At 40.0% G+C, this 144,179-nt stretch overlaps 2 protein-coding genes across 2 annotated transcripts; both read right to left on the bottom strand.

Annotated features, from left to right (window-relative positions):
* Positions 1 to 37,484: 37,484 nt before the first annotated feature.
* CMYA5 (cardiomyopathy associated 5) lies at positions 37,485 to 83,307 on the bottom strand. The gene is made up of 13 exons (XM_041470670.1): positions 83,052 to 83,307; positions 65,086 to 75,304; positions 62,307 to 62,402; positions 61,417 to 61,650; positions 59,636 to 59,658; positions 57,588 to 57,709; positions 53,493 to 53,642; positions 52,433 to 52,579; positions 48,916 to 49,060; positions 40,917 to 41,050; positions 40,050 to 40,149; positions 38,921 to 39,097; positions 37,485 to 38,071 (listed from the first exon to the last, which is right to left on the bottom strand). Exons 1-13 carry the CDS (start codon positions 83,207 to 83,209, stop codon positions 37,819 to 37,821), a joined length of 11,958 nt encoding a protein of 3,985 aa, XP_041326604.1. The 5' UTR covers positions 83,210 to 83,307; the 3' UTR covers positions 37,485 to 37,818.
* Positions 83,308 to 83,894: 587 nt separating this feature from the next.
* Positions 83,895 to 130,331, bottom strand: TENT2 (terminal nucleotidyltransferase 2). Its single transcript, XM_041470760.1, has 15 exons — positions 130,137 to 130,331; positions 128,388 to 128,579; positions 127,628 to 127,765; positions 126,135 to 126,390; positions 124,955 to 125,069; positions 124,742 to 124,833; positions 123,894 to 123,960; positions 118,592 to 118,661; positions 114,992 to 115,068; positions 111,604 to 111,732; positions 109,446 to 109,489; positions 103,401 to 103,537; positions 95,457 to 95,548; positions 89,940 to 90,019; positions 83,895 to 88,082 (listed from the first exon to the last, which is right to left on the bottom strand). The coding sequence occupies exons 2-15, from the start codon at positions 128,540 to 128,542 to the stop codon at positions 88,008 to 88,010; spliced, it is 1,527 nt and encodes a 508-aa protein (XP_041326694.1). The 5' UTR covers positions 128,543 to 128,579; positions 130,137 to 130,331; the 3' UTR covers positions 83,895 to 88,007.
* Between the last annotated feature and the right edge of the window lie 13,848 nt (positions 130,332 to 144,179).

The following is a 144,179-nucleotide window of genomic DNA, read 5'->3' as shown; positions in this document are numbered from 1 at the left end:
CAGTCATGACAGCTGGGGCCCAAGGAGGAGGTTGGGTCAGCTGGCTGTGTCAGGCCCATGGCTGGCTGCTGGGATAACCAGATATCCAGCTCAGCGCTTGTTCCCCCGTGCTGCCAGCAGTGTGAGCACATCAGCTGTGTAAGGCAGTCATCTCTGCATCCGTGCCCTGCCTCCCATGGCCTGTGTGGGGGTGAGCACTGCGGCAAGGCTCTCCAGCAGATTCCACATTCCCTGTAAACCAAAGCACCCCTTCTCCGTCTGCGTTACTATGCACTGTCCTCTTTTGTAACAGTGCTTATGCTCAGCCAAAATGGCAGCAGCTACAAGAGAGAGAAAAGGGAAGGAGGATGCTGAAGAGTAGTCACCCTTCCTGCTGTTCCTGGACTGAATAACTAATATTCTTTTTATTTCTATCACACTGCCTGTTAGCAGCACAGATGGTAAAAAATACCCCTGAATGCTAAGGAGTGCAAAATAAAGATATAACCATGTGGAACCTAGACAAGCTGACTGTGTGGGGTAAGCAAACAGAGTACATTTGAATACAGCTAAATGGCAAATCATCCATCGAAGACGACAAAGCATCGTGAATGTTTGCAGAATAAGGAAACTGTCTCAGCAGTTTGAAGGAGGACAAGGGTTCATGGCAGATAGTTAGCAAGCTGTGAGCTCTCCATGGGACATGGGGGCCACAACAGCTAAAGGATGTCTTGAAAATGGACCTGCATCCTGTTGCAAAGGAGTTGCCACGTCTGTCTCTGACATCAGTGCAAATTCCAAGTGCTCAGATGGTTTCTGATGCCTGCAGTTGAAAAAGGGTGCTGGTGAACTAGAGGCAGAGCAGAACTAGGAATGATTAACAGATCAGAAAATGCCTTCTTGTAAAGAACTGCAGGAATTACGCCTCCATGGAAACTTTAAAATGGAGAGGGCTACTTTTCCAACTGGTCTGCTCCAACATAAGCTGAAATGAGTTCAGGATGCATTTCTGGCCTAAGTTTTAGAAAAGCTTAGACTGGATGGTCACAGCATCTTTTCTGAGTTTTGAGCTCTGAGACACTTGCTTCCTCCCTGGCCCATTTCTCATAGAGCTGCACTTCATCTGCATGCACCAGGCCTACATTTCAGCCATATGACTGGGGCTTGGTCCTGGAAGTAGAGAGCTCAAAGTATCTGGACTGCAAATATGGGAAGAATCAGAAGGTTTTAGTGCCAGAAATCAGATATGGCTATTATCTGTAGAAACATGGAACTTGTTTGCTAATAAGCTCATTATTCCACAGCTCTCTGAAGATCTTGCCTTTGAAGTTAGATAAAAGATTTTCTCTGAGGAGCCTTTCTCTTCCCTTACTTGGCTGCTTTTCTTCTCCAGGAGCAAAGAAGCAGGCTTTGCAGGAGTTTGGCATTTCTTGAATAGGGCAGCCAGCATATTCCCTTGACATCCAGGGGTGGTAACAAGTGATAATTTCTGAATTATAGCCTCTGAAACATTTTGCGTAGAGATGTTGGCTGCTGAACCTGTTGTGTGTCTAGAGGGGAGCTTGAATTGCCTCTGTAAGATGGCACTCATGCCTTGATCCTAACCTGGACACTTGGGGGGATCACAGGGTGGTGTCATGGGACCCTGGGAGCAGGTGGCATGAGAATAAAGGCATGTGCATTACGATCACTACCATTCATCTCTTCTGCATCTCACCTTTAAGAGGAATTTGTATGAATGTTTCCACATCTTTCATCAGGATTCATTTTTTCATTATATGTTTTTTGAGGATCTCTGGAGGCCAAAGTAAGGCATATTACCTGGGATTCACTAATGGGAGTGAGACCACAGGCTGTACAGGCCCCGGGATCCCACAGGGACAGGGCAGAGCTGCCAAAGATCTGTATACGGAGATACAAAGCCCTAACCCTAACCTAACTAGGTTCTTGGGCAAACCTGGAATGATAGCTTCACTACTCCCCAATAACAACTGCAGGGGAAGTTTCTGGATCTGGATTTGAGATGTGGAAAGGAAAACATTTGCAATGCTTTGATGGGGAAGATCAGTGAAGATCTGATCTTTACACTGGGCTGCAGGTGGGACTGGGAGGCAGTGAGGAGAGAGAACCTCGATTATTTTTATGCATTAAAGGTGGCAGGCACATATTCTCTGTCACTGTTACACAACCATCTTACATATATCTTTTTTTCCCAGGTCCTTGACATATGGGAAAAACATTATTTCTCCTTTTCTAAAAACAGATGAAGGCTGATGGTCACCACAGCTCAATTGAGAGTCAGTTCACTATTTGGAATATACACAGACTTGGTAAAATATATTCCTCTTATGAACTGGCTAATCTTTTGAAACTTAAGTTTCCTGAGTTTCCTGTATCATCTTCAAAGAAAAGCAATTGATGCTTTCAGCCCCTGTCTTAACAATCATGCTCTGAAGTCAACTAACTCAGAAAACAGGAAATTAAACGAATTACTAAAAAATCCTGCAGATGATTCTAATTTTGCTTTTACAGCTAATAAAGATAATATTTTTTATACAAAACTACAGAATAACTATATTGCTAGAAATTTTTTGCATGCAATTTATTTGTTTGCGCTCTACTCAGTATTAGAGCCATTTTCTGTAACCTTTATTCATAGCAAAAGAAAATGGGTGTCTTTCGTGTAAGGTCTTTGGAATGTATGTCTCACAAGGACTTCACCATGACAATTTTTGGAAGCTCAGCATCTTATCAATGAGATCCTTTGAGCCCTGTATTTAAGAAATATGCTTCTTCAGCAGAAACAGGAGTTTTTAAATAAAGACAGGCCCAGTTATGATTCCCAAAAGATTAAGGCAAGAGACCAAAAGGATGGATTTTCGTAAAGAATGAAGAAAGCTCTGCTAACAGACTGAAAGTATTACCACTCCGTGTTCTGTGCCAACATTTCTGCTTGCTGAAAATGACCGGCATGCCTCTGCTGTGCTGGAGACAGCAGATGGCACAGTGCGCCTTCCCTCAAGGGGCTGCTGGGCCATGTATGCGGAATGTGTTTTGATGCTCTCATCCCAGGCAGGTCTCACTTCAAAGGCAGTCAGAGGTTTCATACTCTAAAGGCTGAAGCTTCAGCAGAGAAGCCAGCTTTGTGTGTACACAGCAAATAAATCAACCTGAAGTGTGGCTTCCTACTAGTACACTTCCAAATTAATTTCAGGTTGATTTTCTTTGAAGAGACCATCCTCTTCCAGGCCTAATACCTCCACAAGTATCAGGAATGTATGGCTTCTTAAAGAATATAAAATGCTACTCAGTATTTTGTAAAAACAAATATCGGTGAGATGCACAGAGTGGGGTTGTATTGGCATTAGTGTGTGACATGGGACTACATTTAGTGAGAAAACCTGCCATATGGTATCCTTTGAAAATCTCCACCCCCAAGCTATCTTAATATCTGCTGGCAGGTGCAGAGATTTGTAACAGAAGTATGACAATTCTAATATAAAGTGGAAATATGCATGTGGAAGCAGGGGAGGAAGGAAAAAAAAGCAAGGTTTGTAAGAATGGCTTGTGCTTATACGACTTGAGTGGAAGCAATGAAAATGATCAACACAGCAGAAGATAATGTTTACAAAAAGGTCAGACAGCCTGTGATGAAGCCACGCTGTGGTGCAAGAAGGGTGGTAACAGAAGTACAGCCTGGTGCATGTGGCTCTGCTTCTTCCAGCTCTCCCAACAGGACAACACACCATAGTGGCACAAATGCCCAAAACTGGGAAAGAAAACAGTTGGGGAAACTTGACTGTATGTCTTCCTGCTTTGGAATATGTGCTTGTGAGAATGTCAGTGGGTAGAAACAACTTACACAGAGATTTTCAAAATAAAATCCCACTCTCCTTTCACACGGTCTTTTGCTTAGTCTTCCTACACTAATTTCCTACACAGACAGTAAATAACACTTTAATTTACAACTGGGAACTTCACCTAAAGGAGCCCACTCCTGAAGCTTTATTGAGAGGTACTTGCCTTTGTCAACATTAGATCTCAAAAAGAAATAACTGACAACCAATAATACCCAGAGGCCATAGGAGCTAGCTTCACCTCAAGACATTTTGATTGTCTGTTTCTAGAGAAGGATGACAGAAGGTGGGTTTAAAAAAAAAAAGCACATTTGCACTTTCAAAATGTTGTTAGTCAAATGGCTGTCTAGACCTGTAACTTCAAACATGTAAACCAATGCCCATTTGGGAGCTCAGAGCACACACTCCTTCTTTTTTCACCTTGTAGGAAATTATCAGAAGCAGTCAGAAGGAAAACTCCCTGCTGTCCCCCACCTGGAAAGAAGGCTGAGGCTGAAATGCTATTGCCAAAGGTTCCAACACAAATAGCCAGGGGGAAAAGTCAACACCCCAGCATGGAGGGGTGGGAGAGAGAACATAGAGAGAATGTGATAGGTTGCTGCAATAGCAAAGAAAAATTCAACACGACAGAGTTCTGTTCCAGTGATTAATGGAAATGGCTTCTGAATGAAGTGAGAATAAATAAAATGCCAGAAATAAAAATTTCTGCTTTATATGCCTTATTCTGAGCTAGAAGGTAAAAAAAAAAAAAAAAAAAAACCAAAAAAAAAACACCAAAAGACAAAAAACCAAAAAAACCACCAAAAAAAAAAAAAACCACAGAGGAAACTTTTATAAAGAAATGGCAACAGTCCCCATGCTTCAGAAAAATAAACAGAAATGTCTTTACTTATATGAGGCAGGTAGTTTGAAGTAAGAAAACAGCAGTAAGGGTGGTAGGGAGCTCCCCCTGGGATCTGACTCTCCCAGCCCTGAAATAAATGGAGAGCAAGTACTCTGAATGTGGGAGCAGAAGAGACACAGCTGTGATAAGAGGCTACAAAAGATGAGGTCTATCAGATAATCAAAAAAAACAGGAGTAACCCCACTGGAAGACAGAATAGATCAAAGCAGAGGAAATAGGTCCCAAGCAAAGCTGATCAGTATGTTATTTCTGAGATCATTACTGAATTGCAGAACTTCTCAGGAGAGGCAGCATCTATAGCCTGGTGTCAGCAATACTTTTTCTTGTAAAAAACAAAGCTTCTGTCCACTGTATTATACCAGAAACTTTCCCAAAGACGAATATCAGCCCATGACTGGAATGGCTCAGTCATTTTCCTCAGTATCTGGAGGGGCACATATTTCACCTAAGATGATTCAAAACTATTGACAAGCTGCAAAGCCAAAGACACATGCTAGGTTTGTATGAAGTCTGTACAAATTTAACAAGGATGAATGAAACAGAACAAAGGTACTGTATCACCCCTTTGGCAGGAATCTTACTTGTGTACAATATCAAAGTGTCACAGGGGCTTCAGAAACTCTACAAAAGAGTGTGATTCTCTAACACCAAGAAGGTACTGGACTGCTGTATATATGATGTTCAGGTAAGGGAAAAAAAATCACACCTATGATAATTCTAGTACAGCTTAACACGCAGCTAATAATTACGTGAAAAAATGCACGTCATCCAGAAAAGTCAGCTACTATTCTTAGCACCTATGACTGATATATGAAGGAAAGGGCATATCCAAAAAGGGTCAAACCAGAAATATCATAGCTAAAAGTGTATAAGGACAGGTGCATTCCCCCATGCAATACAGTTATGGAGGAATATTATGTCTAATTTGATCTCACACAGCTCCTCAAAGGATGACCTAAAAACATGACCATGTATTGCAAGCTGTATTTGATATAATTTCCAAGCCCACTGACACTGCTGCAGACATCAGCAGTTTTGGTGTCGGTGAATGCAATGCAAGTTACGCAGACATGAGTGGGAACCTGCAATGAATTGCTCAACTGGTTATCAGACACCAAAGCTTAGGCAAATAACATTTAACAAACAATCAACATCTTCATTGGCTCAATGTGTCACAAGCACCTTGCAGCCTGAACAGAGAGGAGCTATGCTTCTCTCATAGTGTTTTCCTCTGATCTACAAGCAAATGAGCTGTCAGAGAGAGCAAAGCATGCCGATATTAAAAGAAGAAACCAACAATTCAGAAACCCCATCTTGTTTACCAGAACAATTCCTCCATACCAGACAGCATTACAGGGCCAGGTTAGTACCTACATGTTGAAAGTATCAGGCTGGTGTACTGCACAGTCTTAGGGGTAAGTCTCATCCTGCCATTGGTAGCTCTCTTTAAAACATGTGGGCTGAAAGACACTCATCTAAAAAGATTTAGTCAAGATAACTTTTAACTATCAGATAGCAGAGTATGATCTACCCAGACTTAAACAAATTCTGATGAAAAACTGGATCATCATAAAGTACAGGCAACAGTGACTAAGAGCAGACTCTAAGGAACATGCCAAGGTGACATACTGAGAATGCAATGTGAGAGATGAGGAGGAATTTTCTGAAAAAATACTTTCTCTAAAACCTGCCCCCTTCAATTATCATCTTGAAATTCCTATGTAAAAACCCAGAGTAGCCCTTCTGGTCTGAGCTTTTACATAGGAATTTCAAGATGGTAATTCAGCTGCCTGCTCTTAGCAACAGCAGCATCATTGAGTAGTAAGTACAAACAGGAAAGAATGTCTGGAGCTCATCTGGTCCATCACCTTGCCCTGCTGAGAGCTCTGAGAACACTAACAGTTCTCTTCTCAGAACCTGCTAATTATCTTTTCTTAATGGTGTTCAAACTTCCATCAATAATCAAGTATCAGAGTTCCAGGAACTGGAATTTTAGAGACATGCCTGGACTCAGTCATTTGTGGGTGGATAAGACAATCAAATTTTCGTGCCAGAAGATCTTAGTCTCACCCCTGTTTGGAAGAGCATTGTCACTGAAATATGTAGAAAATTCTGTAGGATTAAAATTTCTGGTGTCTTTCAAGAAGTAAAGGGTCTAATAGGAACAGAGTGAATCTTCACATGGTTCTAAACACAATTGAATATAACTCATTAACAGCATTATGACCTTAGTGCAGGGAAGATTCTGAGAAGGCTTTCAGAAACAATAATGAGACACCTCCAGAATTTCATAGATAAAAGAAAAAAAAAGTGGTGAAAATCCTTCTGTGTGCCACATAATTAAATCTCAGTGACAGGTGAAGTTGGTGACTCGTGGGTGCCATAACAGTATTTTAAACTAGCAGATCCTATTAAGGACTGTACAAGTCTCAGCAAGTGACCAGGTGAAGAAGGCAAGGCAGAGGGCACTGCCCACGGAGCAGGGCTCTGTTTGGGGCAGATGTTTTACAGGTGGACACAGATGCCAGTCTCCAGTCTCTGTACCCTCACCCTGCAGCAGTGTTCTGCAACCCACAGATACCAATGCCTCATCTGACCAAGACCCTTTCTCTGCAGCAGAACCATTAAGGTTTTTTCTCTGTTGTCTACAAGGTCACAGGCTGTGTCCATTTCTACAGCCTCTATCAAGGTTCATGTTCTGTTGAATGGGGTGTCTGTTGAGAGCTGAATGCTGACTCAAGGGAACTTGCAGAATGGTGTTCAGGTAACCTGTCCAGGAACTATGTTGCTTAAGAGATAGGGTACCAATACTACATGTCCAAAATCATCATTATCTTTTTTTGGGTTGTTATGAGTCAGTTCTCATCTTTGTGACGTCGGGTTAAAATTGTTTTAAGATAAAAATATTTATGTGCTATGACAGGAACTGGATTTCTAGTGGTGGTTTTAAAAGGTAACAGATATTCTAACATCCCCAAAGTGAAGACTCATGACAACTGGAAAAAATCAAAGCAGAATTAACTGCACCCACGGATTGCAATAAAATCTCATTGTGGATATCAGACATCTGCAATCATTGTCAAAAAACAGGACATACTATGGCTAAACTCCTCAGGAAATTCCAAAGCACAGTCTTTGTAACCCCTGAGTTGTTCCACTACTTGCCAGTCAAAAAAGCCTAGGGATCTGAGAGGATATCCAGATATGAAATTTTAAATTCTATTGCTTTAAGCCTGAAAGGTGATACATGTTTGTCTAGCATCTTCTAGTATCTGGAATTCTCACTGGTGATCTTTCTTGCAGAGCCTTGTGTGGTATGTGTTTTATTTGCTGCAATATTGCCAAAGTGAACTTTCAGCTATATAAATGTGATGATGGCAGAACCTGATCTCCTGATGAATTTCTGAATCTTTTTTATTATAGAATCTCTGGATTCTAGACCATTGTCTAGTACAAAACCTGTTTATAGAATGCAATAAATACAAAAAAGTTCCTTCTCACTTATTTTTCTGACCATATCACAGAATGGGTAGTGTTGGAAGGGACTAGAGTGGGTCCTGTGGTCCAACTTCCCTGCTCCAGCAGGGTCATCCCAGAGCAATCCTATTTCATAGGATTGTGTCCAGACAGTTCTCCCTCACAGTGCGGGAGACTCCACAACATCTCTGGATCACCAGTTCTGGTGAACAGTCACATACACAGTAAAGAAGTTCTTCACAGGTGGAATTACCTGTGCATCAATATCTTCCCATTGCCTCTTGTCCTGTTGCTCAGAACCACTGAGAAGAGGCTGGATCCATCCTCTTGGTATTTTTCCTTCAAGTACTTGTACACATTGATGAGGTCTCCTCTCAGTTGTCTCTTCTCAAGGTTGAACAGCCCCAGCTCCCCCTGCCTTTCCTCACAAGAGAGATGCTCCAGACCCCTCATTGTCTCTGTAGCCTCCACTGGACCCACCCCAGCAGCTCCATGTCTGTGTTGTCCTGAGGAGCCCAGAACTGCACACAGCACTCCAGGTGAGGCCTCACCAGGGCTGAGTAGAGGGGCAGGATCACCTCCCTCCACCTCCTGGCAGTGCTCTTCCCAATGCCCCCAGGATGCCACTGGCATTCTTGGCCACCAGCACACACTGCTGGCTCATGGACAGCTTGTTGTCCACCAGGACCCCCAGGTCCTTCTCCACAGAGCTGCTCCCCAGCAGGTCAGCCCCAGGCTGTGCTGCTGCCTGGGGTTGCTCCTCCCAGGTGCAGGATCCTTCATTTGCCCTTGCTGAATTTCAGATGGTTCTTCTTTTCCATCTCTGCAATCTGCTGAGGTCCTTCTGAAGGGCTGCACAGCACAACACATGGAGTTTTGGCCATTCCTCCCAGCTTTGTGTTCTCAGTGAATTTGCTGAGCAGGCATCTGCCCCTTCATCCAAGTCATGGATGAAGAAGTTAAACAGTACAGCATTGAACCTTTGGGGATACCACCGCTGACAGGCCTCCAAACAGACACTGTGCCACTATTCATGACCCTCCGGAATCTGCCATTCAACTACTTCTCAACTCACCTCATTTTCTGCTCACTCTGTCCACCCTTCCTGAGTTTGCTTATGAGGATGTTGTGAGACACAGTATCAAAGCCTTGCTGAAGTTGAGGTAAACACTATCCACTGTTCTCCCCTCAACCATGCAGGAAGAACCTCTGGAGGTCTAACAAATATCAATTGCAGAAATGACCTGTTTCTCTGTCCTTACATTTATCCTTAACAATAAGTTCAAATTATCTCAAAGAAAAATTTGCTATTGAAGACAAATTCCATTTATCTTTTAGGCCTAAAGTAAGTCCATCCTACTCTATTTGCCCCAACATATATTTTTTCTAATATTTTCTCACCTTCTCTTTCTGATGGCTAATAAGGGTAATTGATTTCTCCCATGTTTACACCTTCTGTGTGGTATAAAGACATCTAGCACACCACCACATTACATTTTTAAGGTGTATGACCAGGTGGGATCCAATATGGTAAGAAGCGAGGGGCAAAGGCAGGAAATCCAATCAGCAACTGTTTGGTGGTTCAGGAAGGGAATACTCACACAAGGACCAAACTAAGAGATGGTACAGGGCTTGAGTTTGTTGTAGCATTCCTAAAGAGAAAGACTTGGTCAAAATGTTCTCAAAGTGGACTAAAAAAGGCACCAAACATATCTATGTCCATTCTAAATGCAAAAGAAACACAAAATTCTAGAATACTACTACTAGAATATGCTCAACTCTAATAAAAATACTAGATCTGTGTTATTCACAACTAGATAAAGTTAGTCTTGTCTGGTGTCTTTTCTGTGGTACAGAGGTTAGGAGGAACTTCTGGTGTTTAGGCCCAAGTTTTCCCTGACTGTGCTCAGGAAATAGCTTTCCAGAAGACACAGAGATATAAGAGGTGATGAGGTGAGGATGTGGTCGTTATTGTACATATCATATATTGTACATATACTGGTGTCAGTAGCCAAGATAATCCTGGATTGAGGCTTATTTCTGTTTTTGGAAAGGGAACCCAAAATTCTCCTTTCCTATTCACTGAAAATTATGGCCAGAGTATCTTCTTATCATGTATGGTGAAACAGTTTAAAATCACAAAATAAATGGAAAATAGCTAGAAAATTACTTAGCAGAGAAAGTCCACATGATCCCATTTCTCTCTTCCTGCTTTTCCCTGGTTTAGGTGAATGTGACAGAGTAAGGCCATACTGCAGGATCCAAGGTAGAAGGGGGTTTGCAGCAGGAGCTCATCTTTCTTGGCCAAGAAAGAAAGAAAAGATCATGAAGGGGATGGTTTTTTGCGTAAGTAGGAAAAAACACTTGTGGAAGCACCCTCCACTTCCTAAGTGCAAGGAGAGGCTCATAGCCACAGGAGACCTGTGGGTCATGGTTTGTCAGACGACAGGGGCAAGACGATGAGCAGTTACAGGTCTTAGCAGGGATTGTGGGAGGGTCTAATCCAATACAACAGCAATATGAGGAATTAGATAAAGCAGAATACTCACAAGCTGATCAGACTAACCATTTTGGGCTAAGCATGTTTTCTGTGACACTCCTGCTTTCTCACTAATCCTTTATGAGGCAGTTTCTCCTTTGTTCCCTGCAGAGTCTTCTCTGATGACCACACTTAGAGGAACCTTTGTTCCTCCATCCTTGCTCAGCCATTCACTGCTTGGCAGGTGAAACAGAGACATTGACACATGCACATTAGTTTCCAAAAGCAAGAGCTAGCCACACACTGTGCTGCCATGCGCATGCAAACAATTATCCAGTCATGTAGTTTATTTAGATCATTCAGTACAATTTAACCATCTTCTTTAGTCTTTGAAGACTGCTCTGCTGGGAAGGGGATATTCCATGGTCCCTCAAACTAGTTATTCAAACGTTTTCATTTGAATGCTTTTCATAGGAATGCTACAAACCTGGCAACAATAAAGACTCAGACGTTTCAGGCTGATACATCCCCATGCTGCTACAAAGGTTCGACCTTCACTTCCCAGCATGATTTCCTAGCTTACAATGACCTGTACTATGTATTATGAAAGTCATTTAACAATGACGTAGGACAAAAAAACACTTTGTCATTTTCTGCAAGCCTTGGATTATGATCAGACTACGAACATCAGATTTCTCCACTAATATACAGACCTCTAGACGATGGGTCATAGGATCCTCAGCTGTTCCTGTTGAAATTACTGGCTTCCAAGAAAAAAATAAAGAGTTCTTTTCTGCAATGTCTCAGTAATGAAGAGCACAAGAAAATACATGGTAAACACATTATTCATGTGGAGAATCAGCTCTTTTGCAGTTCTGGGAAAAGAAATTCTTCTAATTTTGATGTTGGAGTCTGCAGACAATCACTCCAACATAGTTCCTTTTATTATCGTAATAATATGTTTTTCTTTCCTAGTGCTTATTTTCCTCCCTGGTAGATATGACGCATTATGCTCTTGGGTTTCTTTAAGAGCTCTTTTTTTTTTTCTCTCTCAGTGGTGGTTTCTAAAACCATTTTTATATAGTCCTCACTTCACTGCTTAAGCATTTGTTATGTTCTAGCATTCCAATTATTTTAATTGAAAGCTTAGCCAATTCAATAAAGTCTGTTTGCTCCCTGTTTAAACTGATGATGTGGCAGGATTAGACTCTGATCCAGGCTGCTATGGGGTAGCTGGCTTATCTTGGCAGGAGAGCTGGAACTCAGTGTTAAATCTCTGCAAGAAGAAACTGTTTTAAACCCATGCAGATTCCTCACCGCACTTTCTGCTCCAAACATCCTCCTTCCCACTGGAAAGGAAAACAGCACAGAAAGATGGTGGTGCTCATAACCACTGTAACTGGAGCAGGATCTTCTCAGAGGAGCAGCTTCTGTAACCACTGCCTGGCATAAAAATGAAACTGTGAGTGTGCCCTGGCTGATACAGGATGAGGACTTTCTCCCATAATTATATGTAACAGGTATAAGATATCCAGATTTTAGTAGCTCTGCACTCATAGCCAGTGCTTAATGCACAAGAGAGGAGTTTTTCTGCCTGTCGGGCTAGAGGAAAGCTGGAAAGTTGGCATCTAAGGGATCAGAGCCTCCAGGAACCTGCAGCACCATCAGGAATGCAAGTGTAACCAACGCCATCAGCTGCTGGTGTTCCCATTGAGCACTGCCCCATTAAGCAATATCCTTTTCTAGAAATAGCACCAATTTCAAGCATCTGCCTTTGGGAAGTATTTCAGTTAGAAATTTCAATTTTCCCAATTCAGTGAGGAAAACAGGCTGTTAAAAAGTGCCCAGTCTGTGCAACACTGAAGTAAAAAAGATGTGATGTTGGTGTGACTTATGATGGAGAAAAACAAGTAAAGAAATAGTACACCAGAGAGTTAACTAATTTTTTTCAAGAAACAGCTCCCCCCGAAAAAAACCCAAAAACCAAAACCACCACCAGCAACAAAAAAGCCACCAAAACAAAAAACCAAACAACCCCAAACAAAACCCCAACCAACCAAAAAAAGAAGCCCACAAACTGTTTCTCCCTTACAGGAGTGTTGTGAAAGAGACTTATTAATAAAGGGCCTGCTGTATATTGCACCAGCTCAAAGGGAGGAACAGTTTGCTCCTTCATTGTACTACCATTTCAGTCAGTGTCATGTTGAAATTGTCAGTAATTTATATGAGATGATTCATTAAGTACAACAGTTTGGAGAAAACTCAGCATTTGGAAAAGTAAGGTTATTCAAAAGATAATGCACTCCAGCTCCAGTTGCAATCCCTGTCTGAGGTTTTTGTTAGGAGGCAACCAAGGCAGTGAAACTGTACTGAGCTTTTTCAAATGCCATGGTGCTCAAGCCTGGATCTGATCCCCAGAGCACCCACTCTTATCACTTGAAGGCTTAGCTCAGCTCTGTGTTTTTGTTTATTTGCTCTTCTGAACTGCCTGATATCCTAAGACTTGAGCTGAGTGAATAAATTGAAGGAAAATATTTTTCTTTCAAGTATTCTCATGAAACTCTAGCTGACTTCTAAACTCCAGTGTGGTACTGGATAGCTAAAGTACCTAGTACCCAGCCTAAGCCATCCAGCATACTGATGCACTCTGCAGTAGGAGTATCTGAGTTCGAGAAGCATTTGACAACATTCTCAGGCACAGGGTGTGATTCTTGCAGTGTCCTGCATGGGGACAGGAGTTGGACTTGATGATCCTGTTCGGTCCTTTCCAACTCAGCATATGCTACAATCCTATGATCTTTCTTTTTTCTCCAGCTGAGTTTCCAGATGTTCAAACAACCTGCACATAGTGGATTCAAATTCTTTGAAGCCAACCCTCTGTTTTCCAGAGAATATGAAACATTAACTTAGGTGATCAGACACATTCCCTGCTAAGGTGCTGAACACAGAACACAGTTAAAACATATCCCAAGCCAGATATTTGTGGACAAAAGGTTTGGACTTGGTTTCTTTCAGATGAAGGCTGGTAATAGACAAGATATTATCTCAATACCTTACTTTGTTTACTTGATTGTGCCTTAATTTCCTATGTAATTTAAAGCATTTTTTTCCTTGAATAGTGGGTTTTTTGCCTCAGTCTTTTTGACGTCTCCACTTGCTTTTATCTTGATGTGCTTCTTTCTCTGTTAGCTGTGTTTTCCCAACTCTCCAGTCACCAACATCAAAATGGAGATGTTCCATTTTGAATAAAAAATTAAAGCTTTCAGCAAATAAATATTTTTTTTTCTTTCTGGGCAGAATGTAAAAAAATCTAAATATCATCATTTCAGACTTTTTTTTTTCCCCAAAAGAAAACCCTCATAAGATTCCAGATCCACATCTGTGAAGTATATACACACAGAATCATGCCACTGAACAGTGAGCTGTTGAAAAACTTGCTATCAAAATTTTCTTAGTACATTGAGGTATTAGCTGATATAAAAAGCTTTTCACCTAACCTGGACACACTTGATTACACCATCAGTAAAAACAAATATAATTTTTCCAGTCAAACATAATGAGGTAAGTCAAGTCCATTCATTTCTGCTTAATAAGGACCCGAAATTGTTTTGCAAGTATACTGTTTTTTTCTTAAATCCTATCAGTGCAAATAGGCAGAAAGCAATTAGGAGTTTATTAGTGTGTTAAGGTGTTATTAATTCTTATTATATTCTTATTCTTATATAATGAATCAATGTTTCTGCATTAGCCTTTGGTCACTGATTAAGCAACACACTTATATACAGACTTAACTTTAATTATGGGAACAGTCCTCTGAAGTTAGTCATGTGTTCAAGCGTGTAAATTATAAAATGCATGTTATGTTTACAGTGTAACAGCTATAATACCAAAGACTCTCTGAAGCAAGGAACAATTCAAGCTGACATGTCTCCTACTGTTGGAACTTTTCAGAACATGAAGATACTTCCATTTCCTTTCCTGTCCCCTCAGCTGTGTGGTTAGGTAATAGTAGATCAAGCCAGAACAACCTTGTGGAAAGAGCAGCAAAGAAAACTGTGGCAGACCCTAAAGCAGGGAGTTAGGAAGCAAAGAAAAGTACACCTTGCAGTGGTGGGGGAGGAGAAGTGCCCAGGACTCGCATCTGCTTGGAGCTCCGTGCCCCACTGTGTGGCTCTGAGCCATCCGCGTGTCAGGGTGAGCTGAGCAAGGAATGCCTTAAGCCTGCAGCACAGTAATGCATGAAGACAGCACTTGACAAAGAGCTGTGTCTGAATTGGAGGTAAGCAGATGTTTTTCACTGAGGTCTCCGGCCTCCAGCCCACGAGGAAGACAAGCATGGCTGAGTAGTGCCTGTGGAGATGTCATGACTCAGGTCAATGCCAGGCTGAGCCAGCTGCTCTCCAGCTGGCCCAGTGGAGCCCAGGGTCTGTAGCCTGGTTAGTCCTGACACAGGCAGTATGACTGTTCACAGGTTTTCTGTCTGTCACACTAGCACAGCCTTCTGTAGCCATCACATGGTAATTTTTCCCAGTCAGAAGTCAGAATAGTCAGATAGCAGTCAGACACGGATAGACCTCTCTTTGGAGCCTATCAGTGCCTCAGAGATATATTAACTACCTCCATTTCATGGAGATATGAATTTCTTTGGAGCTGGTCTGAGACTGTGGAAGTTGCTCTTCAGCCATGCCAGGAGCCAGAAAGTATCTCAAAACTCAGTGGTGTTTGCTCGGTGTGAAGAGTGCTTTCTAGAGTTTTCCTTCTCTGTGTGAATACACAACAAACTAAAGCAAAGCAAATGTCTCTCAACAGCTCCAAGAGCTTACCAGATCATAAACCACAATTATACAAGTCTCTGTCTTTGTCAGAAGAGTATGGCTTTATGAACAATATACCAGAACTGTTAATTTTATTTTTCATCTGTTCTGGTAACTTTTTGGGTGTCAGAGCAGTGCACAGCAGGCTTAGATGCAATGCTAAGACTATCTCAGCACCCTAGAGAAATGAGATGGATTAATCGTCATACGAACATTCCCATCACAGTTCATGGGGCTTGTTTCTGCATATAAATAATCAATATGCTCTTGTAGGAAATTGCAGAGCCTCACTTGAACACCTAACTTAGTGTCTGAATTGGGGATGTAGACTTGGTCTTATCCCTTTCTATCTTTAATTAACTGTCTGAACTGATAATGCTGGCCATACAAGTGCTCTTTGAACCTGTAGGGGTCGAGTTGGCTGAATCATCATCTCAGGTGCCATCTCTCTTGACTCACACCACACCTTTTACTGGGCAAACACACTCCTAACTTAGGCATCTCACTCAAGTGTGCCTTGCATCATCCCTATAGCTTTGTACAGAGCAGTGCTGATGCACCCTGGGACATGCCTTAAAGTGTTTGTCCTCAAGCTTTGGGATTAATACCAGTAATTTGTGGCTAAATCTTAACCATTACTGTGCTTTAATTTGGCAGATGCAAGGCAATACTCTGTCTTTCTAACAATTTTCTGTCTTGTTGATAAGCCTTCCCTCTGGCCTCCTTAAACTAGCTCAGGTTAAATATATACACACTATTTTAAAATAAGAAGCTTTAAGAAGAAGGAAATCAGAGCCTGTATTACTGTGGCATAACATATATTCAGCAGTGCCGAATGTAAGCAGGGAGCTTATTGCTGTGGGAGGCACAGCACCATGGCAGCAGCTTGCCTTTCATGTCAGCAAAGTGCAGGGGGAGAAGGCTCCTGCACAAGACACTCTGCAGTGTGCCAAGTCTCTCTCCTGAGACCAAGCAGGCTGCAGTACTGATCTTCAGATTTAAGAGAATTGCAGTATGAGGACTGAGAAGGCTTAGAGAACTTTTTGAAATGTTAGAGCAATCAAAGGCTGTGGAAATGTCTCACAGGTTGACTCAGAGCATCCAGTTCAGCTTCACCCTCTTCACTTAATTGACAGCAGACTCTGAGGGAGAAGCCTGACTTTAATCAGGATCAATGTGCTTCCCAATATGTTTATATATCTCTCAAGTGTCCATTTCTCATATGAATCTTATTAATTTTCCATCTCATGCTCTTTGATCTATAAAGAATAGAAAATCCTTGACTGTAGGGTCAATCTTCTATTTCCTCCCCATGGATGTGTATGGTATGACTTTTATAGATGCAAGCTCTTATGTGCTTACTTACATGGATGGGAAATCAGTGCCTAGGCTGAAACATACCTGCAAGTGTGTTCCTACTTCAAGTCCATTTTCTGCCTACACCCGCCTCACCCATCTTCTTTTTTGGCTCTTTCTGATGATTTCATTCCAATACTATTTTTTGTTTTCAATGTATTTTCACCGCTTCCATCCATTCCTTTCCCTATTTCTTCTCTAAGCTCCCTGATCACCTTCATTTCCCACACAGAGGTGGCAGCATAGGGGTTACTTGTCTTTCTTTTTCCCCTTTTTTTATTTTTTTCCCTGTCTCCACTATGTATTTTTCTTCTTTTAGTTACCCCTTCTGAATCACTTTTCTGTTTTGGACTTTTCAGAACCATTATCCTCTGAATTGTCTTTGCTCTTGACTATTCAACACCCTCTGGGCTGACTCAGCCCAGGCTGTGTGGGAATTGATTGGGAATGAATCAGCAGCTCAGTGCTCAGAAGGGAATTAACAATCTATTTACTCTCAGATGATTCCTGTCTCTCCACCTCCATCTCCAATGACCATTTTCCAAATAAAACTATTTATAATCTTCAGATATATGAACAGGCAGAGCTCTAGAGAGGGGCTGTAAAAGTTACGTTAAGGCAGTAGGTGGCTGAAACCATTAAAAGTTTCAAGTGGCAATAGCTAAAATTAGTCCAAGTGGAGAGAAGATTATTAGCTAGGAGACTTATGGGTCCTACGCAGCAGGTGGTCTGTTTCCAGAAATCAAAATGTTCTAAAACACAGCAAATATCTTTCAGATTCAAGTGTTATTTTTACTCAACTCCAATTACAAAAATGGTCTTTCCTCATGCTGAAGTATCAGAAAGCAGTAAGAGCAACAAGTACATATACAGGGTGGGAACTTTTATAGCTTACAGAAACTTTTTGTGATAGTGCTTCATTTCAAGCACAAAGACCCTTTACAGACACATACTTGGAGCAGCCAAAGGAGGAAAACTGCAGAATATGCAGAAGCTGTTCTTCAGCAAAGTCAGTTTCTTCTGCCTCTGGGAAACACTCTTGTTAGTCGAATGCTTCTTAATTTTTTTCCATTGATTAAGTTTATTGTACAGCCAGTGTTGCTGTTCCCACAACACTGGATGCATGAACATGAGAGAATATACCCTCCACTGTTGACAAGGGGAATGAAGTTAGTGTAGTAAAGTCTTACAATGGCATAAAGGTGATACAAGAACATTGATTCTGCAGAGGAGAAACGAGGAGAAGGTTCTCAATGTTTATCTCTGTAACAGCTGCAGTCTGAATTTGCCTGATGCCCCTCTAGTGAGGTCTTACCCTTTTTTGTGATGTGATTGGAATGAATTTGTTCTGTTTTGTTCCCCTTTAAAATTACTGATTGCAGTAATTTTAAAGGAGAACAGAAGCAATTAGAAAAAGAAGAGCCTTGTCATTTTCCTGAGTATTTAGGCTTAAAGAACAGGATGTTCATCCTTGAAAAATGCTTCTTGAAAATTCAACTAGACTCTTCTGCTTCACTCACTGTTCTTTTCCTCAGATGAACACTTGTCCATATCTGGCCTGTAATTACAGTCCTGCCAAATTAAACAAATTGAAGGAAGAATACAAAATATTATAACAAAGCTGGAACAGAAAGCATTTGATTTGAGGAAGCATCCTTTGATTTGCAAGGTGAAGGCTCCAAATGCTTGTTTACCTCAAAATACTCTCCCTTTGGCACCTGGCAAACAATAAGTTTTTAACTGGTCCAATTTGAAATGGACCTTTTCTGTTAGTTTTCAAAGCAAACTTCTTTTTAAACGTGTCACAGGCCTGCCACAGAAGAATGGTGGGAGACTAAGACAGCATAAATGGCTAACACAATTGTTTTAAATAAAAATGTACCACAGGAGAACCCCTTGCTTGACTTACACTTTCAAAATTATTTCCATGTGAATAGAAAGCAGCTTAAGAGAGCTGTGACTACAGAAGGAAAAGAAGACAAGATGGTCTGGATTTGTGACAGATTTTGTGGTGGCCACCAAGGCAAGTAATGCACTGACTTAAGAAAAGTTTAGCTGGTGCTTCAGCTACCAGTTGTTCATCCTTAGATGTCATTAAAGAGAAATACTAGGATTTTTGAAAAAAAAAAATTTCTTACAGGCAAAACATGTTTCAGTAGGGTTTACATTTTGGGGGCAGTGGTTTCAGTTAATAACAACTGAGCTTTTCAGAGCAATCTCTGGAGAAGAAAAATTCTTAGACACACACTGACCTACTAAGAAAATGTCTTGATGTCTGGAAACAGAGTGTATTTTAGAACGAAGAAAATGAGAGATCTTACTATTTGCTTCTTCATCTTCACAACAACAACAACCCCTTTTCAAACATCATTATAGCAAGATTGTCTAGCTCTTGCACATATAGATTAGTAATGAAATGCATCCTAAGAGGACCAGGTAAGGCTTCCCACTGACAGTATATTTCAGCATCACATAATCTGATTCTGTTGTACACTGGTTACTGAGAAACAAAATTAAAAGAAGCAACTATGAATTAAAAAGCCCCAGAGCTGTTTCTTTCTGCAGACAGGATGGGCATTTCCATTCTACAGAACAATCAATTGCATTAGCCTTTTGGTTGGTCATAGTCCCAGTGCAGTGGGAGACTCATTCTAGGCTCCTTTCTTCTGCCTGAACTGGTTTTGGGTTTTGTTTGTTTGGTTTTTGGGTTTGGGGTTTTATTTTTTGTTTGTTTGGGGTTTTTGAGGGGTTTTTTAAGAGGACCATCTGTTCTTCATATCAAATTCATAAGAGAAAAATGTTTTCAGTCTTAGAATTTTAAATCACTTTATCTCCCTCTTCTGTTTCCTTAGTATTCTTGTTAGTTCTAATTTTAGAGATATATTTGGTATTAAGACAGAGAGTATGTTGAAGTAAAGGAGTTGTGTGGCCAGTTAGGGAGACTGGATACACTTAGAGTTTAAGGATACACCTTTGGACCCGAATCCTTCGGTGGTTGTTTGGCTTTGGTTCTCTGCAGCCACAGCAGGGGCAGTGTGAGGGGAAGCTTTGCAAAATCTCACACAGAGGTTTCCTGAGGCCCACTGTCCCAGACCCTGGTGGGAGGCAGGGACTTGGGTGTAGCCATAGGACAAGCCAAATAAGAAGAAGCAACTACTTTGCATTACACGTTACTGGGGCTAAAGTTCCAGACTAGGCTGCACAAATGTGAATCCACCTTCTCTTAATAAGGGCTCAACTTCTGTCAGCACAGAGCCTGGCCTGGATTTTCTGAAGCGTTTAATGAAAAGTGGCATAAGAGAAGACTCAAATGGAGAAGTAAATCAGAGCTCCACTGGTGGTGATTACCATGCCTGGGAATGGTAGAGGGGCAGAAAACAAAAAAAGTCTTTAGCTGTGCAGAGGGGAAAGGACATTTAGCATCATGGAGTCTAAAATGTCTTTTTCTGTACCTGAAGCTTTGGGGCATCAAAGAGCTGTCTGTCACATGGCCCATCCTGAGCCTTAGGAAGTTGTGCTGTTCTTCACACCAAGTTCTCCAGTTCCGAGGAATGGCAGAGTAATTGGGAGGTCATGCCTCTCTCATGCTATTTTTCAGAAAAGGAGTGAATTTTTTTTCCCCAAATTGATGATCAAGACTGACTCAGACTGTCTGGCATTTCAGTGATATTGGGAAGCTGGCCTCTGTGGAAGCTAACAACTTTACTCATTAGCAGAGTAAAGATATCTTTTGCCACTGTTCCTGGAACACATTCAGAAATATTACCATACACCAAAATACTTAAATAGTGAAATTTACTCAGAATATCTTTCAGATGACAGCAGCTGGAACCAACCAAAACCTATTAGAGACTTGCTTAACAGGTGCAAGTCCTGGCCCTCAGTTCATAACTACTGTCCTCAGCTCAGTGGATCTGGTTACAGATTTACCCCTCACATCTTTCAGTCTATGACTAACAGAAAAGCGGATGAGACTACCAGGGTCTCCTGTGCATATTTTTCCTTCTGGAACTATTCCACACTGTCTCTTCTTACATATCCTATTCTACATGTTTTTCAGGACAGGTAATGACTGCTAGTGCAGGTGCCCATCACTGTGACACACAGAGGACCTCACTACCACTTTTGCTCCACCAAAAATATTCAGCCATTACTAGCACAGGCAGACACCCTGGGTGCCACATACAAAAGAGTGGCCTCATTGGCAGTGCCATCTGTGGCACAGATAAAGGAAATAGGATATGTCTGGAACATCATTTTTTGGCTAATCCCAGCTGTTAGGCATCAGTGGCTTCCGTCCATAAGGCTTTTTTAATTTGATGTGAAGTATCAGGCTGGTTTAGGAATAGCAAAGTCATATATGAGCTGGAAAATTATCTTTCCCTCTTCCCCTTCTATATGCAGCACTGCTATGAAAGCATAAAGGTGGATGAGCTGCCAGTGAACTGACAGAGATTTCCCTTTCAATACCACTGACAGGATATTCCTCTTGTAATCTCATCCACTTCTGGCAAAACTATTTTTCCAAAACTGTATAGCTTCAGCTGAACGATGTATTTGTACTACTATCCTGTTCGTCATACAACATATCAAAAAGAAAAACAAAAGTTGCCATTTTCTCTTACAAATAACTTTTTCTCTCTCTAAAGACAAATGCAGCACAACTGCCCAACTGAAGGCCATAAGTGTGTGAAATAAAATTAGCTTCTCCAGAGCTGTGAGACATCAATAACACCATAGGTTGAGATCCTTCAAATTCCTTCCCTGATGAAGAAAAGCAGAAGAAACTGGGTGGCCAAAATGCACCCAGTCTTGGGTCCTGACAAAAACTCTCTTTGCAGTTCATTTCTTCTTGCCACATATTGCCCAGTTATAGAAAATAGGTGACCAGAAACTAAGTTTATTCTTGAAAAAAAAAATATAATTATAAATGTTTTAATTCAAAAATACACGTTTCTCATCTCCAAAATACCCAGATGAAAGAAGGAATTGTGACTCCACTGCTATTTCAGAATAACTTCAGTGATTTGTATGCTGTTCCAGGAACCTACCGCTGACCCCGGGTGGTGTAAGAGTGCTGGAAGACAGACGCAGAGCGCAGAATAACCCTACCCTGCCTGAAGAAAGAGAGAAAAACCCCTTAGGTAAGAACATATAGCTGCACATGCATAGGATGGGAACAGTAATGGATGGCAGCAGTAGTTCAGGAATGGGTCTGTCGGCTTCACTGTATCATAAGCTGTATTATACAAAAGGGAATTCATTTTATGGGAGTACGTAAACATTAGTAAGAATTCTGGGCAAATACTCTTCTTGACTCAGTACTAGTTGGTCTCTATTTCTTGTATTAGTCAGTAGATGTCAGGAAAAAACCAAACTACAAAGAGTACAGCAGCTGGGGAGCATACAGAAAATGAAAAGTTGCTGTTCAGAGGTGTGGAAAGATAACTTGTGAGAAAATAGATTACAAATCAGATTTATGCAAAGATGATATTGTACAGAGACACAACGATGTAAACAAGTATCTACAAAATGGAAAGAAATAGATCTTTCTGCATGTCACTTGCTTATAGCATAGCAAGGAACATTTACATTTGGCACAAGGAAAAAATCTGGAGCTGCAAGGAACATCAAGTACCAGATTGCTTTTCAGAGAGCTTATAGAATTTAAAATTTTATTGGACAAGAGAACTTCCCTGAGCAAAATGACTGTAAAGTCCACATATCCTCCTTAAAGACTGTGCCTCTAAAAATTGCTCCAAAATATTGCCACAGATCATATAAAATGCTGGCTAGGACAGCCTTAGTATTTATAGAAGAAATTCAAAAGCAACCTCGTAATATTTACAGAAATGACCATAAGAAGATGCAGAGCAATGTAAATCCACATCAGAATGGACTTATTAAAGGACAATGAAAATGACAGAAAAAACAAGAACCATGAGATAAGTTAGCAAAGGTGCTATCAGAGATTAAGAATCAGCTTTTAGCACAGGGAACATCTGAAACACTGCATATTTTTTCCATTTTGTCTCCTCCTTGTATACAGTGTGTTGTTCCCATGGCTGAGAAACCTACAGTAGCAGGGAGAGGCAAAGAGGACATGTTTTCTATCCTCCAGAAGAGGTTCAGGGTACCAACAGGAGTCCAACTTTAGGCAATGTTAATAACCCAGGACAAGCATCCCTTTGGCAGTGGTCTGCAGCTGCAGCATAATCTGAATGGACTGTGTTAGACAGGACTGTGACAGACATCTCTGGATGTGCCCGTCACTCACTAGAAAATAACTGTTACTCCTGGACTAGCTCAGCAATTTCTCCTTTCCTTCATCTGTCCATTTGCAAAGACATTTGTAGACCTCTGAAAAATCAGCAAACACTGCACCCTTTGGAACAGGTCTCCTGTGGTGATTTTGTAGGTGAAGGGACAGATCCTCACGGTGACAAGCACGTACTGAGCCTCAGGTGGCCCCAGCTCCCTGCTAGGTTCATAGCCAGTGTTCCTCAAGGCTAGGCTGATGCTACCTGAGCTGAGGAAATTAATAAATTTTGGACAGACTTTCAGAACAGTCTAGGTTCTGACAGCAGGAGTCTTTGCAGACCTGTAAGCAAAGATTTTTGTAATGAAAGAAGTGATCCTTCCTTATGTCCTCAGAGCACCAGGGAAGTCTGCAAGGCAGTGGCTGGCTCTGAGCTGTGCTTGGTTCACATAGCAACATAGATAATGGGGTGAGGTACAAACCCATTGGTATCTTCTTGGAGATGAATGAGCCATGAGCCACTCACTTTACAGTTTCAGCTCTCCTCCTCCTTCCTGGATGGAAGTCAGAGCAACCAGCTCCCAGGCTGCAAAGGATTTGCTTTCTCCTAAAGAAGCTCTTGGTTGCTAAGCAGTATCTATGTGGGCATCAGACCTCCACAAAATCTTGGGGATCTGCCTCACCAGAATGTCATGGTGAAGCTCAAACATCCCACTGTGATGTGATTACATGCAAAGTTTCCATTATATAGTGCTAATTTTACTGCATCAGCTTAAAATAATTTTTTGAAGGGGTTACAAAGGATACTTTTGTTACAAGCATGGGCAGGTGGATTCAGCATGGTGATCAATGGTATAAGGTCCAGTTGGAAGCCAGTACTTGGTGCACACTTGGTGCACCCTAGGAATTCAATACTGGGCCCAGCATTGTTCAACATTTTTATTAATTTATTAATTAATTTTTTAAAATTTTTATTAACAGGATGATGAGGTACAGTGTACTTTCAGCAAGTTTGCCACTAACACACAGGTGGGGGGAGTGGTTGATATCCTAGAAGTAAAGCTGCTGGCCAGAGGGACCTTGACAATCTGGAGAACTGGGGTGAAAGAAACATCAGCTTCAGTGAGGGGAATTGCAAAGTTCTGCCCTGGGGAAGGAGCAAGCACCAGTGTGTTCAGGGAACTGGCTGACTGGAAAGCAGCTACACAGGAAGGGACCTGTGGGTTCTGGTGGTCTCTCAGGACTGCGGACCTCCACTGGGAACACCACCTCTGTGCCAAGCCACTGGAGTGAGTGCCACCGGGGACTTCCAGCCTTCCTCTGCCTTCCCTGGATGCCTCCTTCAGTACCCTTTGCTTGCTTAAGTTGTGGTGCTTTTGGGGGAGGAACAGAGTGGGTAGGGGTCATGAGCTGTAAAGGAGATGAGAAAGATAGGGAGGGGTGAGGGCAGTCCTTGCGGCTGGCTGTCCCACAGGGCTGCTTCTGCTGCCACTTTTCATCCTTCAAGGAAGCTATTTCTGAAGCTTTTGCCTCTCTTCTCCCACCTTTTTCTGGGTCTTTCTTTGCTTTTCCATTTGTAGTGCCAAGAAATCTCTAAATCCCTCTTGGCAGGACATGGCTTTGTGTGCTGAGAACAACCAGGAGCTGAGCACCTCTGCTGTAGCAGCCACCACCAGGCAGCTGCAGTGGGCAGAGCTCACTGGAGCAGAGCTCCAGCTGCCTGAGTGACATCAGAAGGGCAGCCCTTGTTGATGGATGCTTCTGCACCTTCTGCTTCCACTGCTTCCCGCAGTGATCTGCTGTGACATCTGTGACCGCCCTGCAGGCAGCCTTTCAGCCACATCCTGGACACTGTAAGGGCAGTCAGCAGCTTCACGGAGCCTGTGGTCAACCTGGCCTCCTGCCGGAAAAAGGCTGTGGCCAGGGAGCAGGTGGGCAGCAGAACCCTGTAGCAGCACTACACCCTGTGCCAAAGTCCCTGGCCCTGCAGTGAACCCACCAGTGGGAGAAGGGGCATTCAGGGAGGTGCCAAGCAGCTCCACGGTATCCCAGTGTGTCTGTCCAGCAGACCACAGGGTAGAGTGCAGCCAGCCCAGCAGATGAACCTGACAGCTGCTACGATCTGCAGTGGTGAGAGGAATTTGAATCAAGACGCAGAAGCTTTTGAATAGCATTTGTTTCAAAACCAAAGCACAAGCTACTGCAGGGAATGCTTTCCAGTTCCCTCCCCTCTCTCCCAGCCACCAGGCCAGAGCTGTCTAAGTATCTCAAGCATCTGCTGGGCCACCTGTCCTGAAGACCTGTGAAGCAGGGTCCCCTGAACAGAGTCCATGCTGACAGCCCTGTCCTTACTGGACCCTCTTGCTGTTACCTTTGCAAACAAATAGCTCCTGTCATCCTCCAGTCACAGCCCTCCAAGCCTTTTCCAGACACTTTTCTAGAACAGAACCCTGGCTATTGCAGCTCCAAACATTGCATGAGGGCTCCACAGGGCTAGGAGGCAGTAAACATCAGGAAAATTTTTGTTACTTTGAGGGTGACAGAATAATGGTACATGTTGCTCAGAGAGCTGGTGGGGTCACCATCCTTGGAGATCTTCAACAGCCATCTGGACATCATCCTGGGCAGCCAGTAACAGGGCCCCTGATTGTCAGGCAGGTTGGACAAGAGGCCCTACAAGGGTTCCTTACAACCTCAATAACCATTCTGTGATTCTATGATACAGGTGATGGACCTTTTATATTGGTAGGTCTTTGGGATTCAATAGGATGTGGCCCTCTATTCTAAAGCAGAATATAGAATGAAAGATATCAACCCATCTTTTTTAGGTTACTGAGTAACTCAGAATTATATGGCTTAGTAACATTACCCTGTCTTCTCCTGGTCTCCTTGAAAGTTCCACAAAGCCTTTTTTTTAAAATTAAATGGTCTCCCCTTTCCTCAGCCTCAGTTACAAGAACTAATGAGCTGGCATAAAATTGTCCAAATATTCATCATTTGCACCCGGGTCATTCCAGGAATGCAATCAGAGGAAAAATGTTTTAAGCATTTGTCAGTCCTTGTGAAGCCATACTTGCATGATATACTCCCACACACGCATGCTTTGACTGTAGATTAAAAAAGAAGAAAGTGAGAGTGCTTCTCACATTGCTGCAGTCACTGAGTTAGACACTTGCAGAAACAGAAATCAGTGCTGTCACTACAGCTGAAGGAGAGAAATATGAGAGAAAAATCTAAGACTTGCTATGGTTACTAGTTTCCTTACTTGTAGAAGTATCTACTGGCTGTAGATAGAGTCATAGAATTATTAGAATCATTAAGGTTGAAAAGGATCTCTAAGATCGAGTTCAAACATCAACCCAGAACCATCATCATGTTCACCACTAAACCATTTCCCCATGTGGCACATCCACATATTTTTTAAACATTTCCAGGGATGGCAACTTCTCTATTTTCCTTGGCAGCCTGTTCCAATGTTTTACCATGCTTTCCATTATTTTTTCCCCCTAATACCTTATCTAAACTTCTCCTGCCACAACTTAGGGCCATTTTCTCTTGTCCTACCACTGTTTACTTGGGAGAAGAGACCAACCCCCACCCGTCTATAGCCTCCTTTCACAGTGTCATAGAGAGCAAAGAGTTTCCCCCTGAGCCTCCTTTTCCCCATGCTAAACACCTCCGGCTCCCTCAACTGCTCCTCATCAGACTCACTCCACTGGCCTCAGTCCAGCCTGTCCAGATCCCTCTGCAGAGCCTTCCTGCCCTCCAGCAGATCAGCATTCCCACCCAGCTTGGTGTCACCAGCAGACTGACTGAGGGTGCACTCCATGAGATCACTGGTAAAGATATTAAACAGGACTGGCCCCAGTGCTGAGCCCTGGGGAGCAGCACTTGTGACTGAACACCAGCTGGATGTTACTCTGCTCACCACCACTCTCTGGGCCCAGCCATCCAGGCAGTTCTTCAGTCAGTGAACAATGCACCTGCCCAAGCCATCAGCTGCCAGTTCCTCAAGGATCTTCCTGCCCTCCAGCAGATCAGCATTCCCACCCAGCTTGGTGTCACCAGCAGACTGACTGAGGGTGCACTCCATGAGATCACTGGTAAAGATATTAAACAGGACTGGCCCCAGTGCTGAGCACTGGGGAGCAGCCCTTGTGACTGAACCCCAGCTGGATGTTACTCTGCTCACCACCACTCTCTGGGCCCAGCCATCCAGGCAGTTCTTCAGTCAGTGAACAATGCACCTGCCCAAGCCATCAGCTGCCAGTTCCTCAAGGATAATGCTGTGGGAAATGGTGTCAAAGGCTTTGCTAATGTCCACGCAGACTACATGCACAGGCTCTCCCTGATCTACGAAGCAGGTCACCCTGTCACAGAAGGAGATCAGGTTGGTCAGCCAGGACCAGCCTTTCACAAACCCCTGCTGGCTGGGGCCGAGCCCTGGCTGTTCTGCACACACCTTGTCATGGCACTCAGGATGAGCTGCTCTGTGACTTTCCCCGGTAGTGAGGTTTGGTTCTGGTCTGATGTTCTTCCAAACCTCCTTGGAGATGGGTGTCACATTTGCCAGCTTCTGGTCACCTGAGACGTCCCTGGCTAACTAGAATTCCTGGTAAATGATAGAAACTAGCTTGGTTAAGCTTTCACTAACTTCCTCAGGTGGGTCCCATCTGGCCCCATGGATTTATGCAGCTTTTAGTGGCATAACGGGTCACTGACAGTTCCCTCCTGGATTATGTGGATTTATTCTGCTTCCTGTCTCTGTCTTTCAGATTCAGGGATCTGGGTACCTTAAGGACAACCGGTCTTGTGGTTAAAGACTGAGGCAAAGAAGGCATTAAGTACCTCATCCTTCTCCTTATTCTTTCTCATGTTTCCCCCACAAACAACTAAGGATGGAGATTTTCCTTGGGTTTGCTTTTGTTGCTGATGCATTTCTCAATTGCCCAGAAAACCTGTGGATGCCCCACCTCTGAAAGTGTTCAAGGCCGGGTTTGATGGGGGACTGATCTAATGAATGGCATTCCATTGCAGGGTTGTTGGAAACAGATGACCTTTAAGGTCCCTTTCAAACCTTTCTATGGTTCTATTGTCTGCCAGCTTCTTGTTGTGGCTTTGCAGCTGCCCACCTGGAAAACCAATAGAAGGTAATAATCAGTGGACTGTACCAAACTGGGGAGTTTTTTGGTGATGTGGCCCCAGGGAGGCAGCACACTTCCCTATGGCTTGGGTCCAGTTAGCACTACAGGCCCTCTGTTCCTCTCAAAAGGGAGGCACCAGTGACTACCCTTTTTTTTTTTTTTCCCCTTAATTAGTGTGATCATGATGGAGGGGGTTGGTTGCCCTGCCCTAGGAAACTCCTCCAACCTGGATGGACATTCATATACACATTCTGTTTTCCCTGGTCCTGGCATTCCAGAGTCCCACACCTATTGTATAAGGACACCTGGCGAGGTGAGGAAGGTCAGGAGAGGATTTGCCTGCCATTGCAAGCAGAACCTCATTTCAATTCCCCTTCATCTCTGATGTCCACTCCTTCTGCCTGGTAGTGAGAGGACAGAGGATCCATCGCTTCTTGTGATGTGGATGGCAGATGTGTTTGTCCAAGGCAAACAGACAATCTCCTTCTCAGAGCCCCCAGCCTGAGGGGCAGCCTTTCCTCTTATTTTTCCAGCTCTGCCACCAGGCTGAACAGATTGTCTACATGATCACATCTCACACAACTGTTTTCTCTGCTGCCCGCTAACAGCAGTGTCAGGCTCCGGCACTTCCTGCAGCTTGAGACCTGGACAGCTCCATGTTTCTGTGGGAGCTCCATCTGGACCACCCTGTCCTTTTTGGTGCACGAAGAGGTCTTTTGGCTGAGTGGAAACAAAGCTTCTTCAGTGAGAATGATGACCACCAGCTGAGCTAAGTGTTTGAGCTGGCAGTCCTCAGCACGCACCCTGTGCACCCTTCCTTCCTTGTGAGCTGCCGCACCATGCTCTGATTGCTTGCACTCCCTGGGGGTGGCTTTTGTACGTGTGGGGGCCACTATCACTCTTACTGCCACCCACTCTGAGTCAGAGCTGCCTGTGACTCAGGGCTCCACTGCTTCTTCCATTGCTCAGGGCAGAGGGGGCTGGCATGCCTCTCTCTGCTCTGCTTGGAGCTCTTGCCAGTTTAAGAAAGCTCCTCTTGCTCCTTTGGCCAAATCCTTACCTCCAGAGCAGTTTGCCTTGGAGTCTTCCAAGATATTAATATTGGTGGGAGCAAGGACATTGTAAACAGAGTATAAACATTTAAAAGCAAAAAGCAGGCATGTACAGGTTAATCCTTGAAAGGTAGAAGGGAATGAACAAGTTACTGGTTGATTTACCACACCAGCAAACCAGTCTTTGATAGTCACAAGCAGGCACAATTCAGTGGGGATGATGTACCATATACTCTGGTACCACACCAGAGCTGTCCTGGATTTGTGGTACAAGCACCCTCCCCACCTGGGGGAGAACAGGGAAGCTCATAGAAAGGATTATAGAAGGCTAGTTGCACACTACAAGTCAAGAATGTCCTTAAAAGTCTTTTTTTTTCATTAAAAAAACCTGCTTGTCACAGCTGGACTGTGCAAATTTCAGTAAGACATCAAAAACAATAATTGCACTCTCATACATGTTGCTGTGAAATTGCTGTAAGTCAAGTACACATCACATGTAGTTACCAATTTCAGCTGTGTTTAGGAGCTGTTGCTTGGCGGGGACTAGCTATTCCATGTGCCAGCACATTCTGTAGTCTTTCTGCTACCTGATTTGGAACTTGCCATTCTGCCATTCCCAGTTTTCTTTTACCGTAAGTATAGGATACAAGGGATGAGAAGGGTTATTTAACAGCTTACCCTGCTGCACCTCTGTAGGGTTAAGGAGGTGGAACTGCACTCCAGCATCACTGTCCTTTTCAGTGGTTCCTTTGGTGGCAGTCCCAAGGAAGCTGGCCTTGCTGGCAGCATTTGTCTTTCTTCTTGGTGTTAGCTTCATTTCTGCAGTTTGGCCACAAACCAGACTGGAAATCTCAGCTGAAGCAGGCAGTGAATCAAGAATAGCTGTTCTATAGTTCTCAGCTGGAGTGGGGTATCCAAGGAACAAGACTATGTAAAGCCATAGTGTGGGAACTGTTGCTCTGGATTAACTTCAGTGCCAAAAGTCTGACAAAATGTTTGCTTTTCCAATGCACACATATATGATCCACTGGTTTCCAATTAACAAATATAATTAACTGTACACTGAAAAGAAGAGTTCACAGAATCACAGAATTATTTAGGGTGGAAAAGACCTCTAATATTATCAAGTCCAGTCTTTGATCACCACCTTGTCAACTCGACCATGGCACTGAATGCCACATCCAGTCATTAATGTGCTCTTACATGTCTTACAAGTTGACAAAAATAAGACCTGGTCCAAACATCAAGCACATCTCTCTGTCCTATTCACTCCTTTCTTTGTGCAATAAGAGTCAGCATTCACATCTTCCTTGGGTAACATCTGTAATTCTCAGTAATATCTCCAAGCATTTGCTTCCCTATGGAATATTGAAACATTTACACATATGTGGTGCCAGTCATGGATTTATTTTTCTTCTTTTTTTTTTTATGTTTCTTCTTGATTGTTGCAGCCTTTAACGCATTACTTCATAAACTTTAATGTCCTCCATAACCACTGCACTGCCGATAATAGAGCTGCCTTGCAGCTACTATATGAACAGAGCACATGTATCACCTTAAAACACAGAAACTAAACTGTAAAAGGCAGATAACTATTTTAAGCTTTGAAAGCTAAAGCTAGCATGCTTAATTCAAGATCAAAATTATACTAGTTGAGGGAAGAGTTTCACTAATGTGAAGATCTTAAATTATTTCTAGTCTTGCTTGAACAACAACAGTGTAAAAATTATGCCAAAGACAGAGCTCTGTATAAATTCTTGGGATTTCTTGTAACTCATTTTGCTTTTAGCAGAGATCCTGCTTTTTTAAATATGAGAAATACACTACAAAGTGGTTGGAAAGACAGCATTCAGTAACAGAACACCAAATGGTTCCTTACAGTGGGCCACAACCTTGAAGTACTTGTTAGAGTAGGTGGGGAAGACAACCTTTTTAGTGGTTTAGGGTTTTTGCCTGTTAAATTCAGTGTGACTTACTCACCTTTGTCTTTTTAACTGAACTGTTAACTTTGGGCATGATTTAAAGTGCAAAGTGAGCTTCTCCAGCTTGAATGTCTTCTGAATGCAGCAGGAATATTGCTCCTGCTATGGATGGATACTAATTGCTATGCTCCTTCTGAACAGTCTTCCAGGGTCCAGCAACTGTGGAAGAACAACTGTGGAAGAAGAAAAGCTGGTGGAATTTTTACACCATGCAGGTGTCCTAGAAATCTCACACTTTGAGGAATTGTTTGGTTTATTGCTCTTTACTTGCCCAAATGAGCCACACGTGGTCAGCATGCCCAGTCTACTCAGGTTCTGCTGAAGTTTCTGAATGTGTGCAAAAATAACTGCAGTGCCAGGTATCAAGGCTGAGTCTTCTGCATTGAAATCACAGAACACAGCACCAATTTATGCCAGAGAAGCATATTATAGATGTATATGGCCCTGAGTTAAAAATGTAAATTTTTCACATGGGGTTTAGGGACACTATTTACTTATTTATGTATTTGTTTGTTTGTTTGTGAAATGCCCCAGTTTAATTTCCAAAATCTGCTTTTATAATCTAGAAAGTAATGCTCTTTCTGTACCTGGGCAGGCTGTAAGTATGTGTTTCTGTGTAGCTATGCTGTGGTCAAAGCACAGAAAGCTCTTTACCTATCTCAACACACATTCTTTGGTTTGAAAGGAAGCCCTCACTTGATACAGGAAATAGTGACACAGATTATTTGCTAAGCACTAGCAGTCATTTATTAGTCATTTACACTGCTAGTTGCACATCTTGTTCAAAATAATTTTATTAATACTTGTTTCAGAATAAAACCCTTCACAGGAAATGAGAATGATACTGGTAGCCAGTGTGGGATGAGTGGATGCTGTTGGAATAGATGCAAAGCACCCTTCTCTTATTATAAAGTATTCAGAGATAATTTCTCCAAGCCTTCCTTTTTTTCCCCTTCTTCTCTTTATTTTGGTTTGGTTTGGTTGTTTTTGGTTTTTTTTTTGTTTTTTTTTTTTTTTTTTTTTGGGTTTTTTTTTTTTTTAAATGGGAAGATAATGGGATAAGATGAAGATAGTGGGAACCACATATACATACCTAAAACATAGTACATAACTAGGTAAAATAATCTCTGTTGATTTTACTTCAAAATGTAGTTTTCCTCTCCACAGTGAAAATGAAAATAAGAATTATGGGTCTACATATGCACTGTGCCTTCTGAGCAGGGCTTATGAAAGGACAATCAGGTAGACTTTTGCATCCTCAGAAGGCTGGGCTGTGTGAAGTCATGCTCAAAGGCCTCCTTTTGCCAGTCCCATATTCAAAGCTACTCTGGCTTGTTGCCTGCTCAGCAGAAGCCAGTTCTCTCCTGAGCCTGTTGAGGCCAGGTCCAGCTCTCCATCCCTCACTCCCCAGCGGTGTGGTCACAGCCTGGCAGGAGGAAGTTCAGCTAACCACTGCACTGACAGTGCTCTAAGTGACTCCCCTGCTTGCACCACTGCTTCCTCAGGGTTCAGAAGATTACGTGTTAGAAATAGACTGTGCTTGTAAAACAAGTCCTGAAAAGGACAGTGTTGTTTCTGCAAAGGTGATTCCAGAGGGGATTCCAGAGTGGAAATTCACTTGAAAATTTGCTGCTAACATTAAGCCGCTAACATCAAGCTATAGCTTGATGTTGAGGAGCATCCTCTCTGGGGAGGGAGGGGATGCCATCCAGAGGAATCTGGACAGGCTTGACAGCTGTATGAAACTCATGAAATTCAACAAAGCCAAGTGCAAGGCCCTGCACCTGGGTCAGAGCAATCCCAAATGCAAGTAGAGGCTGGATGGAGGATGGATAGGGAACAGCCCTGACAAGAAGGACTTGAGGACATTTATGGACAAGAAGCTCAGCATGGCCTGACAACATGCACTTGCAGCTGAAAAAACAGCTACATCCTGAGCTGCATCAAAAGCAGCATGGCCAGCAGCACACCTGGGAGGTGATTCTGCTCCACCACTCTCATGAGGCTGTGACCACTGTACTTGGAATGCTGTGATCATCTCTGGGGCCCATTCTAATGAACAGCTGGAGCAAGTTCACAGGAGGGACACAGAGCTGATCAGAGGAATGGAGCACCTCTGCTGTGAGGACAGGATGAGAGAGTTGGGATTGTTTAGCCTCGAGAAGAGAAGGCTCTGGGGAGACCTTATAGCACCTTCCAGTACCTGAAGGGAGCCTACCAGAGAGTTGGCAGAGGGACTTTCAAACACGGCATGCAGTGACAGGACAAGGGGGGGTGGCTTTAAACTGAAGAAAGGCAGGTTTAGATTAGATATTAGGAAGAAATTCTTTATGTGAGGGCAAAGCACTGGAATAGGTTGCCTAGAGAAGTAGTGGATACCGTGTCCCTGCAAGTGCTCCAGACCAGGCTGGTTGGAGCTCTCAGCAACGTGGTCTAGTGAAAGGTGTCCCTGCCCATGGCAGGGCAGTTGGAACTAGACGATCTTCAATGTCCAGGGTAGAAATGTGTTCCATTTCCTTCCAGCCTGTATCCTGCAGGAACTGTTCTGCAGAGTAATCTCTGGTCAACAAATACTACTTTTCATTGTGCCATAAGGACTGAACAAACTCGCCATGAAAAATTACTTTACTATCTCTTCCACAGCACAAGTTGCTCTCTCTTCCTTGGTGGTTCTGTGACTGTCAGAGCATACTGGGATTCTCTATAGCTAGTTAAATCCATATGCAAAATGATAGTAATGCAATTGTGATTACACCACAGAATGTGATTTTTCAAATCAAACTTAAACTTCAACATGCTACATGTTCTACTTGTTAGTCTGAAGTGAGAATGGTTTGAAAAATCCTAATTTCACATTACTCTTAAATCTGTTTTTACATACCTATTAAATGCTAATAGAAATGTCACATGTATATCACAGGATTGTGGATTTAGCAACAACTTATGGAGTATTTGTCATACAACAGATTTAGTGACAATATGCACACAGTTTTCAACAACGACGGTCTGGAGGGGGTTAATGCACCTGTTTGTAAAACAAGGCATTACTTGACCATTTTCAGTACCAGTCATAGTGAAAGAACAGCTAGCTCAAGAGCAGAGGTGTTCTGCAAGCACAGAAACAGCACAAGTGCTGCGATTTGCAGACGCACCGCCAACGTCTGCCTGACGTCGCATGGAAGCATGAAATTCTCTCTGGGGCAGACTGACCTAAGTGAGGTTTGTGGATCAATACCACTGATAGTAGCAGTATTTCTGTTCAGCCTTATTTTGACAGTAGAAATAAATTATTCTGTCTTTACAATCAAGCCTATATTCTCATCTCAGTGCACAGGCATTTACAAGCTTAATATAAAATCTGCTGAAGTGAGAGGAAATTGTTCCTGTTAATGAAATGTGTTTCAGTCAGCCCAATTATTTATTAACAATGCTTACGTTGTTAGGCATCAGCTTTTGTACTTCAGAATGAAAATAAACCCCAAATTACTGGTGAACTATTTTAAAGATGTTTGTGTAACTCTTAAAGTGTTCTAAGCATGGAATGATGACTAGACTGTGTACAGACATGACACAACCCTCTCAATATTTTCATGAAGTCTTAGTGATTATCAGCCAAGTTAAGTGACATTATTTGCTAGGTTTGAGGTATTTCTAAATGCTAAATTCATCAAGCACAACAAAAATATAGTGACTGGAAGTTTTCTGCATTTTTCTTCTAGTATACAAGTTACAATGGTCAGGAAAAAGAGCAACAAATGTCAAAGTCTCACTGCACTGCACATTGAAGTGTTTAAGGACAGTCACCTTCTGGAAAGTAAGTTTCTGAACTTAATGCCCATCAGGAAAGTAAAATATCACAGCAGATGTACCTCTAAGCTTTCCAAGGGCAGCAGTTTGCACCCTATACTGCAAGTCCTAGCAGTTTAGGTGTGGCTTTCAGGGTCTGCTTTCTTCAGTAATATGAGTGTTTTCTTTATACTGCATCTTAACTTGTATATAGTTTCCTGTTTAGTGCATACTTTGTTCCATTTTTCCGAACAGGACTTCTTCATCTGGCATAGCTTAAAGCAGACCAGATTTAGACATTCAAATGAGTACTGTTTAAGCTCTTTGAGTGACACTTTCTTTTTAAAATAACTTACCCAGCTTTCACATAAACAGTAAATACATTTTTTGGACAGTGCTCAATATAAAAGGTGGACCTTATATAAAATTTATTAAGAACACAGGCTATATTTTTAAATTAACCAAATCTTTCTACAAATGAGATGCCTCCAATAAAAACATTTTGCCAAGCTTAGGTGGTGTGGTAGTACCTGAGTAATAATGTCTGGCAATAGACAAAGCTTTAATTTTTCATTTTAAAATCACTAATCACTACTAATACATAGTTGCCTTTGACAAGGCAATTGCTTCTTGTCTTCATTGGAAAAAACCTCCAGATAATTTCCTGTCATTTTGTTCTCCTTTTATCACTGTCTCTCTCCTTGTCAACATGTCATATTGGTGTCCATGAAGCAATCCCACTTTTGGAATGGCAGTGATCAGGATGAGGAGGGCATAGGTAAGATCAGCCCAATACTGGGACATTTCAGGCTTACTTCTAAGAACCAGATTAAGACCCGGAGGTAGTCAAACCTTTGGTGAGCTCACAGGCTGCAGGAGCCTGAGGAACACACCCTGCTGACACTACTGACCTGCGTCTTAGTTTATCACCATCTGCTTTGTGTGAGTTTCCAGCCTACCTTCTGTCGCCTCCTCCGCTCCAGCCTTCAGAGTAATGCTACCCCCAATACCCTCTCTTTCTTTCCCAGTTAATCCTGGACCTTTTCTCACCATCCTCCACACCTCTACAAAACTCTCACTTGAGCCAACATGGCACAATCCCACTATTTTATTCCACTCTCTCCCCGACAGGGACTCAGAACTGCCACCGTTTTATTGAAATGCCAGAAAGAGCTCCAACTTAAGATGAGTGGTCACAGAATCCTCTGTGTGTTGCCTTAACCAAGCTCAGGCTTGATTGTGGCTCTCCTGGGACAACAAGCATATAGCAGGCTGGAGCAGAAAACACATGCCTTGGTGGTGTTAAATCATAAATAAACCAACAGCAGGCACCTTCTCTGAGCATAAGAAGCAGAAGCTTCATGGTAATTCATTTAACTCCTCTTTTCAGCTGCAAACTCTATTACACTCCTAAAACCTATCTAATTCAGAGAGTACTGCTCTTCAGCTGAGCTCAAAAATGAGTCTGGCAACAGAGTCTCCTGAGGCAAAAATCTCCAGAGCAGGAACAGCATGAAAACATTGCCTGCCTGCTTTAAGATTAATTTCCCCCAGCACTCACTGGAGTTCAGCACCACTGGCATTTGTGCCTTCAGCCCGAGACAGGCAGGAAGACAGCCACAGCACCAATGTGTGAAGTGCTTAGGAAATGGTTTGAAAAAGCTGAGGAGAAAAATCAGCATCCTACTCCTGTGCTGACATAAACCAATTTTAGCCTGCCTGTTTTGGTGGCCCTGAAACACTGTACCTCACTGTCACGTTGCTGGTCCTAGTGTGGATAACAGTAAAGAGCAGGGCAGATGCAGGAAAATGTACACAAACCTGAAATTAGGAGCATAAAGTTTCTAAGAGCAAAGGTAGTAAGCAGTGACAGAAAAGTGGTGATCCACAAGGTCCTGCATAGCAATCTTCCTTTCAGTATCAAAACCACTGACCTGACACACTGAGGATGAAAAACACAAGGTGTTGGGAAGGGAGCCACCTGGAGTCCCGCATCTCTCATTCAGGCTCTTACAACAAGGGAAGAATTTTACCACTACTATCAAGTTTCCTTATACCTTTGTTACTGAGTAGCTACTCACAAGCACAGTATTTACTGACACAGTCAGCTACCTGTTAGTCTGCTGTGAGCAGGGTAGGTAGGTGCAGCATACTCAGACTCTATATGGCTGATACACAGAACTAGCTTGGGACTCCCTCATTTTGCAAACGTGAGGATCTCTGCATGATCAACTTTGCTTAATTTGTGCATTAAAGATTTGGCAAACAATGGCAGAGGATATATCAATCTGTAGCATGTTTCAGTTGTTGAAATTTTTGTACATTTTCCACGCACATCATCTTGGATTCAGGTTCTGGCTGTCCTGGCAAATGATAAAACAATGACTTTCATGTATTGCAGTGAGAAATGCATTTATTTCATACACGGGTTCATAATTAACTTTAAAAAGACAGCTAACACTATCATATCTAACAAAACTTCTTTATCCCCTTAGAAGTACTGCTCTGTGTATTACTAGGTGCATGCTCCATCTGAAGGAGTCAATTTTCTTCCAGGCTCAGGGTGATTATCTATCTGAGCAGAAACTACAATTGCTGATGATGTGAAGGAGAGCTGTGCACATTGCATTCATCAGTGAAGACTACCTATCTCTTCCTGGCATACCTCTTCCTCTCTCTATCCCCTGATGCTGTATTTGCCAGTTTTCTGGAAACTGTAAAGCAGGAGATTAGCTCTGCTTCACAAACTCCGGTAGCTCCATTCCCGTGCACAGGGTAAGCACTCCTGCCTTCTCCAGGGCAAAGGCTGGGTGAGCAGCATCAGTGAATTTGTGCCTGATGGCAAACAGCACCAGTCCTCTCTCTGCATTGAAGAACAATAGCCTTCCACTATTATAATCCAACAGGATGCCAATCCTGGCCAGGTGCTCCGTCACATGGACATCACTCATCACACCAGTGTGAAGAAATCTGTAAAGAAAGCTGCAGGAAAATGGAAACGAGAATACAATGAGCCTCCCCATAGCAATTTACCAGAAATAACCTGCAGCTCAATTCCAATCTATTAACAGGTGGCTGCATACAGCAGCCTGTCACGTGGCTGCAGCATTTTGCTCAGTACATAGGCAAAGCAAATGTGGCATCACTTCAAGCCCTGCCTGGCATCCTGACAAACCTTTTCACTTGGCATCTTTGGACTCGTAGACAAAAAAGCCTTTCGGTTATTTCATTTAGCTAGTAATGTTCATACATCGGTATGATTTCACACTGAAAAAAGCACACTTGTTTAGATCAAGAGCAGCTTTACAAAGTAGCAGGGTGGTGCCTTACAAACCGCCAAGCAGCCTGGCACTGGCCTGCTACCACAGATTAACCCAGCACCCTGCAGTCCTGCCACAGTGGCAGGTGGGGTCTATCGCTGTGAAGGACAAGGCAGGAGAAAACATTCCCTATCAAGTCTTGCCATCTCCTACAAATGGAAGTAGGTTCTAAAAAGGCTGCATTTATTGAAATAAATACCCTTGCTGGGGTTTAGTGAGGCAAATCAGGATATGAGCAGTAACAAATTAGTTCTTTAAGTTTTATTCACTGTTTGGATAAAGGATGCTAAAATAATCTATTTTGAGTTTAATTTCATTTTTTAAGGTGCTTTATACTTTTTAAACTAAGAGGAGGTCTAAAGATCTTATGGAGATAGCCTTTTCTTATTATTCAAATTTACTTAAAGGAAGCTGAAGAATCCTTTCCACTTTCATGATTCTTGTGTCTGGCCAGCTTTATTTTCATGAAGGACTAGTAACTTCCCAAACCACCAGACTGAATCCTCTTTACCTGGTTTGTGTAGGACAGCACCTCATGCACCAGGAGGTATCACTCAACCCCAGGACACTGCTCTGTGTTACTGCCTCATAGCAAATCCCAATCCTGTAGCTTCTGCAGGCAGAGACAACAATTTCCCAGTAGTGACACCCTTGAGCAGGCAGCAGTTCACCCAGGACTGAAGGAAACCTGTTTGTGGAAGAGGAAATACAGTAAAGTGTGGTGGTAGACAAACCATACTGTGATATTTCTTTCAGTCAAATCATGAAGCATCACATAAAATTACTAATGAATTGCACTCTGTTGTTCTAACTGCAGGGTTTTATGAAGGATTTAACTGATAATCTTTTAATCTTTGCACTGAGACGGACTTATCTAAAAGACCTCAAATTTAGAAGGCTTGTTCGAACTAGAAAGTCGGGTGGTTTTATACAGACACAGTCACAAACATATTGTGTACATTCAGTGGCAACAGCAACAAAAAGTGCTTAAATCAGTAATTCCTCATCACATTTTAAGAAGCCATATCAGTGTGGCACAAGTTATACAAGGGGACCTGTGCTTGTCCTAGGACTGATATCAGTACGTCCACCCCCCTGCAATGTTCTCAGTGGATAGAGCTAGCCTGGTACAATCTTGTTAACATATCCCAGGAGCAATTCCTAGTTCTCCCAAGCCACAAATACTGTGGAAAACACTATCAATAATACCCTCAGGAGAGAAGCAAACTATGGAAGATGGATTACTTCTATCCACAATATATTAAAAACTAAGCCCACAAAGCTGACCTTCTCAGCGCAGCAAAAAATTGCTTTGAGACTCTGATGGATTAAGTGGTGACCATGGGCTGAAACAAAGTGAGCAGTCCAAGTAGGTACCACTACCTTTGACTTCCTGGCCATTCCTTAGTGTGACACTGAACTCCTCCAAGTACATCAATCCCACCACTGACTTAGTACTGGGATTTTTGTGTTTGAAAGGGGGGTTCAATTGCATGAAGTCCAGAGGCTGCATGACCAAAATGATTAAAAAAGTTCTACAAAATTAGTGTCGTGTGAAAGATGCCTATTGGCAAAAAATTAAAGTGAGGGATCCATCCTGAACCCCACAGGATGGTTTTGCTCATCATACTGTTACTCACCCACTGAGTTTGGTTTTTTCAGGAAGGTGGATCACTGTTGCATTAGAAGAGATTTGCAATGCAGGATGTGCTGTGTCACTCAGCAGACGAAATCGAGTTCCTGGTACAATTCATGACAAAGAAACACCAGATCTGAGAGGCTGGCTACATTAACATGAGACGAATCGTAAAATGTTAAGCAACAATTACGGCCATCTTAGCTGGACAGGGTTGTGTCTGCTGGTGGGTGGGAGTGACAGAAAATTGGATGCAAATGCAAGGAGTCTTCCAAACTGAGACAGCCGTCCAATATTCAGAAATGCAGATAGGTGATAAAGAGGTCTTGTAGAGTATGTAAGAAGTTCGAATAATTTTCAATAAATTACTTTTTTCAAAACAGCAAATTTGAATTTTCAGGCTGATTTGGAAGAACCATACATAACACTATTTATCTGGAAATCTTGGAGTTTTAAAACTGCTTTGCATGCTTCCTTGTCACTCAAACTCCATTAGGTTTTAATTGTGAGAGGTTTTTTTTAGGGTCATGACAACTTTTATCTGATTGTGCTCTGTCAGATTCAAGCAAACTGAGATCCCTGAAGAATACTTAATCACTTCATCTCTTTGACAGAATTCAACATTTTTTGCTTCTGAGGTCACACTGATTTTACACAGGACATAAATATACAAACTTAAAGTGAAATAGTCCTGATTATGCTAATTTTAAGCAGGAAAAAACAGGGATATAAATTTGAGTTAACAAGATAAAAACTTCAATAACTTGGTCAGCAACCATATTGGGAACTTCAGGTATAATTTCCAAAGAAAAATGTTTGGCTACTTTGCCTTTCCACCCCATTGTTTTGACATCAGGAAATCATGATCTACCTTTAGTTGAGATGAGAGCTGCTTCACTTTGTTCACTTGTCCCAAATGGGTTGACAGCCCTCAGGTAGAAGAAATAGTTCACATTGGGCTCCAGGGATACTTTCAATTCAGGTTTCTTTATACCAGCAAAAGATCTGCAAATGTTGAAGATACATTAAGATGTATGCAGGTATCCAAACTAGGGAAGACTGTTTTATGCCAACAGTTAAGTTCCCTAACCATATTGTTTATTACTGAAATAACAAACACTCTACAGAAACTCCAAATGAGAAAGACAAACATTGTTTTCACAAACAACTGGGTTATGTAGGAGCTTCAGCATTTCACTTGAGGGATTGTCTTTGCTTTATCTTATCACCCAGTGCAGTCATTAGGTGCAATGATCACTTTATATTGGTTTTGTGGCATAATTCCTCACATAAAATTTAAGCAGCACAGAGTCAAATCCTCATCTGTCTCCTGTGAAAAGTCTACTTTTTCTTTACAAAATGAGCAAGTTTCTGAAGGAAAAACCCACCTTTTAATTAATTAGTTACATGACACTGAATACACCTGTGCTTTACTGTCTGGGAACATGCCAGTCCAAAAGAATTGATACCACTATCTGAGGCAGCACAGAAATCATGTTCTTCATCATAAAATCATCATGGAGTGGTGATTAACTTCTTATTAGGAACTCCTCACTCACAAACCCTTCAACAGCTAAGCCTGGGCTCTGTCTGTTGTGGTCCCATGCACTCTAACAGGGCAGTTTCGCAGGAGGCAGAGCAGAGGAACTGCCTTCACACAGTCCCCTGCTTCGACTGCAGTCCCCAGTGCATTGCCTCAAAAACTCCAGCCCTCACATCCTCTACCCCTGGTATCTTCACACACGGATAGAAAGCAGAAGTCAGCACCCACTCAATCTGCTTCACAGGTGCTTTTAAGTATCAGTGAAAGCATTTTGGATGGCTAGAAAGATGCCATTTTATTTTCAACACTGACAGCAGATTGGCTTAACAAATTGCACTGGATCTTGATTTTCCTCATTTTTTTGCCTCTTATGATAACAGCAAAGCCAGACAATATACATGTTCTGCATTGTATGCCTGCAGGTAAAGATTGTTTATCTGTATAAAGTAGGCAATTTCCTCCCAGAAATGCTTTAGGAATCTAAAAGGCAAGTATTTAAATTCCAGAATGGGAGAGTGAGCAAGACACTTTCACCTCAGGTTTGAGAGTGGAGCCCACGATGGTCTCTCTCCACAATGGCAAGCAATGCCCCTGTGAGAAGCTAGACTAAATAGACTAAATAAATAAATTACTTTTTCCAGCACAAATTGCTGTGACCCCAGAGGAGGTAAGACAAGCGAGTCAGTGGTCAGATCAGATCGTTCTATTCATTAGGGGTTACTGTTTTTACACACATATCCCACCAGAGAGCAGTACAAACTGACAAATAATCAGTGCTCATCCATCGCGATTTTTAACATGCGTGCTTCTGCTGCATTTATCACATCAAGGTAAAATCTCACAGCCCTTAATACTCCGGATTCCTGCTTACACCACACAGATCTCTTTCTAGGAGGATGGCATCTTCAGAAAAGACTGGTGTGTCATCTTTATTAGTCTGTGACAGGTACTTGCACTGACAGTTGTCATTAAGGGCAATTGAGAGCATCGAGAAAATGCACTGGCTGCTTCTGGGATCTGGTCCTTCAATTTGGAAGAATTTCAGAGAGTCTGGGGCTCTGGCGTGATCAGCACAAGACTATGCTATTTTCAGGGAATGTGTTACATTAATGCTGCAACTGATGTAGTAAAGAGAAATGGCAGAAATTGCATGGTTTGCTTCACCCTCATGACTCACCAAGGCCCTGACCACAAGACCACTTCAGCAAGGCACTGACAACACAGCAGGCTGAAAGGTTTAGAGAAGAGGTGTAACCTGATGAATTGACTGATGAGAACACAAGCTCTTTAGACTTGAGTATAGGAGACAAGATAAAAAAAATGACAGATTGAAGAAAACTACAAGATGGGAACTGAGAAAGGCAAACATGAAAGGGGAGAAAGGACAGAAGCAGAGGCAGGGGAAAAGAGGTAGGCACCTAAGCTTTGAAGAAATTTGCCCATGCTTCCTAGGCAAGACTCACCCAATCTGTTCCTTAAAAGCAGCACACTGACATCTTTGATGTGAATCCGAAGCACAGACCACCAGAAAGGAGTTTAGGAGTTTTGAGCAGAGTTACAAGTGACATGAAAAGAGGATATGCTAAGCTATTCCTTGAAAGCTGTCTGTGGCACTATGTAGATCAGCACGCCTTAAGCATAGGGATGCCCTGTACACGGCTCCTTCTTCTGTCTTCTGGAAAATGTCATGTAAGTCAGTATCCTTCCAAAGAAATTAGGAGATCTTCTTTTTCACTACGTACTATTTATCAGATGATTAAATAATAAAACACAAAATCACTTCTAAATTCAATTAGATATCTACATTGTAGTATAATGAGTAGACTTGGGGTATTCATAATCTGAAGTGTAGATCCCAGAGATGTCTCACAGGTATTTAGAAAACATCTTTGGTCCAGTCATTTTCAGAATAGGGTCAGCGATCGGAGTTCAAACTTCGGTCTCTTACAAATACTAAATTCTCCAAATAAGAATTTGGATGCATGTTTAAATCAGAGGGCAATAGCATGCTGCTTTTCAGTCATAATGGTGAGATACTTGACTTCAAGTAGATCTGAGCAGTAAAATGGTGATCAGAATTTTTGAAAGCGTTATCTGCTTGGTAATCTATTTCAGCCAACTTTAAGCTGCCTAAGAATAAGAGCCCATCAATTTTAGCTATGATTAAGGCTTAAAAACAGTCCTGCTGCTGCCAACTAATGAAACAGAATATGCTGACAAGAAGGAATTTCATTTGCTACATTCTGAGCCAGATCCAAGAGCAAAAGAAGCTGCATGCAAAGAAGAAATAGGTCTTGCTATCTGTTGCCTCTCCTGTCTAGAGGGTAGGGTGAAGGGGGAGAGTGAATACTGAGGGGTCCCCAGCAATCACAGTAGTTTATCATGCTTTAATTGACTCCACAAAAGCAAGGATGAGGAGAAGGTATGATTAGTGCATAGCTTACAGCATACAGGTTATGTGTAGGAGAAGGCGAGGGAAAATGCATCCTGACTGTGTTGGTGGAAGGCTGTTTCATTTCTGATTTCTTGTAACGAGCACTGCAGATGGATCTTCCTCAAGCTCACCTTAAGTAGTGAACTGTAATTTAAAAAGAAAAAAAAATCCACCTACAACACTTCTAATGTCAGATAGTTTCTACTTTATATACACCTGCCCACTTTAGAGATGATTTGAGATGTAATAATGTTGTTATCAAAGCGTGAGGCATCCTGGTCTTTAGATTAAATGTTATCTTACTTGCACTGTCCCCTCAATTTCTTGGTATTGTTGATACAGAAATTAGTGCACAGAAAGTCAAGAAGCATTCGAAGTTAAATATCTTAAGTATCTCCTCTCAATCCCTCTCATTGAAAGATGAATCTGTAAGACTGAAAATCCACTCTTCAAGTATCAGGTACATGCTATTTAAAGCAGAACAAAAAGGACTTGCATATTCCTTCACCTTTAACTTGCCAAGGAATATAATAGTAGCAGTTTTATGCTAAATCTGTGATTTCTCTGGTTTTAGGGATATCTGATGCTGTGTTTTCATGCTCATTTCTCTCATCAGCATCCTTATTTATTTAAAGGAAGCAACATCTAGGGGATATTTTTTAATATTGCCTGAACCCAGCAAACGATATGCCTTGCAGTGATTCACAACACCCTCTGTGCTATAATTGTCATTCCCACCCCCAAGATCCCACTGAAACAGTACCTCCAGAGCTGTGCTGCTATCACTGATATGGAGTTAGGGTTAAAGTATGCAAGCTTCTCAAGATACATGTGGAAGCGTACAGAAAGGGTGCACCATGAGTGGAAAAAGGCTCTTGAAGCTAAAAATAAGCTCTGAGTTTGCTCCCAGCTGTGCCACATGCCTCCTTTCCTCTCCTCTCCTCTGTCCCAGCTCAGGCTGTTTTGGGATTAGGTCACCAAAACACCCCCTGCTTGCTGCTATCTGCAATTGGCAGAGTTAGAGAGAAGGAAGGCTCTGCGTTTCCAACACCCTGTTTCCTGAGCTGCCATGACTACCATGTGGGCAATGAAACAGGAGGGAGACTTGCTCCTTTTGTTCCAGCATTAGACTTGCTTCATAAGAAACCCAAAAATTTCATTCCCTAGAAGTGCCGGTCTTGCACTGTCAGAGAGGATGACATTCAGTAACTTCCACTTTCACAAGCTCACCACATACTGCACTTATTTCTGCCTCCCTGAGTCTTACGGATTTCTCATGGTGACACAGGCTTTCCATCTGAACAGCCTACATACCCAATCCCTGGACTACATTTCTCACAGCTTTCCATCTTCCACCCACAACTCCATTGACTTCTCAACACAAAGAGGCTGAACAGTAAGAAAATAGCAGAGCTCTTGAAACTGAAAGAAACATTTCAAAGTGTCACTCATAAAGATTCTGGAAAAATATTAAACCTGGGAAAGAGCTTTAAAACCACTGCAGCAGGCCAGGGACTCATTTTTGTGGAAGATTTAAGGTGATTTTATATGAAATTATGTCCCTCAGGTGACAAGCTGGCAAGAAGACAGAAAGGAGAAGGGAAAATGTAGATTTGGGTGGAGTTTTTTTGGTTGGTTGGTTTTTTTTTATGTTTTGGTTGGTTGGGTGTTGGATAATACCTTTTTCTTGACTTAGAGATGGGGCAACTGAGAGGCATTTTAAAACTTTTACTCCATTTTCATTTTCATGAGAAGGATGAGACAATACAGATGTGATAACTCACGCCATCACAATCAGAAACCAATTATTTCCTAATTACAACACACTGGAAGTGTTTCTTGGCCTATCAGCTTTTTGCCACACCATGCCTTAAAGCCATTCATCTAAAACTAACCCTTGCGGGTCCTACCACAACACATCTTTCATAGTTCTATTTCTCCAAAGTACCTAGTCTTATTTGCAAGGCCATCTTTTGAAACTTTTTTCTAGTTCCATTTCTCTTCAGCAAAATCTGTCCTATTCCATGGCATTTCTAAGTCAGCATTTCTTATCTCAAAGTTTGCATATGGATGCATACTGTGTGGGCCTTCTACAAATCCATTTCCCACAATTGGGGTTTTGTGGTTTTTGTGTTTGGTTGGTTTGTTTCGTTTTTTGACAGTATTTGAAAAGAAACTTTAGTGAGGTTTCATTTCCAGATATGCTTCATAGTTTCTCCCTGGGGAGCTGGGATTGCTCCAAGGATGTTCAGGGAGTTATTCAAAAGCATCCTGGGCAACTGGCTCTAGGGGGCCCTGCTTGATCAGGGGTTACTCTGGGTGATCTCCAAAGGTCCCTTCCAGCCTCAGCCACACTGTGATTCTGTGGCATGCTGATGTTTACATGCTGCTGACTTAGACGATGTCTCTAGCTGTTCAATGAGGGCCTTTCTCCCTGTTTCTTCCCTTGGCAGTGTCCTTTACCTTGGGCGAGCTTCCAGAATGACGACTGTGAAAGCAGCCTTATGGGGATGGGACCATGCTGCCTTCTCCTCAACTTTTCTTGAATGTTCTTCCCTGACCTCTGCTTTCACACTGTGCCTGCAGCAGCAACTGAATGAACCTTCTAGGGGTGCTGAGAAATGTGTTTGAACTCCCACCCAGGGACTGGGAAATTGCTTAGCTCCAGGGCTGCTGCTAGCACAAAAGGCACAGGCTGTCTATGAGAGGGTGCCACATTTGGCTGATCCCCAAGATGCATGTTGCTCAGGAAACCTGCAAAGGACAAACTCCAAAACAAAAACACAAAAACAAACAAACAAACCAGAAGACTCTACAATCTTTGAGACCAAAATTCTGGGTGTGCTTGGAGTCAGAGTTTTATTCTACCTCATATAGGTACTTGGCTTCTAGTCACCTTGATTGCCTTCTATTCAAATTGATTTCTAATTCTAAATTGCACCTTTGGGGGCCTTGGATACGAGTTCAGGCAGTTCTCCATCTACCAGTAGGCTTTTCCTCCCTCAACTTTATCTAAAATCTTAAACACAAAACTTTAAAATAAATTTCTCCATCACTGTAACAACTTGTAACACTACAGAAGATTTCCCAATTATTCTCAGGGGGTTGATTTTGGGGGAAAAAAAGAGGGAAATTGTTTTCAGGGAAAGTAAGTGGCAAAACATTGTCTTTGACATACAAAAAGAGGTCAAAGCCCTTCTAGAAATAGAGAATTTTAAGCTATAGCAATTCTGAGAAAATTCATTATTTTGTCCTGTGGAAAATTTTCACACTTGTCTCAGTTAAAGGCCAGCTTCTGCTGACAGGGAGGCCAAAAAGTCAAATGTGACTCAGTATAATTATAAACACGTTAGATTTAACACAAGGTCACTTGAGAAAGCAAAGGGGCCTGTTCTGGAAGCTTTTTTGCCACATTTATCACCACACAAGCAAACACTTGGTGTTACCAACACCTTGCTCATGGATTGCAGAAATCAGCATAGTTTCTGGTTTAGTTTTGAGAAAAAAAGTAAATTTCAGATAACAGCACGGAAACTTGAGGGCAAGCAACCAGCATATGTTTCAGCAGCAGCTCCATTATCTTTGACCAACAGTGACTTTGGCAGGTTGACAGGGACCTGACGGCCTCATGAAATAGATACAAAACACAGCAAGCCTCTTCAAGAAGAAGGAGAACTGGGCGAGACCTCTCCTTGATTGCAGTAATGCAGCACACTGGTACTGCATGATAAAAAGTCTCCCACCCACACAGAAATTTTTAATTTCAGTTTTCAGCCTACTTTTGTAAGAGCAAGGCATTCACAGTTTCACAGTTGTACTTCTCTCCTACAAAGCTAAGAATGCTTCAGTCCACTTAACTAATTTTGACTGCAGGGCATGAAGCCCTTCCCTGCTCTTCATTTTGTCCATGTGAACTAGCCCATAGGTGAAAACCCTAATCAGGCTTTTCAGGAAGTGAAAAAGACAATATCAGCTGGGCTGAGGCTCTTCCACAGGGTTCTGTATGGCAAGTCACCCCTCTCCACAAAACTTCTCAGACCTGTGCAGCTGTATTTTGCTAGAATATTGTCACTGTTTTTATAAGGCAAACAAAGACTCCCAAGCCCTAAGGACGTGCAGACCACCATGTAATTCCCTGCCTACAGCTGAGGGGTTGGAACTAGATGATCTTTAAGGTCTCTTCCAGCCAAGGCTATTCTAAGATTCTACGATTCTCCAACAATTTTCTCTGCATTTCAGTACAGTGCACAGCTAGGGGCCAACATCCCTCCTTGTCCTCTCCTCCATGCAGCACAGGCTTAGCATAGGGGAAAACAGAGTGGCATAAACAGCCACCGCCCTGAATTTCAAAGCTACTCTTGGAGCCCTGTGGCATGCCTGCACAGCCAGGCAGCACCGAGCTCAGCTGCGCGTTGTGAGGCCTAGACAACACAGATGGGTCACCAGTATTACTGAGACACCCGTATCACCCTTGCTATGCCCAGAGATGACTTCCGTCTTGTTCTCCACAAAGGGAAGAGCACACTGGCCCATGCTCCTCCATCAGTCGCCTTCCCGTGGAGCTGCCCTGCTCTGCCCTGGCCCGGGGCTACGGCAGCTGCGGGGCCGCGGTGACTGCCCCGCCCGGCACAGCACCGAAGCTTCTGCGGACAGCACATCATCTCCGCCGTTTTGGCCCCAAATGAAAGGGACTGTCCGGTTAAGCAGAATGAAAAGGAAGTATTTTTATGTCTCAGCCTAATCTCACAGATCAGTGCCTACCCCTTAACTTTCTCAGCACACAGAAGCAGATTTCTTCCTTGCGCGGCTGCAGGCAGAATACTCTCTTGCGTAACGAGCCGCGGCCTGCGGCACGCTCATCCGCAGCGGCGCTTTCGTGGGCGCGGCACTGACCTGAGACCTTCTCCTTCCGGCGAGTGCTGCCGGCAGTATTCCAAGATAAAGGACTCGGCGGACACGGATGCGGCGCGCCAGCGGAGAGTGGCTGTGTCCCAGCACACGGTGCAGTCCTCGGCCTTGATGGTGGGCACAGCGGGTGCTGGGGACACAAGGACATGTTAGCTGTACTGCGAGGAGGGTGCCCGAGGGGCATCTTTGGAAGGGAGGGAGCAGTCACCTCCGTGAAAACCCACGCCACAGATTTTTGCCCATCCAGCAGTGATCTTTTGCTTGTTTGTATTTGAATGGCAGAGGGCTACATTACAGGGAAAACAAACAATAAAAACATGCGGGGAAAGTAATTGTGAATAGTTATGCATTTGTCACATCCTTAGAATGGTAATTTTTTATGCTTTTCTTCAAGCAATGTTTCCTCATTTCTGCCAACCTGCAAGGAGCAGAGCACCGAGGCAGCACTGCCTGCAGCTCTCTGCATCACCTCAATCCTGTCCTCAGCAGTCACTGCATGAACTGCATCAGGAACTAATGTACTGCTGCAGAAATGACAGGGGGATGCTGACTTTCTGTTTAATTATGTCTTCGTTATTTCTGCAATGCTAAAATTCTGTCCCGTAATTTCTTCTTTTTAGAGATTCTGTTTAAAAGCCACAGGCCCAACTGCAGTACAGAAAAGGGAATATAAAATAATGCACTATCTGCAAGTAATCAAAAGCTATTGTGTGAAACGGCACATTCAACACTGTAGGCTGAAAATGGATCAGTTGTATTCTCTTGTTTTTTCCCATTATGGGAAATAGCATCAGAAAACACCTTACAGCTTGTTGTGGAACTCACATAAACAGTCCTAATGCCAAGTCTAAAATAAAGGGTACTGTTTAAAAAAAAAAAAAAAAAGTAATAAAAATTATTTTTTCTTTTGGGATTCCAAATAGGAAGCCTAAGACAAAAGTAGGGACTAGATGATTTTATGACAAGATAAGCTAATAAAACTACATTCCAGGAAACATTCGAGGTGCATTCTGGTTTTTAAGAAAAATGGTTTGTTTTTACCAGAAAAAAAAAAAGAAAAACACCCACAAATATTAAACAGTTTCCTGGTTTAGTGAAAATCAGGAGGTTAGCAGTTCAGGTTAAGATTTACTTTATGTTTTACTGCAGAAAGAGCTAATGTACATATTTAGCAGAACAATGCATTTGTGGGATAGACCATCATCTGGTAATACCTCTTTGTAGCTTCCTTAGCGATAGATCTCTTCTGCTGAATTTGATTATTGTCTGTTTCTAAATGCGTCCTTGCTAAAGAATGAAAAATTAATAGCTGAATCCCCTAATACCTGCATTCAGCAGCTTACACACATACCTGCATGTCACAAGACATTAAACTTTTTTTACTGTAATTTGAAAATATCTGTCTAAAGAGTAGCTGAAGAAAAAGCTGTTACTGTGCTTCTGAGATTTTTTTAACAAATTAACTGTAGCTCGAATATATAATCTAATTTTATTGTAATATTCTGGAACTCATGTAAGTGATTGTATAAGAGGCAAAGAGCCAACAGGGTGAAAATCACGCAGGTTTTGAGCAACAGCAGAAGGCGTGTCCACCTCTGTGTCTTTCGGACTGCAAGGAGAGATCACCAGGAGATCAGCTGTGGGGGAAGGGTCAGGGGGATAGAGGGATACTTCTTGCCTTGAGCATCATCCCCTCACAGAAAATACTGTTTGGAAACAGAATGTTCCTCAGCGGAGGGAAGGACAAGCTGAGTCTGAGAGGTGGAGGAGCAAGAGTCAGGGGGTTCTGGGGGGATCCTACAGCAGCATCTACCTGCATTCCCTACAACTCTCCAGGCTACACTGACACTTCCATGGGTGCAGTGCCAACAGAGAGATTTTGTGAGCATTCCCAACAACTGGAAGAGTCTCAGCTTTGTTCAGCTATTAAGGTGTATATTCCTAAAACTGCATATATCAGCAAATTATTTTCTTGAAAAGTATGTGTGAACTTTTAATCTGAATTAGTAAAAATAAACTCTACATTCTTGCTTCTGAATTTATTGGGCTACTTGAAGAATTGAAATTTATCTTTGTATCAAAGCAGCTGGACTCCCACTGAAGGACTAGCCTCCACTACTGGTGCTCACCTTTCTGCCTTCGGCATTGAAAAAATGCAGCAATTTTGCATCAGCCAGTCTTCAGCAGTGTCCCCAAAAGTCCATGTGGGGCTCATGCACTCCAGAGGGAGTTCAACTGAGCTTTGAGGGAAGGTATTTAATAACCCCACATTTTACCCAGTTTATTTGTTTTCTTAAAGAAACAGGCTGAAGGAAGCCATTAAAGACTCATATAAATTAATTTTTCTTAGAAGGATTCAATTTTTAGGAAAAAAGTATGGTAAGCCTGACATCAAAAGACAAAGAGACTTCTTAAAAATAATGGTTTCAGAAGACTGAAACCCCCTTTTAAAATTATGATTTATTAGCTAGCAGTAACTCATAATTATATGTGCATTTGGCAGAAAGTCTGCACTATGTTCACAGTTGCATTGCTGAGGCCAAAATTTTGAATTTCCCCTTTGAGTTCTCTGGAAAATAACCTTTGTTAAAATATAAATCACAAATTAAGTACTGGGGAGAATTATCAACAGATGTGAAGTCAGTAGATTAAGCAAAATGCTTGAAGCTGTGGCTGCTGCCAAGTAATTTCAACAAGAAGCTTAGTGTGGAACAGCATTTTTTGCTATGAAATTGTTAGAAATCCTTGCCTGTATTGGTGACTTCAGGAATGGAGTAATTGTATTTATCCTGCAGCACTAAAAAAATTATATGACAGGAGGGCCTCAAACACAGGGATGCTTCTCCTTGCTTGCAATTCAAGAAGCAATAGTTTTGTCAGTACAAATTATTAAAGAAACTAATGCTTGAAAACTTAATCAGTCAAATGAATCTCATAAGCAATACTCATCTAGTTACTCATCTCAATTTATACTACTTAAACAACAGCAGAGTCTCTCAGGCACACCTGAGATGTGTGTCCCACTGAGCAAGACACAGCATGTAACCTCAGTAAAGCAGTCCTTCCCTTGAAAAATTAATACTTTAAATCAATGCAACATAGATGTATTCAGGTGAATGGGAGAGAGGCAGAAATGCAGCTGCAGCCATCTCCTCCACTGTGGACAGGAGAGGGAGCAGCAGCAGGGAGCAGCCAGGTGGCTTTCCCAGAGCTTCCATGGAGCAGTGCAACACACTCAGAAGATAAACACGTAGTGTGCTGCCCTGATGCCGCAGCCATGTAGCCCAACACTGGAAACATCTTCAAATTTTAATGCCTTCAAGTTTCCTCTCAGGAGCCATTATGCCACTATCTCTTAGCAAACAGAGGAATGACCATGAACTGCCTGCCGTCTGCCAGATGGGCAAAATGAAGCAGTTTCTTTTGTGTCAGTAACACTGTGGACTAAGTTAGTCTAAAGACCTGAAACTTGTAATAATAAAATGACAAAAAATGTACTTACCTGTTTTAAAAATGGCTTTTTCACTGGGTAGACTGCAGCCTGTGCCATTCACAGCCATGACCCACACACTGTAGCAGCGATCTGGCTCCAGGTCCTCCAGAATGCAGTGGCTCTCTTTCACTGTCACTCTGTACTCTTCCACTAAGGCTAGGAGGACACACACGTGCACAGGACCTCACACTTGTTGCACTGGTAGGGCTTACAACTAAGCCTCTCAAATAACATATTAAAAACAGTCAATTGAAAAAGATCCAGAAATTATTACTAGTTAAGGTCTCCATATTTCACTCTGACTGACACACCCTTGAGTTGAGAGTACACAAATGCCATTCATGGCAAGTGGAGATTATTGCCCTCAGTCCTACTGGACTGCAAGTTTGGGACATGCAACCAGCAGTTACCAACCCTGGTATCACCACTCTGTAGAAATAATTCCTCATAATGAACTATATAGCACTTAGGTATAAATTACATATTACAAAAAGCCCTTAACATCCTTTAGCCTGCATGTATATGCATACATGGATTTGTGCAGAGCCTGGTCTGCTTTGAGCTTTTTAATAAATGAGCATTTAAATTCCCTTTATTAAATTTCAATTTTTAATGTTTGAAATATTTTGAAAAAAATCTCTGCCTACATGTGGAAATGCCTCCTAATGCTTTTTCAAGGAAGACATATTTCTAAAGCACATGAAGGGTCCTAAAAACATTATGAAACCTCTCCCCTTGGGAGCTCTGTCTGCAGTCCCCATGAGTAACAATGGGGCAGCATGGACACATCCTCTCTGATAGTCAGGCCTCTTCATGAAAAGGCACTTCAACAGGTAAAAACAACTGGCCTTGACTTTACAGAGCATGATATTATCTTGCATTTGTGGAGACAAAGGGGAGGAGAAGAAACAGCGTCTTCCTCACAGTCTCCCCCACCATTGCCTATCTTTAGTTTTGTACATGATGTCTTCAGAGCCATTGTTCTTCCCATGTCCTGGGCACTCCCCTGCAGCTCATCCTCCCATCTGCTTACCTCAGGCCAGGGCAGAAAGGGCAAGATCTTACGCACCCCCTGCGTTTTTGCTGGCTTGCAGCTCCTCTGTACAGTAGACCTGGAAGCAGTCAATGGTGTCCCCATCATTCACAGCCCAGTAGACAGCAATGGATGTGCTGGTGGCTGAGTTTGGCTCCTGAGGTATGACAGTCGGTGTCTGTGGGACTGAGAGGAAAGTTTCCCATTGTTATACATGCTCCTGTGTTTTCAGCCAAATTACCTACAAGTTCATGAATCAACCCAGTTGCTTATTTTCACTCAGGTTGCATATTTCCAGAGAGCAAGTACAGCAGGAAATACAGAATACTGGTGCAGTCTTAGAGAAACAGATCCTCATAAAGTAGGAACAGAAAAAAGTATCTGCTCAGCATTGGAAGCCCCCCATTTCCCTCACAAGTCTGGACAAAATAACATGCAGTCCTAGTACTGGGATCACCCAAATCCAGCACAAGGTGTGTGCCTATACCCTCCTCCACAATGATATGTGTACTGATCCTGGAAACGTGGGCAGTGGAAAGGACCTGCCACACCAGGAGGGGATTCATGCAGCGTGTCAGTGCTGCTGACAGCAGCAGGGATGTGCTTCAGGCAGAGAAGGCTCTGACTGCACTGGGAAGCAGGAGGCTCCCCACACTCTTGGGTCCACTCCTGCTCTGGGGTGGACTCCTACTGCACATGCACAGCTTGGCACTCCTTCCTGACATGGTCATTTCCCCACAGACAGAGGGGACTGAGAATCCTTGGTTTGCAGGTGAAGCTGAACTCTGCCAAAGCACCGGAACACCATGGGGTTACCAGGATCATTCCTCACAAGTGCTTCAAAGATTTCCAAGACTTCCCAGCTTTCACACAAACTTTTGTCTCCTGATTGACACAGATCCAGCCCCAGATGAGATATTGTTCGCCTCTGTGATTATGTCATGGAAGAGAGGGAGGGCAAAGAAAGAAGCAAAAAGCCCCAGAAGATGATAATTGTTAAAATGATTGCAGGGAACGAAAATACATGGTTATATTTCTTCACCCAGTAAATTTCCATATTTCATGAATTCTCTTAGAATTTCAGCAGAAAGCTTTAGTTTTCTTTTCAGTTATCTCCACAGTAATGATGATAATCCCCTGTGGCATGAACAAGGCAAATGCAGATGCTGGCTGTTTCCTTATGATTTATACAGAGAGCTACCAGTACAGTAGCATTACATCTGCTCCCCATTGAAAAAAAAAATTATCCTTCTTATTGCTAAAAACAATCCTCATTTTGTCTTTTGACTGCATCTAGAGCTGGCAATTAAGAAATTTATCATCTTTAGGAAAATACTTCCTTTCAGTGGACATGGTGGGGAAACCATTTTTTTCCCTATGAAGTTGCCTAGAAACCACTATTTTTGATCACAGAAACCCCAGAGTTGCAAGATCTATTATTATGCCAAATCTGAACAGAAGCTAGTTTACTGAATGAAACTTCTGAAAAAAAAGCATAGATCAAAATTCAGTTCAGCAATACTGAGAAACATTTGATTTCTAATTTCCTTTTGCATAATATGAAACAATTTTTTATAGGAAGCAATTTCAAAACAAGAAGTTGAACTGTTCCCTTCAGAAACAGCATTTATGCATTATCCTCTTTTAAGTGGTCCCTTTTAATTGAATTTTAATCAAAAAAATGATCTATTTGCAATATGAGTTTGGCTACATGATATTTTTCAACAGAAAAGTGGCATATGTTTTCATCAGTTCAGTTTTCATTGAAGTCCTGTGGTGTAAGGAAGTTTTCCCTCATGCTGTGTAATCTCCACAGTAATCCATGTGTTTTCCAGTGTAATGAGAAACAATATTTCCTTGGTATTGTGTACTTGAAGGAGAGCAGATACATTCCTCTGTGACTCTATTTGGAACTTTGTTACAATCAGCAAAGGTCCATGCCTTCCAGTACAAAAGGCCAGGACTTGCAGTGGGCTTTGGAAATAATTATTTTTAATTTTTTTAATTATTCCCACTCTTCTATTCTGAGGCAGAACCTGGGTTCCCTTATGCTCATCAGCATGCTGCAAGGGTTTTTTATGGCAATGCATTTATGAGTGGAAATGGATTACATGAAAGGAGGAATAATTTGAGGGAAAAGCACTTTTCATTAGTAGATATGGAAAATTTGGAAATGGAGGGCATTTTGAAGGAAGATGTTTCTGAAGTGGTGAAAATAATGTCCTATGAAATTGTTCAGTAAAACATGATTCTTTCTGAAGGAAAATACATGGATTGAAGAAACCTGGCACATTCACATGCATTTCATCATATGGCTTCATTCATAAAATTCCAAGTGTCTGAAAATGGTCCCCAGTATGTGAAAAATTCACAGCCATTCTATTCCAAATCGAGTTTCATGTATACATGTAACTATTTTCCTTCAGCAAGGTTGTAACCTTGAAAAAACCAACTATCAAACAAATGAGAAAAAACACACCAAATTTTTTATCTACTGCTTGCCAAAGTAAAAATCATTATAGCAGTCAAAATACTTTGTAGTAAAAGTGAAGACAGAAAATTAGGTATGTTAGATAATAAGTAAGCATAAAGATAAGGAGCTTTGAGGATCTCTTACTAGTGGACAATTATTCATTTGCAATTTGTCAAAGCAAACTGGTCTGTAGCCAGCAAACTCAGTAGCCAATGCAAACTAACCCAGAAAGGAGACTTCAGCAGTTTAGGGAAATAAATGCTGGAGTGGCTTGTGGAAAAAAGAAGCATGTGGCTCTTTCTCCTGTATGACCCTGCCAGTAGGCAGCAGCCTAGGAGAGGTGAATGACTGCACCCATGGGACTGCAAGAGGAGGTTTAGGAACTAAGCCAAGAAACACAGCACATTTACACCAGCAAGTTAACTGGCAGAGTGAGTTACAAAAATGGTCTTTTTATCTGACTTCCTAAAAAAATGACACTGAGATAATGCTGCATACACAAATGCCTGTCCAGCTTCACCGGAGAAACTTCAAATACCATAGGCAAACTCATACACATCTGACAAGGACATTAACATCTCAGATATATTTGAGTTCCTCCAAGTCTAATAAAAGCAGTGGTGTGGAGGAGAGAGACAATCTCCCCATACTGACACTGCTACGAAGTACACTCAGCCCTTATTAGACACCAGAGAGTCAGCACAAGGTGGGCACTTCTCCAATGTCCCATTAGTCTTCCAAATTCAGCCAGTGAACAAAGCAACTTAGGGAATCTAAAGCTCTAGTTTCAGTGCTCAGGGACCAAACACATAAGAAAGGAGCTTCCCTTCAAAACCCAGGGAGTGACTGTGATGGCAGTGGCGCATGTGACGATGAATGGGAGGGCACAAAGCATGACAGTGAGATATGAGATCCCTAAACCACTGTTCTCTTGAAAAAGAAACCCTGGAGTGGGGGCCCATTATGAAGAAAATGAATCCACAAAATGGTGCTGAGAAGAGCTTTGTTGACAGCTGTCCAGCTGACAGATCTAGATAAGCCACCTATATATACAGGCAGAGCAGAAAACCCAGTCAGGCTTTTTAAAGGACATGAAATATCAGACAGAGATAAGTAAACCTCTTTCTCATGTGCAATTTTTACTACTACCCTCCCCGGCAGAGCTGTAGTTAATGACTTTCACATCTCTTGGGAGTTTCAGGTGCCTCCATTCACTTGTGACAAGTCCAGGGAACTCAGCCATCAACCAGCGCCCTGCTCTCATTCCCATAACAAGCATTCTGGGACTGCCACCCTCAGAGGAAGAGAGCTCAGGAGACCCTTTGATTGCTTCTTCTCTCTCTGCATGCAAGGAAAAGCAACTTCTTTAGCCCTGGGAGATTAGAGATCAAGACTTTCAGCTTGTCTGAGGTACAGATGTCTAAAATGATGCAAGAATCCCTCAATTTAGCACTTCTCCCTCTTGCTCATCTTACTGTACCTACTATAAGCCAAACACTTGTGCACAATTAGACTTCATTTTACATTCAACTCTGATTGCTAATTACATGGTTTGCCAATCTACGCTTCTCATATAGGTTCTATTTTTAGCTTCCTGAAATTTCCAAAGTATTGCCAAAATGTTAGCTTTTGTGAAGACAATATCCGGAGTTTCTTACCAGCCACGTGTTGTAAGGAGTGTTGATTGCTTTGTCCTGGACTGTCTGCATAGTGCTCAAACAGTGAAAAAGCACTGGGCACCTTCTCTAAAGAGACAGTGGTATCCATTGCAGAAAGTAACCTAATTGGAAGAAAACACATATCTGTCCATGTAAATCCTTTGTGGTGTAGCATAGTTGTCCAAAGGCCAGAAGCAAAGACCACATGACATATGCTTCTTTGAATATTTCCTGGGAACTTGAGGACAGCATATGAGGAGAAGCTGTCTCCCTGATTTTGAAAATTTACACCATACTGCAGTTTTGAGTCAGGAGCACAGTGAGAGTGCTCATGGTCTTTTTACACTTAACCCATGAGAATGTGAATATGTGGAAGTTCTCAGCAAGACTCTCAAGAACACAGGGGTTTGGGCTTGATAATGCAGTGCCTTTAAAAGTTACAAACTTAGAGCTAACTACAGCAGCTGACTCCAGAGATGTAATATAAAGCAGCTGCTTGTGACCAGCTAAAAAACATGAGAGGGAAGATAGATTCCATTTAATTTACCTGTTTTTGCTGGGTTCATTATATGAAAAAAACCCGAAAATTTTTAACCCTGGGACAGAGGCAAACTCAAGAAAATTGAAGTTCTTTTTTTCAAGGCATCTGAATTTTATATTTCTCCCCTTCATTTTATTTTGGTCACTGAAGTAGTTAATTATGCATAATCTTGACAAAGTACAACAAATGTAAAATACACTTCAGAAAAACATGCATTGTTAAATAGACTTGTTCTTAACCTATTTTATGTAGACAGATATTATCCAACTAAAGTAATAACCAAGCCCATGCACCAAGCAGAAAAAACTTTATTGTGTAAGTAAAAAAGTAAAGATCAAGTGGACAGAAAGCCTTGGAAAATTGTTTTGTCCCATTTTACCTGTTCTAATCTTATGCAATAAACTAAATGCAGTTACATGGCCAGACAGTTTGACTTGCAACAGGTGAATCCAGATTTATAGTTCTAATTCTGGAAATTTACAGAAGCCTTGAAGGGGTGTTTGGCACATTCTCTTCAGATCGCTCTCCTAGGGCTGTAATTTGACTGCAAACTGAAACCCTGGTGTCACTGTTATACCCCAGTCGGTGTCAGCACACATGTCCCTGTGATGGCTGAGGCAGCACTGACAAGGGTATGTTTGATATGCGCTGCACAATGCCCAAGCCCTCTGGGGAAAGTCAGGGGTGGTGGGCTGGGCAGTGTAGTTTTGGGGGCTTGCACAGGAGAAGCCTGCAGCCAACTGCTCTGAATGTTTTCCCTTTACTATAGAGAATTTTTCTGGGGAATATGGGCTTATGGTTGAACATTTCTCTCATAAAGGATGGGACTCACCAAAATAACTGCCTTGAGAAAATCCCACATGGCAGAGAACTGTTTGTGATTGTATGCATTTACTGGTGTGTACAGGCAGATGCAGTTATGATGCGGCATCAGCCCTGTGACACACCCTGAATCAGGTAGTGCTTGTGGAAAGCCACTGGAAAACATCAGCTCATAGTCTCCTAGCCAGGTTTTGAAATCTACTTTATCTCATTTTTCTGGAGTTGTGCTCAGAAACATAGTCAAACCAGCTGTGTTGCCTTGTGTTATAACCTTTCAGAGACTGATACAGAACCAGACTAGTGAAAAAAGAAACGTATCAGTGGTATGTCTGATCAGTCTAAAAGGTGGAAGCATGGTCACAATGGTGGTTGTATATGTATGTATAGTAATAGCTACAAGGACCATCTCTTTAAAAATGTCTGTAGAAATTTAAAATTGAGCTGATGTTTTTATGTGCTATTTGTTTAATTAATGTATTACAGAACATGTGCAAAACACTTCAAAACCAGTCAGTTACAGCAACAAGTATAAAGCTGCTTTTCTAAATTTCATTATTTGCAAGGTTTATAAAGGCAGCTCTGATTACTAGCAGTGTGTATGCAAAAGCTCACAAATACTAAATGAAACATCCAGCATGCTAGGCCTAGTACTCACTACAGTGCACTTAACCCATACTTCATGTACCTTTTATTCAATTCTTTAGATGACTAGAGAAGGGAAAAGAAACGTGTTAACAGTTTTCAGAACCCCCAAAGTGTTGAAAAGCCAATCATGGCCATTTAACAGTCTTTCTACTCTCCACAGACAAAAACCACACAGCTTTATTGACTTGAGGTTGTGTGGTATGCTGCTTATTCACACCAGCAGAGAATTTATTTCCCTAGAAATATTTGATTTCAAAGCTCTGGATCAGCAGGATATTAGAGTATAAATTTCATTTTAAGTGCTTGAGGGGTCAGATTTAAAGATGGAGCATAATCAAGTACTTTCTAAAACCAAGACTTTTAGAGAAAGAAATCACTTGCACATAAAGAATAGTTAAATCCAAATTCTGGCTAAAATGTACTTCATAACTTCTTATTACTAGAAGCCATGTGAGATTTTTACTTATGGAATGTGAGTTTGTCCCATGTGCCAGGAATCTTCAGGTAATGTTTCCTGGCCTGAGAATAAAAAAATTCCTGTCCTTTATCACTAACAGACGGAAACAGGGAAATCCAGTAATTTTCACACTCTCACAAAAGAATTACAGATTACAAAATTATCTTTTTGCCAAAGCACTGATCCTTACAAAAGCAGGAAAATAATCTAGATTTTTCAGCCTTCCCAAAAGAGCAAATATACCACAACATTCACTTGGCTACAGGACACTACAACATTGTGTGGCACAGAGCAGGGAAGAAAGCCAAATATTGGCATAATTTCTGTAGCTGCTGTGGCATATGTGGGCTGGACACTTGTATTTCGAAAGCTGGCTTATTTTGTGTGAGTGATCAGTCTTTAGACAGTAATCTGAGCTTTCTATTTCTGGCATTCCAAGATAGTTTATCTGCAACTTCCAGGCCACATGCTAATTCCATAAGGGGGGAAGATTATTATCCCAGAAACTCCATCCTCTTTGAGACTGGTAATACACTTGTGGAGAGAAGAAAATGCTGTTGCTCACTTAAGGACAAGGCTTGCAGCACAAGAACACTGTTGGAGGACCCAGGACCAGCAACACCCTCTGAGCAAAGTTTAAGACTAATGACTGTATGAGTTAGTAGGTCCAGTCCTTCAGATTCACTGGAGGTGTTTCTAACATTCAGGAAGAGCCATTAGAGCCACACACATCACATGCACAGCCCTCAACCTATCTCACTGCCATGGTTTCACCACAGTCAGCAACCAGCACAGCCCCTCACTGTTTTTCAACAGTAATTATTTATCACAGCCTCAGTAATTTGAGTGCATAAATACTGTCCATCTGCTCATTAAAAAACACCCCAGAACAACAACAACAAAATGCCAAAACAACAATACACAACAAAAAACCCTAGAGCCCAGAAGCAATTTTGCTTTTCAATTACATTTTCTTGTTTCAAAGATCACTTTCTTGTTGTTTATAATTATACATAATATGTATTTTATTTTTCATATGGTAAAATACTTAAATACTCTAACATCTCTTACTTCTCAGTTATTAATTCTAGATATATTATCAAACTGTCTTTTCAACTTCTTAAAAAATGAACAGGACCATTTTACTAGCATAAGTCATGTTTTTGTCCTGTGCGTCCTCTCTGCAGTTCTCTCTGAGAATTCCCATATCAAAACCAAGTGATCCAGCAGTTTCAGAGTGGAATAGCTGAGCTAGCAGGATTTAGCTATCTTAAAAAATAATAAATTCATTGAGACCCTAGAGACAGAAGTCCTTTCCTAATTAATATCATAAAAGCTACAGCATGAAAGCCAATTCTACTTACATTTAGGAAAACAAATCCATCCACTTCATCTGTTTCTTTTACTGTTGTCTCCAGAGTTTCCTTTGCTGAATCAACAGTTTGCTGGAAATTTACCATCTGCTCATACAGGTACTCCATTTTCATCTTCTTCACTTCCTCGAAGTTCTCTGATTTCTCATCATATTGTGCTACCACTTTTTTAAGCATCTCTTCATTCTGCTTTTCCAATAAGTCTGCATTTTTCTTACAGTTTTCCTGCAGAATAAAATGACAACATTTAATGAATACACAGAAATTCTCAATTACCCATACACAAGCCATCCACCATATTGATTCTGGCACATTGACAATAAGACAATTTTATTTCTGCAGGCAAATTCCTCTGGGAGAAATATCTCTAGAGAAATACATCAATAACAACAACAGCTTTTTTTTTTTTTTTTTTAACTGTTAGGTTTTAAAATTAAACTTCACTGTCTCATCACTGAGATAAGAAGTCTGACCAAAAAATAGCTAAAAATGCATACTTACAACTGGGGTTAATACAGTTCTCAAGGCTTAAGAACTTGGGCAATCAGAATTTAAGATACTGGCCAACTAATTTAAATGCTTTGCATGGGATTCTAAATAAAACACTGTATGAGCTTTTTATGGGCTAAACAAAATTAAGGGAACTTTTTCCTTCACTGTTTGACAGTTACATATTCCACTTTGCAGTAATGTGCAAAAAAGCAATCTTTTTCTTCCTCCAAAGTTAACACCTTCCAGTGAACTTCCAGAGAAGTCAATTTGAGGACTGGAGCAGCAGCCCATTTTAGTGGAAGCAATAATGCTGCACAAGTAGGCAACCATATCTTAGAAGTAATCCTATAGAGGAAAAGAAAACTAGTGTGATAAAACACTGGACTTACCTCAACTGAGTTAAATCGCAATTCAATATCACTCACAAACTCTTCAATCTTCATTGACTTTTCTTCCAGTGCTGTTAGCAATTTACTTAACTGATCCTGAAATGTAAAATGTTTCTGTAACTTAGGCAGGTTATTTTATAAACTTTTTACACAGAATTTATTTTAGGTGAATATTTTTCTTTTGCCATGAGCCACCATTGGAACAATTGCTAAGTATCACCCTGGCTGGAAAGACAAGCATAGAAATAGCAACTGGAACAGTCACAGAACTGTTTCCAAACCAAAACAAGTGAGCTCAGTTCGATAAGACACTCTGTCCATACAAGCTGTTGAACGTTATGAATTCCAATGCAGCTTTGCCAGAGAGTGAGGGTACTCAGAGCCTCATGAGTGTCCTTGAGAGATCACAGGAACAAGCCCATAAAAAGGAAGATAACATAGGTAGTTGTGAGCATAATAGATTATACTGTGTCGCGGCTTTTAAAATTAGAATTTGAAAGATAGGTATCTGTCTCTATAGATCAATATATAGATAAATAGATACACATTTACATATGTGTATGTGTGTATATATATATATATGTATATATATATATATATATATAATTCCTATAAACAAGAAGTAATCAAAATCACTGGTTGAGTTATGTGGAAACAAAAGCAGTCCAAGGAACAACAGACACCAGAGACAACTCAGAACTTTTTCTTAGTGTTTCCTAACCTTTTATTAAAATAAGTTGCTCAATTGCTCCAGCGTAACTCATACTTTATAAAAATTCTTAGTTTTAATTTGATGGCATAAATCTAAAAAGAAGGTTATCTTCCTTTGTAACGACTTCTTATTATGGCAAAATTTTACAGCTAGATCTGTAGAAAAAAAGCAAAAGACTTTACATTAATTACATCTTGAATGTGCCATTCAAGAATACAATTGAAAGCTCCCTTTAAAAATATTTAGGGAAATCATCAAGATTTGGAAACGAATTTCTGTTTGTCAGGATGTAAAATCTGACAAATGCCATCCCTAGCTCATTTAATTTACTGTGAAGCTATGTTCTTACAGTTTTCATGTAACAATAATAAAAAAAGAAAAATTAAAAATCATGCAACAAGCATTTTGCTGTCTTGATGTTTTCTCAGTAATTTACAGAAGTAACAAGAAACATACACATGCAGTCTCAAAGTAACCTGAGCCCTGAGTGTTAGAAATCATGTGAAACCAGGCCTGTGTTGCAGCCAAATTTAATACTGGCTTCATATCCGTGCTCCGCAGCCAGGGAGTGATGTCATGGGGTGTTTATTTGCAGCCTGACTCATTGTAATGTGGGTACATTTGAGGGGTGACTGGGATCTGTGACTTTATTGCTGACTTACTTGTGCCTTGTTATCACTACTAAGTCAAACCTGAATGGCCATGTATAAAAACCAACTCTACATCTGAGCACCAGGGAGACGGTTTGCAAGTACTGATAATTGAAACTGTTACATTGACTCCTACTTTTCATTTCTCTCTGCTACATATGAGATAATATATAATGTAATGTAATGCCACCAATACAAGCTCTTCTGGAATTTCAATAAAAGGACACAAAATCTATATTCTTGTCAAATGAACGTGTGCCAAAAAAGTGGCCTCACCTTTCATTTACTATAAATATCTGGTAACCAAGAAAGAAACATCTGTATGATATGTTCACTTGCACAAGGGCAGATCTGATATTGGAGAAGTGACGTATCACATACATGTTGTTTTCACAAGCAGAACTGTAATTTAATGAGTAATAGCTTCCACAGAAAAAGCATTTTCACTAGTATTTATAGCAGTGGACTAGCTTACTGAAATGGAGGGCATTTTATCTACTGGGGGGAACAGCTTGGATATAGTGGCAAGTAGGACTTTATAAACTCCTACCTGTGCTGACACCACAATGCTATTGGCACAGATCACAGAATGGTTTGGGTTGGAAGGGACCTTAAAAACCCTTTTGTTCCTATTTCCTTGCCATGGGCAGGGACGTCTTCCATTAGACCAGGTTGCTCAGAGCCCCATCAAGCCCAGCCTTGAACACTTCCAGGGGTGGGACATCCACGGCTTCTCTGGACAAACTGTTCCACAGCTACATCACCCTCACTGTGAAGAATTTTTTTCCTAATTTCTAATATAAACCTTCCCCCTTTCAGTTTAAAGACATTGCCCCTTGTCCTGTCACTACATGCCCTTGTAAAACTTCCCTCTCTAGTTTAAGGCCATTTTGCAGATGAAAGTGAATGGAACAGAAAATAGGTTGGCACTTCAACAAAACTGTGTAGGGTGATTTGTCTAACATCTCCAAGCAACCAACGCATGTAAGTGGGACAGGGAACACTTTATGATGATACCAGTCTCCACATAGGGAGGTTTCTGTACCTTGTCAAGTGAAGTGAGCTGCTGTTACCAAAGTTTTATTTTCATAGAAGCAACATTCTTCCCATTTCTCCCCCTACATATCAAAACCAGAACAAACTTATACAGATAAGAGTGAAATATGGAAAGTCTGCTAACAACTACATATAAACAAGGCCATTCAAACTTCTGAATAAATTAAAATACCAGCTTAGCAAGTCTAGGACTTCAGAGATGGTCTCCCTTCAAAATCTCCAACAGGTGTGTAGGAATATTTTATTTAAAAACTGCATCTTAGCTTCTGGACTGCTCTTGGAAGCCTCTCCTCTTGACAATGCAAGAGAAGTGGAGAAATTAGCCTTAACAGCTTCTCTTTTTTACAAAATTAATACTTACCTTCATCTTGGTTGCAGCATCATCTAGTGTTGTGACTTCATGATCTTTATGCTCTCCAAAAAGCTTGTCAATAGCAGATATTGGGCATTTGCAGTGGTAACAATAAGTGTCTGCTTGTGCTTTCTTCAGTTCTCTTTGTGGGCTCTCAACTTGAGGAATGTTTGTTGCTGATTTTTCAGGATACATTACCACAAAGCCTGAATCTTCAAGCTCAACAGGAGTTCTTTGTTCTGGCTCATTAACAAACTCATAACTATCAGCAGCATGATCAAAGGAGTCCCTATCTTCAAATAATAGCTCCTCATGTGTAAATTGAGATGATATTTCATCTTGCAAAAGCTCTTCTTGCGTAATCACATCATAGTCCATTGACTCAGCAAAATCTTCATAAACATCACCATGCTGCTCCTCTCTTTCCAAGTCTGCATTCTCTGTTTCCTGAATGGTAGGAACATAGGACAGATGTTCCTGAGTAAACTGATCATCTACACTGTCTTCAGTGGGAGCCCTGACATAGGGAACATACTTTTCCATTTGAGGAAATGCTGTTATATCTTGCTGTTCTTCCTGCTTAGTACTAGCTTCTTGATATGCAGCCCCCTGATAATCCACTTGATGACTGTATCTTTCTTGACTCGACTGCTCTGGCAACTCTTCAGTTCTTTCTACTGGTACATTTTCTTCTTCTCTTTCTTCAGTGATATCAGTTCCTGCACCTGAAAGAATTGTTTTGCTTCCAAAAGGAATGGCATGCATTGGCTTACAAATTGTTGCTTGAATGTTGCTGTCAACCTGGAATTTGTCTCTCTCCATAACAACTCTTTCTGACAGAACCTCAGTTTTGACATATTGAACATCACCAGATCCTTGCTCCTGCTTATTCTCTGAACTCCAAAACAAAACTTCTCCACTAAAGGACTCATCTTCTGGTATCTGATCTTTCTGAGGCCCTATGGCTTTACTTGGAATTTCATCTTTAAGAATGTATTTTTCAAAATATATTCCAGTTCCATCATCTGTGTCTGAATTTCTACTAGGGAAAGAAGCATTGGAATTACCACTTTCTTCATCGGAGGGAGTCTCATCCTTTGTCTTTTCTCCTACTGCTTCTGCATAGAGGTCCTTGTATAAAAATGATAGAGCAGGTGGCTCCTCTAAAAGCTCTGGGTTAACTGCAGCAACAGTGGTAGGGAACAAGAGAGATCGTTCTAGCACTCCTTCTTCTGAATCGAAGAGTGGGGTCCCCGGTGACTTGCATTCATCCTCTACATTTGTAATGCTTTTACTGCTAGAATCAATTGATCTCTGCAGTGGTAAAGGTTTTGAAACATCTGTGTAGGATTGCATTTTGCTTTCACCTTTTATGGTACCATAAAAGACTTCATCCAGGTCTTCAAGTAAGGAAAACTCTTCCAAAGTATCTACCTCAGTACTCTCTTTAAAAGATTTGGCTTCTTCCATAGATTCATTGGGATCTTCTGTCACAGGAGACAATGAAATTCGTCTTTCAAATTGTGGCTTAATTGGGGATTTGTCATCAATCAATGTGTATTTTTCAAAGTAATCCATATCAGCAGTACCATTATTAGGATCCAACTTTGCACAATTATTGTTTTCTGGCAACAGGAGATTTTCTTGTTGAGTTTCTTCAGTTTCCTCATCATCATCCTTTTTGACTAATTCTATTAGTTCATGGCTAGCAGTCTTTCCCAATACCGAGCTTTCTGAAATTTCTGTGGTTCTTCCAGAAGTTAGGGGTCTCTGGCCATCCTCAACAGATTTTCTTCTAAATGAAGGATTTGTTTCCAAGTATTCTAATTTATCAGGCATGTGTTTACTTTCTTCTTGATCGACAGAAGAAATATGTGTAGGTGCATGAATATTGAGTATTTCATAACCTTCTGAAATGATATTAAATAAATCTTTTTGTTCAGTAGTCTCCAGAGCACGCTGGCTGTCTTCTACAGAACTTGCATGTTCCATTTCTTCCTCTTCTCCTCTCAGGTAGTGTTCAGGCACTTCAGACATTTTGCCTACCTCCAGATGTTGCATTGCTTCAATTTTTGTAGGGTTTAAAGTACTAGTTTCATTCTCCAGAAGTTTCTCTGGACCTTGATTATCTCCTACCAGAGATAGTAAATCATACCTTTGTGTTCTGGGACCAGTGTCTGAGGACTTCTTGTAAGAGAATTTATTTGACACTGATTCAGAAACTCTAAATGTGTGTCCCTTAGTCTCTGTAGTCCCATGAACTGTAAATTCTGTGCAACTTCCAGCTGGGAATTCTTTTGATCCAAAATCGGAAGCTTCATTTGGAGTAAGCTGAATTCCTTGTGTGTCAACTTCTGCAACCCCTACTGGACTAATTGAGCGAGCTTTCACCTCTTCTACCAGCCAGCTAGCCAGCCCAAAAGATGGAATATCTGGGTTCTGCTTTTCTTCAGAACTTGAGCTAAGGGGCTTAATCTCTGCTGAGGAAAGGCCACCCCATTCACCAGAATAATGCTGAGTTTTGTGTGTCACAGTTTCATGAACAAGGTCTGATGAAACAACTCCGAGATGCTCCAAGGTTGTATGCTTTTGGTCTTCAAAACATTGTTGCATTTCATGTACATGCTCTCCTTCAGTATAAATGCCAGAAACTTTGTTAGATTGCTTTCCAAGCATGTCTGCTACATCAGATAAAGACAATGGAATATTTTGTTTCTCTTCATCATCAGTGAGAGCTACTGATACTGGCTTTTCAAGTTCTGACTTTCTAGGTAATTTATGAAAAGGTATAAATGACTCTGATGGCATTGCTTGCTGGTCTGCTGCACCAGTCACTTTTGACTCTGTGGTCACTGACCTTGGCACTGTCTCTACATCAGGTTGCATTTCTTGCTCATATTGCTCAGCAGTGAATTTGGGGAAACTTCTGAGCTGGTCTGGAGACAAATACATTGTGTCCAACAAAGAAGATTCTGGCTTGTCTTGGTCTTGCACTTGAGACATACTCTCCAAGTGCACTGTCTTTAAGCTTGCTGTTTCAGGTGAACTGAGTTGAATTTTTTGCAACTGTTGTTCATTGTGTGGTGGAATTACACGTTCACACTCTGATTGTATGGGCTGGGTAACAAATGGCTGCGTATTTTGATTTTCTTGTTTGGTGAGGGACTGTGTGGGAATCAAATATTCAGAGACTGGTTTTGAAAAAGGTGGAACTTCTTGCTGGCATGTCTCATCAGCTGAATAAAATGGAACTGAATGTTCAGACTGCAGTTTTGAAGGTACAGTCAGGTAATCCTGACTTTCTAGACTTTCTGTTTTGTCTATAGAATATGATACATTTATTTGTTCAGATTCTAATTGTGTAGCTGTGTGAAAGTAATGTGCAGTCTGTTCTCTCTCGGCTTCAGGTAAAATTTCACATTCAGACTTCGACTTTGCAGCTACAGGCAAATATTGAAGACTTTCTGTATTCTCTTCTTTTCTTGCAACAAAGGACCCTGGCTCAGGCAGAGCAGTTTCTGAGTGTTCTGTTTTACAGCTGGAATATGATATATCTAAATGCTTGGGGGGTGAACCTCCAATTACAGGTGAAGACTTTGGACTTCCTTCAGGGCTTATTTCAGAGACAATGTGTGAAGCACCCAAAGGTACAGGCACTGTTTGTTCAGTAAGAGATGAATATGGTTGAATTTTGTGGCTGTCTGCTTCCTCAGTGGAAAATGATGTATTTTGTTGTTCACTTTCCAGCTGAGGACTTTGAGATGAAGGAGGACCAGTGTCTTGTTTCTGTGAACGTCCTGCTCTCAGTGGGGCCATTTCATGCTTTTCTGCTTTGTAAGTAGGGCTTAATAAATCTGATTGTTTGAAGTCTGGTTGCACAGTTCCCTGCTCCTCACTCCTGACAAAGGTATGTGCTACAGAAGGTGTTTCTGGCTGGTCTGTTTCAACATCAGAGGACTGCAAACTAACATGTGGCTGTTCTGGTTGGACTCCATCTCTCCACTTTGTTTCACCAGTGAAATATGGTTTCTCTGGATGCTCCAGCTGGGCAGTCCGTGGTTGATCTGCCTTGCCACAGGAATATGATAAATCTAGAGGCTTTATTACATGAGTCTCTGCTTTGCCAAGAGAGTATGACAAATCTGGATGTTTTGAATTTAGTTTTTCTCGTTGCAACTGCTCTGACTTTCCTGTGGAATATGAAATATCAGGAGTGAACCCTGCTTGTGCAGCGTCCTGTTTTTCTGTTTTGCCAGAGGAATACAAGAAGTCTGGGAACACCCCTTCCACTGAGGATGTATTTGGTTGCCCTTCCATGCCATGAGGACTTGAAAACACTGGTTGCTCCAATTTTAGTTGTACTATTTCCTCTGGGTGTAATGTATAGCTTCTCCTCTCCTGTTTGACCTCCAGCTGTGCACTTCGTTTTTCTTCACTAACAGAAGAGGATGTATCTGTGTGCAGTACTTTGCCCGTAGCATCCATGACATTTGCATGTTCAGTCTCTGGTAGAGCAGCCCATGATGGCTCTGTTTTGACAAATGAATGTAACAAACTCTGTTCTTTCAGCTCTGGCTCAGTTGTTTTATGAGATTCTGCTGTGCCAACAGAGAACGATAAATCTGCATATTCTGAGTTTGCTTGGGAATTTTGCAGTCCTTCAGTATTCTCCATAGAGCACTGCAGCTCAGGGTGTTCTGCCTGCATTCCTGCATCTTTCCATTTCTCTGCTTTTTTGAGAGATGATGAAAACTCAATTGTCTTTTCTTGCTCTGATTGAATCTTTTCTTGCTGTACTGTGCCAGTGGAATGAAATAAATCTAGGCCCTCCAAATCCTCATCAGCAATTTGAGTTTGCTGTGTTTCACCAATTGAACATGATAAATCCATTATTTCTGCCTCTGGCTGTATGATTTCATGGTGTTCTAATCTGCCAGCAGATAAATCTGAATGGTGTGATTTTGCATTTAAAGTTTCTTGTTCTGCCTCACTGAGAGAATGACATAATCCTAAATGTTCCAATTCTGTCTGTGCTTTCTTGCCTTGTGCCTCTTTTTTGAAATAATGCAAGAATCCTGGCTTCTCCTCTCCAGCAGTTTGTTCTTGCTCTGTTGTGCCAGGCCAAGATGACAGATCTGGTTTTTCTAACATGGCTTGTGTAGTTCTTTGTGGCTTTCCTTTGTCAATGGAATGCAGCAAATCAGGATGCTTTTGCTCTGCTTTTAACATTTCTCTTTGCTCAATTTTTCCACTCAGGGATGATGCATCTGGAACTCTCTGTTTCTCCTTTGCAGCTTGTGAATGCTCTGCTCTGCTGACAGACTGTTCCTCTTTAGAGCATTCCACAGCTGTGTGCTCCGTCCCTTGTTGCCCCACTTCCCTGGCCAGGGGTTCCAAGCTTGCATGGCCTTGCTCCAGCTCTGCAGGTGGGATTTGCTCCATTTTGTCATGACCATACAATGCACCTGGCTTCTCCAATCCCAGCTGGATTGTTTCCTGCACTTTGTTGAGGGAATGTGCTAGCCCAGGGTGTTCAGGTTTCAGCTGTGATGTTTGCAGCCCTCCTACTTTGAAAACAGAGTAAGGCAAATCAGAATGTCCCTGCCCTGGTTCTGCCATTTCTGTTTCCTCTGCTGTACCCCCAGAACGTGACAAATGTGAAATTTCCACTTCTGGCTGAACTGTTTTCTGTTCCATTTGTCCAAAGACATAAGTTTGCTCTGTTTCTTGTACTCTTCGTTGTATCTCTGTGTTGTCCAGAGGAGATATCAGATCAGTGTGCTCCACCTCTGGTGATATCATTTCATCATCTGGCCTGTCAGTGGCAAATGATAAATTTGGTTGTTCCAAGCCCTCTTGAGCATGTTCTGAAGTGTCCCTTTTATTGGGAGAATGTGTTAACTTTTCTTGCTCTAACTCCTGCATTGTGGCTTTCTGCTGCTTTTCTCTGCCAAAAGAAAGTTTTCTGTGTTTTTGATCCAATGGTGCTACTTCCTGGCTTGTCTCACCAGTGGAATGTGACAAATCAGGATGCTTCATTTCCCATGATGCACTTTCTGGATGTTTTGACTCTATTTGTGCAGTTGCTGGAGAAGCTCTTTTTTTACCTACTTTAGGCAATTCTTGATGTTTAGGCTCAAACTTTTGAGTTGATTGTTCTTTGCCTTTACCAAAGGAAAAGGGTGAATCTGGATATTTGTAATCCAGTTGTGAGCATGACTGATTTGGGTATTGTGATTCTACTTCCATACTTTCATCTTGTGCTGCTTCACTCAGGCTTCCTTGTGAATCCAAATGTTCTGATTTTTGCTGAGTTTCTCCCATGGCGTATGACAGCTCTGGATGTCCTGACTCCTGCTCCACAATATCAACTTGTTTTGATTCACCACTGTCCCATGAAACATCTGGATGTTCCACCATTACTGGTTCAGTTTCTTGTTGCTTCAAATGGAATGGTAAGTTTGGGTTTCTCAATAATGTTTCTTGCTCGTGAGAGGAATATGGCAAATCTGGATATTCTGAAGTCATTTCCATTTCCAATGGAACTTCTTTTTCACTGGAAGAAGGTAAAAATGTTTTCTCCAGCTCTGGATGTACTATTTCTTGTTGCTGTGATTCATGTTTTACAGTTTCCTTCTCTGTTTCTGTACTTACATAAAATGTTTTTTCTGGAAATGCTGGCTCTGTTTGCATTTCTTCTTGCATTTGTTCACTGGGTGAGTATGGCAAAGATGGATGCACTAACCCTGGTTGAGCTATTTCTTGCTGTGCCAAATTAATTTGGTCTGTGACTTGTGGCTCCTCTTTACCCAGGCTTTCTGAAATACCTGAATACTCTGTTTCCATTTGCACAGCTTCTTGTTGGTCTGTTTCCTGCTGTTTCACCTCTCTTTGTACTGTATCTTGTTCCGTTCTGCCAAAGGACCATGAAACATCTGGCTGGGGCACATTCAGTGGTGGCGTTTCCTGTTGCTGAGTACCAGCAGTGGAACAGGAAGGAAAAGACTGCTCCTGCTCCATTTGTGTTGTTTCCCAGGGCTTTGCTCTGTCAGTCAATTGTGACCACAAAGTTCCGGACTCCACTCCTTCTTGCTTCACTTCTCCAGTGATAAATGAGAGATCCCTCTTTTCTGAAACTACTTGTACATTTTCATGTTGCTCTGCTTCACTAATGAAACATGATGACTCTGGACATTCTAAGTTTCTCTGTGCAGCTCCTTGTACTGTCTCTCCCTGGGAATACAGTGGATCAGTTTGTTCCAGATTTGGTTGCAATTTTTGATGTTCTGCTTTGCCAGTAGAAGATGTTGTCTCTGGCTGTTTCACCTTCAGCTGTGAAGTTTTATGTTCCTGTTCTTTTCTGGTAGAATGTGGCCAAACTGGATGCTCTGACTGCAGTTGAGTAGTTTCTTCTTGCATTGCCATGGCAGAGGAATGCAACTTACCTTCAAACTGTGAATCCTGCTCTACAGGCCGTGGCTGTTTTCCTTTGTCAGTTTGTGACAGTTCTTTCTCCTTTGTTTTATTAATGGGATACGGTAAATCTGAAAATGCTGTTTCCAGATACCCAGTTTGTTGTATCTCAGCCCTTCCAGTGGAATCAAATCTATCTGGATGTTCCAACTGGAGTTCTGCAGAGTTTTCTTTCTCTGTTTCCTCCATCAAATATGATAAATCTGAATGTACCTGTACAAGCTCTTCTTTTTCTTCTTGTTTTTCAGGGGAATAAGACTGTTCCAGTTCAAAATGACTGAATGCTTTGTTTTCTGTTTCTTCCCTGGAAAGCAAAACCTGATGTTCATTTTCCAGCTGTGCACTTTGCATTTCCTTGACTACTTCCTTGGTTAAAGCAGAGTCTGGATGACCCATCTCCAGCTGTGCACTCTCTGATTCCACCATTTTTTCTCTGGAATATGATAAATCCTCAGATTTATCAAAGCTAGAGACCTCTGCCTCCAGCTGTGCACTGTCTGATTCTTCCATTTCTTCCCTGGAAAAAGAAAAGTCTGGATGCTCCATCTCCACCTGTGCACTCTCTGGTTCTTTTGTTTTTTCCTTGGAAGAAAATTCTGGTTGTTCTGTCTCCAGTTGGGATCTCCCTGATTTTTCTGCTTCTTTTGTGGAAAAAAGCATTTCTGGATAGTCTGTATCTGGTATTTGACTCTCTGATCCCTCTGTTTCTTCCTTGGAAAATGAGAAATCTGGAAGTTCTGTCTCTAGCTGTGCACTTCCTGGTTCCTCTATTTCTTCCCTGGAAAAAGAGAAGTCTGGATGCTCCATCTCCATCTGTTCACCCTTCAATTCTGTTTCTTCCATGGGAGAAGAGAAGTCCAGATGCTCTGTCTCCATCTGTGTTGTCTCTGATTCTCCAGTTTCTTCAGTAGAATATGAGACGTCTGGATGCTCCATCTCCATTTGCCCACCTTCAGCTTGCTTGTTTTCTTCAATGGAAAAATCAGAGTGATCAAAATCTACTTTATTTATAGCTGAAGTTTTCTGTGTTTCTTCTGATTCTGTATGAACAGGATAAGAAATGCCAAAATACTTGGAATCTTTATTTTCAGGAATTGGTGGTTTTAATTTAATTCCTTGCTTCTCTGTTTCCTGAAGTGAAAAGTCTTGTTCAGAATTTGTTTGATTCTCCAAATGAACATTTTGAGTTTCTGAAGATGGGGTCTTTTGACCCTCTTCTCTTTCAGTTGAATACATTAGACCTGAAGTTGCTGACAGTGCAGTTGATGATGGACACTCAGTTTCTTGCTTCTCTGTTTCATTTCCAGAATATGATAAAAGCACATGTTCAGACTCAGACTGTGCAGCTTCTGATGCCTGAGGAATAATATCTTCCTGTCTTATTTCAGTTGAAGTGGAATATTTGGATTCAGCTGATGGAACATCAGGTAAGTAAGACTTCTCTGTTTCCCTCTCAGGATGTTCTGATATAGATTCTGTAGGCAAAATATGCTGGGAACTTAGTCTATCTAATTCACTAACAAAATCTGCTGAAACAGACTGTGGTGTGGAATTAGGCTGAACTTCCTGCTTCTTCACTTCATCCCAATGATCTGATGCTGTCAGCAGGGATTGGTCTGGCTTCTTGTTTGCATTTTCGGCTGAGGGAAGCAGCACTTGTTTCTTGCCAGACTTGAGTGGTGTGGAGGTTGTTGACTCTGTTATTGATGTTCTGCCCGTGGCTGAATGACTTTGCTGCTCCCTGGCTTCTTCTTCATTCTTCCGTAAATGTCCTGAAACTTGATTTGGAGTCTCTAAAGGAGGTTGTCTCTCTTTTCTTTCTTCATGTTGAAGAGTTGATTCTTTCATTTTATAAGGTTCAATATTTTCAGATGAAACTTCATTTTTCTTAGTAAGCTGTTTTTCAAGACTTGATGTTGGTGAAGAAAAGCTTTGATTTGCTTGTTCTGTGAGTTGTTGTCTTTGCTTCCTTCTTCTCTCTGAAGGCGTTTCAAGAATTTTACTTCTTGCTCCCGGGAAATGTTTTGGATGTGTGGAGAGTGAACCAAACTTCTGTAATCTCTCTTTTACTGATGTTTCAAGGAACTTTTCAGAATCTCCTGAAGCTGAGCTACTTCTCCGGATTCTGTTTTTCTCCAGTGTTTCAGGGGCTGGCCCAGTCCCTCCAAAAATTGAGTTGAACAGCTGGATTCTAGCTTGTACTGGTCCTCCAAGAATTGGACCAACTTTTCTCAGTCTGCTCTCCCTAAATATTGACCTTATTGGAGCACGTTTTACGGGCTCTTCTGCGATATTCTCTTGATCTTCTTTGTTATCCAACATTTCCTCATCTGTGTCTTGTGCTTCCACCTGCTCTACATTCAACGTGGAGGCTTGCACATCTCCTAGAACAGTTCTTGGTTCTTGCCTCTGCATTCCAGAAGAGTCACGTTTTTTATTGCACTGGCCTCCCTTTGGTCTTGTAGCCATCGGCACCCTATTTGAAGATTTGCGTGTCCTTTTCCGAATGATCTTGCCTTCATCCATAATAAAGATAACTTTTCCTGGAGGAGAACCTACTGGTGAACTTTCCATACTGTAAAGATCAGAAGCTGTACTAGTTTCTGAGGTCCAGGGAGTAGAACATCTGCTCGAGCTGGTTTCCCAGGTTATTCCACTGTCTTCACTTTGGCACGTTACCATAGAAAAGGAAGGGTTAGTCATGATGTACTGCAGCTTGGGTTTCACATCTTCACTTTGGACAAGATCTTTTAAACTACAAACAAAAGAACAAATAACAAAAGAAAGCTGTAAAAACACACAACGAATTAAATTATTGGAGGAAAAAGCTGAATTTATTCATTAAAATAAAAATGGCTTTCAAAGTTGTAAAAATACTGCATAAGCATAGATTTTGAAGTACAAGCATAAGAAAAGTCATATTTCATCTCACAACTATATTTCACATGAATTTGTGTAAAACTGCATGTTGCAAGGTTAGTTCAATGAAGGGGAGGTGTTTAAGAGGTCTTGACAATGCAGGAAGAACAGTCTTTGATCTGACCTTGTTTTGCCAGTGTGAGGTTGAGCTGATTCTGGGGCTATTCTCCAGCATGTGTTTATCTCACAGTATAAATTAAACCTTTCATTAAACACTTCAAAGATACTGTCAGTGTTTTAATAGCACCCACACTTGCTTTGCGCAAGTGTGAATGATTATACAATGCTCAAAGCAGTATTCTATCCACTGGTTTGTTACTGTCTTCTCATGTATTTTATCCTCTAAGCACTCTAGATACTTAACAAAGTAATTTAGAATACATTCAACAATTAAAATATACTGACACTTCCCCAAATGAAACTGCAATGTTTCATAAAGTTAGTTTTAAACCTTACAATGTGTAATCAATACACTATCATATGCTGTAACCAAATCTCTCAGCTAAAACAGTAAAAAGGCTGGAGAAAAGCTTTTCTGAGAAGCTTTAGGAAAGAAAACTTTAAATTTTTCAAATTCTTCAAATTAAGAGTGTAAAGATTAGCATAAGCAATTAAAAGACAACAATGTATGAAGGGTTTAGTAGTTTTAGTGTTGCAATATTTACTTAAAACAAACAAAAAAAGAGCACAGGAAAGGTAATCAAAGCTCAACCCTAATATTTATTGAGTAGACAATAGTTCATTTATGGAAATCACATTTGTAGCTGATGGAATGAAAGAGAGAGTATTTGCTGGATAAGATGTAGCTTTCAGATGAGCAGAAACAGTGAAATCTCTGTTACTCCCATGGAAGAATGCACATCTAGGGCCACACAACATCCTGTTTCCACTGAACAGAGGGAAGAGTCACTTTTCCACTGACTAGAGAAAATGTTTCAGCTAAAGTGAAGAAAGCTAGTTACTGATCAGGGATCAGAAAAGCAGAATCCATCTGACCAACTGCCAGAGGCTGTGGCCCTGCACCACACGGGTGCCAGAGATACTGCAGGTTGCAGAGGCAGGCGGACACCCCTGAGAAGCAGGTGTCACCATGCCAGAGGGTGCTGAGGACCAGTCAGAAGGCAGAGGTCTTTGAAGGAGGAGAAGAAATCCTGTGGAAAGTCATAACTACTTAATTAAGCAAACTCTCTGGAGTAAGTTTTTTGTAAAGGACACTCAGTGAAAATGCTCAGTACCTAATGGAAAGAGAAATGTAATCCTGCTACTGGCGGTGCTACCCTTACCTTCTCATGAATTTACTTTCCAGAGCCCAGAACCAGAAGGGCTGCGCAGGGCTGGTCCATGCTCAGGTCTGTGCAGACCGAGGCACAGATCATCTCTGATCTCAGTGCTAACTGAAGGCTGAAGTCACCCCGTGGGACAACAGCCTGATCAGCCCGTGGTGGGACAACACAGTATCAAACTCCAGTAATGGGGCTTAAACACAGTTGGGGTAGGGCTGGCCTGGAGTTGGTGACTGACAGGACAACTTGAAGGCCCACAATTCAAAGCATGTCTGAGAGTGCAATACTAAATAACTGCATGTTAGCCAATCCCTTCCTGTCCCCCAAACCAAGCCCTCAAACAGATGTAAGCCCCAGCATGTACAGCTGATTATCTGCCTTGTTGTGGTACTCTCTAGACAGGCTAGCTCCATAGGTGAAAACTTACAGGCTGGAGAAAGAGGTACAGCAGGACACATTCATACCAATTTTTCTCTTAGTTTTTCCTTTGTCAGTTCCATGGCTTGGCATTGACTTGGACATAGCAAAGTAAGATTTAATTTAAAGAAAAAAGAAAAATCAATAACAATACTACTAAAGAAGCTTCCAGTTATTTGAGTCCACAAAACCACATGAATAATTTTTTTTCTTTACATTTTTCAACTTCTAAATAATTCTTACATTTTAAACCTATTTCTGCACTACTTTGTGCAATTAAATAAACCTTCATACAGAACAGAGCAGCACTCCCACTTGAGCTGATATTAATGAATAAGTATGGGTTGCCCTGGCCCTGCGTATGCAAAAAGTTTGAATTATATACATCATTATCTCATTTTCATGATCACAAACTTTTTACAGTTCATATTTCTCTACAGTGTGAGGAGATAGTGCTTTACATTTTTAAGACCAGAATGAGAGATATGGAAGTCAAACATTTACTTCCAATGCACTTCCAAATGCTGCCCTTTGTGAACTGTTTACAAGATGCACAGTAGTAGCTGAAAGACCCCTCTCTAGTCAGAGGAAGTTTGTCACTGGAAAAAGATGTTTGCAATGTTTCAGCTTATAAATGTAGATACGAAGCCACTCACATCCAGGGCAATGTCCAGTGCTGTCTTTTTTCCATGTAGATATTTCATACCCCTTCCTGTTGGCACTTATATTATCAGCATGTTATTTCACTGCTAGGACCTTGACTTAAACCCTTTCTTAGTCTTGGAGACACTGACAACCAGTTTTGTGCCTCCTGCCATAACAGCTCAAGCCCCGATTTTTCTTCCTGCCTCTTTCTGCTTCTCACAGCTCTCTGCTTCTCACTATGACTTCTCTGCTGTGTCCACTAGGATTTCAGGTTTCTAGTCCAGCCTGGCAGGCTACACAAATGTTCCTTTATGAATCATACGAGGGAAGAGTTTTCACCTCCCCAGCTGCTGGAGTGGCTGTGTTCACACAGTATGTGGGGTCTACCCACCTGTGCACACCACTACTATGAGATATACATGTAGCCAGCCTATCAGCTTTCTAAAATTCTCCCTAGTCTCTCTTTATCCTCTTCATATTAGACCTTGACACTGCTGCTATCATAAAAATGTGTAGCTGTTTGCTGCATATGCTCATAAACTGAAAACAATACAGATTAAATGACCAAGACATCAACCTGTCTATAATCTGCACTGAACAAGATCTCATTTTCTGAAAGCTCCTACTTCAGGCCCACTGCAGGAGCGGTGGAAATTGGTATTGCCAGCTTGTCTTCCCAATTGAAGGAAACACTTCTCTGTGCTTGTGTTTTTATTCTGTACATATTTGTAGTTTCTGCCTTTACCATGGTGTCCCTTTCCCCCTACAGCAAACACTATGCTCAGCAAGGTCTCTTCCTATTGTTCTGCATTTCCCAGGGCTGCAGCTCATCCATCTTCTTCAGGCTAAAAGAATTGGGAGTTACAGAAAGACCTAATTTCAAACCCAGCCTTTCACCTTTGACTTCTTTCAATTAATGATGCCTTGTCTGGCAACGAATTGTCTCATGCATCTGTCAAAATTCAAAGGAGCTACTATCTAAAAACAGTAAGACAGCTACTTAGCTACAAAGCTGGGGTTTATGATGAGTAGCTGGGAGCCAGGACCTGGGCTGTCTCACACATTTTGTTCCATCGCTTATGAAGGAACACAGCCTAGTCTGTTTTCTGGACACCAGGTCATGGCATGTCCTAGTGGCATTGCCATTTGCAGGATCAGATGCTGCTTGAGAAACCCACAGCACCTCCATGCCGAGGTCTGGCATGCTCCTGCATTCTGGATTCTCCACCGTGTTGTAGAGGGAGCACAGGTACCAAACACTTCAGTCTGGGTGGGACACTTCTTTTACACAGTTACATAATCACTCTGTTGAGACCCAACGGGGAACTTCTTGAAGTCTGAGAGCCCTATGCAACACAGGCTTTTATTAAGGACTCAGTTTTACTCAAAAGGCTGAAGAGAAACAAAACATGGAGTGCCCAGCTGCAGAAGCAAGTGCGGGCAAGCTGCACTCCTCCCCTCTGCAATGCCCCCAGCTCAGCATTCTGCCCCATTCAGCTGCTCAGTTACCTTTTGCTCAAGCCTCTACCGTGATGTACTTGAAATGGCATGCACAACTCTGCTTCCTACCTCTCTCATGTTCCCTGCTAATGCTCCTGCTGCAGGTACAGAAGAACAGCCCTGCCAGTCTCTTCCACCCTGGTCCAGGTCAGATGGGCCACCTCATCGAGAGGCATCTAAAATCACACACGCTTTCCCCATGTCCTTCTCTGCTTTGGGTAGGGTACAGTAACTTTTATTTTCGGAAGACAAATCCACAATACTCCCCACCCCTTCCTTCTCATCATCCATTTGCTATCATTCCAGTCTTTTGCTGTCCTAGATGCTGCATCATCCCCCACATGGCAGGCAGATGCCTTCTCCACTGTGCTTCCCTTTATATTCATTTTCATAAATGACACTTATCTCTAAATCTTACACACCTCTGATCTTTTGGAAGGACTGCTTCATTAATAAAAACAAACTCAAACAAACTCAACCCCTTCAGAACTTAAGGACTTACTCCCCATTTTTCTCCCCTCTACTTATCGGTAAACACTAAACAAGCAGATAAAATGCTATTTACCTATTCCAGGCAAACAGGCTGTCTGGAAACACTTAAATTGGCTGCAGAGCCATTTTTATGTAAATTCTGCACACAGACACATCAGAGACCTTCCCACTGTAGAAGGAAATCAGCTGAGAATGGTCTGAAAGACAGAACTGTGTCAGAACAGCTCACCCATCACAGATTTGTTAGAGACACAGATATTCCAGTGGGTATGTTAACCAGTTAAACAGTAAACAATTTTACTTTAGTGAGACTTAATTTTCACCATTATCAATACAAAATTTAAAACCTGTTAACTTCCTATGCTTGCCTTAACAAACACAGTATTCAAAATATTTCCCCTGCTTAGGTGATGAATTGGATACATGGAGCTAGAAACAGAAGTCATCTACCACTATCATCTATCCTAGACAGTAAAATGCCCGAAGGCAAGAAAATATTGTACGGGTGCCATACAGATCAGTGGCGTTTTTGTGCTGACAAGGTTATGAAGCCCTTATCTCACCTTTTTAATAGGTTCTGATGCTACATGTTAGTCTCATTACGTATACAAAAAGGTGCGCTAGGAAACCAAATTGTTTAAACATTACATTAATAAGGGTAATAAAGACATAAAACCCAAACTCTTTTGCCTTTCGCATGCGTGCCTCATAATTTTGAGACAATAATTATTTCTGCTGCAGCTTTTGTGATTTTATTTGCTGCAGCTGCTGCACAGTGTGGAACCAGAGTGGTTTGGTCAGAGCTCAGGGCCTGGTGTCTCAGAGGAACACCAGGGCTCTTCTGCTTGTTTCACAGAGGCGCTTCCTGACCTTGGGGCACACATATTGCTGCATGATTCTCATATAAATTAGGTATGAGGCTATTTAACATGCTTGGAAGGCAGAAATAGGAGTCAGTGGGGCTTTTCTGCTGATTTGCACAACCAGATGCCGTTCAACTGCATTCAAAGGAGGAAAGCAGAAGCAACAGAGAACTTGGGGTTGTTAAATTGATGGCAGCAGGGTCCAGGACAAGCTGCCTTCAGCCAAGTTTGCATATTAGTTACATCTCCTCTAAGCTATGTTTTCAAAGCCCATGCACTCAAAAAAATCTGTTCTGCAATGGGGGCTTGAAAACCTGTTTGTCAACAAATAATTAGAGCACAGCTTGAGTAAGTATGTCCCAGGGGCTCAACCTGTCTTGTCTTGCCAGGAGCTCTGCCCAGGCACTGACCACAGGAGGAGGCCTGAAGCTCAACAACCCTGCTGACATTTGCGACAACATCTAAGCAATTAGAGTCAGTTTTATTTAACTTTTCCAAGCTATTGCTGAGTGCTTGGTGCAGTCACTATATTTGTGTTGAACCCAAAATTTTACATCTCCTTTAACCTAATTAAATTAACCAATTTAAATATGCTCAGTTACCACTTAGCACAGCTGTTAAAAACCCCTCTGGTAGACTATGACCTGTTTATTAGTAAGACAGTTAAGGACAGAGAAAAACTCTGCTGTGTTTAATATAACTGGGCACTAAAGGGAATGTTTGCTATGATTTAAGTAAGTGCTGAGAGGCAATGCCCAAGTTTGCATTGCAGAGGTTGCCAGCCAGAAGCAAGGCACATCTGTGAGGAGCTGCTAACAGGTACCCATGGAAAAGTCATCCTCTCATCACAAGTAGTAAATAACTGTGAGGCTACATAGATTTCGCTCCCTTTTTAGTAATTCCTACTTGTAGGAATTACTAAATTTTACAATTTCATAACAAATTTTACAATTTCAGTTTTATTATTAGCTATTTAATTCCAGATTCTATTAAAAATTATCTATGTAAATCATGGTTTAGCTGTGTGCAGTGAGCAGCTCCACTCCATGGACTTCAGCTAGTTTTCTTGCACAGCCAAGTGCAAGCAGTGTCTTATTGGCATGTAATCCCTCTCTCTACCAGTATAGGACTGAAAAGCCAACACCTCCCTTGAGAATAAAGCAGCATTACACACCAGGGGCCCCCTCACTGTGGAAAACTAGCTCTTTATTTCCTGTGTAGGAAGGTTTTCCTACAGTTCTAGGATACATTTCCCCATTTGGCTTTTGTTCTTGAAGTACTTTGGGTGCGTTAGGCTGCAGAGAGCTCCCCACTGCCATCTTTTTTCTCCAGTGACCATCAGCAACATCAGAAAGCACTTTGAACTGTGATTCACACGGAGTGATGGTAAACGCAGATAGCTTCACAGCACAGAGGTATTAGGAACTGTATGACACATTTCTTAAAAAAATGGATTTCTGGAAAAAACTCAAGCTAACAATATTAACATCTTAGGTTCTTCTACAGTATCCACTTAAAACGGATGGGGTCTATTCAAGACAAGGAAGAAATCTTGAGACTTGGTATGTGCCAGGGGACTCTCAGGCCTTGTGGTCTCTTTATGAAACCAATGGTGCTGGCACAGCCAGGGTCTGTCTGCATGGACCAAGTTGCAGACACCTCTGCATCCTGTGCCGGACCATTGGGCAGGGCACTGGGCCACAGCCTTGCTCACTACATTCCTAATGGTAGGAGAGCAATAGCAGGACAAGAAACTTGTTTCTGTGGAAAACTTATTAAAAAACCAAAAATACTAAGAGAAAAAAATTAAAGATCAAAGGGATAGAATATTTCCCATTCCACCACAAAAATCAGCCTTACAAATCATGACCAGCAATAGGAGACATGTACAACGAATTTTTCCTTTTCAAGGAAAGAAGAAACTGAAGAGGGAGGAACAAGTGGGAAGGAATAAAGGGCCATAAAAAGGAACCAATTTTAATGCACCATTATAATCTTTGAGCATTTTCTCCCTGACAAGCAAATCTGCAAAGCATTTAAGATCCATATGTGACAAAGAGTCAGCCAGAGAGGGAGGAGTGGAAGGAGATGCCACTTGAGCTGGCACATCAGAGGATCTTTAAATAGAAAAGCTTTCAGGGAACTCAGGGTAGGCGCTTACCACACAAAATTTAATTACAGCCATACTCCTCTGAAAAAATTATTACAGCCCTCTTACCCCCCTATTACTCCCCCTTTTTTTTTTTTTTATCTACAGCAATTGGGTAAGGGAAGGGGGAAAAGGCAATAAACCAGCAGGAGATTCCAATTGTGGCATCTCCTGGGGGATGATGCTTTGGGGTAGAGCTGCCTCTCTGGGCTATGAGTCCCTGGGGAGACATACCTATTAGTCAGCTCCTCTGCTTCCTCTGTGTCCAAGGCCTCCTCCTCCTCCTCCTCCTCCTCGTCCTCCTCCTCTTCTTCTTCCTCTTCTTCTTCATCTCCTATGAAGGACGAAGTCTCGGATGCCCTGTCACACTCAGCGCTGCGGGAGCCCTCCATTCCCTTCCCTGCTCAGGCCCTTGCCGGTGATGTTTACCCCCAGCCCTGTCCTCCCCAGGGCTGCCTGAAGCAACTGTCATCCCCAGTAGCACTCACTTCTCCTGACTCAGGGCAGTCTTTAAATAGAAGGCAGCAAAGTTACAGCGCAGAGTTGCTGCTGTTCCTACCCTGTCTCCTAACACCAACCCAGTGCCAGGACACGTGGCCCTGTGGCCATCTCTCCAGCTGCTCTCCCCCTTCGCCTGCCACCGCTGCCAGAGTCACTTGTACAGCAGACAGGGCAGTCAGGCAGCAGCAGGGAGGAAGGGGGCCAAGCAAACCTACCCCAGTTACCTCTAGCAAATTCGGGATGGATGGTACAGATGAAGCAGAAGGAGAGTTTATCTGTGGCCGCAAGAGAAGGTACATTTCACAAGTTTTGCCCTTGAGCACACCCAGAGTGCCTCAAGCTTGAACTGGAAAGGTCAAATACAATAACTAGTGGATGAGCCTCCAACAAACACATTTAATTATTAATACCATACTGTAAGAGACATCAGATGCACTGTGGTATTTAACCATGCAAAAGGAATGCATTTAAGCCCTTCATTTATCAATGTGCTAAATCACAGGACATTTAAAACTTCCTATTTGAGCAGACTTGAACCAATTATAAAGCAAAGACAAACTATACTACCATGCAGAGTTTAGGTTAAGCCACATTTATGCTTTATTATTCTGCATTTTACACAAAATGCAGTGCTTTTCACAGACAAACATAAATATTCCCCATCTGCATTAGTCAACATAATGACTTTATTAAAAAAAAATTTAGAAGAGGAGGAAAATCTTTAAACCCCTGATTCTAAGAACTTCCAAGATATCTCAAGTATAAATGACTGTTTGCACAGTATAACTCCAATGCCCCCAGCTTTTTTGTTTTTCATTGTTCTTCAAATAAATAACTAGTTATAAATCAATCAGCAAACTCTTTCTTAAGAGTGCCATAAGTATAGAAACACCCAGCCATGTACTTCTGACTACAAGCTATCTCTGCACAAAAAATTAAAATTCTCCTGACATTCCAAAACAGTATGTACAGGTCTTTCTGCTTTCTTGACCCACGCAGTGACGTACACAATTTACAAGGTGACAATGTAATTTTTTGAAAAGTGTATTTGAAACAGATATTAAACTAAATTAAACTCTACATTTCATCATGAGCATAGACAGTGTACACAGCAAAATGTAAAGAATATGAAGTACTCTTCTTTAAATTTCATGTGGAAGGCAAGAGCTTTACAAGTCTTCTAGAAATGCTTATAGATGAAACATACATACATTGCACAAGTTTTGATTCAGTCTTCAGCACAGCGAGAGAAAGGCAAGTACTCTTTTACCAGAAACCCTTCAACTCATTTCCATCTGTACTTCTTACAAGTGAATTTGACCTGTAAATGAACCAAAATCGCACATGCTCTTTGGACAAGCATCATACTCAGTAAAATCAATGGAATTATTTATATCTGGACACACAAGGATTACAGAGAACACGGCAAAAAAACCCACAAACCACAAAACACAGGACAACCCGTAGCAAGTACAATACAATAAATCAAGAGTGACATTCTCTGATGGACTTAAATTTAACATCAAATATATTGCGACTCAAGTCCAGTAACACAAGTTCAAGTAAAGCACTAGTTCCAAATAAATGTTTGGGATTCAAAAATATAATGCATTCACAAATGCTCATTTCAGGTTTTATACAAATCATCTTACATCCTTTTATAATCACTGCCTGTTTCTCCCAAATGATCAAGTTACCCAGTAGTGTGTGTCTTCAAATTGATTTATACTGATTTCTTTGTGAGGGATTTTTAAAAAGTAACACCTTATACTGTCTAACACACCTAAAGGTACTGAGAGTTCACATACACATTCACATTTCAGGACAAGTGAGAGCAAGAGCTAGAAGAGAAACTTTAAGTTTCATAGTGCATAGCCTATGCCAGTTCTGCATTACTGTCACCAAATGTGAAGCTCTTGCCAATGTTTGGTCCTACTGGGCACCTCTGAGACTGTTAATTTAGTCCTGAAGGACTAAACAGAGTTCTTAAAATCCTAGAGAAGACACTAGTGGTTTCTGACACATAAGGTGAGGACAAGAAAACCCACTGCCAAAAAGAGTAGTCAAGAATAATAATTTAAAAAATTAAATAAATAAAAGCGCTGAACTAAAGCAGTTTTATTTCAAGGCAGTAACAAAATCCAAAGACAGCATCTTGCACACACACTGACACCTCGGTAAGTTGTGAAAAATACCTTTTACCTAAGAGCTCTCAGAAAAAACTATTCCTGCTAGGATGTATGCCAAGGGCTAAGAAGGTAAAAGTTTTTATTTTTAAGCTGAGAGAAGTTGAAAATTTTACCCTAACAATAAAATTTATGGTAGCCATTAGTGAATTTTTTACTCTGAACACTTGCCCAGCGTAGATGAAAACACAGATCATTACACCTTGAACAACTTCAGACTATACAGAACTGAATCCAAAGTTGAAGTCCAGCTCCTACCCACTCTCCCCAAGCCATGACTTTATGGTATTAGATCTGAAGTTTTCTGACAGAAGTTGCAGCCCACTATTTAACAAACATGTTATCAACAGGTCTGTTCCAAAAAAAATTGGGGAAAACTACCATCTGGATTTTCTGGTTATAAACATGGTTTATCAGGACATAAACTTGAGAAAAAAATACAAAAGGATTCTTTTGAAAGACATAGACTGTTGTGGCTACAGACCTTAACTTGTATTAAAAATGCCACTTAATTCGCAGGACACTTTTTATAGAGTAGCTCAGAGATACCACAATGTTTTAAACTAACCTTTTAAAAACAGTTAGGAATTAAATTAAACACGAAGCATTAATTTAAGGTGTAAGAAATGTTGACACATTAGGTGATGCAATACAAACTCATAAGAAAGTTTTATGCCTTTTATAAAGTTTTGTTTCTCACATTCAGCTCACTTAAAATATATTTTAACCAACTTTAAACATTTATGTCCCTTCTTATTTATCCTAAGTTGGGAAAGTTTTAAATTTTCTAGACAAAGGTATAACCAATATGGTTTTTAAGAAGATAAAGCCAACATTCTCTTTTCCCAGAATCTACATAGATCTTGTAGAGTATCTTTGAATCCAGACATCATCCTGTTCTAAAATCTTGTGCTTCTATTTTACATAAACCGAATCAAAGTGAATGTCTCACTGACACTCAAGTCTACCATCCTATAGAAAAAGGGCAGTGAGGGTGAATATATGCAAGGAGGAAGAACATTTCAGTGGACTGCTAGAGTCATAGCAAAACTGAAAGACGGTTAAAATTGAGAAGAAAAGTCAACTGCAGAAAAAAGACAAAATTCTACATAGACTAGACCATGACAAAGTGTGTAGGAAGTAATCTCACATCAGGCATATAGTTTACAGTACTTAGAACTTCTAAATAAACTAGAACTTAAAAGTTTGCAGAAGAAGACATAATGCTTGTTATTCTACGGTTAGAAGAGTTTTCATAATCTTGTTAGAGAAAGTAATAAACCAAACTTTTGCCTATTCACAGATGTACTGCAGAACAGCCATGATAGATCTTGATGAATTGCAACACGGGTCTTACCTCATGGGGCATTTCCTATTCTACTTAATTACAGGAAATATTTTAAATATGCAGTACAAAGTAACATAAATAGGAAAAATAACCCGTATCTTCCATATATAAACTTTATTTCACTGGACACCATATAAAATAGTAAACTTAAAAAAATGGAAGTATGAATTTGACTTCAGTGGTAAGTACAACCTTAAAAATTAATTGGTCTTCAATAACAAATATATGAGAGACACAAATTGTGCTATAGGAGGTCCAAGAAAAGGTTTGCAATTTTTTTGGAAGAGCTATAGTTTTCAGTATTACTTACTTAGATTCAATTTACAGTGGCTGATCAATTCACAAACATTTACACAAAATCAAATGAGAAGCCCAGCTAATTTTAGCACTGATGTGAGGTGTTTTGATTTTGATTTGGTCTTTTTCTCTAAAAGAGGCGCCACTATTACTTCAAATATGTAAAAGGAAGCACTAAAAATTTTCCTTCCTACTCTGTGTGAATGTGAAGCATTTATGTGCATTGAATTGAGCTTCTTTACTTCAATTTCTTCATAGTAAAACTGTTTCTTGAAAATTTTGGTTTAGATTATAGTTCTTGATATTCAGACTACTACCAACCATAATCTAGCTTCATTTTCATAAACAGTTGCTCGTTATTCCAAGTAATAGTGAAATAAAACTGGAAAGTGCTAAGTTGAGCAGAAGTGCTTACTGCAATTCAGCAGATGTAAAGCACAGACTGTTCATCAAGAAGATGGTAGTGCACAGTGCCTTAAGGATGTAGTCAGATTTGCACATGGTTTAACTGTGAATTTCTATCTTTCATGGTTAAATCTGTCTGAAATAATGGTTACACAGATCACACAAGAAACAAGTCAGTATATCCCCATACTTTCCCTAAAATAGATGTATTCTTCTTGTTTGCTGTGAGTTTCTTCTAGAAGTCAACAATGCAAGCATTTTCAGAAAGAGTATCTTGAACAGCTGTATTAACAAATACTGATAATAAAATATGCCACATCCTTATAAACATTTCCTTAACAAAAGTTTACAGAGAAAAACAGGTCATAAAAACCATGGGGTGAGTGCCTCCTGATTTTGACACTGTTCTTTATTTCAGCATGATCCAAAAAAAGGGAAAATGAAAGAAGCTAGTTATCTTTTCTGTATGAAAGCTTTTAAAGGCAATATATAGTTCAGGTCTTTCTTCTCTTGTAATAACCGCCAAGCCTGAGGAAAAAAACCACAAGGTTTTTTTAAAAAGACTATATAATCTTTGCCATTAAAACTTAAATACCATTATAAGCAGTAAGAATCACAGTGCCACAAAATTAAGGTTGATTTTTCCCCCTTCCTGAAAAGAAAATTTGTGGGTAGAGGTATTTTTTGTCATTTGTTTTTGGAATTTTTTAAGGGAAGCAAAATCCAAAAAGTACACAAAACGCAATGAACTAATGAGGAAGGTAAAGCCTTTCAAGAAAGACTAGACTTCTGGAGATAGAGATGTTAACAATATTTAAGCATTACATTGGTACTGTAACTGCAAAATAATTGTCTCAAATTCACACATGTCAAAGTCCCCAATAAATGATGTTATGCACTGTCATTTCCAGAATTCAGATGTGTCTCTAAAATAGGTTATTTCAACTTTCTTCTGTGTTCTAGTGAGAGTTTCAGGACATCCGCTACGCCATGAGCCTGCAAAGAGCTGCAATGACCCTCCTGTGTTTATACAGAAGTCATTTACACTCCAATGCATAATGAAAACCACAGGAAGAACAATTCTCTCAAGGACAAAACAGATTGCTTAAGCTTTTTTAAAAACAGTGCAGGACATTAAAAAGCACTTGCACTTTTAGAGCAACTGTCATTCTTATGGTATCTGGTAAAAAGGATATTTTTCAGGGCTATATCACTCTAGTATATTGCTTCCAGACAGCTAGGATCAAATGTCTGTTTTTACATTTTTCAGAAAACCACAGAAGTTTTAAAGAAATTTTGTCAACTGAAAACTTAAAGAGAAGTTCACTCTGATTTCAGAGTACTACAAGAGCCCAAACCACTTCGTAAATGTGACTTTAGCAGATTCACAAAATCAACTATTTTATGTACCAGTATGTGAACAATTCAGTATTTTGTATGCTAACATGGTTAAATAAAAGAAAAACTTATTAACATTTCTGAATAGAATTACGAAGAAAATTACTAAGGTGTCTCTTAGCATTTGCTCTATTACAAGTAACTGGCATTGAATTACGTGTTGCTGGAGAAGCCTTCAAGGTTCTTGAAGACAGGAATAACTGGAGTAAACATGAACCTCCAAGGACAGCTTAACAGGGCAGTCTTAACTGGTTAAAGCTGGAAGCCAGTTCTGTGCACTAATCCCTAGACATAACTACATTAAAAATAGTCAGAGATCTCAGAAACCTAGAATTTGAGTTGCAATACCTATGCAATGACTATGATAGGAGAGAAGCATAGAAGATAGTTGATACAAAAAATTTTTCAGAAAAATGCTTAATCGAAGTTTAAATTTTTCCTTGTTTCAAAATATCCTTTCCTCTCCTGACTGGGACAGTGAAAATCCATCTTTGAACTACTCATGTTCTAAAATTATGAGTGTGGTCTCCCTAAAGAAAAGTACCCATCCAAGTAAGTTATCAAAAATCAGAAAACACCCATTATTTTGGTGGTGATATTTATTAAAAAAAAGGGATAGTAAGAAGTATAAAATATTATCTATTACCACTCAAATTAATGTAGGAATAAATAATGAATGAAGACAAAGTTGTAACTTTAAAGCTCTTAACCATTGTTAGAATTTTACACATACAAGAAAATCTAAGAGACAGGGTTTTTACTAGTTTGAGTACTCATTTCAGTGGAAACCTGAAGTTTAATGGCAGACATTAAAGAATACTCTTAAATGATTTTTCTACATATTTTTAAAAACATGCATTTTTACCGCTTATAGTACAAACTATAAAACATCAAAACCAGGCAGGTTTAATGACTAGCTTTTTCAAGATAGTAAAACTATGCTGAAAAACAAAGTGACCAGAAAAATTACATGAGATTATTTTTTACCTGCGCAAGTTCACCTCTGATCATATCAAACTTCTGTTTCTCATGTACAGCTCTAGCAGTATTTGTCCCATCAAAGGGCTCTGCAAGATCAAAAACAAACATGAAAACTGCTAAAAATATCTAGAGTTAGTTGTCTCTGCTAACCAAGTAGGGTCAAGCATATAACTGCTTCCCAAAAGTGTTTTAAATACTCAATTCCTCTTTGGTTCTCAAGCTTTCTTTCTACATAACATTTATCAAAAAAACCCCAAACCAAAACTAAACCAAACCAACCAATAAGACAAAATACCCCCTTCCCACAAAATCAAGAAAACCCAAGACAAAACAAACAATCCAATAAAAAGGAGGGGAAAAACAAAAAAACCCCACAACAACAACAACAAACCAACCAACCAACCAGCCAGCCAACCAACCAACCATCCAAATCACAAAAAACAAACAAACAAAAAACAAACCCCACCACCACCACCACCACAACAAAAAAAACTCCAAAAACCCACCAAAAAACCCAAAAAACAAACAAAAAAAAACCCCCAAAACCAAAACACTCCAAAAGCTGAATTCTCTGAATGCCCTGAATGGAAAACATCATCAGGGAGTTTGCAGATGAGACAAAACTGAGCAGTGCAGTTGACACTATAGGACAGGAAGCATCCAGAGGGACCTGGACAAACCTGTGCAGTGTGTCCATGCGGATCTCATTAAAGTTCAACAACTGCAAGTGCAAAGTGCTGCATCTGGGTGAGGACAATCCCAGACACGATTACAGACTGGGAGAAGTCACTCAGAGCAGCCCTGCCCAGAAGGACTTGGGGGTGCTGGTGGCTGAGAGGCTGGACATGACCCAGCCAGGGGCACTCCCAGCCCAGAGAGCCACACGTGTCCTGGGCTGCATCCAGAGCAGTGTGGGCAGCAGGGCCAGGGAGGGGATTCTGCCCCTCTGCTCTGCTCTGCTGAGACCCCACCTGCAGGGCTGCAGCAGCTCTGGCATCACAGCACAGGAAGGACACGGACCTGCTGGAGTGAGTCCAGAGGAGGCCACAAAGATGGTTAGAGGGCTGGAGAACCTCTTCTGAGAGGACAGACTGAGAGAGCCGGGGTTGTTTCACCACCGAGAAGGCTCTGGGATGGATCTCATAGCACCTTCCAGTATGTAAAACAGGCCTACAAGAGAGCTGGAGAGGGACTTTTCTCAACAGCCTGTCATGATAAGACCAGATGGAATGGCTTTAAACCAAAAAGGGCAAGTTTAAGACTAGATACTAGACAGAAATCTTTACTGTGAAGGTGATGAGGCACAGGAAGAGGTTGCTTAGAGAAGCTATGGATGCCCCATCCCTGGAAGTGCTCAAGACCCGGTTGGATGGGGCTCTGAGAAAAGTAGTCTAGTGAAAGATGTCCCTGTCCATGGCAGGGGAGCTGGAAAGACATGATACTTAAAAGTCTCTTCCAACCAAAAGCATTCTATGATTCAGTGAATGCTTTAATGATATGTAATTCCTAATAAACTCAGCTTATTATTATCTGTTGAAGCATACTATGATTGTGCTGAATTTATGCAGTAGTAATTATCTGCTACAGCTCAATAGTCTCTGATAACATATCAGACTATGATTTTGCATATTAAAATATTTCAAAACTTATTACACATCAGATTCTTGGAACTATTCACTTTAGATCCATCTCATTCAACAGTTTCTCAACGAAATACTGAGAATATAGCAAAATATTTACTATAATTTTAATATGACATATCAACTTCTCTAAAATATATTTTATCACTTCATACCTATTCTGCAATATTTGTTCATAAGTTAACAATTTGGGCGTTCTACTTTCTAACTGATGACAAATCAGTGTGATGTTCCCCCCACTTTTTATCCTAACTTAATTAATAGTTTGGAACATTTTTAATTGCAAGATTAAAAAAGTACTTCGTGTACTTTTTTTTTTTTTAATTATGATGCAGGGACTATGTATTACAGTGTGCTACAAAGCAGATTTTAAAGTCTTTTTTTTTCCTTAATAGGGAACTGCTCAAGTAATATTGTGTATTTCACACTGGTAGAATGTATGGAAGTCCTCAAGGACCACAGAACCACTGAAGTATTTGTTAGATCAGGTAGAATTTCTTTTTGTCTAGATGGTTATGAATTACTTTTATTCAGTGATGTATAGCAAAATAAAGCATTACACAGACACGAGAAGGGCTTGTGCCTTTATGGAGACTGGAATTTCAAATCTGGTACATGCTCCATGGCTTTAGGTTTTTATTTCTGCTAGCTGTTTAAATTCACTAAGAAATTTTTTCACACAATAAATGTACTTAGCAATATTCTAAAAGAATTATCTTCAAACTACCTAGTTTTCAGTGGACAGTTACAGGCAGATTTCTTTTGTTTCAGAATGCATCATACTTTTAGTTTACAACCAAAACTGACAACCAAATAAAACATACACAGTCCCCTAATGTCAGTCCCATTATCTGAGAGAGTGATCTAGTATAATTAAGAACTCCATGTCCCCTACTATGTGAACAAATACAGCATTTAATTTGTGTATCATAAATGTGATGGTAACTGCTTTTTTAGTGCTAGGACCTTCATGTTCAGTCAAGTCATATCTATATATTAAAGCAACAAGGGCTGAACTGTACAATCTTCTCAAACCATCGGTGGAAAAAAAAATTCCTGTCACAAAAGCTAACTAACATATTCCCTTTAATATTCCTGGATATTTACTGGTTGTCAACAGACAAACTGATTCTCTGAAGCACAGCAAGAATAATTTTATAATCAGCTACTCTTTACACCACTACATTTTCTAACCATCAAGACAGTAAGAGTTTACTGTAAGTTATTTTGTTCACAGAGATGAGAATAGTAAAAAAAAAAAAAAAAAAAAACAAAAAAAAACCCCACAGCTTTAACACTGATGCTTGAGGGAAAAGCTAAAGGGAATAATTTTTCCAAACAAAAATACATGATATCACAGTACTTCAGAACTGCTGCCAACCAAGCCCGAGGAATTATTTTTTTAATTATTTTTAGCATGTGGATCTGAAAGACTTGAAACTACAAATATGAATCAGGTGCAGCTTAGATGGCTTATGATTCTAAATTATTATCAATGTAATTATCTCATAAAATTGCCACATTTCCAGCTTTTCCTATTCTCCAACAGGAGAGTAGTTGATATTACTTGATACAGACAAGATTTAAACTGAAACAAGAATAGTTAATAGCCATTTAGAGCTATCTGGCAAGGATTGTTCAAAATATGATCTAAAAGCAGAGTTCTCTGTATCTCTGTATCCCCATCATGTTAAAAGCCTATCATATTTTAAAGTGTCTGGAAAGAGCACCTCTACTATATTTCTTTCTCTAACAGCAGAAATACATGTGAGAATCAGCCTTAAGGCCCATAACATTTAACACAGAATACAGTTTTTCTTGAGCTAATCTAAATACAGTGCTACATGCAGAATTGTCGAAACTTGCAGGCACAGACTTGTGTACTCTATCAACAAATATATTTTACATATTTAAAAATAAATGCAATACTATCAATTACTGAAATTTTATTCTGCGGACAGGAAAATTTGACAAAGGCTTGGAAAACAGACTATATTGGCATGTTTGCAACTTGCCAATCTAACTCTTGCAATCTTATTCTCAAGTACACAGAATTTTATGTACATACTTTGTTAACCTAGTTCAGTTTAACAGCTATTATAAACATGAAGTCTACTTTGAGCAAAAGTAGATTTTATTTTTCTCTCCCAAATCAGATGTAAAAAACTTGGTATGTGAGGCTAAACCCACTAAGTCTTGAACCAAGGAAGGAATTAGATATGTCACCTGTAGATAATTTTGACTTTTTTAATAGTTCAAAGGCAAACACATTAAGGAAAAGTTCTATGTCATCACGACCATTAAATGAAAAATCTAGAGTGTCCGTTTTGTATGTTGATGTGTATTTTATTTTCCAGCCTGGTAGAAAGAGAACCTAATTATTCAACCACTTTGTAATGTCATAAAATACTTGAGAGCTTGAAACATACAGCCCCCTGCAACACAGTGGATCAGCATCATGTGACAGCAGCAAACATAGCTGCCCAGCATTCCCAACTCCCACATTCAGACCACAGCCTTGGCAGTGCCTCACTTCACTATTCTGAATAATTTCAGCTGTGCAGATACTCTAATTTTCACATTTCTCAACTCTAAGGCCACAGAGTCCAGTGCAACTATATTTCAGTGTGTTCTTCTTCTCCTGTAACTGTTAATTTTTTCCCAAAGGGTCAAATAAAGAACAGGAATCCCATCATGTGGTTTTACATTGACATTCATATGACTATGGCCAAGTCCATGAGCTCTGGACCACAGAATAACCAAGTTCACCAGCAGGTGATCTTGATTCAAGGTGATTCTCTGCACAGAGCAGCACAAATGCAGCAAAATACATAGATACCCCAATCCTAAACCTCATCAATCATGAAGAATGCCTGTTCAGCCACAGGACTTCTGTCTTATTCTCCTCCTCCCCCAGCAAAATCTTCTCAGTGTCTAATAACTTTCCCCATACCATTTGTCTCCTGTTCAAATTTTATTTCTATTTCATCCTGTGACGTCAACCCTTGATAACCTTATCCTAACAGCCTTCATTAATTTGCAGCCAGGGCCCAGGCCACCTCTCCCTTTGTGACAACTGTTTCCAGTTACCCAGCAACTCTCAGTCCCTTCAGTCTGTTCTCATTCTCCTAATATCTCAATTCTTCTCTTGATTTATCATCTTCTCTTTCCTTAGTGCAAGCTTCAACTCCTATGTATGCTTACCTGCTCATCTTCTTCTCATGTTCCCCACGGCAGCTGAAAGGTGTCACTAGCACATTAATCTGGTTGCCTGTATAGAGCTCCTACTCAGTTCTCCACTGAGACAACTGAGACCTGCAACTCCAACAGGTAGCCTGGGTTTACCCTCCAGTTCTGGAAGCCATCATGTAGTCTCTGCACAAAGCCTATGTTCACTAGCCAGCCAAAAATAGTACCCACAAGATCAACGTACACATACCCTAGTCAGTGCAATGCCAGAGCATTGCAAGAACAAAGAATATTCTTCAAGAATAATCTGAATATGTGCCTGCTGTATTTTTTCCTAAGTTCAAACTTGGCAAACTGACAACTATTTTTGTGGAGCAGAAAAACACACACTACTGGCATAAAGGCCGTTCCTTATCAAAATCCTAAGCCCTGTTCCGAAAGTAACAGGGCAATGAGTGCTCTTGAAGGAAAGGTCAGGAGTACTATTTTTAAACACTTTAGAGCTTAAAGCTTCCTTCTCAAATGTTTTTGACAGGACTGTTTATGAGCTATTTACATTGGTTAAACTTCCTTCTCTACATAATGCACACATGCAATATATTTCTCAAAACACAACCAAGGTAAAGTCTAACTGATAGATTTATGTATTTAAAGCCTTAACAGTCAAAAATTACAATGCAGCTTCACATATTACCTTCTACACAAATAAATTTGTTTCTCCATTCAATACCATCAGGTCTTGCAATAGCCTTGGCCTCACGAACTGATATCATCTGATGGCACCAACTAAAAAAAAGGAAAACAATTTGCAAAAAATTTTAACTCTTAGTTAATTCAAATTATCAGTTTACATTAAAAAAATGGTCAGATTGCAATGTTATAAGCCTGGATAACACAGTATTTTATAATAATGAGTAATTTAGTTTAACATAATGGGTAGGAAACAATAAAATTTTTCTACTAACAGAAGTTCAAGTACAGAAAAGCATCTCCAAAACAGAGCATCACAGCTATCCATGAGTAACATATATTCATAATGGAAATTTTTCTACTAACATTGTCAAGCTTTGTGACAATCTGCATTGTGACCTACATTTATTTCTATGTTCAAAATAAATTACAGAATCAAAATTTTCAGAATTTTCTGTAGGAAGAAAAGGAATGTAAGGAATAAGTGCAGACAAGTCACATACTGCATTCCATAAACAATACTAAATAGTATAAAGATATGTAGAAATAATTTGCTCATAGGTCTTCCTTGTGCAAGGAACCTATTACTAGAAAGTTTCAATAATTTATATATGCTGAATTTTAGATCTGCAAGTACAACAACTCTCTACCACTTTCTGCAGGCAGCTTTACAACAAGACATGGAAATTACCACATTTAAACAGGAACAGCAGGCAGATTATAGGGCAGTCTTTATGATGTGCCACCATCTTTATAACACTTGGCACAATATCCCAAACATAACAGAAGCCAAAAAAAAACCACTTCCAGTTTTATGTTCTCATCTACCCAGCCACCTTTCAGCTGCTTTTAACTAAAGAAAGCACCTCATCCTGCATGCCATCACGTCACATATCCAAGACAGTCAGGGGACTGAGCCCAGCCAGCAGGTGTTTATGAAAGGCAGATCCTGACTGACCAACCTGATCTCCTTCTGTGGCAACATGGATATGGGAGGGCTGTGGATGTAGTCTGCATGGACTTTAGCAAAGCCTTTGACACCATTTCCCACATCATTATCCTTGAGAAACTCGCAGCTGATGGCGTGGGCAGTTACACTGTTCACTGGGTAAAAAACTGCCTGGATGGCTGGGCCCAGAGAGTGGTGGTGAGCAGAGTTACATCCAACTGGTGGGCCAGTGACCAGAGCTGCTCCCCAGGGCTCAGCACTGGGGCCGGTCCTGTTTAATATCTTTACCAGTGATCTCATGGAGTGCACCCTCAGTCAGTCTGCAGGTGACACCAAGCTGGGTGGGAGTGCTGATCTGCTGGAGGGCAGGAAGGCTCTGCAGAGGGATCTGGGCAGGCTGGATCATGGCTGAGGCCAATGGTGTGAGGTTCAGCAAGGCCCAGTGCTGGGTCCTACCCTTGGGTCACAACAACCCCAGGCAGTGCCACAGGCTGGGGCAGAGTGGCTGGAAAGGACCTGGGGGTGCTGCTGACAGCGGCTGAACATGAGCCAACAGTGCCCAGGTGGCCAAGAAGGCCAATGGCATCCTGGCCTGGATCAGCAATGGTGTGGCCAGCAGGGCCAGGGCAGGGATTGTCCCCTGTGCTGGGCACTGGTGAGGCCACACCTGGAATTCTGGATTCAGTTTTTGGCCCCTTATTACTCTGAAACACACTGATGTTTTTCGGAAGAGGAGTGGGGAAGAGTCTAGAAAACATGTCCTATGAGGATCAGATGGAAACGGCATTTTTTATTCTTGAGAAATCCAAGCCCAAAGAGGAACTCATCCCTCTCCACAACTACAAAAATGTTGTGGCCAGGTGGGCGTTGACCTCTTCTGCCATGTTCAAGGAAAAGAAGAAATGGCCTTAAATTGTACTAGTAGAGGTTCAGATTGAGTATTAAAAAATGATTTTTCACTGAAGGAGTAAACAGGCATTGGAATAAGTTGCCTAGGGAAGTGATGGAATCACCATATCTGGAAATGCCCAAGAGATGTCTGGATGTGGCACTTGGGAATATGTTGTCGGGGTAGTTACAGTGGTGCTGCATTGGTAGTTGGATTAGACGGTCTTAAAGGTCTCTTCTAATCTTGATTATTCTGCAAACCCAGGAGCCACCATATCAGTGAAACAGTTGGATCACCACATCTCCTGACTAAATGGGTAGAAATAGCTGGGCAAAATGCTTCCAGCTGTACTGCTCTTATGTACACCTGACAGAAGAGCAGGTGGGTATGTCAACCCACCATCAGTAAATCTGTAGATATCAACTGTAAATTAAAATACTGTCATCAGTTCATTCATCAGTTAAATCTGAAAGAATTCTGTCCTCCCTAGACCACAGATCTACTGTTGTGACTCCATTAACTCAACAATGACAAGACAGCTAAAAATCCTGACTGTAATTCTACAAATTATCTTGAATACAACTCATAATTAAAGCCTCGTATGGAACTTAGTTGTTTGAATAACTGTAATTCCACAGTATATGTATATTTAACACTATGAATAGGGCCTATTTTTTAAAAATGCAGGACACAGCACGTGAAGAGATCTAGGATACCTCAGTGTGTATATTTGGCTTTCTCTTAATATATTCTTTATAAAATTAGTAATGATGATGATCTTTTCTAGCATTCAATGTACACTACAGCCTCCATTCTAATTCATAATCCTTCCTCTCCTTAATTCCCACAGTAGACTACTTTTGTGATAAATAGAGATAATGTCAAGCATCAAATACTTGCCTATCATGCGTTTTAAATAATCAACCATCGACACAGGCTTAATTCAGATGAATTGCTCAAAAAAACTCGAACACACACACACACACACACACACAAAGACAAAACCCCTGTGCTTAGAGTCAAACAAGCTTAAACTGCAGCTCAAGAACACATGTTGCGAGCAGAAGCTTACAGTTTGCATTTTTTAAATTCTTACTTAAAAAATCAGAGATCCAGGCCAGTGGAGAAAGAGGGAGAAAGGGAGAGAAAGGGAGGGAAAGGGAGGGAAAGGGAAAAAGAAAGAGAGAAAGATAAAGTCATGCAAAGAAGTATTTGATCTGTATTTGGTTTAACAAGGCAGTGCTGTTTCACTTGAAACAGTAATTCTTCTCTTTAATTCTTTTCTTCCTAGGCTATACTTGATCCTTCAGCAAAAAAATAAATGCATTTATAATACACTGGTAAAGCAAAAAGCAACAAAAAAATTGGCATTTCTTCCTGTTTAAAAAGCCTTTTATTTAGATTTGAAACTTAAAAAGCCTTTCATTTAAAATCAAAATTTAAATTTCAAAACAACTCTTTTATCTGACAGTCTTACAGAACTGTCTTGGTACCAAAATCATACTGAATTAGAAATTAATTATGAATAGCAAATTATTTGTGTGTCAATTTTAGCCACTTTGGCTCACATATAATAACTTCCTTGTTGCCAACATAAAGCAGATATTCTCCCTGCACACATTTTCTATCTGTGAGTTAACACTGCCATTTAAACAGCTATTATTTCAATTTTAATTTCAATTATCAGTTATTTCTGTTGTCACTGAATGCATTAGGTATGTCATCGTCATGGCAAAGGCAAGTATTTGAAAGGAGGAGACTAGGCATTTTCAGATGTTTGTATGACTACAGTACAAACAGAATAAAAAATGTATTTTTTCCAGAGCATTCTTACAAATCAAAGCCATTTGTATAAAAACAGTAAGATGGGTAGAAGTTACAAATATATTTAATTCAACATAGTATTAAAAATGATCCCTTTATTACCTAACCAATTCTATCATGAAAAGAGCGGCAAGCAACTTCTTGATGAAATTTTATATTTTGTCATTAAAATGTAAGCAAGCTTTTACCATGTGCACCATATACAAAATCAGTGAATGATCTTAAACAACTGCTACTTAACCTGCCATGGTAAATTTAAGGGAAGTAATCACAAAGCAATAAATTCAGGCAAGCAATGCCTTGCTTCAAGGTCTCACTTTGTAAGGAGACAGCCAAGTGAAAACCTGCTGCTCCCTTCACTCACAGCTGCAGAATTGAAATCAGACACCTCCTTCAGATGGGCTGGTAAACATGTTTCGAAATACTTGCTTCGGAGAACATCTACAGTTTTCTCTTGATTACATTTACTACTTAATCAGTGGACAATTTTAAATAGTTGAAGTTAAAATCAAGTCACTACCATAGCCAGCTCTATCATAAGAAGCATTACACAGACTTGAACTCTTATGGCAAGATAAATATACAACCATAAAGGCAAAACAGGCTTTGCCATGTATGGTGCACTATTCCAATACATGCTGCAATTTCCAAATCACATTTCTTTGGGGACAGGGATGAAGTGGTACAAAAATTACTTCTTATGGACACACTGAAAACCCTAGAGTAAGACTGTGGAAAAGGTACTGTATAAATACATAGCAATAAACAATTTTCTGAAACATCTTATATTCTAAATAAAACAGTTTAAATGCATAACGGAAAATAAATACAGCACAAGGACTTATGCATGACTGCACAGGATGCAAAGATCCTACTTCTTCCTTTGCTATACTCTTTAAGCCCATACTCTCCTACATCAAGTAAAAAAAATCACAGATTGTAACTAAAATACCTAATGGCCTTTGCTAGAGTGAGGGAGAAATTTAAAACAATATAGCTTCATCTTCTCTTATCTTCCAGATGATTATATGTAAAATAGATCAGTAGTTAAACATTCTAGACAGGTGGCTTCAGTGATTTATGCTGCTCAAAATTATGACCTTTGCACATGATCTGATCATTCTTGACTGCATGCTGTTCATTCACTAAAACCGTTCCTGTATATAAAATCTGGTAGTGCATCCTACTCCACAGAGAGGAGCTTACAAAAATTGAAGTCACACTCTCTGTAGTAATATTTTCATCAAACACATGACAGTCCAATAGGGAAAGTTCAGTGGCCCAGTACAGATCATAAAAATATAGCCTCATTTAACAGGCACACTGTCTGAAATACAATCTCAGAATTTTGGTGCATAAAGACACTAGTGTAAATGTTTCACAGGGAAAACAAACAGTAAAAAAACTACTTATTACAGCAAAGAAAATATTCAACACCCTCTAGTTCTTCCATGAAAGACAGAACTATCAGAGTCCTGTGTTGTGTGTATTTGCAAGCTGAACATGAGCCAGCAGTGCCCTGGCAGCCAGGAGGGCCACCCGTGTCCTGCGGGCACCAGGGACAGCATCACCAGCTGGGCAAGGGAGGGGATTGTCCTGCCCTGCTCTGCACTGGGGCAGCCTCACCTCGAGTGCTGGGGGCAGTTCTGGGTGCCACAGTATAGGAAAGACATAAAGCTATTGGAGAGTGTCCAAAGCACGGCCACAAGGATCATGAAGGGCCTTGAGGGGAAGCTGAGGCTTGAGGAAGTATGAGGAGTGGCTGCAGTCACTTGGTCTGTTCAGCCTGGAGAAAAGGAGACAGGGGAGACATCATTGCAGTCTGCAGCTTCCTCATGAGAGGAAGAGGAGGCACAGACACTGATCTCTCCACTCTCACGACAGGACTTAAGGTAACAGCAGGAAACTAAGTCAGGGGAGGTTTAGTTTGGATATTAGGAAAGTATTTTTCATTCAGAGGGTGGCTGGGCACTGGAAAAGGCTCCCTAGGGAAGTGGTCACAGCACCAGTCTGACAGAGTTCAAGAAGTACTCTCAAGCACAGGGTCTTAGGGAATGAATTTTAGGGATGATCCCATACAGGGCCAGGAGCTGGATTTCAATTATCCTGATGGGTGCCTTCCAGTCGAGCATATTCTATTACTCTGTGATTCTACGTATTTAATTCTTACCCTCATTCTCATTTATACTGTTGTTTACAGTATACTTCAGCAACTTCAAAGGAAAAATAACAGGTCCTGTGGCTAGCATGAGACTACTTTTACTTTCACTGCTTGGCTATCACACACTCAAAACTTTTTAAGCACCATGTTCATGTTCCTCCCTATGGTGCACTAATTCGTCTTCTCCAGTCAAAGAAACTACATGGAATTTTATTATCAGTCCTATTCCTTTCAAAGAGGATTTATAGTTCACAGGGATACACAGATAAACAGTACACTTGACTAAATTTTATTTCCATAGCAGAAAGAGTTAAAAATAGTAAAGGTTGCTGCATTAAGTGCATAATTTCCTCAAATGACTTCTCAGCTATGTAGTAGCATTTTCAACACAGGAATTCTAATGGCTGTTTTTACTGGTATTTTTTTCTTTTTTTAACAGAATATCACAAGTGAAATGATTAAATACTTAACAGATACTGAACACTAGAAGAACACATCAGGTATTCTTTTTATTCAGCTGCTTTTTGAAACATTTTCTTCCCTTGACATCAGCAACTATCCTACCTAGGCTATCTACTTTTGCAAGCTTTCTTTTACCCAGAAGCTCCTCTGCATGTCTACGAATAAATCTATGCAGTATTTTTTCCTGATTTATAATCATCAGAAAAATAGTATTTAGGGATTGCCATCAGCTCAAACACTGATATTGCAGAATTTTTGGTCTGCATGTGTCTTAGCATATCCTTTCTAATAGCAGACAAAAATGAAGTCATTTTGGACCAGCCACCAACTTAGGCAGAAATCTGGTCTTGACTATGTTCACAAGTACCCAAACCCAAAAAAGTCAAACTAGGTATTTTTCCTGTAATTAGACAAGATCACCTCTGGTACTTTGCACAGGCAAACCAGTAAATTCCTTAGTGGATAAGATATTTACTTTCATATATAAGAAAAAGAACAGCTTGTACAGTCAAGTAGTAAAAGATTCATGTAGTATCCCATACAAATTAAGAATCTAAGGTTATCCTCCAGCACTGTCTCCTCGTTTGCCTCTTTAGCAAACATCACCTTGTCAGCTGAAAAGGCTGGTACTCAGGAGAAACATTTAAGACAAGACCATTCTCTTATCTGCAGAGATCATTGAAAGAAAATCTCTTACATTAATACCTCTCTGTCAGATGAGCACATGCACAAAATGCAGTTGGTTCATACATTACTACAGGCCATAGGGATTTAGCTTACATATTTCACATGTGATACACACCCCAGAAATGCTTTAATGATGTTATAGTCTTTCACTTCTTGTATTATTAACACTTCCAAAATTGTGAGTTGTATGTTTTGTTCTCCTTCCAAGAAATGGAGATGGTGCACATACACAGGACAGCAATATGCATGAAACAACTGCCTCAGAAGTTATTTAGAAGATCTTTAAGCTAACTGAGATACAACCATTTGATATTTTATAAGAACAAGCATTTTTTCTAAGAAATTCAGAAATACACAAGTAACGATTTGGCAAAACAGTTATAACTTAAGGCTTTCTCAGATGTCCTCACAACTTAAGCTTCTCCTCTTATATAAGGAAGTCCAGATGCCAAAACTGAACTCAGATTCTAGCAAACCAATAATGTGAGCCGAACAACTACACATGAGAATTCTTCACTAGGTGAGGCCTATACAGATGTATATTCCGGTCGAAGTAAGGAGCCACCTGGCCAGTTACCTCCATTGACTCAGTCTGACAAAAGACAAGCACAGCCCTTAAGGTCCAAATAATTCACAGCTGATACCTTAAATGACAGCTAAGAACAGATCTCACACATGAACAGGCAGTTATACAATAGTGTAACTGCATAACAAACCCCAACAATTTTTAAAGGACAAAGCTCTCTAACTTTTGGGAACTATTTCACAAGAAAGAATACCTAGCTAAGTAGAAGATATCAGACAATTTACAGGCATTCCTGCTGTCATTTAGCCTTTCCACTCATAGCCTTCCTCTCCCTCAGTTACCACTCCTGCATTGCTGCTTTTCTTTCTTTCAAGGGTTAAAAAGTGTTGCTGTATTGAAGGAATCAAAGTTTCACATCTTCTAAACCACTAAAATGAGCTTATTACTTACTCAAATTCTGTGGCATAATATTTGAAGAAGCCTATTAGCAAATCTCCAAGGCTTGATCCATTTTTTGAGACGTAAGGAGGAATGGTACGTGGCGCTTGATGAACAAAATGCAACTGCATAGTAGGATCAAAACATTCCTGTCAAAATAAAATCAGAGTGTATATATATATATACACAGAGATAGCCTTAACCCAGATGCATGTATTTTCCACAATAAGAAAGCTGCCTATTGTTTGCTTATTATAAGTTCAAGGACAACTTACAAGCCAAGGACTATTTCTCTTCTGCCCCGCTGAATACTAGTTACTCCCCTGGAACTCAGGGAGAATCATCTTGCACAGGAGCATACAAGATAAAGAATTTTAACATGGGAGAATCTTTGAACTAGACTTGCATTTATATCCACAAGAGCAAAAGCTGAGCCTGCACTGAGCTGACTGCAGTTCAGCTGAGAAATATGTAGGTGAAGTTAATGCACCTACTGCCAATTTCCCAAAGCTGAACTGAAGTACACAAATAATCCAGAGGGAAGGCCTAACACTGCTCCCAAGCACCAAGTTAAAAACTGCATATGAATGAACTTGCATCCACCCACAAAATAAGCATAAAGACTGCAGGTATGACTTCCTCTAGCCAAGAATGAAAAAAAACCAAACAAACAAATAAACAAAAAAACCCAAAAAAACCCCAAAAAACCCAACCAGCAAGGAAGTGATACAAAACATGTGAATACACAGAATGCTGCATTTCAGCTGAAGTTGCTTTTCTGTAGGGGAAGAGGGTGAATATAATGGGGTAAGAAAAAATCAGGTTTGCTATGAAAAGAAGGCACTATTGCCAGCTTTAAAAGGAATATATACAAGAGTAAATACACATGGTTTTAGCACTGCTCTGCTGTTTCAGTGTCCATTGCATCCTTTAGGTTCTTCTGATAGACTGGGGTATACAGAAGTAAACATATCTCCTCTTGCTACAAGAACAATTTTTATAACTTGCTAATACCTGGTTTTAACACCATTTTACAGCTATGTTGTGTGTTTTACTGAAAATGAACTCGAGATACACAGAAGCAAACATTACATTTACATAAAGACATACATTTATGTAAATTTAGGAACCTTTTCACTTATTACTGTATCTTCTTTCCCCTCCCCACCCATTCATTTTTTATTTTTAAGAGTAGTATCAGGCATGATTCAAATTTTATAGTACTAGAATAGCACTAGAAGCACTACATAGTGTAGCATTATTTCCATGTCCACAGCTGGCACTGCTTCCTCTGAGAAAAGTACTGTTAAGTGACAAACCAGTAGGACTGGAAAGTTTGAGATTCCCATCTTTCTATCAGCTCCAGCAAAACTTCCTAGAACCTTGTGCAACACCTTCTGGGGAAAAAAAGCCATTCTTCTAGAGATATAAAAATTTCAATAGTTGATCTCATATGATAAAATGTTGTATATAAAACATTATTTTAGTTCACAAAGCTCAGAATTTAACAGCTTATAGTTCATCAGAAGACTCCAAAACAATGGAGACACAGACATAAAAAGCAGATATGCCATATACAAAGATCTAGAAAGGAACAGTTGTTCCAATGCCATATAGTAAATACAGTTTAACCCAAAGTTAATCAGAAAGGTACTACAGTGAAAGTCACTCCTTGCCCATCCCCACAGAAAACTAAGGAAGAGTCAGAACAATTGAATTTAGAATTAGCAGTATATCAGCTGATGAAGAAACATACAAGGGAGGCGGGAAAAGGAAGAAGAAATGGGCTACAGACCTACAAAAATACAAAACAGAAGTGCAATGAAATTACAACAGATATTTACTATGACTAGTGTTTGGAGGCAGTAGAAAAGGAAGACAAGATTAATTTTTTTACACTTTGAATATTTAATTGCCTGAGAACTTCTCAATTACAAGAGAATTCTGCCGTCACAGTGAGGCTGATACCCTCAGCAGCTGAAAAGTTAGGCTTCATTTTATTATTTTTCATAAAAACAAGCTATTTTTTTACTGGCAGACAATAAGATATCAGACAAATCAAAGATTTTCTTACTCAGAAAGTCTTTTCCTTTCAAGAAAATACATATTATTCTAGACACGTTCATTAGTAAAAGCACAGGTTACAGGCTATAGCAGCTATTAAAACTCCCAGCCACTTAGTTTAAGAGACGTATAAGTAATTCTCATTTCCACTTGGTTTAGTGGTTATGCCACTATAAAAATTGCTCTTAAAAAGACAACTGAGTATTGCAAAATAGAAGGCATAAGTGGTATGACTTTTCTGGAAGTAAGTAAGACTTATTATGGGAAACTAAAGCAATGTATTAATCACATGTTTGTGATACTGTTAGTAGATTTATTTTTTTATGCACTGTGCGTTGCTGATCACCCCACAGAGAAGGCAAAACCAAGTGTTTAACCTTTCTGAAATACAGAAAATTTGTTATGTAAGAAGTTGCTATTACCACATTAGAAAGTTCTACATGTAAAACCAAATTAATTGCTACCTAAAATTGGCAAGATTTAGTGAAGGCTTCTGTCAAGATATACCAATATTCAATAATTCAATTACCAACAGTGTAATTTAAGGTAATTTCTTAACAAAGGAATCACTCAGTGTCCCGTGAACAAGAGGTCAGACCAGCTAAGGGATACCTAGATATTTTTATCTGCCTTGCCACAGACAACCCATGATAATCCCCTAGCTTCAACTCATCTCCATTCACCTGCTGTAAAACAAGGATAACAGTATTTTCCTTCCCACTAGAGGGACTCAGGGAATAACTAGACAAACAAGACAAGGTACGGCTTACAGATTCTGCACATAGGTGAGGTTGCTAAAAAACAGAATTACAAAGTACCTTTCAAAGTATGCTTTCTTAACTTGCTCTAGAAGGCAAAAGATTCAGCTTCTATTAAAACTAGTCCCTATATCACTTACTGTGTCTTTGCCTCAAGCCGTATTAAGAGACAGAAATTAGATTCTGGATCTGATTAAGCAACAAATATAAATGAGCTCTACATTATTTTAAGGTATCCCAGAAGAGAGACCTGAAAGTCTTTTTCCTTTTTTGCTGGATCTCTAATTTTTTCTTGATTGGCTGATTTCTCAAGAAACACGGTATTCAGCAACATGCTTCATGTTCAAGCTACTTAATGCTTTTAAGTATGCTCATTCCACCTTACACACTGAAAAGGAACACAAGTGTACATCAAAATAAGATTTATATTTGAGTATTTTGATGTATACTGAATGTACAAGATCCTTCGTTCAAAAAAATTTAGTAGTAACATCAGCATAATATCTTGACACACCTAAAGTATCCTGTTCCCCAGTCCTATAAATGAGTACTTAACTCATGTTTCTATTTTTTAAAAGTGCAACTCAGTGTGAAGCAAACTGTGTCTTTCCAAGGGCTGACTCCCATGTTAAGCACCATCCCAACCTTCTGCCCCACCCTTTGCAAGACATGACATGAAGCTGAGGAAGCAGAAACAAAAATGTGCTCATGCTAGAGTCCTTGAAGTTCACCATCCAGAGCACTCATGGAAACCCAGTTTCATCTTGACTTCAGTTAAAACACCAGACTTCTTGAAGAGTGGTGAGTCAGGCACAAGTTTCCTTCTGAGTGCCAGTGACAGCAATGTTCACCAGCCACAATGGTTTAATCCACCACAGGTTCTCTAGGGCTTATCTGTGAAGTCCTGACATGGAAGCATATACTATATAGCCTTCAAAACTGATGAACACACTTGGTGGGCTATTGTCATCTACCTTACCTGGCTAGGGGGCATGGGAAGCCACAGAATACAACCCTGCACTTGATGTGGTCTGATACTCCCTCTAAACCAGTGGCTGCAAAACACATCAGCTTGGTGCCAGCTGGAAACTTCCCCATGACAATAGAATGCAAAAGTGGACAAATCTGGTTCCAGGACTTCTCACCCTTCACATCTGTAGTAAGGATTCACTGAGACACAAAACCAGTCTTTTGTTTCCTCCTCAGTGTAAGTCTGTCTCTCCTACATAGTACCAACAACTTAAGATATCCAGTTTCCTCCAGATCAAAGAAGTATTTTCACGCTGCAGATTTGATTTTGAAAAACTGTGGGTAGGTGTACATAGGGAAGATGCAGTATGTTTGCATAGTTTTTGTATAGAGACACAACTCTGATCAGCTACAATCATAAGAAAAATATATGGTTTCTTTTGATACTGAAATTTGCCTGTGCTTTTTAATTATTACTGCAAGCCACAAGACCAAAATTGCTTTGCCGTATTTTTAATTTAAAATTCCTTCAAAATATCAGTATTCAGAAATTTCAAGTTTCATAATTTTTAAACATTTAATTATATTCCTAATGGAGACAGTAGATCAAAAACATACTTGCAATTTGGTTTGCAGTAAGCATGCATAAAATATTCTTCTAATTTTGTTAGCAATTCTAGAATATTTCATCCATTCTCCAAATATAAGAAAGACAACAAAAGCAAGTATAATCTATATCAGAAGAGGGCAAAAATGCAGTTCTTACAGCAGTGCTCACCTGCAAGTGATTTACCATTTTCACACAAGATAAAACTTTGCATTTAGATTAATTAGATTTTCAGCTTAAGGTACTGTATACATTTGCTTTAATGATTGAAGGCATTAATATTTGTGTAGTATTCTGAAGGTCTCTACAAAGTTTGAACACGACAAATATAAACGTCTACATTATAAAAACAGAAGAGTCAAAAGTTGCCAGTTCTAAACTAAATAACTAATTAGTTTTCTCTAAATAACATGCTACACAAAACTTAGAACACTACAGCACACAAACTTTAAGGAAATGTAATTAGCAAATCTAGCAATGCAAAAACCTATCAGATAAAGCTAAACATACAAGAAATGAAAGATAGTTTCAAAAGCTCTTCAGGACTCCCAATGAAGAAAGTAGAAGGTATAGAGTACCATAAAAAAAATCACAGAAAAAGATAAAGACCATAAAAATATAGCACAGGTATCTCTAAGCAGATTTACAAGACATAAATAAAACTGCAGTAAATTATTGCCCAATGCTTTCTTCTGCATCTAAATTATCTCAATTACCCAAAATGGCTCACACCACAGTATTTTTTCCCTGATGTTCAACATCACTAAATATTCCCGTTTAAGTATTATGGGAAATACAGGAAAAAGACAGAATGGCTTTCTTATACTAGCTCAGCACAATTGCCAGCAACCAATTAAAAACCCCCCATATGTAGACAGGAACACCAAATAATGTCAACTATGAATAAAGAAAAAAAATTAAGTAACACATATGAGACAGGTAAAGAGGAAGGAACCAAGGAATTTTTGTAAATAAATTACAGCATAGAACTCTTCAGCAATGGCACTTCTGTGCACAGACAAATATTTAGGAGGGCAGTTCTTACTTCTAGATAATTTTTCGTAGATTAAATCTCACTAACAACACTTCTAATTCCGGAGGGACCAAAGTATACTGATTCATTGACTTCTCCAGAAATGAACAGGGTATTAACTGACTACAATAGCAAAGTTCCAAAAAGGTGTTTTCTTTTTGGACCCAAGTCAAATTTTGTGATGTCTCAAGTCTCCTTAGTAAATCATGTATTGCTCACTTTCTGCACATGGAAATATCAGGCAACTCAACAGCTGTAGGAAGGTATGGAATTCTGACGCAACAGAGCTGAATGAAAAAGCACTACTTAACACATTAAGATACAGGAACCAGAAAGTTACAGCTGACACAGTGATATTTCCAGACCATCATAAAGAGAATTAGGTCAGTGGTTTTCATTAGCACTTTCTTCTGTGTGTCAAATCTTCCCTATATAACACAATTTTCATTAAAGAAATTATCAAAAGCAGCAAATAATCTTTTTCACACTTAGGTCTGGCATATCAATGACCTGACCTACAAGCTGTTAATTCAATTTAATCCATTAGAGATAGTTAAGAATTCATATATTTAGATAAGCAGGGTCACACACATATATGATGTAGTAAATCCATAAGAAACACTTACTGGATAATTTTTTTGGAGGGATGGAAGGATGGGTTCAGGTAAGGCTATAAAAAAAAAAGGTCAAAGTTGCTGTGATTCATGTAATCCACATGGAAGCAGTATCATATCAACTACACCAAAGAGTTGCACTGAAATTCTATCTTAAAAACATTTATCAAGAATTTCACTTTCATGCATTTTGTAAAATAAGTTATTTGGCAAACATTTCTATTACTGTATTTCGTACTATACAGTACTACAGGAACTTTATTCCACTAATGAAAGCTCTTACCAAGATACTACTATATGCAAATACGTGAAAAATTCTATAGCAGCTGGATACAGCTTTATTTCTGAAATTCATGTTCAGAATTCGTGGCTATAAGAAAAACATCTGGATTCCCTAAATTAAAAATTAGAGCTTCACTCAGCTTTTTCTCCTTACATCTAATACAATTCTATGAACGAGTCTACAGTTACTGCAAAAGAACATGTTTTTCAGCTGCCATACTGAGTCTCCAAGTGCAACCTATTAAAAAATGCTCAACACGCTTAGTAGGCATTGATAGCAAAATCCCCATAAAAGCCACAAATACAGTCTAATAGTATTAGCTGGTCTGCTAAATGGCAAATATGTTGTGAAGATCATGCAGTCATTAACAATACTAAGAAACACAAAATTATCTAAATATTGCTCACTTTTATGAAAACTACGGATTGGGAGTGCATCTATTGAACTATATAAATCAGATACGTTAAAAAAAAAAATCACCCAGATTAGGTGGTTCTATAGACGAATCAAAATCCCGAAGTATTTACATCCTACTCAGCCAGCTATAGAACTGTCAGAGCACTCCTCAGACTAAGGCTTTAACATCATGTCTTCAGCATGGTTTAAGAAATTGGTCTACATCATTCACTAGGGAAAATAATAAATAAATGCAGTACACAGGTCTTGGACTTGGGACTTAGTTCACTCTTCCATAAGGTCTTACAAGTGAAGAGATGTCACAGAATCCTTTTTCCATAGGGACTAAGAATCAGAACAGCAAAATTCTTAGAATGTGCTTGGAGTATCTTCAAAGAGTAGAATATACTATCAGGACTGCTAAGAAAATTACCACAGCTGCTTCAATAACATTTTTGTTTGTGGGTGTCCATGTTTCTGCAACATCTTGGATACTTTCCAGTTCTCTACCACACTAAAGTAAAAGGCAACAAAATCTGAGCAGACAATCAAGGTGCTGTATCTAGGTGCATATGCTTTAGTAAGCTTTACTAAGAGGATGGATGGGAGGGGAAAAATTACCACTAGCATTTGTCCTGTCAGTTTCCTTTTCTTACTGTTCAATTTAATTAGACATATTATCTGGAAGAAAGTTTATGTACAAGATACTGATGTATCTACAAAATAAACTCAAGCCACACTAAACTTGGGTCCAAAGACATCCACATTAGTACAAGAATATGGAAATAAGTATAGAAAAGAAATTTTCCTAGTGAAGGCAGGGACACTAGTGCAAAAGAAAGGTGTTCTTTTTTTCCCTCCACAGTATCAACAAAAACACTATCAGAAATTCTGGGACAGGCTATTTTCAGGAACATCACATGCATATAGCAGGGAAAAATGCTTAAAATCTGCATGAATAAAACATCAGAACCTAAAAATCTGGTGCTTAGATGCATGTACAGACCACAACTCAGGCTTTTTTTCATGCCTTTTTTTTCCCCCACAGAAAAGGCTGAGGAAGCACAGGTAGAAGGCTCCTCTTTGGTTTCTGGACTGCTGATCTTCCCAAGCTGACTGATCAGAGTTGCATGAAAAGGATTATTTGAACCCATTTTGCCTCTTTCCTAGACAGCTGTGGCAGCTGCCAGACATGACTACAGTGAATGATGTCCTTATGCAGTTTTGTGAAGTGGTACTTGAGCTTATTTTCTAGATACACAGTGTCCTCCAGGTACACTTTATTTTTTCAAACCTTTTTAAAGGTGGTAACTCTGCCTCCAAACAGCAGGTCCACTTGTTAAAGACAAATGCAACACTAAGGAAATTGAGTAGAACTCACTTTATTTTAAGTATTTCTGTGTAGCAGATGCTTGTTTTATTTCAGTAAAGAGGAAAACTACACAAATATGAACTTAAAAGTGACAGTTTAAACATGTAAAAAATACTTACTCTGTAAATAGTGCAAAACCATCAACACAAGACTATAGCTGTTTAAAGTACCACGACTGGCATCATTTATCTCATGAAAACTTGCCCACTTCTTAACAACAAGTACTAATGGACGAACTCGATTCTCAACTGCAAGTAAAATAAACAGATCTCAAAAAAGTACATTTAACTAGATAGCAATTAATAAACATTTGCTCTTACTTGATCAACATGGTAGTTTTGTATTCTAAGGTTACATTCTGCAGGCATTTTATAGAATTTACTGATAAAATTCTACAGTTACTACCCATCTAATAAAAATCAACATATAGTACTTGCATTTGCAAACAGCCTTTTGAGTAGTAAAATCCACAGACACATCACAAGAGGTATACTAGGAAATTTGCAAAGCATCTTTCTACATCTAAGGTCTCTCATTGTACCAATTTTCCCTAGAAAAACTTGCTGTCATAAGGACAGACCTTATGTTATTTTTTTATTTAGGCATACAAACTTTGAAGGCAGGACAAAGAATTATTGTGGCTGGAGGATTCTGATTCTAAAGTTTACATCAGGATACATGACAGCAGTAATCCCTGCATACAAACATAAATATTAAATTTGCCTTGTCCTCAACAGCTTTTTATGCAAATGACATGTTAGATACAGTATCTCTTTAAATTAATACATATGCATTTCTTGAGGAAAAACATAAATACAGCCATATGCCAGGTATGATCTTCTGAATTTCTGGTGAATATAGATAACCTTCTAATTAAACTATTAATCTATTGTAGGTAGACCACCCATCACAAACTCCTGGGACTCTGCAGAATAGTTCATTATTTGCAGGTATGTAGAAGCAGATCATCAAAAAAAGCTTATACATTCTGGAGTATCTTTTCTAACCTGACATCATTATACAAAGTTTTGTATTCTGCTTATCAGGACACAAGGACAAAAGACATCTTACAAATGCATCAGTTGGGGCACTCTCTGTTATTCTGTAAAACTATCAAGCATGATTTTCTCACAATATGTTTAGAGTGGTTCAGCACACATGCCCATTTAAGTGGTACTCTTCTCAGAATGAATGTCCTACTAGATCTTATGCTATAGATCATTTGCAATATATTATAGATATATCTATATCTATCTATCTATCTATATATATATAGTATAAGATCTATAATATATTACGTTATAGATCTTATACTAGATCGTTTGGAAACAACCGAACTCCTTATTCCTAACATTGTTCACCAATGGTTAAACTAAAATATATAACTTAGTACACTAATTGTGAGATGCCAAAAAAGTACAGATACCACATGAAGATGCATTAATTGGAATAGAATTTTTCCATGAGAGAAAAATGCAAATAGGTTCCAGTTTCAAACATAGCTATTTTGTGTCACAGTAGAAAAGATCTTTTTTTAGTTGACCTCATTTTGAGATATTAACTTCTGTCTGCTGGTGCCTCTAACTAGTATATAACAAATATAGGGTGCAATTTGGCCAGTAAACTTTGTCTGATACTTCGATACAAGCTACCTCTCAAGAAAATGCTCAGTACTGTTATTTGCACAAAGCTAAAAAGTCCAGCCTCCACTAACTGAAAAATATCTAGCAAAAATTGCAGATTAATCACAGACATCTTCCTTCAACAAACCACTGGTTTGCTGAAGACTTCGCCTTCTAGCTCTGCCTAATCTACCTACATTTTCAGTGGATGTTTTGTGTCAGCTTGCCTCATCATCCTCGATGTTTTCTAGAGCACTCATGCACCAACACAGAAGAGCTAACTTCAAAACAGAAAAAAGAGCATCCACAGAAATTTTTTGAGTTTTAGCTTTTTTATCATGTTCACTAAGATAGTCCCTTGTTTGCCTGAGCATCTAATTTATTCCAATGAAAAACAGACGACTACATCTTCCACATTAGAGGTAATTTGATAATTGTTTTCCCCCATGCAAGTTGAAGACCTTCAACTACACATAGACCTTCAACTACACATTTAAGTGAGCAGGATAATACATATAAGGCTATCCACCCTTGCTCATACGACTGATAAAAAGTATGGAGACAGTCTGATGAAAGCTTCCATTTAGTTTTGTGTGCCTTATGTCACCAGAGTTTTCTGGTCCCAGGAAGACAAGACAGACAAGCTATATGCTGTATGATACAGTCTGACTATTTAGGAAAGTCCAGAACATTGAGAAGAATATTTTCAATCACAGGTCTCCCTTTGCTACTAAGGTCACTCCTTGACCTCAAGGAAACATTATTTAGCCTTCACCAGGAAACATGAAGTTAATTTTGCTGGCCTTATAAAAGTGAGCACCACAGCAGAACAGACGAGAAGGTGGGATACCAGGACTGCTTCCACTGCTCTTTTCACATCCGGACTTGTCTGCCCTACAGTGATTTTCTGAGAAATGACAATCTGCGACAGAAGCTAGAAACAAGTGTATCAACATCAGACTTCATGAAGTGACTGCTCAATGATTACTTCCTAATATTTTTAATACTTGGAAGCAAATCCTTTTCCCGTCTTACACCTTCTTGAATGTATGAAGAAATTACAGTCAAACAACTGATCCAGGACAAGTTGTAGACTCTCCGAGTAACACGTATACGGAACACAAACTACTTTGACTGAAATATTAGTAAAAATTAGCTAATGAAGATAGCTTCTATTGGTAACTGCCTACCCTAAATAGAAAGAAATTACTTTATGCAAAAACTGAAGAAGAGGGTAAAGGAATAAATGCAAATGCCCTAGAAGAAAAAGGCTGAGGCACACTCCTTTATATACTTATCTGACAAATGACATTGCAATGCTAAGAAAGAAACTCTTAGTTTACCACTAAGAGTGCTGTTATTATTACCTTCCTTTCACAAGGCTGTTGCACAATCTCTCCCTAAAATGCAAACTCCTGAGCAGACACAAACCAATTTTGATTTGGGATTAGTATAAATACTGAAGCAGTATTTTGGATTTTCTAAGCAAAGACTCTGCAATAGCATTCAGACATAGCTGGCTATCAGCCATCCATACTGTCACTGGCTGTAAGGAAATAAAAGAAGCTGGAGATTATACCACTAGATAACCATTACTATCATGATCTTATTATCTGCAGAATACCTGAAGTAGCCCTTGTAGTAGATATATGGACCTGAATATGAGGAATCTTTTTTATCTTCTGAATATTATAATATTCAATTAAAAACATACAGCAGCTTTCTCCATGTATTTAGAATGAGCAAAAAGAACTTATCTACTTAATGCAGCTAAATAGGTAATTATATATACAGTAATCTATTAAATTTTCATAGCATATCAATACCAAAATACAAACTCTAAAAGCAAAGTTTAAAGAAATAAGAAAATACAATAAAAACTTACTGAATGCATAGCTTCTCAGAAGGAATGTATTTCTTATACCTATCACATTGTTTACATTCAAGTCGAAATCCACATTGCTATTAGGGAGGAAAAAAAAATTAAGCATCATGGTATTTAATTTCTGAATGTTTACGACCTAGTTTATGACAGATAAGGTGAAAAGTAATTCAAATATAAAGCCCTGGAAACTTTCTTCAGACTTTTAAATGCCATGATTTAATTTTGTTGATAGCACCTGAACAACTTATAGTCTTGAACTCCTTTGTTATAAAAATGTTGTTGTTTTACATGAAGAATGCATGTAGATACAAATTTAGATTTTAGGACAACTTATGATATATTTTTTAATTTTCTACCAAATCTTTCTCCCAGCTACACTTGCACTACATGATTTATTACAGATAACTTTTGATACCAGGAAGGATTCTCTGAGGTATTAGTTTAGGAAATTATGCCAATGAACTGAGAAAAAGAACTGGAAGAGGTCAGAAGAGCCATTTCTGCAATGACAGTAAGAGAGAATCAGTACGTAGGAATAAAACCAATTCTGAGTAAACACCGCATGTTTTGCACAAAAACAGTTTTGATACTTTTCATTTTGTTAAGATTAAATAAGGCAAACAAACACTAAATGCTTGTGTGCTTGCAACACAACCTGCCCTCAAGTTTGAATTTCCTACTGCATATAGAGCCTAACTACTCACAGAACTCAAGAAATTACATTGCATTAATGGTCAATAATCCATATCAACACTAACTTGCAACAAGATAAGCCTATTATTAGATAAAGAAGTAGCTGTATATGTGATATACAGCTGTTTCCATTTTACATGCACAAGTTTAATTTACATAGCATTTGCTCACCCAAATACTTCTTTGGATTGTCTTAATTATATAAGGGGAACATGGACTGAAATTCATTAAATTTGTAAAAGACAATAATTTGAGGCCTACAAGAACTTTTTAATGTATTTTGAACATTTTACATTTTTTATATCTTTTAATCTTTTACATGCTTTTTACATCAAACTATTCTTTGCATCAAAACTACTGCATAGTTTTAAACCTGAGTTAGTATCAAGCATAACCTTCTATATGTTTTAAGAATATAGTACGTAACAGTACAGGAAATAAACAAGCTTCAGCTACCACATAACAGTTGTAAATATAAGCATGAACATCCATAAGAATATTAACTGCATGTGCAAATGTCAGATTGCATGTGTAATTCCAATTAATCCATGATAAAAAGACTATTTACCAGATGCCGATTGAAGCAAGTTCTATTGCATGTTTACTAGCTGTTGCAATGGTGGCAAGTGAAAAAGATTTTGTACCGCTTGGACTCAGGTTCTACTAAAAAGCACTAAAGGAGAAGAAAAGAGTCAACTGCACATCAACTGTAGCAGAAGAGGAAGTTTTTTGTATCTTCTGTAGTACAAAGATCTTGATAATTGATCAAAGACCAGCATTACAATAATTTCCTGGAAAAGACTACCAAAAAAAAGATAGTAGTCTTTAAGTGCAGTTGATCTTCTCTTACTTTTACAGCACTATAAACCCCCAAGTTTAAAGGTTGTAAAAGAGAACAAATACAAACTCAATGCTTTCTCATTCATTGAATCAAAGCAAGGGGAAACAGCCATTTTCAGTTATATATGAAATAGATATATTTCAGTTATTGGTAACGCATTAGAATGTTTATCTCCAGATACAGAGATAACAACCACCCTCTCCCAGCAGCTGAGAAAAACTCCCAACAAAAAACAGTTCTCACAGGAAGCTTGTAATGTTTAGTTTCAATTTTGGCAAAGACAGGCTTAGTGCCCTGGGTACAGGATATCCAATCCAATTTTCAAGACCTCTGTGAAAAAATACATGCATATGCATTTTTTGTACATCTGAGGCTACAAAAGACAAGAGGCCAGTAATAGACAAATGCTTAAATAAAAAGACAAAACATGGTGGTGACAGGTTATGTAAGAGTAAGATAACTGTAAAGACAGAAAACAAAACAAAACCAAATTTCAATAAAAAAAAAATCCCAATCCAAAAGGATGACGTTCACCGCCACTCCTCTCTCCACAAAAGCAATGTGGAAGATGGAAAACCAGATGGTGGACAATACTGCTTTTTACTCTGCAAAAATATAATGTGCTGCTTCTAGTCTTAGATGGGCTGCTTCTAGTCTTAGAAGATCATACTTTGATTTAGTGGGAAATAAAGAGTTCTTTAAATCCTATCTGTAAGGTATACAATTATCATGACTTACTTATTGAAAGTAATGGTACTATGGACTATAAGTGCTTACAAAAAGCCTTCAGTCTTCTCACACAATCACTTCTATCTGTTCCATATTAAAGGTCTCTTTTTAAAGTTTATTTTCTCATTTTAAACTGGGGAAAAATATTCTTGCTGTAATCCCACAGCTCATTCAATATTTGGACCAGGAATGTATAATTTCATTTATATAAGGACTAGCATTGGTATATGTAGCTAATCCAAATAACCCAAATTTTAGCTTGACAAGTACCATACATTCAGGTAGCATGGAAGAAACAGCCTGCTGTAGTATTAGAAGAAAAAGTAAAAAACATTCCAATTTTTTTTTAAAAAGTAGGCAATTATACTCAAGTAAATATGGGACTGGGTATAAATGAAGAAAAAAGCGTAAAGCAAAAACCCCAACAAGTGCGTATAATCTCAGACGAAACAAAAGATTATACTGATCATATAGATTAGTTCAAATTGTAAACATGACAGATTTAGTTTTATCTGGGCAGGGACCTAGCCATGATAAAGTTATATCATGATAAAAATATTTTGTGATATGCTTTCATAGCAAGAGGCCAGAAAAGTATGCTTATTTCTTTTTAAAAGACAGAGACAGGGTTGCAAAATTTTAGAACCGTACAGACAGGATAAGAGAGCTACATTAAAGTTGCTCAAAGTCCAGTTTACAAAGAAGGATGAAACGATGCTACTATAGGAAACTGATACATATCAGTGTTACAAAACTAAGCCAATGAACACAATGAAGGTTACTCAGACTGTCAACATATTTCAGTGTTTGCATGACTTTCTCCTGTCAGATACTTTTATCACACACAAAAAGAAATAATTATCTGCCCTAGTGCACCCCTTAAATTATTCTCATGTCTTCATAATGAATATGCAATGAATACAAGGAAATATCACCACAAACTAGTTTGTTTCAATGTTGTATGTATAACTCAATAGTTATGCCTGAACAGCAAGCGAAAGTATATTTCACAACAGTTCTCTTCCCACCACTGTTTTTCTGTCAAACCATTTGTTAACTGGGAATCCACTGTACAGAGAACCCACAGAAATAAGTGATGTACTGTTTCTAATTCACATCAAAGGAACTGAACAGCATCTCAACTACAAGAGGAGATTCTGACCATCAAGTCAATAAGCTGACCGCCACTGCATTGCTAACTCTACAAATTTGGGATAACAACTACAGTAGCACACAAATAAATGCACAAAACGGTGGGACTACTTGTAAGGGCAGTACACATATATAATACTTTCCCATGTCAAAGTCTAAAAGATTAGGCTGAACAGAATACTTGCCTGACTTTATCCCTGAATTTCACTATTGGCACTTTTGCTTTGATCAGCTGAGGTCGCTCAATGTAGCTTGCTGAAAGGGAGAAAAATGCAATTAAGTTTCATGCAAGATGCAGATCTTAGCAAAAGATCCTGTAATATAATCTAATCAACTGATTATAGCAAACAGAAGCTTATTAAATTTAGCAGGGTTGTGCTAAACTAAGTAAGCTTTAGCAACTGTAGCAAAAAAAACAACCTATGAAAGCAGGTGGAACACCCCCCACACTAAGCATTAGAGAAGAAGTAAGCAGAGCATAAAGCAGAAGACTTTTCTGAGGGAAATATATTCCAGAAATTTTAACATAAGGAATGCAGTACTACAATGCTTTAATAGAACAGTACTTGTAATACAAATCCTGCATAGTTATAATTAAGGTACAAAAATAAAGGAGCAAGAACATATCCAACCAGGATGGGCTAATGATAGGCTTAAAACTTGTTTTGAAAACTGTTCATTTGAAATGCTACTGAAAACACGGTAACATTTTCATTCTTTCTTTCTATCAAAGATGGGATAAGCTTTACCTGCCTTTTGTTTCAATAATGTTAGCAATAAATCCATGCAATAAATCCACACTGATGATGATGATAATCAGATGATTATCTACACAGTATGCTACCAAATGCACCCTCCACACTCAGCTCCCCAAAGCTGTTGCATCAGCCATAATGTTGTGAATTTCCTAGACTTCATGATACCTCAGCCTATATTCAGCAGTTTCCCATAATCCTGAATGAATATTGTGCCCAAGAAAGTAATAAAGAAAGGTAGAGCCTGTAGGTTATATGATATGAATTTGGACAAAAGATGTGATTTTAGTAATTCCTTCTGCTGCCAAATCTAGGACCACTTGAATTTGTCCATATCCAACATCATATATTTTCCCATTGTTTTTATAAATTAACCTCAGATTAGCATAAATAAGCATGCACAGTACAAGTAATACAGACAAAAATAACCTTGAATGAAATTATTTTTTCTTTCCCTCCAGAAAAAGCAACAAGGTACTTCTATCAGCTAAACAGCCAGCTTGATTAAACAGCATAATCTCCATTGCTTTTGGATGACAAATTCAGATTTGGTGAAACAAAATCTGTGCAATACTCAATTAAAACAAACTTTCTTTTTTGTGAGACTTTCTGAAACTCTTTTGTGGATATGCATGTTCAGACAGATTTGACCTGAGGCAATCTTTTATCTGCATTTTAAAAATGCATTGCACAAGCCTAAGCAACACACAGATTGGCACTCAGAATAAAAGACAATCTTACTAATTTACTAGTAAGATTTACTACTAATTTACTAGATGTCAAAGGGAGAATCTTAAATGAACAACTTCAATTCATGCTCGCTGTCTGCTAAATTAACACGAGCATCCCCTCCTTCTAGCTGTACCTTCCAACACATCCAGGCATGTCTCCTCCAGCATCCCAGAATATTTTTGAAGTGAGAGTCTAAAGCATGCAGAGCTCTCTGCCTCCTCTCTTTTCACTAACAAATTTATGACAAAGACTCCCAATGCACTAACACGTGGTAGGCAATGGCAGACGTCTATCTGTATGTCATAGCAATTCAACTTTCCTCACTATGACCCTTCCTAATGCTATTCAGAGGTTAACCGAACTCATTCTAAGGACTAGCCACTTCCAAACACATCCTTGTCTGCAAATGGCTCCCTGCACTTGATGGATGCTTGTGTCAAATTAGCTGGCTAAGAAAAAAAGATACAGCCCAAAACATAATCCAAATCTGTTTCACAGGGTGGTAAAAAGCTAGGAAGAAGTCAGAAAAGGTAAGAGGAAGTTACAAGGCAGTAACTTCCTGCCAGTATCCTCTTTCCTGGCTCAGACCAATGATGCTGTTAGCAGAATCTGTATTGTACCTTACATATACATACAGGGGAAGAAGCAGTCACAAATACAGGGTGCGGAATTCTTGAAGGTTGAGTAAGTGCCTTAGTAAACTGACTATGTGATCATGAAAGCTATGACCAGAGAGACGACACCAAAATACAAGAAAAGAAATCTGTACAGCTGCTCCACAGTTTTAGGCATGTCTACGGAAAGGTCATGAACACCACTTCAGGTCAGCAGAAACGAATATAAGCTGCTTCAAAGAAGACTAAGCATTGCTTCATATATAACTTCTTCATGCAGAATTTCAGACCAAAGAGCTTAACTCCCTCTCTTCTTTTACATAACGAAAGATTAAGCAATTGTACAGAATATTAATACCAAACATGATATATGCCAAAAAGATCTTTGACATTCTGGGCACGTAGCATGCTCTTATTGATTTGGTTATACTATAGAAGGAGAAACACAGAGGTCTGAATCCACATTCATGAAGAATCTAGGAAGGTACAACCCACCACAGGATAACTGCTGATTTTTTGGAATTCGCTCAATGATCTGCACAGTCCTTCAAAGTCATTCAACTGAGTTCAAATTCCTTTGCTTGTCCCAGTTGTTACACATTTCCCACTAGATTTCACTCTGATACCCTAGTCTCAATGCTACTGTACCTCTTTGTAAATCTAAGGGAAAATGAGCTCTTTGCTTTTTATGCACAGTAAATACCTGTCAACCTAATACTATCAAGGTGTTTTTCAAATGAGTCCCACACAGATGAATCTGAAGTGAGGAATCAGTCTGACATTTACTCTCAGTGGTTTAGACATACACAAAAACAATGAATAAAATATCAGAAGCTTTTTCCCACTTTTCTCTGTTATTAGACTATTCAAAAACAGAACACATTTCATTTCAGTTGGTATGCTAGATGCCAAATGACAACAGAGAAAAGCCGCTGCTGTAAGACTTAGAATCTGATGGACTACAACTCCTTGCTCAGACTTGTTACCTTTTACAAACCTGAAACAAGCTAGAGTTTATACAAATTTTGAATCCACTTCCAAAAACTCCTAATCTAACAATCACATTCCACTCTATATGAAGGATAAAAGAGATGGCACTTAAAGTTCTGAAAACAAAACAAATTGTGAAAGGGACTGATCTAATTTTCACTTGGAATGCTTCTTAATTTATCCATCATAGAATTAAGGTGAAATAAGCAGAGTCACAATTTTATTGTCCTTACATTGGAATGCAGAGGAAGATTACAGAGTACAAGAACAAAGACAGAGATGTTGTAAGAGGCACAGACAGAAAAAAACTTCTCCCAAGTTTCTGAACCAAAGTGATCTGGAAGAAGGTTAAAAAAAGCTCTAAAACTTTACCTATGCCACAAATATCCTCCTTAATTAATTTTGTCCTTCAACTCTTTCAAAAAACCAGACCAAGAACTTATTTTAAATAGCATCTTGTATTTTCTCCCTGTTGTTGTTTTTCTTACATCTTGGCACACACTTTGCTAGCTTTCATGTTTGGCCCAAACTATGTTTATTTCTGCTCTCTCCTGTGAAACAACAGTAAGTTTTATGAGTGCTCACACACTTGTTAAGAACATGCTGCAGTCTCTCTTCTACAGAAGAAAGAAAGAAATAAATACTTCACTAATATTGCCAGAGAGGTATTACCTTAAAATTATAGGATAGTATCATACATGCTAACAGGGCAGCAAAAACTTGAAAATAATTACCAGAAGCAGCTTCACACATTTTAAGTAGACAGGCTCTCCTTGATTTATAGTAAGCACTACTGAGAACAACTAAAACTTCAGTGTGTTACCAACATTATTCTCACAGTAAATCCAAACCACAGCACTTTATCAGATACTAAGAAGAAAATTAACTATCTCACCTGAAACCAGGACACCTCCTGTCCCAGAAGTACTAAACCTTGGCGTAACTGAGATATAGCTTGTAAATTAGCTAAATCTAGGTGTAAAGACCCATGTGCCGAAGCCTTTTGGTTTTGAACATTTTTAACCGACTTTTGTCTATTAGTTCTAGTCACAAAACATCCACACACAGTCATAGGACAGACTGCTACAAATAGGAATTAATGCCAGAGTGATGTTAAGATTCTGAAGAGGTGATGTAAGAGGACTACATACCACAACTAAGTGAGCCTGACAGGAGTGGTAATCTCAGCAGTGCTTTGTCCTGCCTTACCTTCCATAGAATATTTTGATTAAATCAAGCTGACCAAATACACTTGCAAGGTATCAGAGAATTACAAAATCAAAAATGGACAAAGGCACAAATCACTTGGGGATCACTTGCACATGCCTATCATATCTTTCTGATACTGGTAAACAAACCCGATTTTGTCTAACACTTTGTCACAGAACAAGAGTTCTTGAAAAAGACTGCTCATTTAGAAGCTTCTTGAACCCTGAAAACACACCTGTGTTATCACTGTGCTATCAGAAAGCACTGGAGAGAGCTGCACCACAGACAAACCCAAACTAATTTTCAGACTTATGCAAATCAGTAGTAATAAGCATTAAATATCAGATGCCAACTCAGCAATGTATCATGTCTTTCTTCCACGTGAGCTGTTAAAATCTGTGCATGCATGCTTGACAATGAAGAAATTTTGAAGTCTGCATTTAAATTTATGGTTTGTTCCATTAGCACTGCAGGACTGTTCAGAACATCACTATAAGGAGTACCATCAAAGACCATATCACAAGCCTGGAAAGCAGGGTGATGAAGTCATTGATATCGGCGAATGTTAGAGTATTTTATAATTCAAAGGAAGATACAAAAGCCTCTTTGAAGTAGAAGGCTTTCACATTTAAGTCAAGAACTGCCCATGTGAATTCTTAATCTGAAGGGAGTCTAAACAACAAGCTAAAGAAACTATGAATTGATACGTTTTATCTGTACTGGCATTGTCAACATTTTTTACTTTCTTCATTAGGCACCTAAGTTAATTACTTCTCAAAAGAAAAAGATCAATTCTACACAGTCTATTGCGAATGACATCCTATTTTACAAATTCTTAAGAGTATTTTTCCCAGAAAGACACTGCAATGTAAGATATTAGCAAGAGTCCACTAACAGAGGTTTCCCAAAAAGAACTCTACTCCCTCCTCATTGTGCTCCAACTCAAAAGTCATCCGAGATATTACCCATTACTGAAGTCCAATAGTTTCCAAGAAAAACTGTTGTTTTTTCTAATTACCATTGATCCACACCAAGTAACATGACTAAACATTTATAGCTTTTCTTCAAAGAGTACTGTGATTAGAACCTAGACAAGATGCAATTACATACATTAGTTGCAATTGAGCATCAACACTTCTTCCCGACCTGCCAATAATCTTACCACCTCACTTTAGATGGTAACTTACAAAGTTTAGTAATGAAGAGTTTTTGGATTAAGCTGAGTATACGTCTTGCTTCAGTCTTCTGATTCACCTGAAATGTGATATTAAAATTAATGAAAAGATTTGGTATCTCTTATTTAAATATTCAAAGTAAGCATGTTTTGCTTTTAAAATTAAATGAGTTCTCAGAATAATACATGAACATGTACACCAATACATTCTACATCCTACATACACATTTATCACAGTAAATGCCAGCCAGAACAATCCATACTCAATATGCAAAGTGATTATCAGACATTCAAAAATCACAGACCTAGATGAAAACCTAGCCCCATTTATACAAAAATGCATTCTTTTTCCCTTTAAATTATGCTTAAATTCTTTCAAGATTATGGTCTATTTAAATTTCTTTCAGATACCCTGTTTACCTAATTTCTAGTCATAACATTTTTTCTCACTAAAAACATTTAAGATACTAAATACATTTTTATGCCTGATCATTAGAGTTGGTAACTATGAATCTAAATAATATGAAATTTTGCTTATTAGAAGTTATTTCTGCATCTAAAAGATGCAGAATTCCCTAAACAGTTTTCTTCATCATTCTAGGCATCTGCTTCCCTTTTGCTGTATTTTTGCACTTATGAACTGAAGGTAAAGCTTTAAAAAATAAGTTTTGTTAGGTTGATAGGGTTGAATTCTTATCTGCACATTACTGAGGTCAAAGTTTGTAGCTATTACAAGTGCAAAACTATGTTATTAAATCAAAAAGATTTGAGTATTTTTTTCTCATTTCAGGATCCAGCCTTTTAACAGCACATACATAAAACCAGACTTTGTTTTAACTACATATATTTTAAATTACTTACTGGTTCTTCTTTAATCACTAGGCACAAATCAGCATCACTAGTACGGGTGCCAAATCCATTCAGTGAGGACCCAACCAAAAAAAGTCTGCTCTCTGTAATAGAAGAGTAACAAAAAATAAACATGATACGACATATTACAGTTTGAGAGGACGGAAGAATCACAAACTTGAACAACATGCAAACTGATATTAAGTAATTAGATTCAAAACATACGTGGAAAAATTAGCTGAATTTCTCTCTGGAGTTCTGTTCTGCAAAGCTCTTTTCTGTCCAAATCAGAGGCCTGTTGCCGACATGCTTGAAACAACTCCAAAACCTGTTTACTTAACTGGAAACACACATACAAAGAGTAAAGATACAGCAAAGTGAACATTCTTTCTTGTCACAGATGCAGTTACATGAAACACAGAAGGTTGGGTTTTTTTAATGCAAAACCCAGCACCATTTTACATGACCAACTCCTTTGTCTAGAGTTTTACTGCACTTAAATTCACAATTAATAGTTCCTTAAAGAAATTTCTGCTAAGCTTTTAAATTTAAATTTGTTCCATTTGTTATAAAATGGCAAACCAGAGAAAATAATTTTTGCGTCATCAGTATATGCAGTATTTCAGGGAGTAAGTAGTGAATGACCAGAGACATCTTCTGCTGACTTTAATGTCAACAGTTTGCCTACCAGGAATGGGGAGAAAAATATCATTAAAAACCTGATTTAAATTAGCTTTCTTTTTTGTCCCACATAAACTAATTGAGTCAGGTCTTTTTTGGAAGGAGATACTGACTGTTTTCCCTTTCCAATACAGTTACATTCTGTAATCAACAGGCATATTTACACTAAAAACCCAAAACCCTTCTGTCATGTGGGTGCAGAACAAGAGACAGTTCAGAGCTCCACTCCATTCTCTTCTATATTCCAGAACAGCTACGACAGTAACTTTCATGCTTTCCTGAAAAGAGGTAGCAAACATCTTTACAGGCCAAATACTGCATTTATTCAGAATGGGCTTCTCTCATATTACTATGGTGGGGCTGTTTTATTCAAGATTTTCCCCACCTCATATCATGTGAGAAATGGACTATTCTCCAAATTTTACTTCCTAGAGCAGACATGTAGGTTTCCTGACATTAGGATGTAAATAAACAACACAGGGAAACAATACTTTGACTTCCCCTGCTACCATAAAAATGCTTCAAACCCAAGCACCTACAAGGAGGTGATACAGAACCACAGTAGCAGCTACACTTGCCGATACTCCTTCTAATGGCAGCTTACCAATAGATATCCCATGACACTGTCAAAAACCCTGGCAGAAATGTTTGTGGTCTCCTACAGTACCTCTAGATTCTGCATACTTGAAGGCAGAAGTAAAGCACAGGCAACGAAAGCCATTACCTCGTCCTTTGCAACTGGCAGCCGGGTTTCTGTAGAATCTGGAAACAAAGTATCTTGCAAAGGAGGTAAACATCCAGTTAAGGCAGGTGAGCCACATGCATGCAACACTGGAGACTGAACCGAAACTGATGCTGGGAAGGAGCCTCTACGTTCTTTTGGCAAAGGCACTGCTTGGTTAACTACAGCAGTATCAGAATCATGTGAATGAATCCGCTGTCGTTTGGCATCATCTGGAACACTCTGTTGACTTTGTCTCCTAGGGAGAGACACTGTGTAACTCCTCTAGTTCACGAGCTCCAATTTATGATTAAAAAACAGTTTCTACAAAGTTCAAATACTAACAAGTAATGACATTACTTCACTAAGCCCAAGTATGCTACAGAACAGGTATGCTCATTCTAGGAACTATGTGAAACAAACCTGGAATGGGAAAAGAGAAAACAAAATCGCAGAAATGAAGCTACCAAAGAATTGGATTGATGCAATTCTTTAAGGCAAGTGTCTGCACTTAACCAACTGAAACCCAAATGACAAGTTTGTTTAAGCTGACTACAAATCTCCCAACATAGCATAGTTGGTCATACAACAGACTGCTCAAGAGGAAAAGATGCATGCAGCATGAAAACAGGAGCTTCTTTAATCCATGAGATAATTACACACTCAACTATAACTTAACAGCATATATTTGATTGTGCTTATTTTTTCATGTTAGATTTAGTAGAGAAATAGCATTCAGGAGATAGTACTGAAGACACACTACAGAGAACCTCCTTCCAATCAGCTGATTCCCACAATTACTAGAAACATGTATCAACTAGTATATCTGAACTAATAAAGAGAACTGGATTTTTTCTAAAGCATTAAAAGAAAATTAAACTCTACATTTATGCAAACTTTCCCTTTCTGTGGTAACTAAAATAACAACGATAGTAATATAAATCCAAGTTAATTGAAAAAAACCTACAAAAACTAGGTTTCCATAAAATCCTTGAAAAAAAGAACTTACATATGCTTGAATTTAACACCTTGTATTTGAAAAACAATACATCACATAGTTAGGAAAATTAGGAAAAACACTTAATGTGTCATCCGGAAAACACAACAATTCCCATAAAACTTTGAGGGTGCACTCTTATTTTTAATTTGACAAATTAACAGGAAAAGAACATTTGCTGACACAAACCAGCTTAAAGTCAAGCCCACACAGACCACAATTCACTGCAGTATTACAATAAATCACTTAGATCACTTCTGCAAGGCTACAGATGCTGGAAGAGAAAAACTAGGTACAGGAAGTCACTTCTAAGTACTAAGATTCTCAAACAGGTACAATGCTTTAAAGAGCCAACACATGGCCTGTTTCCATCAAAAAGAAAAAATATTCAGTATTGCAATTTCTAACATAACTCAAATTGCATAAGAAATTGATATCAGATAGCTTCACAATGGGTACATTACAACCAGTACTAGTCACACATGTACAAAGAGCTTACTTTCTTCCTTGAAATGATGCCTGGGCATCCGACTTAGACACTGGACTGACACTTCCAGAAGTCGCTGGTTGCAGTGTAACAACTGGAGTAACAGCTGGAGCAGCTTCAATGTTCCCACTCAAAAGAGCTCTAGAAAGACTACAGTCCATAACAATCATTCATAAGATAACAAAAATACTTTTTATGGGTTGGTAGTTGTTGTTAACTCAATATTAAATTCTACAAGTCCTGTCACTTGAGTTTGTTTTTAGAAGGAATACATCTTTCTTTTCTATTCAACATGAAGATATATTTCAGTTTATAATATGTATTTCATTAAAAACAGAAAATGCTCATTCTTGACAGTATATGTGTAAGAAGGGGTTAGCAAGCAAATTCACTTAAGGAACTTTTAAATTCGAAAGTCTAAACAACTCTACAGTGTCTTCAAATATAAACCCGAGAATAAACATTTCCTCCCCTTCTCATCTCCTCCCTGTTCTCCCCAATAAACAAATACGACTGAAGATCTTTAAAACTGAACTGTGGATCAGTGCCACTATCAGTGCCATTACATCTCATGCATTTTGCATCGCAGGCGAGCGTTTAGATTTGCACGTCCGTAAGGGAAATTATATAGCTATTTTTTATAGGCATGACATCTTCACGTTTTGTGAAGCTCAGTGCAGTTCAATGTTATAAACAGTGAAAACCATCCTCCATAAAGAGATATATTCCTTTCAGACCCAAAATCCCTACTACCAAATCTGACTGTACTTACACTGCACCACGAAAATGAAACGGAGGAACGACAATTTGCTGATGAGAAAGAACAGTAGGAGGCATATTTAGAGGAAGTTTAGTGACAAAAGTACTCTGTCGTTGATACTTTGGAGGGAAGGGTGGACGACCCAAGTTGGAAGAATTTGGGAACATGCTCCTTTCTACGTGAAGTGAACATGTATCCTTTTATTTAAAAAAAAAAAAAAAAAAAAAAAAAAATTAAATCAGGTAAAAAGAAATACCAGTTACCTTCTGAGCTCTTGGTTTAAAAATTCAAGTAAGCTAGAATATACTTCCAGGAATTGCTTAAGAGAATGGTGATCACAGGATTTACCTTCAGTATAAGACACTAAATAAAAATACTGCATACTCTGAAGTTTCATAATTACTGCTTACTTCATTTATGTTTAAAAGTGAATTTTTATATGACGCCCTCAATTTTAAGTTTAATTTTTAAAAAAATTACATGTCACAAGATATAACAGTTTTCATCTCAGGGAAAAGTACCATGTAACAGTGGAATTTGTTTCATGTTTGAAACATTCCACAATGAGGTTCAAAATATAAGGAAAGAAACCCTTGAGTACATGATAAGAGCATGAAGATGCAGCTAATCATGAACTACAAGTTATGTCATGAAGTTAGTATTGTTTCACAACATGACATGTAAAAAAGCAGACAAATGATGACACCAATTGCAACTAATTGAATCATGCTTTATCATACATATATAGTATTATTTTACTGAACAGACTCTGTCATAGAAAAATATAGGTTTACTATCTTTTCAACTAAAAATTGATTCTGGTACAACTAGCCAGATAGTTCCGACTGTCACTGCAGACAGCATTAGGACAAAACATAAGAAAATTAATAATGAGGAGTTTTTATATGATTGGGTTTGGCCTTGTTCCTTATTTCCTGTGATAACAACCCACCCACACTAGTGAATAGTAGAAACATGCACATTGCTGCACTAGCTCTAAGAGAAAGTTATTAGAGTTCTTACTTCCCCCCCCCCCCCCAGTTTGATGGGGTGGGTGAGGGGAAGCACTATGCTTTATGGAAGTTACTATTTGGATGTTCACTTTCAGTTCTGCCAAAGAAATGGCATATTGCATAACAAGTAAGTCACTTGACATTTAGTCTGGATGAGTATTTATGTGCTGTCCAAACTTTTCCATCTCTAGTAGACAGAACAACTGTTAACATGCCCCATTCCCCTCTGAGCAGACCAGGCATTCTCCACAGCACACCGTACACATAAGCAGTTTATGGATACAATTAGCTAGTAACAGAACGATGAATGAGAATTCGAGATTTAGGCACAGAAGAAGCACACGTTCGGTTTAGCCTTTGAAGCTGTAAACACCAAGAACACAAGCAATGGAGGAGTTACCTTCCCCAACCCAAAACAATGCAGCAACACCGCTGTCTCACAACAGCAACAACGGCCTTTACCGTGACCGCCAGCACTGGTTACCTCGCCAGGCTCTCCTAAATAAGCTTCATGGCTTACAGTTCAGGTGCCTTTGTCCCTTTGGCCAGTGTTTCCAAACAAACAGGTATTTCCCTCAGAGCCACACGAGAGAACCGCGCAGGTAAGCCCGTGCGCAGGGAAGCCCGCCAGCCCCCAGCCCCCATGCCGGGAGAGGCGTCCGAGCCCACCGCCACTCCTGGGGCCAGAGCCCGGCACCCCGACGCCGCTCCCGGCCACGTCCACGCGGGACCCGCACAGGACACTCACGCAGGGTCTGAGCGGAGGCAGGCGGGGCGGGCCTGCGGGTATCACTGCGCGGGGCGGGCAGCGGAGAGCAGTTCCCGCAGCAGAGCACTGTCCCGTCCCCGGATGCAGAGACAGGGCCCGCAGGAAGGGGCCGGGATGCGGCAGGAAGGGGCCCGGCCGCCACAGGAAGCGCTCCTCCATCAGTTCCTGCGCCACTTCGCCGCGGCCTCCCAGTGCGCACGCTCCTAGCGGCGCGGCGGGACGCATGCGCGGGGCCGCTCCGGGCGCGGGGCGGGCGCTCTCGCGGCCTCCGTGAGGGCGGGTGGGAGCGGCGGTGAGAGTGAGGGCGCTCCGCCGGCACCCGGCCCCGGCAGGGCCCGAGAGACAGGGCGGCACAGCCGACTTGCTTGCTATAGTGGCAGACTGTTATTGAGCTACTGTTCAGAAGTATGTCCAGACTATTGTATTTGGCTAAATACTAGGATTTGGCCAACACGGATTATAGGCATGCAAGGATTAATCTGGAGTTACAAACATATTGAAATGCTTGCTCCCTGAGGGATGTCAGAAGCAAAGTCATAGAATTATCAATGCTGGAAGAGACTTTTAAGATACATGCAGGCCATCAGCCATCCCTCCAGCACTAACTGTAATCCCGTAACTACTAAATTATCACCAAGCACCAGATCCAAACACCTCAAGGACATCTCAAGGTGACTCAATTACCTCCTTAGGCAGTCGATTCCAATGCTTAACCACCCTAATAATAGAGAAAAAATAATTAACACATAATCTGAATGTTCCCTGGTTCATTTTGTGAAAAATGTGTATTTTATGATTGGCTTTTCGCAAGTATTAAAATGAATATTGTGTGTGTTATGTTAGAAAGTTATGCTGTATTAATTTTCTTAAGTATTAAATTAACTATTAAATACTGGCTTAGGTTATAACATAGTGTTAAAATAGAAACTATGCTATGTAAGATATTTGGTTAAGAAAGGACTTGCACCAGATAGATGCCACAGGACACCTAAATCTTTCAGAGAAAGGAAATTTATTGCTCCCTTATCAGCAGAAAACTAACTTCTTCCCACCTCGCTCAGACAGGAAGATGGCACGAGGATTAAGAGGAAGAAGTTGACAGTGACCAGACAGACTCCTGTGTTTGAATGGAATTTATGCATCATGTATGAGATGTATGAATATGCAACAGGCGATTGTTTTTAAGGGTTAATCCTCTGTTAACGGGTGTCCTTTTTTGGGCTTGTGATGCCCAGAAAAAGGTATCCGGACGTCCGTATCTCTTTGTTTTTATTGTCTCATATTGTCCTAACCTCAATTGTTCAAACTTTATTATTCTAATTATATTACTACTATTAAACTTTGAAAATTTGAAAAACAAGTGATTGGCGTTTTTCACAAGTTTAAAGCCATTTCCTGTAGTCCTGCAGGCACCGTAGGAGAGACCAGCTCCCACCTGGCACCTTCCTTTCAGGGAGCTGTAAGAGCGATAAGGTGCCCCTTGAGCCTGCTCTTGCGACCAAACAAACTCAGCTGCATCCTCATATGACACATTTTCTGGTCTTTTCACCAGCCTTGTTGCCCTTCACGGGACACACTCCAGCACCTCAATGTCTTCTTCAATGTGATTCCTTCTTGGGGAGTGCACTTACCATTGCACTTACCGTAACTGACCTCTTGGCATGAGCAGGTACTGAAACAGTGAGTTTGTGCATGCATAGGCACACTGTTGAAGCTCCCATGTTTGAGAGGAAAGGGGTAAATTGAAAGCTTGCTCAGCTTAAAAATTCTTACCTAAGGCCTTGCTCAGCTGAGAGCAGGCTGCGGCCGGAGTTGTTACAGTTTAAGTTTCTGGCTACTCAGAGATAGACTTGACAGATAAGAAAGTGACAAAACCAGGGGCCTAGTGAAGTGGGACTGCAAATAGACTGGAAAAGGAAAGTTTGGGCTGTGAAAGGACTTTATCTTCTTGGCTATGAAATGGGATCTTTATATAAGGGTCTGTTTGTGGTTGCCATTACATTTATGAGAGACAAATCGTAGTGGCATACTTGCAATGAAGATGTAAAGCAAAGTTCAGCCACAAAGAAATTTCCTGTAAGAACTTTTTATTCTGGTGAGCGGACTGGGTATGCTTTGGAGGCTGGGATGAGACACAGCTGGACACTGACCCAAAATGACCAAAGGGATATTCCAGACCATGTGACATCATGCCCAGTATATAAACTGGGAGGAAGAAGGAAGAAGAGGGGGCATTTGGAATTACACTGTTTGTCTTCCTGAGTAACCATGACTTGTGATGGAGTCTAGCTCTCCTGGCTGAACACCTGCCTAACCATGGGAAGCAGCTAAAAAATTCCGTATTTTGCTTTGCTTGCATGCACAGCTTTTGCTTTTTCCATTAAACAGTCTGTATCTCAAGCCATATTTTCTAACTTTTACCCTTCTGATTCTGTCACAGATCCTGCTAGTGGAGAAGTGAGGAAGTGGCTGTGTAGTGCTGGTTGCGAGACGGGATTGAACAATGACAATCTTTCTGTGCTGTTTTTTTGGAATCAAGATTTAACTTTGTACTTCCTGCTCAAGACAGAAACTTTGTGTCTTAGCTCTTAGAAGTCCGTGATACAACTCCTTGTAGCTGCAGTTCCCCACGTGCAGCATTCAAATATTGTTGTCCAGATCACTGGACTGCTTTTCTCACCATAATCTATCCATTAACCAAAACATGTCATGCTTCTAGGTTTCTCACATTTACCATGGGGTCTACAATAAGTCTAACCTAACACAATCAATATACTTGTCAGCAGGCAGTGTTTAGAGCAGGGTATTAAAAATCAACATCTTTTTATACAGCAAAAATTTAAAAAAAAGAAAGGAAAGAAAACAAAAAAATACTTAGGAATGCCTTTACTGATTGAAGTAACTTGTGTTGCTATGTATTTTCCTGCCTTCCTTTCCTCTGCTCTTTGGCACAAGGCACCCTGATTCTGTGTTTGCATCAATCAAGATACTAAATAACTTTTCTTTTCTTTTTTTTTTTTTTTTTTTCCTTTTTGGCACAGACTGTTAACTCTTAAGGATTTTTTTCCCATGTCTTGCCTGCATTCACTTGTCAACCTAGCTGCACATTTCAGTGAGGCACCTGAAATAACCTGACATTTTACAAATTGCCAACAGCCTTCTGAGACAAATCTCTGTGCTTTGATGTGCTGAGAGCTGTTCTATTTTTTCAATGTGTAGCTGTCTTTCTTCCTGACCTTCACTGTGATCTCAGACAGTTTACAGATACTCTTCTGTTAGAAAAGACATACAAAGTTTTGCTTCTAGTTTTAATCAGGAATCGGACTGCTGGTCAACAGATACTGAACTGAACAACTATACAACAAAAAATTGGAGAACTTGCACTAGTGATTCCAACAGATTCCCCCAAACAGAATGGCATTAGGACTAGTCTTGTGTTCCTGCCTCAAAATATGCTAGCATTAGAATAAAAATGGTATATTTATTGTAAAAGAACTATTTGTAAAACTAAATTATTTGAACAACAGCCATGAAACCGAGCAATCAATGAAGGAAATGTATGATCTGTAATAGAAGCAGAGTCTAAAGTCAGCCTCTATAAACTACAAACTATACTTAGTTCTGATATGCAAGAAAGAGAGTGGTTTCCAGAAGTAATTGACAAAGAGATCTCTGATGAGCCATCTGCAATCTCTCTCTTAGAATGAAAACCATTATACAACATAAAAGTTCCTATTTAGTGCTTTTTGCAATTTTCTGAAGCTTTTGGAGCTGAAGTTCTCCAGCTAGTTAGTCTCTAAAGGTAAATAATGATGGAAAATTTGATCAAAGCATCTCAATTGTCAGTAGTTCAAGAATGAAAAAATTAAGAATAAAAGTCAGTTCCTCTATGGAAACCTTTGTTTGATCTTTGAAAAGTCTACAGACTTTTCTTTGTCTCTTGGTACCTCAGAAGGCCTATGGGAGTTTGGACAGGTGTGTGGTTAGAATGTGCTTTATCATAGCAAACAGACTTATTAAAGGGCACCTATACTACTGCACTCATTAAAAGTGATCAAAAACATGTATTTGTATACTCTGTCTCTACTTACTTATTTAACTTACTTGAAACATTTTCTTTTTGTTTTAAAACCACCTGTAATATATGATCATTTATGATGTTCTTAGTGTCCAGGACGAGGTCTGAAATAATGAAACTTGTGTCAACACAGACCTTCATTCTAAGTATCTTTTTTCATATTTGGTACTGAGACCAAACATAGAACACATATTAAAATAAAAAATGTAGTTACAATGAAATAAATGGTCTAACAAGGATTAATACAGTGCAGGATCCACTATGAAGATTGAGCCTTCTTAGTCATGATACCCATATGAAATGCTTTGAATTTCATTTAGAAATCAGGATATTCTGGGATTGAAGCCAAACCAGAAACTTAGGTCTAAAACAAATTTGATATACTACGAAAAAAGCAGCTTTACCAAGGAAAACAATACAAGATTTTAATAATAATACAAAGAACATAAATTATATGCCCATTAGAAAACAATATTAAAAAGGTATAAAGGCATATAAAGTAGGATTCAAAAGTTTAGCAAGTAAATACTGAATGAAAAATTAATAATTAATTACATAAATGCAGTATTTTTTCCCCACTGTGCAGCATTCTTTTTCTGATGTTCAACCTTCAGCCAGATCCAGTGGTGCTCATGTATGCCCTGATATGATTTCTTCAGTGCTTTTAAAGTATTTATTATATACAGTGTGCTGTGTGCTCATTTTATATGCATATTGGTATCACATAATATACAGTACAGAATTTATTAAATGTAATTAATATCATAGGCCCCAAATGAAAATGTGAGGGAACTCTGCAAACATGTTGGTTAAATCTCTTTAAACTGTAAAATCCAGATAAAATACAGATTTAATAAATATATAATAATGATTTACTGCAAAATATGTACTTGCAGTTATCTTCATTTGGCATGTCTATGTATGAATTATCCCTGTATCTTCTTCAGATGAGTATTTTGTGGTGCATAATTTAGATTACCATTTAAAATGTACTATATGCATATGATGAGAGTTAAGGTGTTATGATACATGGTTAATGGTCTGCTCTGGTTAGATTAATGAGTAATTGCTAGTCATTTTTTTACTTCAGTCTTTGTTTCTGTAAATTTTGTAATTACACTCCTTTAAATACAAATGTTTTAAAGGAAGGTCTAAGTTTTCTTAAATTTTAATCTTTTCTCTCTTGCATGAAGAGAGACATGTCTTAAAACAGAGGGTCATGAATTTTGATTGAAAACAGTGGATAAAGCAAATTTATTCTGCACAACTCTACAAAACTGTTTTTTTTTCCCAGTTTTGCATTAGCCCATTGTACCCTTAGGAGGATATTCATGGTCTTCATGCCCTAAACTAGTCAGTTAAGTATTTGAAAGACATGCCTGATATGTCAGTTTCTGAGGGTTAAGATTTTAATAAGAATTTTATTGTTGCTACAAAGGTCTAGTAGATAATCCACTGTTGCCCAGTTTTTATAAGCAGTAGAGAGAAATTGATTTAAGGTTAATGGATCTGGAGGCAATACCCATCAACTTATCTTCATGCATATAGTAATATCCCCAAACTGCCAGACAGACAGATAAAAATTTTTTTTCTCTACTGAATTAAACATTTAATAAAGTCAGTATTATCTCTATTTTATATTTGTTTAAAAATTGATAAATTTAAGCATGCACTTAGAATTTATGAGTTCTCAATGAGCATATTGGGACTTGAACAAATTGTGAAGATTCTGCTATGGATTAGTAAATAAAACATAACTTCCTACCTGTGTTCTGTTTTCCTGACATCTTCTGAATGTAATGCCAGAGGCTGCGTAGGGTGAAAGAGCTAGCTGTTGGTGGCCAACACAAATTCTCTTGTATTATATTTCTTTACTGTGTCTTTCAGGTTTTTACCTCTGGTTTTGGTTGCTTACTTGTTTGTGGGAAATGCACCTGAATGCCCAGTTTTATTTGATTCATGAGCTTGTTCATGTTTAAGAACTAAATTTCATCATTTGGATGTAAATGATGACAGCATTTTATAGAAAAAAACCAAACCCTTATATAATGTCCTCATTGTCAAAGATATGTACTTGTCAAGTAAGAAATTCCTTTGTTTTAATCTTACCACCACAGAGCAGATGTTAATGATGTTAATATTCTGAGTATTACATGTCTACTTACACAAAAGCTATTCTAAAATTTGCCAAATTTTAAATACATTTGGCAGAATCACAGAATGGGTCAGGTTGGGAGGGACCACAGTGGGTCATGTGGTCCTACCTCCCTGCTCCAGCAGGGTTGTCCCAGAGCACATTTCACAGGATTATGTCTGGACAGTTCTTGAATATTTCCAGTGAGGGAGACTCCACACCCTCTCTGGGCAAACTGTTCCAGTGCATGGTCATCTGCACAGTAAAGAAGTTCTTCCTCATATCCACATGGAACTTCCTGTGCATCAGTGTCTGCCCATTGCCTCTTTTTTTGTTGCTTAGCACCACTGAGAAAAGCCTGAATCAATTGTCTTGACATCCTTCAGATACTTATAGACGAATGAGTAACATTTTCCTGTACCATAAAAGCTTTGAAATAAAATGTACTAGTGTTTAGGTTTTATTCAAGAAATCAGAACATTTTTGTTAACAAGAACAAGGATTACCTTAAACTTTGCAATATGATGCAAATAGATGTTTCCTTCAAAACTTTTCTATGAAGTCCTATAATAGGAATAACTGAAGACACAGTTTTTAATAACCATTTCAGTAAAGTGTCCTATAAAGAGCTGATCCTATGTACTTGTCTCTGAAAATGAAGTGTCTACCTCTCAAGCCAATAGCATTTATGTTACTAGTAAGCCATAAAAGTTCACACTCATATTAAAATGCAGGTAGCCAAGATATGGACACGTATATCTGTGCCATACACACTTCCTGAAACAAGTTATAGAAGTCTAAGCAAAAAAGTTAGAGATTCAAAATTGGAACAATTTTAAACAGTAAACCACAGTGTTGCTTATATTCACTGCCACACCACCAATTTTCCAGGTGTACTTGTTAATGTTTTTTCATGAGTTGTAATTAAAATATTTTTCTAATTTTATATTTGCAGGCATATTCCTTCTCATCTTCAGTTTTAATATGGTGTTTTTCAGGCCAGATAGCTCTTCAGCCAGTGTCACAGAGGTAATGAAACAGAGATCCAAAGGGAAGCTGCCAGCCCCTTATCTATGAAGAGGATACCACATATCCATAATACCTTACACCAGCTTAAGGCAAGTTCAGTCTTTTTTGTACACTATGTATTAGTGCAGTTTCTTCTGAATAATTTATAGTTGTTGCTGTGCAAACTGGGTTAGTATTAGGAGTCCTAGAAATGTCAAGTTTCAGAATAACCTTTCTATGGTGAAAATATTCAGCGTGAAATACTATATTAAAGGAAGACTGAAGCTAAGCTTTTGAATTCACTAAAGGCAGGAAATACAGATTTAAGGTTGCCATGGAAGCTTTAACTCTGCACCTTTAGGTAAGTAGTGTACTATGGTTTTAATTACTTCCCCTTTATCCAGCTCTATATAAGCGTCTTTTTTAATGCGAATTCTAATTATATTGAGTGCTACTTACAATGCCTGTTAATGGCCCTGGCTACTCAGCAAACATCAAAAATCAGATGTTAACTGTGGCTGACTCTATCTGTCACTCTCATATTAAAGTGACTGTATGATGTGTATCTAGAAAATAATATTATGGCTAACTTTTGGCAAAGGAATGAAAATGCACATCTTCTGAGTTAGAATTGCACAGTATGACCATCGCATTTCAAAGTATTATCACATGAAGAGCAAAATCTTAGAAAAGGTAATCTACAAGAAGTAAACTGAAAACAGTATACTTGAACTGCAAGTAGTATAATTGAACTTCAGTATAATTCAATTTAACCTGGTACACTTCTTCAACAAGGTGTGAAAATAAAATAAAAATGTTTGTGATTTGCAAATGTGTCTTCTTCCCTGCAGCAGTTCACATTCTACTTCACAGGACAGAAGAGCTCTTGCTCCTTCTCCTCCAGTTTCATTCCCAGCAGCTTCGTGAGCAGTGTCAAGTCTCTGCAAAACTTGCATTTGACTACAAGCCTGAATATTCTTTTGCCCAATTCAGAATTCCTGCATCTGCCAGATAAAGGGGCAGATTTATGTGAAGTTGTATCTTCTTTTAATTGGCTATTCTCAAATCATATGCAAGGAATGTACAGATGTTGAACATTAGGAACCTCAAGGCTTAAAAACACTTTCCCCCATTCCTCCCTCCTTCTCATACATACTCTCTCAATACTCACATGTAAAAAACACAGTGTTATTTTACAATATTTTAATACTCTTCAGCTGAAACCGCAAAAACAAACTGAATGATGTCTCTAGATAAACTTGGTGTAAAAAGACAGAAATGACAAGTTGACCTAATCAGTCTAGTAGCATAAAGTGTGCTTTCTGTATGGCCAGAAAAAGCTCTGGAGGAAATAACAGCCACTGATAAACCTAAGTAAGAAATAAAAGCATTAGTCAGGGATCGGTATCTTTTAAAATTTCCAGTAGGGGTGTACTGCCACAGAGCTGTGTAGGAGATGCAATATATTTCTGGTGGCAAGACAATGAAATGTTGGAAGTGGGTGCTGGAAAACTAGCATTCACTGGCAACAGCACAGAGTTAGAAATATTGGACCATAAGGCATCTCAGGGAATTATGTCATACAGTTGCTTTCAAAATCAAATCTAGTCTTAGTTTGGGAGTACCACATTTACTTGAATATAAGGCAACACTTACATTTCTTCATCTATTCCAGGAGAAAAAACAGTGGCTGTAAAATTGGTTCAGAATCCCTCCAGGTCCACCTGATGTAACAGTGAAGTTTATTCTAGACTGATAAAAATGCTGACAAAAACCTTGGATTCAGGGAAGAGGATGACATTTTCTCTCCTCCCCTCTTTTTTCCACTTATATATTAAATGCAGATCCTGCAAGGAAAAATGATGGAGAAGTGATCCCACTCACTGAAAGAATCATGTGTGTGGGGAGGGAAATTTGTGATTAGACAGGAGAAAAGAGGGCAAAAAAAAGATATAAAGGAGTAGGAGAAGGAGGGAGACACTAAATAGCAGCAATGCATGAGAAGTGAGGCAAGTGTGAGGTGTTGGCTCCCTCACCTTCAACAGGAAAAAACATCCTTGGGGATCCTTAGGGATTGTAGAATTTAAACTCACCACGTATTGTACAAATAGTACAAACAAACAGAACAAAATAGCTGATATAAGAAAGGAGTGGTAGTACCCCAGCCCTGAGCCATGGAGGAAGTAGTACCTGCAGGATGTCAGCTGCTGTAGCAATGATGTCTATGTCATTAGTTACCTCTATCTTTTCCCAGATGGAGCCAGAGATGGCTGCCATCTGTGATTACTTTTCAGCCATTGCTTCTTTTGCACCCAATTCTTGTTTAGGAAGGCTACTCCTAAAGGTATGATCTTCTTGAAGAGCAAGAACCTTTTGAGTACCAGAAAAAAATATTTATGGAAGGCTTACACTTGTTAATTCTTTTTCCATTTAATAGCTCTTTTTGCTCCCTTGCTTGTATTAACCTTACCAAAAATATTTGGAGAACATAATAATATGTCATATTGAATTTTAGTTTCATACACCAAACAAGCTAATTTTTAGTTTTCTATTCTCACATAATTGCTCTGAGGTTCCCTAAACAACCCTTAAACAGTTTCTGGTTTTGCTGCAGCTAGAATTTTTTTGTTTTGAGTGTGTCAACTAGACCTGAACAAACAATTGCAGTTCAAATATTTTCACTGCTTAATATCATTTAATGGGATTCCCCTGTCTTTTCCATAGGTATGGTAGCTCCTAGCCAGTGTGCAATCAAGTAGTACAGATCTGGTTTGACATGGAGAAAAAACAGGTACCATGCAAACTTAGGCAAAATGCAAACCTTTGCAGTGCTTCTTGATGTTCCAGCTCTGTACTTCGGCTCTTCCAGGACTTTGACCAGTGGCCATGTTGATACACAGCAAGCTTGAGATTCAGACAGCAGAGCCATCTGGGTTTTTTTTCCATCTACAGGTATCCCACTGAGAGACTCAAAGTAGCATTCCTTTCGGAGATACCAGTAACTGCTGCCAGATTTACAGGTGTTGCCCCAGCTGGTTGGCCATCCTGGGCAACGTGTCAGAACAGGGTTTGGCACCTCAATAGCTGGCTATGAATATACACACGAGGAGTATGCTGCTTCAACTCTGCAAAATAACACTCTTTCTCCTGCACCACCCTGTGCTTTGCCTTGCCTGAAGCCATCCGTCTCTTATTTGATTGTGGCATTACTGGGTATTTTTATGAAGGAACAGCCACTGAGCTGCTGATGATTTCCAGGCATGCTCAAGTTTGCCTCTATCAAAGTGCTCTAGACAAAGAAGTGGGGATACCAGGGGATAAAATACCAGGGGAAAAACCCCAAAGCAACTAACTTAGAGCTAAAAGTCTTGTCATAACTGTTAAAATTTTCCATTTTATATCACCTCAGTCTTCAAGATGAGGTGATTGTGTATTGCTCCTGTTAATATCTATGATTAATCACCCAACTTGCTTACTTTGTATCTGTATGTACAGTTCTGCCTTAGCTGACATAGATCACCATGCTTCTGTATCATATATTAATGTGGGGAATGGCAAGACAGAAAAGGGATTTTAGTAAGGTTGGCAAGTATAAACAGAGGCTTTTCCCACAAGACAAATAATGTTAACTTGACAAAATCAACCTGGAAACTAATCAAGATTGTAAAAGGGTGTAATTGAGACAAAGCTTAAATCTTAGAGAAACCTGTCAGAACTGGAGGCAATGTAAAAATAAATATGGAAGAGAAGTAATCAATTAGGTGGACTTTCTGCACTTAAATGTAATAATAAATAAAAATTGTTTAAATGAAGAATTAAGAATGAAAAAAATAATCAGATTTACTTGAAGTAAAGGTTTCTTTGTCCCTACAGTTCTGTTCCCCTACCCAGGATGCTATCCCAGTACTCATATTTTATTACTTATAGAAGGGCATGAAATATAAAGCTCATTTATTTCACAAGTCAGTAAAGACGTTATTGATATTCCATGCTTCTTTGTCCATGATTCTGTTCACACCTCTGATTCTCAAGTGAACACACTATTCTTCACCCCAGGATTCAGTGTGTATTTGTCTATTTGTATATTTTTCTCTTTTATCTTCATTCTTGGGGATTTATGGGTCTGTACCCATGCTGCAGAAAAGTATACTTCATGCAAGACAAATATGTGAACAGGTTGAAAGGCAGAGACAGATGGAATCATCTTTCTGATATCTAAACAAAATACTGTGAACATAATGAAATACTAAAGCATTTGCATTAGTGTGTGAGCTTGAGCTGAAAGAACAAAACTGATGCAACAGTTACTCATATATGAAATTAAAGCCTTAGTTCCCTTGCTGTTGACCTGCCATTACTGCAGGTCATGCAGAGCATCATTTCAGACTTTTAGAAGATAATGAATACAGACTCCTTATATTCATTATAATGAATATAGCTACTTGACATCAGTGAATACATACATATAAGCTACTTGTTGTTTATGCTTGCCTAGTTGGCATTAATTTTGATCTTTTTCACTCTAATCATATCGAAGAAGGAATAGTTGTGGATCTCCATCTTCCCCCCCAATCCCAACACCAGAGAGTACCTCCATTTTATGATAGAAGCCTGCACACATAGTTTGATTTTTAGTGGAAAATACATAAAACTTCGTATTTCAGAGCTAGCAGGTGAAGCCCAACCACAGCAATTGCAGTCCAGTGAAGTAATGCAGCCTCATCATAACTATGCAGGTTCTGAGCATTGCACACAACAAACCTTAGACTGTTGTCACTCAGACTAAAGTTTTTTTAGCTCAGTGCCTTTACTGTAGCTTATGAGGTGGTGTGTGGGAAATGAGAAATGGGCAACTGAGGAAGCTGTTCTTTTCTGCCTTGTGAGGCAGTATGCCTTGCTGCTACTCCCATAGTAATGATTCATGCTGGGTTTCCTATGATTGTTTGTGACTGGGGGAGGTTTGCCTTGATATTTAATTTATCATCCTTGCTTTTCCCATAGCTGATTACTTTTAGAGGTCAAAATGTTGAAACAAGAATCTGTAAAACATGCATCTGTAAATTAAAATAGGTTTTGGAAATGTGCATCCTGACTCTAGGAAGATCAGACTGTTAGGTGAATGCTTTAGCTGTCTTTTATACCAGTCTCTTAATGGGATATGCTTGGTCACAAGTAATAGAGGTTCTATGAGAGGACAAGCAACCCTTTGTTAAAGCAACAGCTTTAACACGGTTGGTTTTATCATGCTTTACAATTCTGTAACACACACTGGTAATATTCTGGGCTTCTTCAATTTTTATGTGTGGATTGGTATCTAGTATGGTATCAATGTCTTCCTCTTATGCTCATTGTAGTTTGCCTCTGGCAGCTACAACCTCACTTAAGCAGAAAATGCCATGAAAATCCTGAAAGACATCCTAGCAAGGAGCATGTTCCACATGGGGCATCCCAATGCCACTGGCAGTGTACTGGAGTAGTTAAACCTAATGTTTATAAATTGAAGGAATCTCAGGGAGTTAATGGAAGTATTTGCAGAACTTAAGATGAGGTATATCCCCGCAAGATAATACATGGTGCTGGAGCTTGGGCAACTGTGATGGGTTAGAAGCTTGCTGTTTGCATGGCACAACTGAAGAACTCAGCCAAATATTGTAGGTCCTATCCAGCTTACAGGGCTGGCTCTTTCTTTTCGATAGTACTAGCGTGGATGTGCGGGAATGTACGTTTTTGGGAGTACAATTTTAGAACGGCTGCCGTGTTTCTTCCCCGTTTTTCCGGTAACGCTGTCTGTGTTAAATGTCTGCAGAGTGTCTGCAGAGCATGAGGACGCGGGCCTGTGTTTTGGCAAGGCGGAGGGCTGGGAAGTTGCAGTAGCCACGTTCCGGAGAGGGCTGCGCACCGCCTTCGCCCGTGACTCCGTGACACCGGCTCTCCCCGCCGAGCCGCCGGGCGCGGCGTTGCCGTGGAGACGGCGCCGCAGGGGCCGGGGGCGGGAGGAGGCGGCCCGGGCGCCGCCAGCACCTCGAGCCCTCCCCGCTCCGCTCTCCCCCCGCCGCCGTTCCCTATTATAGAAGAGCTTCCGGCGGCGTGGACCACTCTGACATCATCCTCCGCACCCCGGTGACGTCAGCGCCGGGAGTGGGGCGTGACGTCGGTGCGTAGGGGAGCGCGGTGACGTGTTCTATTTAAAGCTCCCCGGGTGGAGGATGGAGGCAGAGCGGGCAGGTGCCGCCGCGGGCAGGAGCGCGCTGGCCGCGTGCGGCGCGGGGCTGTAGGGCAGGGCGCGGCTCCACTCCGCTGTTCTCGCCCCTTCCCTTCCCGTTCCCCGGGAAGGAGGAGCGGGACGGAAGGTGCGGGCTCCGCGCGGCGGCTGCGCCTACCCGCCGCGAGGGGACGAGCGGGCGGTGGCGGAGGTGTGAGGCGGAGGCGGGGGATGCGAGCAGGCACAGGCAGCGGCTCGGTGGCGCCGGAGCAGCCGGGCACCGCCTGAGGCGGCCATCGCTCCCTCCCTCCGTCCCACCGGCGGAGCTGAGCCCACGGCCCCGCCGCAGAACAGCGCGGGCTCGACGGCGGCAGCCCCTCCCGCCGCCCGCTGTCAGTGACCGATCCGCCGCGCCCCAGGACGATGCCCGCCCGCTCGCTGCAGAAGAAGGCGTGACGGCGAGGAGCGGGCCCGCCGCCGCGGGAAGGAGGAGCGGTGCCCCGCATCTCCGCAGCCGGGGGTGGGCGGGCGGGCGGATCGGGGGAACGCGGCGCCCCGGTGCCCGCGGGCGACGCGCGGCCGCAGCTCGCAGTCGGTAGC

This window comes from Pyrgilauda ruficollis, unplaced genomic scaffold (genome assembly GCF_017590135.1).
Source record: "Pyrgilauda ruficollis isolate IOZ18807 unplaced genomic scaffold, ASM1759013v1 scaffold25, whole genome shotgun sequence".
In the NCBI taxonomy this organism is placed as follows: domain Eukaryota; kingdom Metazoa; phylum Chordata; class Aves; order Passeriformes; family Passeridae; genus Pyrgilauda; species Pyrgilauda ruficollis.
The sequence above is the reverse complement of the archived record's forward strand: the minus strand, read 5'-3'. Positions and strand labels throughout refer to the sequence as shown.

What these genes read in the sequence shown, in the direction of transcription:
- CMYA5 (XM_041470670.1), bottom strand. Translation starts at nt 83,209, where the DNA reads ATGGAGGGCTCCCGCAGCGCTGAGTGTGACAGGGCATCCGAGACTTCG. An exon ending in GCAGAGGAGCTGACTAATAG is followed by an intron (nt 75,305 to 83,051) that starts GTATGTCTCCCC and finishes TTTTGTTTGTAG; the next exon opens with TTTAAAAGATCTTGTCCAAA. An exon ending in CCGGAAGGAGAAGGTCTCAG is followed by an intron (nt 41,051 to 48,915) that starts GTCAGTGCCGCG and finishes CAACATTTGCAG; the next exon opens with ATCTTTTGCTGGTATAAAGA.
- TENT2 (XM_041470760.1), bottom strand. Translation starts at nt 128,542, where the DNA reads ATGTTCCCAAATTCTTCCAACTTGGGTCGTCCACCCTTCCCTCCAAAG. An exon ending in GCATCATTTCAAGGAAGAAA is followed by an intron (nt 126,391 to 127,627) that starts GTAAGCTCTTTG and finishes GTCTCTCCCTAG; the next exon opens with GAGACAAAGTCAACAGAGTG. An exon ending in ACTCTTCATTACTAAACTTT is followed by an intron (nt 118,662 to 123,893) that starts GTAAGTTACCAT and finishes TCTCCCTTTCAG; the next exon opens with CAAGCTACATTGAGCGACCT.